Source organism: Vipera ursinii (assembly GCF_947247035.1).
Source record: "Vipera ursinii genome assembly, chromosome: 3".
In the NCBI taxonomy this organism is placed as follows: domain Eukaryota; kingdom Metazoa; phylum Chordata; class Lepidosauria; order Squamata; family Viperidae; genus Vipera; species Vipera ursinii.
This window is the reverse complement of record NC_139516.1, coordinates 36,597,565-36,719,799: the sequence shown is the minus strand read 5'-3', so window position 1 is coordinate 36,719,799 and position 122,235 is coordinate 36,597,565. Positions and strand designations below refer to the sequence as shown.

At 40.2% G+C, this 122,235-nt stretch overlaps 3 protein-coding genes across 4 annotated transcripts; all 3 read right to left on the bottom strand.

The window, feature by feature from the left end:
* Positions 1 to 3,005: 3,005 nt before the first annotated feature.
* BCAS2 (BCAS2 pre-mRNA processing factor) lies at positions 3,006 to 10,975 on the bottom strand. Of its 2 annotated transcripts, none has more exons than XM_083357726.1 (7): positions 10,784 to 10,975; positions 10,593 to 10,685; positions 8,862 to 8,932; positions 8,301 to 8,446; positions 6,918 to 6,969; positions 4,038 to 4,118; positions 3,006 to 3,738 (listed from the first exon to the last, which is right to left on the bottom strand). In XM_083357726.1, the coding sequence occupies exons 1-7, from the start codon at positions 10,874 to 10,876 to the stop codon at positions 3,612 to 3,614; spliced, it is 663 nt and encodes a 220-aa protein (XP_083213852.1). In that variant the 5' UTR covers positions 10,877 to 10,975; the 3' UTR covers positions 3,006 to 3,611. The 2 variants fall into 2 exon arrangements, with proteins under 2 accessions (XP_083213852.1, XP_083213851.1); XM_083357725.1 differs by having other exon boundaries at positions 6,918 to 6,968; positions 8,285 to 8,446; positions 10,784 to 10,973.
* Positions 10,976 to 11,116: 141 nt separating this feature from the next.
* On the bottom strand, positions 11,117 to 81,076 carry DENND2C (DENN domain containing 2C). Its single transcript, XM_083361063.1, has 20 exons — positions 81,063 to 81,076; positions 57,776 to 58,725; positions 53,934 to 54,082; positions 53,365 to 53,471; positions 46,329 to 46,499; positions 42,434 to 42,530; positions 41,306 to 41,350; positions 38,519 to 38,706; positions 32,794 to 32,903; positions 31,777 to 31,846; positions 29,112 to 29,189; positions 26,383 to 26,523; positions 25,958 to 26,106; positions 24,826 to 25,003; positions 24,294 to 24,335; positions 21,955 to 22,060; positions 21,458 to 21,697; positions 20,099 to 20,185; positions 17,339 to 17,366; positions 11,117 to 11,243 (listed from the first exon to the last, which is right to left on the bottom strand). The coding sequence occupies exons 2-20, from the start codon at positions 58,579 to 58,581 to the stop codon at positions 11,228 to 11,230; spliced, it is 2,808 nt and encodes a 935-aa protein (XP_083217189.1). The 5' UTR covers positions 58,582 to 58,725; positions 81,063 to 81,076; the 3' UTR covers positions 11,117 to 11,227.
* A 6,852-nt stretch (positions 81,077 to 87,928) lies between these two features.
* Positions 87,929 to 113,571, bottom strand: AMPD1 (adenosine monophosphate deaminase 1). The gene is made up of 15 exons (XM_083358512.1): positions 113,439 to 113,571; positions 106,412 to 106,586; positions 102,458 to 102,623; positions 100,966 to 101,131; positions 99,075 to 99,294; positions 97,902 to 98,031; positions 97,111 to 97,305; positions 96,853 to 96,984; positions 96,589 to 96,752; positions 92,595 to 92,721; positions 92,164 to 92,327; positions 91,596 to 91,716; positions 88,915 to 89,088; positions 88,691 to 88,801; positions 87,929 to 88,251 (listed from the first exon to the last, which is right to left on the bottom strand). The coding sequence occupies exons 1-15, from the start codon at positions 113,458 to 113,460 to the stop codon at positions 88,093 to 88,095; spliced, it is 2,226 nt and encodes a 741-aa protein (XP_083214638.1). The 5' UTR covers positions 113,461 to 113,571; the 3' UTR covers positions 87,929 to 88,092.
* Positions 113,572 to 122,235: the final 8,664 nt, after the last annotated feature.

The window sequence follows — 122,235 nt, the reverse complement described above, 5'->3', positions numbered from 1 at the left end:
CAGACCAATACAGCATTCTGGCCCCCTATGTTCATCTCCAAAACCTGGAGTTTGTTGGCTCTGGATTGTGGTTGCTGCTGCTTAACTGCAGTTTTGCCTGTAATAACATCAACCAGCCCTTCATAACTGATTGGGCATTGAGGAAAATGGCCTCCTGGATTTTGGATGTGACATCAACCACAATTTCCAGGCAGAGATGGGGAATAGCTGTTATTATTTGTCTGGTGGCTTTTAACATCCCTGCCCCAAATATCACTGGATGTGAGACCCTCTTTGTGAGCCTGGGCCTTAGGGATCAATGAGGATTGCTGCTCACTTGCCTTCCTCCCTGCAATGAAGTGGGCATCCCTGCCTTTGCTTCTGGATTCTGTAGCCAGATAAGTAGTATAATTTCCCAGTCTCTTGGTTCTGGATGACTTCAACCTGCCTTCCCTGGACCCAGGATCATAGGTAGCCCAGGACTTCATGGCCACTGTAGCAACCATGGACTTGATCCAACTTATTTATGGTCCAACTCACACAAGATTGGACAATGACATCAGCTATGCTCTGGATCCACATCCGTCCTTGCATTGAAGGAGTGGGACATTCAAAAAGGGAATAGGGTGGAATTGGCAATGGATGAAACAGAAGTTTTTTGGAAGTTGCATTGAAAACTTTACCTGTGATGTTAGGTCTTTTTCGGTTTTTGTTGTATTGTTTTTATTTCAATGATGGTATGTATTGTTTTATCCTTTGGGCAGCCATACAAATGTTTTAAAGAAATAAATAAAAGGAAAGAACTTTTCCAAGATTTTAATGCTATGGGCCAAATAAATATAGTCCCAGCATTACTTGCAGTAGCCATTTCCTGATTTGGTCCTGAAGGATTGCCTGCAAATTATTCCCTCTATTAAAATTAACTAATTAGAAACTGCAGCTTTGTAATATTAGCTATAGAACATAGTTTCTGAACTGAGGAGAGATATGTCACCCATTTATAACTACATAACCCATCCCCCTCAAATGGAAGTACTTTGATGTTCACCTTGAACTCCCAAATGAAACTGAAGGGCCTCAACCAAGCATAGCATCTCAATGCAGCAGAGTGTTGCATAGTGCTTTCAAGCCCATCTGAACAAGATAAACACAAATAATAGTTACCTCTGTCTTGGTAAGATTGGAAAGGCTCCTTTACAATCCTATCTGGGGCTTTTGTAAGGACTGAGAATAGCGATAGAAAGTAGGTGAAGAACGAAAGTCTTGCATGTCACGAGAAAAGAATTCTATAGCATTTAAAATGTTAGCAATATAGCATGCTAAATGTATGAATAAGCATCCCTGCTTGACAATGGTGTAGAGAAAATTATTAGGTAGATTAATTTTCTAATCTCATTCTCCAAAATAGATCATCCTCACCACTAGTGAGGACCTTACATCTGATCTTAAACAACCTTATTATGGCTGTTGGAGTATGCCTAAGATGGTAGAACTGAAATCATGACAAATAGCCATGACTGGTATCTTTTTTTTCTGGGCAGGTATGTGCACTTCCTGATTATACTGCAGTTATTCACCCTTCACGTTTTCTAACAAATCTTAAGATCTATTTGGGATCCAGGGACATATTGTAAACAAAGCAATATTGTCACACCTCACTATGCAATATGATATCATTTCTTTCATGACTTAATCCTAATTTTCCAGTTTGTGCTAAATGGCACATGCACAAACATCTGCAATTTATACTCCTGCTTGCAGAAGTGTGGCTGAGGTTTGGATTGTGGAAGCATTAGCCTTAAGAAAGTGAAATCCAGATCTCCTGCTGACGCAGGCAGTGCTGATGGAGAATTAAAATTCCTCAAGCTCTTAAGAAAGCCCTGGAAAAGGAACTGTGAAAAGATGGCTTGTCACTGGTTAGGTGATTAAGCTACTAATGTAGCTAAGTGGATTTTAATAGATGAAAAAATACATCAGCAAGATCCTAGAAGCAAGGACAAAAATGAACTAAATGAACATTCCCGACCACCTGTTTTTTTATTCCTCCACTTTGTTCATCTCTCAAGGTTTTTCTTTTTCATTGACCACTGTAATTAGGAATATTTTTCATCAATCAGTACTCTTTTTTATTCATTTATCCTTTCTTTTTGCCTACATTCTGATTGCTTCTTAATTATAATTAGAACTGTTTCAATATAACAGTTCTGAAGAAACTATTGTTTCTGTAGTAGCCTGTGCTCCATCTCTTAGAAGGATGAAGGGGGATAAAGAAAATTCACATCCTGTTGCCCCAACTGTCATAAGAGAAATAATTGCTTGGGAATAGAATTCCACTTCCAGTTTGAAAACAATATTGCTACTTATATTTAATAAACAGGTACTGTACTGCTGCAGAAGCTCCAAATGAATCCCAATTGACCATTACTCTAAAAGAAAACTACAAATTTTGTAATCAAGCAAAGAAAAACAATAGATTATGACAGTATACTATGACTCTAAAGCAAGAAATTACCACAAACATATTTAGTCATCTTGGATACTTTTTCCTACAGGTAACTAGAATGTGTGTGTGTGAAATCCTGATTTGCCACAAGAGTCACCTGCATTCATTAAGCACAATACAATTGAACAGAATCTTCTGAAAATTTCACCTTCTGGCAGCTTTACTCTATTTCTGAGTCCAAAATTTACCTGGAAGCATTATCAAGAATTTGCCATTAATATGTGCAGCAGTTACTATGCTAGGAAGTTTTTCAATTTTTAAGTATTGTGAGGGATATAAATTAGTTATGTCAATTTGCATCATATCCTTAACTATATAAATGACATGAGTGATTTGCAGCAAAATCTTAATTTAAAAGACCATTGGTTATCTGTTAGGTGTATTTTAATGTACATAATTTATCTAAATATATAATTGATATGAATATCATTTGCAGTGAAGCCTAAACTTTGAATTTCATTAGTCCATTAAATAGTCCAAACACAAAATGTATTCATTGCATCTGAAGTCTGTAAAACCAAGCTCTATTAAACCAATAGTTTTATTTGTATTTCAAATATGAAACTGTATTTCAAATTAAATAAAGCAATGTCCCACATCTCCTAAGTAACCATACATAAAAAATCCCATTATACCATTTGGATTAATCCAATATATTGTCTTGACACTTAGAACAAAGGTATTTGCTGCCACCATGCATATTTGTATTTAATACACACATACTATATAATCCATTTTTTGCCTATGAGCAAATGTAAAGTGTAAGCAAATTATTCCATCTTTTAGATCTTGCTAACCACTTTGTGATATTTGAAGTATTTTGACATTCATTGGGAATATCAATTTTGCCACAGGATTTTTCAACTACAATGCTTTGTTTTTTGCTAGACAATTACATTGGTATTTTTGTATTGTTTTAAAAAAAGATACAATCCTTCATAAAAATAAATCCCTCCATGACCCTGCTAAAAATCTGAAGAGTTAATAAATCTTCTGAAGGTTTGCAATTATTTTATTAAACTAAAATTCAAGAGACTATTAACACAGATGACGGCTTCTGTATCATTATATACATAGAGAAATCAACATCATATTTGTTGAACTGAGCAACAATAGACTAAAGAAAGACTCAGAAGTCTTGCTGGATGTTTTCTTTATTTGCCTCTCCATGTTGCTGCTTAATCTGAGAAATTTCATTTTCCAACTGCACAATAGTTCGTTCAATCTCATAATTTTTACTGACAAGGGACACCCATCTAGGAAAAAAAGAAAGAAAAAACACTGTAAATGAAGGCGCTATTTTCAGCAATATTCCTTGCTGATAAAAGGAATATTCATCTTGAGGTGTGCAATACCATATCTTATTTCTTAAGCTTTTATTCAATATGAGGAAGTGACTATCGAGAAATAAAAACTTGCAATTGCTAATTTCTATTTCTACATATGGAAATGTTTTATAAGCTAAATACGCCGTTACATCTTAACAGATTAACTCAGCAGTTTGGCAGAAATTGTTTTAAAAGTAGGTGAAATACTAGTGACAAAAACTACTCACGTAGATTCCATTTCACGAAGTTTAGCACCAGCTGTGAGTTGCATGTTTTTCCGCTGCCAGTTAAGGTCTTGGATGTGTTTCCTGGAAGAAAGAAAATGGCATAATAAATTATATAGTTATTCTGAAGTCCAATACCTTAAGATAATAATCCTTAAGTGTTACACTCATAATACAGGTCTTTAAAATGACATCATAACACTGAAACAGCTCACTGAATACACTCGGGGTATCTCACAACGCTCACAGTGAGAAAAGGATAGTTTTAGATTCTAGATGTGTTAACCAGAAGGAAATGGCAATCATCCTGGACTATCGTTATGTAGATATGCCTCAGAAATCCAACAGAATGCAGATTCCTATTATATAAATCCTGATGCAGATTTATTTAAATTTTATATACATTATTTTAAATATTTATAAATTCTATTTATTATTTGAGGCTACTGAGTGAGGCAATCTGTTGGTTTGGGGTGAGGTATCCTTAATATAAAGATGACATCCAGCTTTATATCTCCACCCCAGTTTCTCTGAGTGATGTGGTCAATGTCCTGCCAGGGTCTGGATAGGATGCAATGGGCTTCGACTTAACTCCAGCGAGACTTAATGGGTGGTGGTATTGCTGCCCAAGATAACCCTATGTACAAGAAGGGAGGTCTCATGCTTGGAGAGCAGGTGGCAGCTCATGCTTGAAGAGGTAGCCATTCCTGGACCAGGAGGCTCTGCTCAGTCAGCCATGCTCCCATAACTTCTCTTTTTTTAATTGAAAAGTTTTACAATACATTTTTTTAACAAAACAAAACCCCTCCCAACCCCCTCCCCTCTCCCCAACTTCTCATTTGGATTGCAACATGCTCTATATAGGGCTGTCCTTGAAGAACATTTGGAGCTTCAACTAATATGGGTAGTAAATAATATTGGATATGCAACATATGTAACATCACTACTGCATGAGCTGCATTGGTTATTGGCATTTCCAGGTGTGATTCAAGGTTCTACTTGTTACCTTTAAAGCCCTAAATGGCTTGGGACAAGGTTACCTAAGGGACCATCTTTTCCCAATACTTTCTATCCATCCAACTCAGTTCAGCAGTTTGGGCAATGCTGTGAGTCCTGCCAGTCAAGAAATGATGGCTGGCAAGGACCAGAAGACATGCTTTGTCTGCGTTGGTCCCTGTACTTTGGAATATCCTTCCTTCAAAGCCAGAATGGCCCCGACTCAGTTGACATTTTGCTTTAAAAACCTGGCTATGTAGCCACCCCTGGGGCTCCTAATGTGTTAAGGGTGCTATTTCTTGATTATACTGACAATCATTATGACAGTTTTCTCAGATGCTGTATAAATTTTGGTATTTGAGCCTTGGTGGAGCAGTGGGCTAATGCCTCCTTAAGTAACACCAGCTGCCTGCAATTAGTGCAGGTTCGCATCCCACCAGGCTCAAGGTTGACTTCCATCCTTCCGAGGTAGGTAAAATGAGGACCCAGATTGTTGGGGGCAATAAGCTGACTTTGTAATAATGCCGCTGGGGGGGGGGAAAGCCCTAATAAGCAGGCATATACATAGAATGAAGGCTATTGCTAAGCACATTGGTTTGTGCTTAAATTGTAAGCTGCCCTGAGTCTTCAGAGAAGGGCGGGATATAAATGGGATTAAAATAAAAATAAAAAATAAAAATTAATTATTTTTAAATTCATTTTATTGCCCAGTGTCACTAGGATGAGATGGGCAGCTATAGAAAATAAGTACATAGTTTTCACATAAATGTGTATTCCTTACATAAATATAAGTGTGGTGGAATCTGTGGCCAAGAAAATTTTTGCTCAGCTTAAACTAATTTACCAATGAGGATCTTTTTTCTAGAGTGGGAAGCCCTACTAAGGTCCCTATTACCTCAACACCAGATTACTGCACATTCTATACAGGTAGTCCTCAACCTATGACCACATTTGAGCCCCAAATTTCTGTTGTTAAGTGAAACATTTGATAAGTGAATTTTGCCCTATTTTACAAACTTTCTTGCCACCGTTAAGTGAATCACTGCAGTTGATAAGTTAGCAATCCAGGTGTTAAGTGAATCTGGCTTCCCCATTGACTTTGCTGGTCAGGTCGCAAAAGGGGATCACATGAACTTGGGACACAGCAACGGTCATAAGTATGAACCAGCTACCAAGCATCTGAATTTTGATCACCTGATCATGGGGATGCTGCACAGGTTGTAACTGTGAAAAACTGTCTAAGTCAGTTTTTTCAGTGCGTTGTAACTTGGAAAGGTCACTAAATGAACTGTTGTAAGTTGAGGACTACCTGTATAAGGCCTCTTAGACTAACTAGTCAGCAACATCAGAAAGCAATGCCCTGCATGCTAGAAAGTCAGAGTACTTCATAAGTATTACACCCATATTGTGGGCACGACATTAGTTACCAATATGTTCTGAATAAGATCAAGGGAGGTTCAGATTTGCAAAACACTATATGGCCTAGATCCTGCCTGTAGGACCGGTTCCGTCAAATAAAATCTCCGTATATTGTTTGAGCAGTGTAGAAATACGTTGGTTACCATCTTGAAATATCAGCAGGATAGAAGCCTGGGAGCAGGTATTTGTGGTAGCAGATTTATCTCTCTGAAACCTGTTACACCTGAGACCAAAGTGGTCACCATATTTTTAATATTTCAGAAAGTTGTAAAACTTGGGCAATTCTGTTCAGACTCTTGGCCTTAATTTTTAACATTGTGTTTATTAGATATTTTCAATTTATTAATTTTTATATGCTAATAGCTTGACATGAACTGTGAAGAGTCTATTAAAGGGGGTAGGATAAAAATGATGCAAACAAACTCCACAACATTACTTCTTCTGACTGAAAGCAAAAGCCGCTCTTACCTTAAACTTTGCAGCTCTTTCTGTGCCTGTTCAATCATGTGGACTAAATGCCTAATTGGCAGACAGAAATACAAGTTCATTATATTATTCAAATATAAAAAGGAAAAATAATGAAGTATTATTTCATAATAATTTCAAGTACTAGCCTTGTTCATCTGAAGATGGAACCAACAGGAAAGAGATCTACTACGGAATAGTAGTATTATGGGGAAAGTAAGGTTTATAGCTCCTGCTGTATGAAACAGCATAGGTCCTTTTGCAAATACAAACTTATGGTGTTTAATTAAAGCAGTAGATTTTGCTAGGTTGCAGTGCTACAAATGTTTATCAAGAAGACTGCAGCTCCAACACTGGAAGTTTTAGTGCCAAATTGGGGAGTCATTTTTATTAAAACTGAACATTCAATATTTATGATTTAAAGTATTTTACCTGGATAAAATAAACAGAGCTTATGTTAATAATCTTTTACTGCTGTTAATTTTGCCTTCTTTTAAAATTGACATTAAAAATATTAAAGTGGTAAAAACACCTCACTTATTAAAGGAAGTTACAAAACATATTTTGGATATGCCTGCTGTGTGGTAAAGAAATGAATACTGGTAGTCCTTGGCTTACAGCAATTCATTTAGTGACTATTGGAAGTTATAATGGCAATGAAAAAATGACTTCTGATCGTTTTTCACACTTACGACCATTGCAATATCCCCATGGTCATGTGATCAAAATTCAGATGCTTGGCAACTGACTCATGTTTATGACAGTTAGTGTCCCAGGATCATGTGATCCCCTTTTGTGACCTTCTGACAAACAAAGTCTATGGGAAAGCCAGATTCACTTAACAACCATGTTACTAACTTAACTGCAGTGATTCACTTAACAATTGTGGCAAGAAAGGTTGTAAAATAGGTCAAAATTCACTTATCAAATGTCTCCCTTAGCAACATACATTCTGGGCTCACTTGTGATCATTAGTGGAGGACTACTTGTATTAGGTTTCAGCCTCAAAAGAAAATTTCTGTTTCCCATTCCATTAGAAAGCAAAAAGCAGGGTAGGTAATCCTCATTTCATGACCAAAATTGGGACCAGGCATTATGACCTTATTTCATCTTACCTTTGCTTTACTGACCTGCAAAGGTCATAAATGGAAGGTCTGATCATAAAGTTACTTTTTTATTGCCTGTTAACTGCACAAGATCCCTAAATGACACAGTTACTAAACACCTGTAGCTATGTGGTGACTGCATATCAGTCTTAATTTACCAATTAAGTCAATTGACAGCTCTTTTATTATCGAAAAAATGAAGACCTCCCCAAATGGAAATGAAATACTCCCTTTCAAAGAATGACACAGGCTCTAACAGCTTACTCATTATATACTTTCCAGGCATTGCAGCCATACTGAGACATCAACTCCAAATTTTCAATTCGAACTGCTTGGTGTTCCAGTTGAGCCATTGAGTTATTAACACATTCCTGCCATGCTGTAATATCATTCTTCTGCCCAGAGGAGGGTGCAGGCAGTTCATATCTGTAATGAAAATGAGAGGAAAAACCATTGTATCTCATTAGAGTATATGATACATAACCCATTATTTTTAAGATTTAAACTTATAAATGCATCAGTTTTGTAAGAGTTAAACATAATTTAAATACCAGAAGATTCCAGGGCTAGCAGACGAACAGCCGTAATGGCCCACTGTTTTTTTCCCCCAAAGGTCAATATCTGTAAAATGCTTATCTATCTTTTCTCGTATACTGATGATTTATAACTCTAAAAGCAATTATCTTATTTTTTTTAAATGAATTGTTGACTACTCTGTAGTTCTTGTCATGAGGCAAGAGGTAAAATGCTAGGTTTTAATACTTCAAAACATACCCCCAAATTTCAATCCAACATTTGAATGTTAGATGCAGACATTGTACCTATATATAGCTACCCTTACCTTTTCATGCTCAGTAATTCTATGGGCTGTCGAGCTGCTAGGCGTTCAAACTCATTTCTCATTATTTCAGTCTATGAATCAAATTAAAGACTAATTAGTTAAATCCCAAAGAGCAGAAAGTGAAAGATTATAATCAACACTTTATGCAACAGACAAAGATACACCATTTGATTATCTTTCAGAGGTTTTGGATTATAAGCATTACCACTTCTTGGGCAGTTTATTGATCATCATATTCAGAAATAGATATTTGTGGAATTATTTTTCCTAAATTAGAATTGGAGGAGGATGTCATTTATACACTTATCTATGCAACCAAAATTTTACATTTGATGCAAAGTGAATTATCCATTCATAGCTTAACTAGATGAATACAAACCAAACAGCAATACTATCTATAGAGAAATATCCTAAAATTAAGAACCCTTCATTTCTTTCCTGTGAAAGAAATGCTAATTTGCCAATGTGCACTTCACTAATTATTGGCCTGAAGTTTATTATTTGAACTGGAAAATATAATTCTTAGTTTAAAAAAAAGCAAGAGACAAATCTTCTGATGAATGCAGATTATAATTCTCTGCAATTTACCAGAGTAGCTTTTATGGGACAAAGTAGAATTTATACCATTACTATCAGTTTTTGTGGGCCAAAAGTCCATTTCATATACATGAAACATACTTTTGGTTATTCTTGTCTATAAAAGTGATACTGAAATTGAGAAGAAATGTGGCAGTTTAAAGTCATTTCCCCCCCAATTTTTTCTAATACAGTTGCTTTTCTGAAATGTCTAAATTTTTCCAGAGTCCCTCCACATATTTTAGGTTACAGTTTAATACTGCAAATGGATCTATTATGGTGATTTTTTGTAAAATATTTAGAAATTACCAGCAATGTAATTTCTGCAGCACAATCTTGATGATGTCAGGGTCATTCCACCCCATTCCATCTGGTCCATTCTTATTGCTAAAGGAATTTTTTTCTTTTTAAAGCACTACAGAACACATCCAGACAAACAAGGAGAAACTTTAAAAACTGTCCTTTGCGTGGGCAAGGGAACAAAGGTAATATTACATGTCCTCTACCCACAACCATTTCTGCAGAGTATATTATGTTTGGGGAAAGCACCTTTCCTACCCAAACGTTTTCCCTTTCCTATCCAAACTTTTTTTTTTAATTACCACGCCTACACAATCTGTTTTTATCAGAAACTTCTTGCAAGAAATACATAAATAAAACAAGAATTGTGGGCAAGTTCATAACTACTCATATTTCTAAATAGCAAACCTGCGGTCGGGAAAAGCATCAATCAACACAACAGACTTCACCCTCCCCAGTATCTTCGGCGCGCTTTGTGTTCCAGAAATTTAGACATTAAATGGTTTCAAGAAGAGGCATTTTCTCAAGCTACTGTCCCCGTGATGCTCTGGACTCCAACTTCCATAATTCACGCCTAACTCCGTTGGATCGAACTACTAGGGCAGGGGTAGGCAAGCTTGGCTCTTTTATGACTCGTGGACTTCAACTCCCAGAATTCCTGAGCCAGCTGCGCTGGCTCAGGAATTCTGGGTGTTGAAGTCCACGAGTCATAAAAGAGCCAAGCTTGCCTACCCCAGTACTAGGGAGACGTCGTTACTACTAGAATGGCGGGCGCAGTCACAGAAAGGGCGGCCCAAGGTGCTCAGGCTTCGATCGCGGCCCGATCCCACGCGAAACACGGGTGGCGAAACTCACTTCGAAAGCGCTGTAGTCCGGCGTAAGCAGGTAGCTCAGATAGTTCTTGGTTGGTCTGTAGCGCCGCGTCTCCTCCTCCACCAGCGCGGCGGCCTGAGAGAAAAAAACGGGACAGCAACTCGCTTAGCTCCTCCGGCAGGCGCAGCGGACCCCAGCCCGCCTCTCGCCTTTTCCCGACGCGCCATTCTTACCGCTTCCCGGACGCCTGGCGCTTCATAGCCTTGGTCGAAGTAAGGCAGCGCATCTACAGCGACTTCGCCCGCCACTAAGCCTGGGCCGGCCATACTGGACCCGCGCAGGAACCTTTCCCGCCTCTCAGTTGCCCCGCGACAAAACCCCACTTAGGCCTCTCCCTGCTCTTTACAGCGCCTGCGCGGCTGTACACTTCAGCCTATTCCCCTCCGCCTAAATTTTACCGCCCTCAGCATGGCTGGCTGAAGCATTCTGGGAGTTGAAGTCTGAAAGTTGCCAAGGTTGCAGAACCTGGAAAGCCTCCGGCCAATCGGTACCTTCGCATCGCTACGGACATCACGAGCTGCTCGATCGCCCCTCCCTAAGCTCCTGCCGTTCAGATGATCGGACTTCAGGTCCTGCGCTTGCGCACCATTGTAGCTTGCCAAAATGTGCTCGGGGAGTTACTGTCCAACGCGTCTGAAAAACACAAGACTGAGTAAGCGGCTTGAAAAAGTACATGTCTTACGTTGCACATTTCCAGGATGGGCTATAGATCCTGGATTTATCCCAAATGTAGACGAAAAGTACATTACGTAGTCAACTGCTTAAAAAAAAGATAATGAGACATTCCCTAGTGAGCTAATGTCAAAATAAGCATGTCCCTTGTCATCTATAGCAATGTTTTTCAAACTTGGCTATTTTAAGATATGTGGACTTCAACACCCATGATTCCCAGCCAACTTGAAAAAGGAAACGGGGCGGGGGAAGAACAAGGGTATTAGGTATTGGCTTAGCATGTTTTGGATTTCATTAATGGCTTGCCTTGTACTTTAAATAAGAATGTTTTGCTCTATGTCTTTAATTATGATTAAGTCATTAAAGTTCTAAAAGCCTCCAAGCTGCCCCCCTCGTTGTTGTTTTACAAATCAAAAGGCTGCCTCACATTTAGAAACTTGCCATCATATTATTATTGTATACACTATAATTACTACTGTAGAATAATATAAACAATGTTATATCTGTATATTAATGTGAAGTAATGCTAAATAACACTATGGTAGGAATTCTCTGTATGATCTGGCCTTTTCAATATTGAGAATTTAAAATATTAGTTTTACAGTAGCCTGAATTATCCCTCCCGAATTTTGTTGCACTGTCTCATATGAAGGAAATGTTCCTCACAGAAATAAGTAAAGAAAGTCAGGGGTATATGCCAAGAGTGTTTGTCCCAGATGTGAACACTACATTTAAAAAAGGGATAGAATCAAGATAATGTGAAGTGTTAATACCACTTTTTAATGCCTTGGTAAGATCACACTTGGAATGTTGCACCCAGTTTTGGTTGCCATGATGTAAAAAAAAATGTTGAGATTCTAGAAAGAGTGCAGAAAAGAGCCACAAAGATGATCAGGGGACTGGATGCTAAAACATACAAAGAACAGTTGCAGGAATTGGGTACATTTGTTTAATGAAGAGAAGGACTAGGGGATTAAATGATAGCAGTATTGCAATAACTAAAGGGCTGCCACAAGGAAGAGGGGCTCAACTTATTCTTCAAAGCACCTGAAGGCAGGACAAGAAGCAATGGATGGAAACTAATCAAGGACAAAAGCAACCTAGAACTAAGGAGAAATTTCCTGACGGAATAATCAGTGGAACGGCTTGCCTTCAGAAATTATGTGTGCTCTATCACTGAAGGTTTTTAATAAGAGATTGGACAACTGTTTGTCTGAAATGGTAGTGTTTGTTATTCAGTTAGCTTTGTCATCAGACCTGGGAGCCTCAAAGGACAGATGAGATCTTAAGATGGCTTCTTTGCTGATTAAATCATGAGCGTGTTTGTGTCTCTCTCTGTGTATTTATATTTCTATGTTTGACATGTTGATTGTCAAATTTTGATCATGTGACCATGGAGATGATGCAACCATAGTAAATGTGAAAAACTGTCATAACTCATTTTTTTCAGTGCAAATTCCAAGTTAAGCTAAAGTAGAAGAAAGCAAACCAGTTTCCACAATATGATTTGGTAATATATCTATCATTTTCAGAGATAATTGTTTTGAATCCTGGACCCCACTGACTGGGAACAAGTGAAACTATGGAATTAACTTAAATACATTGTTAAGTGGGAATGCAAAGATAGATCACCAAAATCAAGAAACAGAAGAAAGAAAACAGGCTGGAAATTGCCAAGAGCAAAAGAGAAGCCAATAATCTGTGCTGTACTACTCTAATTTGCAAAAAAAGTCAAAGAGCATAGTGAAAAAAATGGAACTAAAATTAAATATAAAGAAATAATGGCAATAGGTACAGCAACCAGCCTTAGAATACACAGTAAAGATATTGAAGTGGTAGATAGTTAAGGTAGAAAGTATCAATAACAAAGGAACATTCAGTCAGTAAGTATATATCATAGACTAGCACTTGGTAGAGTTGTCATAAAGCCTTGGAAAGGATATTCACAATGTTGGGAAGTCTATGTTGAAAAGAGCAACAGCAAAGTGGATGTACACTAACAATGAGTACACCAGTGGAAGACTCAAAAAACCAAACTGAAGATAGATCCTCCTAGAGAAAATCTATCTGTGTGGTCACTAAGAATCAACTCTAATTTGATGGCACATAATTATTTTCAATCATTGGCAATCCCCCTATGCAGACACTAGACCATGAAATAAACTCCCAGGAAGGCTAAAACTACTTTTATTGAGATCAGCTATAACAGCAGTATCTTGCAAGTGTAATTACACTGAACTACAGCCCCCTTCTTATAGTTCAGTAAATTGGATAAGCGACTACTGTGCCACTTTTGAATATTATCTGGACATTCTGGACTTAAAAAGAAAATGCCTTAGCTTCCTTTGCCTAGGCAATAGCACCTCCATATCTCCATCAAGATAATCTTCCTTGCTCTCTATAATTATCTTGAATTATGTCCATAAATTTACAGCAAGTTCTAACCATGTTGGTTTAATGCATTTCTGTCGAGCAATAGTATTCATGAGATAGGTCACATTCTGCACAATCTGTACCTATCAAAGTTCATAAAAACCTTTAAAATATATTCATTCACGTTATAGTGAAGCCATTGTTGTGTTCCGCCTGGTTTTATGCGTTGAGCAAGAAGTGAAGAAAAAATAGAAGTATATTGGACAGTGGCCACACAACTCCAACAGATAAAAGAAAGATTCCTCAAAACACAAAAATAGTACACTTTATTCCCAAAAGATTTTGATTTCTTATTGCTTGATCTTTGTACATACAGTTTTGGTTTCTTCTATACAGCATAAATTAAGGCTTTATAAAGAATGAGCAAAACTAACATCCACACATATGTGACAAGGAAGAAGGATGACTGCTAAGAAGTACCCAGAGTCTCAAAGAATATGTCTTGGGCTAGGTTAACCCAATTATTGCTCAAAAGTGGGCTTGGCTCAAAGTTTTCTTCCTATTTTTATGAATACTGTAAGAGCATAGTTTAAGTGCTAAAGTATATTCCAAAAAGCAATTCTTAACTGCTGCTATTCAAGAAATAGGGAGGGCTCTACATATTCTGAAGCCAGATTCTAAAACTGCAAAGCAACTAAATCAGATTCTTTTCTTTGGGTTAGGGACTTGCTTGTGTCACTGTTATATGTTTATTGTGCTTCTGATATTCTCCAGTATAATTTTCCCCAACTGTTGCCTTCTATATAAATGGACTGCATGATTGATCATGGTGACTGAATTCTGGGAGAAGAATCCCAACATATGTAAAGGATGCTGTGGAGGAGAAAGGCTGATTCCATCCAGGGACTGATCCACATTTCTTCCCTGCCTAGTACAAAGATGGGCTGCGTATAATTGTTTGTGTGTTTCTGTGGAGGAATGGAAAGCATCAGCCTCAGTTCACTTTAGACTTCTGGGAAGGCAACCACCATCTGATTTAAAAATGGTATTTAACCCTCTCCTCTGGTACAAGCAAGATAGTCCGGTCCACCAATTGCACTTCATTCCATCCTAAACAAATTTCTGTTCCAGTTGCTGTAGCAAATATGCCCCCCCCCTACCTCTTGTAGTGTCTCAGATGCCATTTTATATAGGCGTGCATGCCGTGACAGGATGGAGCTTGATCTTTTATACAGCATCCCAGTAGTACAATAGTAAATGCCGGTCATTTCTCTTTTTTTATTTTAACAGATTTAGCAGTTTTCCCTTCTAGTCCAAGAGACAGGAACTGTGGTGATGCATGCTCAGCCATAAGACGGTGAAATGCTTAACACTTCTTGGTTTTCTTTTGTTTTAACTAGGTGAAACTGACAGGAGTTCTGCCAAGTTTTCTTTTTTAGATCATGTGATAGGAAGAACTGCAATCTTTTTGCTTTTTTTCTCCCAGTCCTCAAAACTATCACCCACTTTCACGGCATAGGTGGAAAGTAAAAGCAGAAGAGGAATTATCAATCATAGACCATGGTAATCACAGTCCAAGTAGAATATCTGAACCATTACTAAGATCAAAATAAAGAAATAGATTGAAATCCAGTAACAGATTTCTTAAAATGGCTTCATTTTCAGGCTGTTTATTTTGGGAGACAAGCAGGTGAAGGCTGCAGAAAAGCCCTCAGTCTGAACCACGCGAGTACCAAACTGCAAGTAAATCTCACCAGATTCCAAAAACCATTGTTTTGAAATTACTTACATTGGGTGGGCTGTTGACCTTGGCCAAATAAAAATAAAAAGGACATTTCCTAGGCCCTTCAATAAAGTATCTGACTCCACATGGAGAATCAACAGGGTCAAATGTCTGCCTATCTGTTTCAAAGATGGACAGTGTTGATACTCTATTGAAGTCATGATAAAATTTCAGCAGTTTTTTGATATTATCTTCCTATACATTTACTGAACTCCTTTCTTGGACAGAAAGAAGAACAAAGACTCAGGAACTGTTGCCCATTAAAAGCAGCATTTTTGGGGATAGAGGCAAGCCACAAACTTGTTTCATCCAAAGGTCAGTTTAACCACACAGCAGAGAAACAGCCCAGTACCGTACTTCAGCATTCTGCACTTCAAAGAAAAATCCCCTTTCACTTGGGACATTTTTGCTCACTCTCATGCAACATAACTTATTAGTCTAAAACCTTGCAGTATTGCAGGGGTGTCAAACTGCCAGCCCACAGGCTGGACGCGTCACGTGGAAACCGCGCCAACCCCATTGCTGGCAATGGCAAAACAGTCCCGATACATCGCGCGACGTCATGTCTGCACTATTGTAAATGTGACATTTTACTGGACAAAAGCCGTTAGCTAGATACTGTACAAGAGATCTGCAGAGTAGAATGTAACTAATCATGAGATTGCTATAAGTCTATATCATAATAAACCATGATTTAAGCATTATTTCATAAATCATATTTGAGTATATTCATTACAGCAAGCCAATAACCATGGTCACGAACTGCATTTTGGCTTAGGTCAATGTGTGAACCTATACTTTCTGTCATATTAGATTAATGTGTTACGTGAATCCAATATTTAGGTAATAAATCTTAAGCAGATTATATCAAATGCTAGGCATTTACAGGAGTGGCTAATAAGAAAATTCAGTATTTATTGAAAGCAGTTGACAGACTTAACATTAGATGAGGAAGCATATTGTTGGATGATATTCAGCTGTGGGAAAAGAGCAGAATGAAGCTTCAAAGGAAGAATCATTTGTTATTCCAGTTTTCACTGCAAAATAGACTGCATGAAAGTTATCATCTGTCCCTTTACATCAGTTCTGCAGCAAATTAGTCTATTTCAATGTCAACATCTTGGCTTTGAAAAATATCCATGCTCAATTTGGGAACAAACAGTCTTCTCCTGACAAATAAACAATAGTTTAGCATGAGGTATATCCTCTGTCATATATGAGATGGACTTGTAATTAAACAGTGTGTATATTCACAACAATTAAGACTAACATAGCAAACAGATTTCTTGTTTTGCTTTCAAAAGTGAAAAAAGCTTTACACCGCAGTAATATGTCCAAACAATAGTTAACCATGAATGATCAAGCCAATAGAATATCTGATGTGATGGTATTATAGTCAATGAGAGATTATAACTTCCAACCAGCCTTAAGAAAGGCTTTCTTGTGCAAAAAATCTATTCAAGGAAATATTGGCATAGCCACTTTGCTGGATTCCTGGTTCTTTCCTGGTTTCTTCCTCTTTTTAAAAGGTACCAGCTGAATCCTTGGGATTGCTTTGAGCTGAAGTCTTGAGATTGCTTTGAGCATATTTTTAATAACACGAGGAAAATCTTTTCCAGCCATGCAGTATAAATAAGGATATAGTTTCTGCTGTTATTTCTGCTTTATAGATCATCTCTGTAAACAGAAGTTCATTTTTTGCTCAGTAATACTCCAAGTAGACCAAGCAGAACAGAGATCGAGGATGCTGTTCATATTTGGTGCTCATTTTTCCAGTCATCTGAAATTCTTTAAGTGGGACCTGAAGAATCTAATAGAATACCACAGTGACACAGCCATCTCATTATGGCTTGCCAATATCGTAAAATAAAGCTTAGCGATTCTGCATTTGGCTTCTCACTTCTTTTGTAGAAACTTCATTTTATTACCTAAAATACAACAGATTAAAAGAAAGGTTGATATGTTACCATATGGAAGACAACTACAAATAAAATAAAAAGAACAGGTTTGTCTGTTTGAGTCAAAATTCAAAGTAGCTAATTTTGACCAATGGAATTTTAGGCTTGAATTTTTCAGAACAGAAAAATTTCCCTCAGGGAATGGTAGAGGGAATACAATATTTTAAAAGCATCTCCCAACACACTTAAAATTTAAATACAGTTTTTGAGGATCTCCAGATTCCCCTTACAAATGAGATGCAGGAGGTGCTATGCAGGCTTTTAATAGCAATACCCCAGTCATACAACAGAAGAGAAGAGAATATACAAAGTTTTCTACAAGAAATTTGCCTGATGGAATCCAAATGGTTTTCAGCTCCTAAAATCTTAAGCTTCTTTAGCACACAACTGCAGTGTTCTGTTTTCAATGATAGTGAGCAAGGGATGGTGATTATAATTTACAATTTACATTTCTATATACCCAAAACAGTTCATTCAGCCTTGGTTTTAGCATTCTAAATACTGTGCATTCGTGCATGCAATTTTTAGAATTAAATTAACTGGAGCAAGTTCAGACAAATTACCTACTTAACAACAAACACTGCTGCCTAGATTATAGTCAAATGAGGCAAAAAAAAACCCAAGACAGAGATAGAAGGATGGTTGGAAAAATGCCAAAGAAGTAAAAGACAAGAGAAACAGGAAGGAAGGAGTGAAGCTGCCCTGCTTAAGCCAAGTCTCACCACTTACAGTGCTTAGAGATGAATATGACTGCCTCGGACTTTGAAGAGGAGGACTGCTACAATATTAGAAGCTGCTTTAAGTTCCATTTGTTTACATCCCAGTAGTGTTAGCTTCTAGTGCAGGGGTCGGCAACCTTGGCTCTTTTATGACTCGTGGACTTCAACTCCCAGAATTCCTGAGCCAGCTATGCTGGCTCAGGAATTCTGGGAGTTGAAGTCCGCGAGTCATAAAAGAGCCAAGGTTGCCTACCCCTGTTCTAGTGCAATGCTCTACATTGTCACTTGGCAAAAATATGCAGCTATGAGTTCAGGTAACTGAATATGTAACTGTTAACTGAATAACTGTTAGCAGAAGCATTTAACATGTTAGCAGAAGCATTTAACCATTTCCATCCTACTGCAAAATTTCTTAATACTGGTAAGTGGCAATAACAAGGGTTACAAATTTTGGGTGGGCATGCCATGCACAGCCTTGACCTCCTGAGGAAAAGTAGATTTTAAGGGTGGGGAAATAAATAAATAAAATCAGCATACAGCTGATTGATATCGCTGTACCAGGAGTTACCAGAGTCAGGAAAAAAAGAACTGGGAAAAATTACGAAATACCGTAACCTGGCCATCGAAACTGCGCGACTACGGATGAAACGTGTAACAGTGATACCCATTTGTCATCGGGGCACTGGGAACGATGTCCAAAAACTTTGCAAAATACATCAAGAAACGGCAGCTTCCTGCAATAACTCCAGCAATGCTACAAAAAACTGCGCTACTCGGAACACCTTACATTTTAAGGAGGTACCTGGTTGATACCTAGGACGCTGGCAGCAACCCGTGTCAACCATCAGCGCCAGTCAATTTGAATGTTCAGTTGACTGAGGTTCATGTTTAATGAATAAAAGATAATAATAATAATAATAATAATAATAATAATAATAATAATAATAATAATAAAGTTGGAAGGGACCTTGGAGGTCATCTAGTCCAACCCCCTGGTCAGGCAGGAAACCCTATACCATTGCAGACAAATGGCTGTCTAGTCTCTTCTTAAAAACTTCCAGTGTTGGAGCATCCACAGCTTCTGGAGGCAGGTTGTTCCACTGATTAATTGTTCTAACTGTCAGGAAATTTCTCCTTAGTTCTAGGTTGCTTCTCTCTTTGGGTAGTTTCCATCCGTTGCTTCTTGTCCTGCCTTGAGGTGCTTTGGAGAATAGCTTGACTCCCTCTTCTTTTTGGCAACCCCTGAGATATTGGAACACTGCTATCATGTCACCCCTCATCCTTCTCTTCATTAAACTAGACATATCCAATTCCAGAAACCGTTCCTTGTAAGTTTTAGCCTTCAGTCCCCTAATCATCTTTGTTGCTCTAGTCTGTACTCTTTCTAGAGTATCAACATCTTTTTTACATCATGGTCACCAAAACTGGATGCAGCATTCCAAGTGTGGCCTTACCAAGGCATTGTAAAGTGGTATTAACACTTCATGAGATCTTGATTCTTTTCCTCTGTTAATGCAGCCTAGCATTGTGTTGGCTTTTTTGGCAGCTGCAGCACACTGCTGGCTCATATTTAAGTGATAGTCCATTAGGACTCTGAGATCCCTCTCACAGTTACTGCTATTGAGCAAGGTACCACTTATACTATACCTGTGCATTTGGTTTTTCTTGCCTAAATGTAGAACCTTACTTTTTTCACCATTGAATTTCATTTTGTTAGATAGCACCCAATGTTCAAGCCTGTCGTAGCTTAGCTGAAGTATAAGCTTTAGTTAAAGTGCAAGAAGCAAAAATTATTCCTCAACTACATTACTAAATTTCTGTTTGGATGTTAAGATAAAGATTCTAACTAAACAAAGTTAGAAAGTCACACTATAAAAATCATTCCAGTTGTCAGTACCATTTTAGGAATCAAAGTAATATTATCACGGTCAATGTGGATCATAAAAACTAGACTAGTCAAGAACAAATCTAAGGGTGACTCACCCAGACTGCGAAGGATTTTGTTCATTCCACTTGGCTCAGTCTCTGGAATGGTCTCCAAGTATTCCATGGCACGAACTTCAAACAAGCCTTGAAAAAGAAAGCAAAATTTCAATCAATGCCTTTGCTACAGAAAACATCTTTTTTTCTTCTATATTTTAAAAGTTGAGCTCTGAAAAAGCAAAAATACACATAGAAAATCAGAAGAGGATGTTTGAAACTTAAGGGTAGAAAATCTCCCAATTTGCCAGCATTAAAGTTAGGTGAAATGTGCAATATATAACTCACTATAGAAATATGCACGAGTGCGTGTACACATACACACACATAAACTATACAATTTGCATGTATTAATGGATAGATGCAAACCACTCACCATATTTGGAGATGGAATTTTACAATTATTTCTCAAAGAAAAACAAGACTGATTTTTTTTCCTTTGCTCAACTATGAAAGCAAATGGTGAAGTCAGGATAGACCTCATGAAAGTCACAATTTCTTATGGATTCTGTCTCTCAGATTCCAACTGCTGCAAGTCAGAATAGCAATCTGAAACTCCAGATGTTGAACTACAATTCCCATGCAACAGGGCCAAAAGCTGCTTGTTCAGCACCATCTGGAAAGAATTTTAGTTCAGCAATATATGCATGATCATAGTTCCCACACTTTTCAAAAGTGAAGGGAAAGAGTTGATCTGTTCATTGAACTTGCAAATGTTTTTCCCTTTTCATTAATAAACTAATGAAGACATTTATTTTTATTTATTTTATTTATTTTAATTCCATTTAAAGATATATACATTTAAATTTTATGCCTTTGCAGTGCAGCACATGGCAACACCTAACTAATTTCTAGGTAGTAGTAGGACAGGATAACCCTAGGAAATCCCAGGGCTGTCAGCTAGACTAGGAAATTGGGGGGGGGGATCCCAGAAAGCCAGAATAATCCACTTCCCTCTTATTAGCACAAAAAGAACATGAATGTGTTGATATAGTCACCAAGAGTCAAGCTGAAGTTATGTATGACTTTATCTTCTTGATATTTTTAAGATGACAAAGGCTGGAACTTTGAAAATAGATATTTCTAGTGCAACCAGCCGAATCTTTTAAAAGCAAGAGGTACTGTATTTGTCCTTATTAAACAGTTAAATCATTCCAGTCTTCTATGTCTAGTTATAAAAATGTTTTGGCTTATGGCAGCAATAAACATTCAGTTTCCAAGCTAAAAACCTACTAAAATTCAAAACAACAAATCGTTTGAGGACATCAGTACCTTCAACTTCCCAGCAGAAAAGCAGCAGATACTTGTAAAGAGAATGTTATCCTGAATTTGTACTATTTTTGTTCTACACAAACAGCTTACCTTTTACCCCACTCTTCCGCAGCTCTCGGTCCTGGATGAAACCAGCAAACATCTGTGTCTCCATGAAGATATCTAGGAAATGGCGCACACTGCGGGATGTATGGGACTTCCAGAAGGGCTCCCGCTGGAATACTCTCTCTCCTTTCTCAGTGACATGCATGTGCAAAGAATAGTGTCCCACGATTTCCACAAAAAAGCGCACAAAAGCCTCTGATACTAGAGAGTCCAGTGTCACATCACCTGCAGAAAGAGATGCAGTGTTACACAGTCAATCCAGGAAGTGCTGCAATGGAGAATTAGTTATTAGTGTGCAAGGCCATTTTTTTCAAATTGAAGATGTAAGCATATGTATAAAAGATACAGTATTTGGGGGGGGGGACATTAGCTGGACTTCATTCTTGCTATTTTTTCACCCCATCATGGATTCATTCAGAGCAGAAATACATCTATTTCTCTAAGCAAGGTAAGGGGCAAAATTATTTTTCAAACAACGTCACCTTGTGTGTAGCAGCGTTCCTGAGACAAGATTTCATTCCTTTCTTCTAAGATCTGTACAAGTGCAGCCTGAAGCTTGTGAGGTAGAATTTCATCCTCATCTGAAACCTTTGAAATAAAATAATGGAGGAGACAGAGAAAAGATAATGGGGTGAACTGTATTAAGCATCAGTACCAACAACTCTATGAAATAACTTCAGTGTCAGTGTATAGATGCATGATTAAGTCACATGTTATAAAGTGTAAATAAAATTAGCCATATATAAGTTAATTTACAACAGGGCCTATATATAAATTGCCAGTATAAAAATGTGGAAGTTGACAACATAATACTTTCTTTTTTTTTTTTTTGCCTTCCTTCATAATACTTTCTGTATTAGCAACTGCATAGGGAGGGATTTTTTTGCAAGCATCCTGATACTAAAATTAACGAAGGGTTCAGACAATCTGCTAGAACAACACAACTCAACACCTTTTAAACTTCTGCTTTGCAGAATAAGACAATGAGCAATTAGTCAGTCTGTATTTGTTTGTCTTGCAAAAGCAGCACTTTGGTCAATAGCAGACAATGGTCACCAGCAAGTACATCATGACATTATTTCTCTACATGGGGCTGCCCTTGAGGACCACCCGGAAGCTCCAACTGGTACAGAATGCAGCCGCGAGAGTTGTGTTGGGAGTCTCCCGATACTCCCACGTTACACCTCTGCTCCGTGAGCTGCATTGGTTACCAGTTGCCTTCCGGGTGAGATTCAAGGTACTAGTAATGGTATTCAAAGCCCTACATGGCAGGGGTCCGGAGTACCTGAGGGAACACCTGCTGCCGGCATCGACTTCCCTCCGCCCTGTGCGTTCCCACAGAGAGGGCCTCCTCAGGGTGCCACCGGTCAGAGAATGTCGACTGGTGGCCCCCAGGGGGAGATCCTTCTCTGTGGGCGCCCCGGAGCTATGGAACCAGCTACCGGTTGAGCTCCAGACGGCGCCCGACCTTCGCTCCTTTCGCCGCGAGCTAAAAACATACTTTTTTGAACAAGCTGGCCTGGCCTGATGAGGGGATTGGGGGGGGGGGTTTGCTATTGTTATTTTATTGGTTTAAAGATGTATTTTAGTATGTGGGCATTTATTTAATCTAGTTTTAACTTTTGTAATTTGTATTTTTATTCTTGCCCTGTTCACCGCCCTGAGTCCTTCGGGAGAAGGGCGGTATAGAAATATTATTAAATAAATAAAATAAATTATTTTAAGGAACAAAAAACTGAAAGTAAACAAAAAACCCACGTGTCTAGACCAGGGGTCGGCAACCTCGGCTCTTTTATGACTCGTGGACTTCAACTCCCAGAATTCCTGAGTAGCTGGCTCAGGAATTCTGGGAGTTGAAGTCCACGAGTCATAAAAGAGCCGAGGTTGCCGATCCCTGGTCTAGACAATGAAGGGAAGTAGAGGGGGAGAAGTCCACTGGAGGTTTTCCTAAGTGCCTTGCTCTATGATACACGGCTTGTATGATTTGGCCTTCTGTATGATATGATTATTTCTAAACAGCAGCAACCAATTAGATGAATCAAGGCACAGAAAGGAAGGAAACATAATCCAATTGCCTTTGGAAAAACCACCTTTGGGATGAACCTTGTTATTGGCATATTGCAGCATAGGGTTGGAGTTGATAACAGTATAATGTGAGTGGAAAAGCTTAAATGTATTTACACTTGTGTTGTGATTCTAATTCAGCTCTTCCATTGCTATATAAATCAAAATCAAAATATTAAGCTAAGCCTGGCATGTAGCATAATGACATATTCAGACAGTTTACTGTTCTGGGAATAGGTTTATACACTGCCACCCACCCCTACCACCAATAGCAGAAATCTAGAAGATCTGCTTGGTGGTTTTACATCAATCAAAACAGGATATGCTGTAATTGTTCTCAACTATATTCTAAACATATTTAAAAATAAATCACAGTTCAGGACAGAGCCTAGCCAGCTTGCTTTAATTAAACTTTTCTTGTAACTCAAACTGCAACATATTTGCTTTGTTTAATGTAGAAATAGTGATAAAATATGAAGACTTCCTTGGGGCTGAGCTCAACTCCTAAAGACTACATGGACACATCTATACAGTTTTCTTGGCAACAGAGATTTGACGTTTCCTTCTTCTGGGATTTCCTCCCCCCCCCCACCAACTTTCCAGTCTAATTTACAGCTCTAGCAGTCTCTCATCCAAATATTAACCAGGTCAGATCATTCTTAACTTTTGGGGGTTGGGCCAAATACTGTCACGGCAACTTGGTGCTGCTATTTCCTATGACAAAGCAGACGCTAGTCGGACCTATTATTTTATTCACCTTTTGCAGAAACTTATCAGCACAGAGATCAACGATCAGTACCTAAGAAAAGGAAGAGGTTTACAATTAATGTAAATCTTCAATTGCTTCAAGCAACCCCTTGCCCCCCTTTCAATCGCATGAAATGTTAACAGCTGACCATAGGGCTACTCTTTTGTATTAAATTTCTGCTGTTCTCATTAACTATTAACAATTTGGAATGCAACAAGTTTACTATTTCATAGCATTAATTCAAATTCAGCCCCTGTGAAGAAATTAAGAGAAAACTCTTATTGGCTTAATAACTGGCTGGATACAGCTACCACAACACTCAACAGAGAAAGCAAGTCTTTCAGAATTCTGTTTTAATTAGTTGTGGGAATAGCCTTTGGACAATTACCAGTCTCACATTTAAAAAGGCAAACCAGCACAATATCAGTGTGTGTCTTTGACCTTAAAGATGAATTACCATGTTTTTAAAAGTAAGTAAGTTATACAGTCATTAGATACAGCATAGTAAAAATGCTCTGCATTCTGGTTTCACGGATCTCACCTCTTCTATAGGCAGGTCCTGGAGATGTGTTAAGGAGCAGGACAGGATGCCAATAAGAAAAGGAGTAGGTGAACAAACAATATCTATCATGGAGGCTGGCAGGACAGGGATGTAAGTGTGTTGCCAGGTAAATGGGTAGAGGGTTGCAACCACAGCATGGCCACATTTGGACAAGGTACTATATGGAAAGAACATGAAATGAAAATTGTATCAGTAAATAAAACACCAGTGTCTGAACCCCTCAAGAGATGGTTGTACGAAGAAGCTAAAAAGTAATGTATGAAGTGGTTCTACATAAGAAAACCCCCCCAGAAATGTCTCCTTCAAAGCAAGTGAAGTGCAAAACTGAATGTTGTCCCACATTAAAGATGTTTTGAATGATACAAGGCAGCATACCCAAGAGAAGGTCTAGAATTCTCTTTATCATGCTAGAGCTCCCAAGGCAAATTATTATAAATAGAAGAGCAGTCCCATAGGTTTCACCAGCATTAGGAAATATAGCAGTTCCTGGAAGGCAATTCTATGCACTTCTCCCAAAGATGAAGTCTATACCAGATTTCCAGAACAGCATTTAATTCTGTGTGCACTAAATATTCTATCCAAATACATGTTAGAATGACATATTTTTTCCTCCTGAAAAACAGATACCTCACTTTCTAGGTACTCTTCCCACTCAAATGCAATGTATTAGCCTGCTTTTGGGCTGAAGAGTGTTTGCCTGTACATTTTTGTCCAGCCTATATATACATAAAGGTAAAGGTAAAGGTTCCCCCGCACATGCGTGCTAGTCGTTTCCAACTCTAGGGGTCGGTGCTCATCACCGTTTCAAAGCCAAAGAGCCAGCGCTTGTCCAAGGATGTCTCCGTGGTCATGTGGCCGGCATGACTAGACGCCAAAGGCGCACGGAACACTGTTACCTTCCCACCATAGTGGTCCCTATTTTTCTACTTGCATTTTTATGTGCTTTCGAATTGCTAGGTTGGCAGAAGCTGGGACTCGGGATTCGACCCGCCAAACTGCCCACCTTCTGATCGACAAGCTCAGCGTCCTAACCCACTGAGCCACCGCGTCCCTCATTATATATACATAGCATAGCAAAAATCACAAGTTTATAGTAGCGTGAAAGAGTTACCTTAGATTGTCAGCAACAAAGATCACCCTTCTTTCTAGCAGAAGAGAAGCACAAACTTGGATCAAATGAGAGATATTGAGGCACTTTAAGAGACATTCAAAATCTACATGTTCTAATCGGGAATCCAGTGGACGGCAAAGCTCAATCACCTAAAAGCAAAGAAATGAAAAAGAACCATGGATGACAAATGCATTATTTTATTGTACTTGCTTGGTGGACGGCTGGAAGAGATACACAAACTAGACAAATAGAATCCAAAATAAAGATTGAAAGCCTTCAGGTTGCTTTAGACAAATTAATTCCATTACTTCTGTGGGAGTAGAAGTAATGGAATTAATTACTTCTACTGGATGATGAAATAAGCTTGTTAAATCACCACAACTACAGGGACCTTCATTGGATGAAAATTATATCTTAGCTTTTACCTCATTGCCAGCTCCGGGCAGGAAGCTTTTCACAGTGATGGTACGCCCAGGAGCAGGGAATGGTGCTTCCATAACACTGCGCATGAATGGGTGAACTAGGGCAGGGGACATCTCACGTCTCTTCTCCACTTCATCTAATATCTACATAAAAAAAATTGCTGTTACCTTTTAAGACAGTAGAAAGGAAGGAAAAAGTAGGGAGGACTGAAATAATATTTTATATCTTTAATGTGTATCAGGTTGTATGCAATTTTGTGTATGCGCGCACGCACACACATGCACATGTGTGGCTTCAAATCAGTGCAGGTTGTTTAGCAACATTTTTTCAAGTGGCTAGCCAATACTTTCTTCCTAGGATGAGAGAGAGTGGCTGGCCCAAAGTCATTCAGCTGACAGGTCTGGACTCTTGGTCTCTAGGCTGATGCCTTTACCATTGCATCAAACTGGCTCTCAATGCGCACATTTATATTTTGCAAACTATTTTGGTTTTCAAACCTTCATAGAAGCCAATTTTTTTAAGATTATTAATCCTGAAAATAGACACACCTAGCCCCTAAGAGTTTCCCAAGCTATCTTCAACTTTTTTCTTTCCTGTTCATTATTCTTTTAATTTTAAGTCATGTCCACTATTTTCAGAATGTATCCTCAGCATTTTGACAAGACACTGGACACTCTGAATTTTCATTACAGAAGCATTAAATAAGATTCTGCAGCAGAACACAATTTATCCTAGTGCCAAAGCATTTTGGCATCCTTGGCCAAGTCATATTCCGGCATATTCTGCTTTGGCTCATCTTCTGAATTTTTTTAGGAATTTCAGAAAGATGACTTCTTGTTTTATTTTTCTTTGACTTTTTGAACTTTACGCTTATAATTTTCAGCCTTCAGCCTCAAGACACAAAACCCATTGATTTTGCTTGTCAGATTGCAAAAAGTGATCACATGACCTTGGGACACTGCAACGTCATAAATAGGAGTCAGTTGCCAAGAGTCTGAATTTTGATCACATGACCATGGAGATATGCAACAGTCAAGTGTGTGAAAAACAGTCATAAGTCACTTTTTTCAGTGCCATTGTAATTCCGAACGGTCCCTAAAAGAACTGTTTCCACCTTTGTCTTGCTTCAGGAGCACATCAGCTTCCCAAGGTCCATAGCTGTAATAATAATTTCTTTTTGGTGTCTTACAACATTTGGTTAGTGTGCAGTAAATTACCACTCTGATTTTGTAAGTCTTTTTTGAAATATACAAAGAAAAAGTTCTAAAGCAACAAAAATATCAGATTTTATACTCAAGTTGTGCACACTATTTTGGGATTCTTTTCCATCTTTTTTTTTATTAAAGAGTTTTACAAAACCAAAGTTTTACAATATATCCCCAAATCCCCCCACCCCAAACCCGCCCACTTCCCCCCCCCCACTTCCCAGAGCTAAATACAGGATTATAGTTGCAATAATCATATTCTAAATAAAAATTATGCATAATATACAATTAACCAAATTCATAATGCGCTTTAACTCTCTTTTAACATAACTACAAACAACGTACCAATAACAATATCCCTCTAAAATCTACTCATAAGCTAAGTGGTACTTTTTAGTCCCATATTTGTTTTGAATACAATTTATCCATCTCCTCCAAACTGAAATATATCTCTCCTGTGAATGATCCTTCAGATAAGCAGAAATCTTAGACATTTCTGCAAGATTCGAAACTTTAAACACCCATTCTTCTACAGTGGGCAAACTATCCTTCTTCCAATATTGTCCCACCAGTAACCGTGCTGCTGTTATCATGTTCAACATCAAGTTAGTTTCTTTAACATCACAATCTTCAACAATGCCCAATAAAAACAATTGCGGGGAAAACTTTATCTTTCTCTTAAAAATCTTTTGAATGTTCCACCAAATTTTAATCCAAAAAGCTTTTATATTTCTACAAGTCCACCAAATGTGGAAATAGGTAGCTTCTAAACTACCACACCTCCAACATTTAGACTGTAAATTAAGATACATGTTGGACAACTTCTTGGGAACCAGATGCCATCTATAAAACATTTTATAAAAATTTTCTCTTAGATTTTGAGCCTGGGTAAATTTAACATTTCTGACCCAAATTATCTCCCAGGTGTCCAACGAAATTGGTTCCTGAATATTTTGTGCCCATTTTATCATGCAGTCTTTAACCAGTTCCGTTTCCGAATCCAATTCAATTAAAGCATTATATATCCTCTTTATATGTGCAGAATTTGAATCTCTAATTTGATTTACTAAATTTTGATCTGTAGTTCAGATCTACGGATTCTTTTCCATCTTGATACCCCCTAAAATTTGGTGTCCTAAGCAGCTGCCTAGGTTGCTTAGCTCTAGGACAGCCTTGAAGTAGCCAACATATTTCTGTCTTCTGCAAGTAATCAGTTCTGGCAAAACTGCATCTGGCAAAAACAAGCTATTGTATAAAGCTGTCCTTCCTCTTAGTAGTTTCAATAGCTGGAAATAGAAAGCAGCCCACCAGGACAAAACCTAGTGGGCAGTTATACCACTTCCAGGCTTGGGTTGTGTTCACATCCTGCCCCCAGAGCAGATTACTTGCAAGAGCATTGAATCCTCTGTAGAGAAATGGTTGCCATGCCTGTTCTACGCAACCAGTTTTGTATCAAAAAGAAGTGTAATTCCCATAGATATTTGCTGTTGAAAAGCAAGCAGCAATATGAATGCAAACTTCCTCACCTTAGAAAAAAGGTTGAAACAGCCTAGGCGGCTAACCATACAGTAGACCTCAGGTAGCCGCTTTCCTTTCCCTTCTGGCTAAAAAGCAATAGAAAAAAAGTGTTACTCGAGTATCCCAGCATCTAATAATAGCTTTCCTTATCTTCTTTTTTTAACTTGACATACCAGTCCCATTAACTGCTAGACTGCTAACTCCTTTGCTATTTATCTGTTCTCATCTAAGTTTGGCTCATTTTATCTAAAATACAAAGCAGGGGTCCCCAAACCCCAGTCCATGGACCAGTACCAGGCCATGGCATGCCAGCAACTGATCCACACAAACAAGGAAAGCCCCATCCACAGGATGCAGGCAGCCCACAAAACCACACCCCTTCTGGTCTGCGGAAAAACCTCCCTCCACGTAACTGGTCCCTGGTGCCCAAAAGGTTGGGGAACTCTGCACTAGAGCACATTGCAAACTATTTATTTATAAGACTGCTAACAAATAATTGTTGTTTACCAGCTCCTGCACAATGGAGATAAATACAAATTGCTGAACATTTCTATCTGTTTTATTATCACCTTTAGCAAGAAAGCACTTGGATCCAGATTCTTTCAGGTACAGACTCCAACGGATAGTTAAAACTGCAGAAAGAACAATTGCAACCAGCCTGCCTTCTGTAGAAGATCTGTATATTGCATGGGTCAGAAGGAGAGCTGAGAAGATATCTGCAGATCCCTCACATCCTGGACATAAACTGTTTCAACTCCTCCCCTCAGGGTGGCACTACAGAACATTGCAGGCCAAAACAACTAGACTCTGGGATAGTTTTAACCGTCACTCCAGCAAATTGCTGAACTTCTAATTCTCACAGTTCTATCTAATGTCTGTGTATATTTACTATACCCATGTAGTATGGCTGTATTATTATCACTTATCCTTCTTATCCTCTTTACTTCCCCCTTTTATTAGTATTATTACTATGATTATGATCATTAGTCTGCTGCTTTGCATGTACTGTATACCGAGAGCTTAGGCACCAGAAACAAATTCCTTGTGTGTCTAATAAAGTAAAGCCGATAAAGTATTCTATTCTATTCTATTCTATTCTATTCTATTCTATTCTATTCTATTCTATTCTATTCTATTCTATTCTATTCTATTCTGTTTCTGTTTCTGTTTCTATTTCTATTCTAAAATAATAATATAAAATTCACAGTATCAGTTAAGCATATGGAGGCTCTATATGTATGTTTCACTAATATAACAAGTCCTTAGACTAGCACCTTCCGTAGGTGCCTGACTTTCTCTCATGTGTAAGGTTCTGTGTTACAAGTTTTCAGAAAGCATTTTTCCTCAATATAAGCTCTTCTTCAGATCATAACTACCACTGGTTGAATTTAATTTCCATTATAATGTTTTTCTTCTGATTCCTTTCATGAATTTTTAATTGAGGGAAAGACAAATGTTGGTGGATTTTGAGGTTGTTCCACTGCAAAGTTCTGGGACAGTGGGGTATCTACATTCACTTCCAATGCAACACTTGATAAATTCTTTCATTTAGTTTCTACACTAAAGAGTTGCTGGGAGTCAAGTGGCTTGTTACTATTGTTGTTTGTTGCAAGATCAAACAGATGTTCAGACTCTTATTTGGCATTTTTATCCACCTAACAAGTCTTTCCCAAGGACCTGGGATAGACAGATGTTGATGTCTGATGGTGTTAAAGGTATTGTTGCAGGATGTAAGCTGTTTCAAGTAAAGCTCCTTTAGTAATTGACTTATGGTGGTTTTTGTCATTGCCAATGGTGTTCCAGGGGTGTTGTTATGGGATAGTACCCAAGGCACCTATTACTATTGGTACTACCTTTGCTTTCTTTTGCGCAGTCATTCTATTTCTATTTGCAAATAGTATCAAACTACAAAATCTTTGTATCTTGTTATCTTCTCCAGTTCTTTCTCTTCTATTCTGCTATCTCCAGGCATTGCAACATCCACCATCCAGACTTTCTTGTCTTTCTTATTATTTGGTCTGAGGTGTTATGTGGCAGGTGCCTGTCTGATTGAATTCTTAACTCCCAGAGCTTCTTCTTTATTTTCTATTATTTTATCTATGTTATGATCCCACCAATTCTGCTTTTGTGAATACTTTATCTTGTATTATAAACTATGATTGATCTGCTAGCCTTTGTTCTGTTGTTTCTGATTCTGGATGTTGTTTTTCCCAGAACTGGTAAATTAGTTCTGCTTGCGGAACTTGCTTTGTAATAACAGATCATTATTTCTTATATTCTACAAATATATCTCTCTAAATTTGTAATAGGTAAACTCATTTTCTTCTAATAGGTCTGCAACTGCTGGCCCTGGTTACTCAGCCAACAGTCCTGAGTCCTATAGCCCAATTTTCACCAGATGTCCAGGAACTTCCAACACTTAGCACAGTTCTTGTTGACCCGGGCAACGACCGAGATAGTATGTGTTTCTGTAATTTATGTCTCATCATATTATGGGAGAAATAATCTTCAGCTGGCTCTTCTGGTGAGACCTGTCCAGTATGCTTGAAGCTCTGTATAATTCTCATCTTCCTCAGAACACACAAGCCCTACAATCACATCAAGGTAGTGCCTCACTAGAGGGAGGGGGGGTGTCTCAATATTATTATTCCTATTAATATAGGGGCTACTTACCAAGAGCCTCTTGCAATATCCAAACCAGCGGCTGCCATCCTCACCAGTTAGCACAAAGGAAAAGGTTTCACTGAACAACACATACACAAAAATGACTGTTAGTTTTATTAAGGAAGCAAGAGTGCAAAGAGTTCTTATATCACAACTGGATATAAAACATATTTCTCCAATCAACTTTCCATACGAGGGTTTTTTCCAGAAAGTTGACAAGATATTTTATCATATGTTGACTTCCCAACTTCTCCACCCTGCCACAAATAACCATAATTGGCAGCTTAGAAATTATCACTTCACCACAGTGTAAGTATGATGAAAATGCTAGGGCCAGCAACATCTAGGCCATTGTGGCACTGGATTAGAAGGCTGAAAATAACAAGCACACAACAAGATGAGGTTTTTTATTTTGAATAGCATGGTATCTTATGCCATTCTGCTGCCCTACAACTGAATTAGAGAGAAACATTATGTTCCTTACTGAAAGAGAGAGAGGGGGGGGACAGATTCAATGCCAATCTCTTTTACCATGTCTCATGTTCTTGACTTTGCTTTTATTGAAACAATAAATATGTTTCAATAAAACAATTGCAATTAAAACAAAACAAAATAAAGCAAACTGATCTGCAGAGGGAAAAGCATGATAATCATAGTATCAGGAAGAAAGACAGAGAGAGAGAGAGAGAATGAGATGGGGGGATACACAGAAAACAGCCGCCTACTTGGGGGCATATAAATACTAATACAATTTTATGAAGAAACTCAGACATTTTGAAATTCATACTTAAGGCTGTGGTTTAAGACATTTATTTTAATGAAGACATTTGGAAAGGTTTTGTTAATATAGCAAAGTAATGGAGACCAGATTAAAATTTAATTGTGGTTAATACAGCAACAGTTTATAAGTTTTGTAAAATATGGTCACTAAACCAACAACACAATTAATCACCAAAAAATGGTAAGTGATTCTCCTATATGCCTCAAAACTGAGCAAAATGAATAAGGCATTAGGCATCCACTCACCTCTTTGTCTCTGAGGTTGGACACCAATCCTTGGGATCAGGGAAACAAAATTTGGGAATAACCTTTAATCGGTCTTCAGTGTCCTTAGATTGACGAAAAGTATGGTCAGACTGCAAATTAAAAAAAAATTGTCAGGCCAGGCTGTCAAACAAAACCAGGCTAATATTTTCCTCTCTGCAGATTTACCTAAATTAGATGCAGAGACAGTGACTATGCTTCAACAGTATTTGGAAGCTGTGGGCAGCAATTTATCCAAGAATCTTTCAAGACACCCACCAAGTTTTTAAATTAAACATATTTATTTATTTATTTATTTAATTAAATTTTTATACCGCCCTTCTCCCAAGGGACTCAGGGCGGTGTACAGGGCATATAATAAAAATACAAAACTACAAAAGTTAAAATAGAATTAAATTAATGCCCACGATAAAACAATAAAATATAGCAATATTTAAAACCCAAATTAATTCCCCATCAGGCCAGGCCAGCTTGTTCAAATAGGTGGGTCTTTAACCCGCGCCGGAAGGAGCGGAGATCCGGTGCCATCCGGAGCTCCACCGGCAGCTGATTCCACAAAGCCGGGGCGCCCACAGAGAAGGCCCTCCCCCTGGGGGCCACCAGCCGACATTCTCTGACCGGAGGCACCCTGAGGAGGCCCTCTCTGTGGGAACGCACTGGGCGGAGGGGAGTTGACGCCGGCAGCAGGTGATCCCCGAGGTATTCCGGACCCATGCCATGTAAGGACTTAAAAACCATCACTAAGACCTTGAACCTCACCCGGAAGACAACTGGTAGCCAATGCAGCTCACGGAGCAAAGGTGTAACATGGGAGTACCGGGAAACTCCCAAGACAACTCTCGCGGCCGCATTCTGTACCAGTTGGAGCCTCCGAGTGGTCTTCAAGGGAAGCCCCATGTAGAGAGCATTACAGTAGTCAAGGCGAGAGGTCACGAGCGCATGAGTGACCGTACACAGGGCATCCCGGTCCAGATAGGGCCGCAACTGGCGCACCAGGCGAACCTGGGCGAAAGCCCCCCTAGTCACAGCTGCTACATGTTCTTCCAAGGTAAGTCGTGAGTCTAGGAGGACTCCCAAGTTGCGAGCCCTATCCACGGGGGGTAACAACTCACCCCCCATAGAAAGAGATGGAACATTTTGAATGTCCCGGGATGCCGGAATGTACAGCCACTCAGTCTTGTCAGGGTTGAGTTGAAGTCTGTTCCTCCCCATCCAGACCCGAACCGCCTCCAGGCAACGGGACATCACAGCGAGGGCATCACTGGGGTGGTTTGGGGTCGAAAAGAAAAGTTGGGTATCATCAGCATATTGATGATACCCAACTCCAAAACCACGAATGATCTCACCCAGCGGTTTCATATAGATGTTGAACAGGAGAGGCGAGAGAACCGACCCCTGAGGAACTCCACAAACGAGAGACCTAGGGGCCGATCTCTGCCCCCCTGCCAACACCGACTGCGAGCGTCCCAGGAGATAGGAGGAGAACCACCGAAGGACCGTGCCTCCCACTCCCAATCCCCTGAGACGCCGCAGCAAGATACCATGGTCGATGGTATCGAAAGCCGCTGAGAGGTCTAATAGGACTAGGACAGAGGAACATCCCCTATCCCGAGCCCTCCAGAGATCATTCACCAGCGCGACCAATGCCGTCTCTGTGCTGTACCCGGGCCTGAAACCCGATTGGTACGGATCCAGATAATCCGCTTCATCCAGGGCCAAAGGGAGCTGATGCGCCACCACACTCTCAACAACCTTCGCAAGAAAGCGAAGGTTGGAGACTGGACGAAAGTTGTTCAACACAGCTGGGTCCAAGGCAGGCTTCTTGAGGAGGGGTCTCACCACCGCCTCCTTCAAGACGGAGGGGAAGTTACCCTCACTCAAAGAAGCAGATATCACCGCCTGGAACCAGCCTCGTGTCCTCTCCCTAGCTGCATAAACCAGCCAGGAAGGGCACGGGTCCAATAAACATGTGGTGGAGCTCAGCCTCCCCATAATCCTGTCCACTTCATCAGGGGTCACAGAATCAAACTCCTCCCAGGTAACATTGACAAGACCGCCCGTGTCCTGATCGCCAGACTCTGCCCAGCTGGAGTCCAAACCGGTCCGAATCCGAGCGATTTTATCCGACAGATGCTGACCAAACTCCTCGGCACGACCCTGCAAGGGATCCTCCCTCACCTCCTGATTAAGGAGCGAGCGAGTCACCCTAAACAGGGCGGCCGGGCGATTATCTGCGGACGCGATGAGGGTGGAGAAGTAATTACACCTCGCCACCCTCATCGCAGCGAGATAAGACCTAATATAGGTTCTTAACCGCAACCGGTCGGATTCGGATCGGCTGGACCTCCAGCAGCTCTCTAGGCCCCGTTTCCGACGCTTCATCTCCCGGAGCTCCGCGGAGAACCATGGAGCTCGTTGGGATCTGCACCGGGTCAGGGGCCGCAAGGGTACAACTCGGTCCAGTGCCCCAGTGGCTGCCCTTTCCCAGGCTTCCACTAAGGCATCCGCCGAGTTGTGAGCGACGGAGGCAGGTGGGGATCCCAGCGCCGCCTGGAACCCATCAGGGTCCATTAAGCGCCTGGGACGGTACCATCTAATTGGTTCCGTATCCCCACGGCGGGGGGTGGTAAAACGGAAGACCAGCCGCAGGAGGTGATGATCGGTCCATGACAGGGGCATGATAAATGGAGAGCCCCCACCAAGATCATCCAACCATCGTCCAGATAAAAAAACTAGGTCCAGGGTGTGGCCTCCCTCATGAGTCGGTTCAGAAATTACCTGCGTCAGGTCCATGGCCGTCATGGAAGCCATGAACTCCCGAGCCAACTCAGATGACCCTCCCAGGGATGGTAGATTGAAGTCACCCAAAACTAACAGTTTGGGGAACTCAATCACCAAACCGGAGAGGACATCGAGTAGCTCAGGCAGGGCTGCCGCTGTGTGACTAGGCGAAATGTACACCAGCAGCAAGCCCAACTGCGCCCCCGAACCAAACCTCAAAAAGAGAGACTCACACCCGACTATCTGAGGAACGGTGGTCTCCCGCGGACATAAGGTCTCCCTGATAACTACCGCCACTCCCCCGCCCCTACCTTGAGCCCGAGGCTGGTGTAACGCTCGGAAACCTGGTGGGCAAAGATCAACCAAAGGGACCCCACCCTCTGGGCCCAACCAGGTTTCGGTAATACAAGCCAGGTCCGCATGCTCACCCTCCACCAAATCCCGCACAAGGGGAGCCTTATTAACCACGGACCTGGCATTCAGGTACACCAGCCGGAGCTCAGGAGGCTGCACATCCTCGCTCCCGGCACCTCGGGGAAGAACCAGAGAGTCGGAGCGCCTCACCGCTTGTAAACAGCGGGGACGGCCCTCCCGGTAACGATACGGCCCCGATTTAAATAATATAAATGGAATACTGCCATCTGCAAGGCAAACCATCCGCCTCTTAAATTTATTTTGAAAAAGGTTTCTGAGCATCACACAGGCCCTATATGCATTTATGGAAATAAAAATGGCAATTGTTACAATTCAATTTGGAAATTTTTGTGATGTGCCAGATTATTAAGACAATCATTTTATGAATGGGCATAAATAAGGCAGTCATTTTGTGAATGTATTCATTGTCCACATTCCAAATATCACTATCAGAAGTAACATTCTGATTCTTGAACAATATCAAATGCCAACTTTTTGCCTCCTGACTATTCATTTTAGGTTCTTAGTGAGCTACTTTTCACAGTGAATGTCTATGGAGATTCTCAATCATCCAGGTCAAAGGTGCTTTTTCGCTTCTCATCCAAGAATCTTCATCAGTTATGGCTGGATGGTTTGGGGAAGGGTGTGAATAGAAGGATCTGTTAGAACAAATCCTTCCATCCCCACCACCACCAGCATCCAGCCAGAACTGATGAAGCTTCTTGGATGAGAAGTGAAATGTCTTTTTCTTCATCAAGGGGGAAAAAACATAGTCCAGTTGCCTTCTGAAAAAAGCACCTTTGAGACTATTTTTCACAGTATTTTTTTAAAAAAAGCCGAACTTTTTAAACGGTAAAAAAGTTTCAGAGAGTTCTTAGTTTTACAGCATTATTCCTTTGGAAGTTTTCCTTCAAGCAAGTGACTGGCAGACTGTTTGGGAACAGAATTATTTTGGGAGCTGGTGGAAGTCTGTAATAATGGTGCTCATTTTCTATAATCACTGCCCCATAATTACTAAAGTAAAGTTTCTTGCTAAATCCCAGTCTGAAAGAGCCTTCTGTGCAAATCTTGTTAACAAACTATAAAGTATTGCCTAGGCTCAAGAAGACAAGTGGGCTGGCAAAATGCCATCATCCGTTTTGTCAACAGTGACATAAAGAGTGCAACAACCATGTGACCTTGTGAATCATTACTCACTACGTTTCTGAGCAATGTAGACCAGTGCTGTTTTGGTATCAGTAGCAGCTTGGATTAAATCAGCACAGCTTTGGGATTACTGTGTTCAACTGTATTTCATTCCTCATCTGAGTCTACTACTAGCCGCACAGCACAAGAAACTAGTGTATCCCCAAAGAAACCAAAGTTACTGCCTTTTTTTTTTTTTGCAAACCATTTTGCAGTCCACCAGAATCTGCAGAGGGAATGACACCCCCTACCACCACCACATTAGTGTAACCTGTATATTTGATGGCTGCTTTTTTCAAAAGAAATGGTGGCTGGAGAAGAGGAAACAAATATAGGAAATTCTGTCCTCATCCCATTGTTTCTTTTTTCCAAATAATTCCTCACTCAAACTTCTTCCACCAATTCACTGGATTCCATATACATATCCAAGGATGCAAATGTGCACGTGGAAGGTTTAAATCTGTCCAAGACCTTTGATTGTTATCAGATTTTAGAATGATGCCCCCAGAAATTGTTACCAAATTGTAATTCTGAATGTAATAGAAGACAGAGGTAATTATGTGTATACCCAGAGAATTATCGTTAACTCTATATGAATACAGATAATTTTAAATGTAAAGGAAGGGGTGTTTTTTTCAAGGCTAACCATTCCTCTTTGGAATCTAGCTCCTAGCATCCTATTCGAAGGACAAATTCATCATTTAGGCTCAGAAAAAGCTGTGCAACTCTGCAGTACCCTGTAAGCCCTGGAAAACTATTCTATGAAATCAGACTCTTTTGCATGAGGTTGAGATCATACAGAGCAGATGGTGAAAACATAAAATAAAATATGGTTAATGTATAAGATAGTATGTTGTTTTTCTGGTGATCGTAGCACAGATAATACCGCTGTATAAACTACTGTATAAACAATCTACCTCACCTAAACCTGTGTTTCCCCGCTTCCAGATGTGCAGATTTCACTTCCCAGAGCTCACAGCATTAGTCATGGGAATTAACATCTACAGATCTGGAAGTTGGCCAGGTTGGGAAACACTGATCTATACTTATATATGGTCAAGGCAGACAGATCACTAATTTACTTACTTCTTATGAGTCTGAACCAAGAAAGACTGAAGGACTTTTTATTAGAGTCCATTAACAGCTAAATCCATAACATATTCTCCTGCAACATGGCACTTTGAGCATCAGCGGAAGCACAGCACAGCAAAGGCAGAGTGCTCACCTTGTGTTTGCTCTATCAGTACTTAGGTCCATTCCACCTGGCCAACCAAAAGCACCTAAATTTAATTTTGTGGAGCATGGATAGTAGTAAACAGGCACCAACCTTACATGGAAACTGTTGTATAACCTGTGGGGTATAAGTTGCCTCTGATGACTTCTTCTGCAGAGATACCACCACAAACAGCTCAAAAAGCTGCTGCTCCTGGAATTCAATGAGGTCTCGCTCCAATGTCTGATAGTGTGGGTTCCGTTTGGACTGAGCCTGGACCTGCAGAAGGCGCTTATGGCGACCTAGAGAAAAGAAGCACTTCTTCAGTTGCCCAAACTTGCATTTTGGGATGGTGAAATAGCATGGCTTCCATTCATCAGATAGGGAGACTGCAGAAATGGCTCTGAAGTTTCCCTATGGCTCAACAGCAGGTCAGTTTTTAGAGCTGCATCCAGCAAAACTAAAAGTAATAGCTATGTTGCTGGAATAACAGTATTTCCATAAACAAAAGAAAATGTGGGCAGCAATAATACCCTAACCGTTCAATAAAAAACCCCATACAAATAAACTCATACTAAATTAACATGCCACAAAGCCTAACTTCTGAATGAGCCTCTTGATCTCCATCGTGGTAGACTAACATAAAGCTGTTCATTCTAAATGCACATAACACTTTAAGAAGCACCGTGAAAGTTATGAAAATTGCAGTGACGCAGACTACACGAACACCAAATAAGTAGCTATACGTTAAGCATCTCCCTCTCTCTAGAGAAAATGCTGAGCTGACCACCTTCACAAAACTATTGAAGGAAGGAAGTGAGGAAAATAATCACAGCTTGCTTGGCACTATGTCTTTATTATTAGCAGGGAATTGCTGTGTTAAGCTATATGCAAAGCTTAATTCTGACAATTTCCAGGCATGGTGAACAGGAAATGCTGGTGTGTCCAGGGCCGTTGGTGCCAATTAGGACAGTTGAGTCACGATGCAGAGCCAGTTTGGAGCCTGCTGCTCTAGTTGTTCTTCCTCCAGTGTTTACGTGCAAGGGCCGAGCGTTATATATAATTTCACTCCAGTTACTCCTTTTTCCCAGCGAAGGGCGTTTCATAATATTGCAAGAGACAGACAGAGACATGACTTAGCTTCAGTGAAAGAAATAAAAAGTTCTCAAGAGGCAGCCCTGAAAATGATCAAAAGGGAAAACACCTGACCCGGAAGCAGATGATTATTACGTGCCAAGTTGTTTTCAACTCCTTATTAATAACCCTTATGGCATTATAAAATAAAGAAGGCCTCTAATTACAACCCAATGAAACAGTGTGGTTCTTCCAAGGTAATCTTTTCCTTTCCGGGCAGTTTATTTTCCTTCATCCTGACAAAAGGCACAACTATCCTTAGCAACCTGTTGCCTAATCCATTCTTACATGCTTTCTCCTTTACATGCTAGGTCCAAATCTGCACTCAAGAATCATCCTTGTTTTAACTTTCCTTCAGCACTGTGGTCATGAAGTTGCTTGTTCCCATACTCTTTGGAGAAACTAGCCACTGCTGCCAAGCTATGGCTCATGAGAGATGGCGGCCTCAAGCAGTTGCAAGTTGTCTGAAACACTTAAGAGGAGCACGGGACACCAATTGAAAGCAGCAGGTACGGTAGAGTTTCGAGGTAGTCCATACAAGAAGCACAGCAAGGAATCCTGCTTTACCTTTATAGTAAAGTTAACAGAATCTTGCAAGACCGAAAGCATTTCTCCCCTCCCCTCCTCTAGGGAGGATCCCTTCTGAAACACTTCCCACACCTCCTCTGCTTCTGTGGATTGTGATACCTTTTGCATGAAAGATGTCTAGTCTGCAGCTCTCTGCCCTGTCTCCCAGAGTCATTACCACATACCATTACATGTGCCAACATCAAAAATCACAGTAGTCTGAACAGTTATGTTACATTTTGTGTCACTATTGCAGGCTTTGGTAGAATATCCACAAAAAACACTTCTAGACAAATCACACTTACCACTTATATTTTATCTGGCAGAACCAGATAGGCACTGCAACAAGCTTTCTTTTTCTGAACACCTCTTTTCAGACTCTGAGATTTACCATGTGTCCCTTCTCTTAGGGAATTGAAGAATAGCTCTGAATGGTTTCCCATCATAGAGGATCTCTTGGCATTTTATTGTTTTGTTAGTACCATTTAATTTATTTATTAGATTTAAATTCTGCCCTTGTTGTAGAGAAGTTCAATGCAGCCTATATAATACTCCTTCATCTTATTTTTCCCCACATAACAACATGGTGAGGTAGATTGAGCTGAGAGATAGTGACTGGCCCAAGGCCACCAGAAAGTTTGTAGAATCAGGATGCACCATTCCTAGTCCAACTCCTTCATTACTACATACATAAGCCTTTCAGGGGTTTAAACATGTTCTAAATGAAAATACGACTACACTACTACAACTGCAAAGCAACTATCATCCTTTGCTATGACATATATAATAACAATCTGCTGTTACATTGCAGCTAAAAATTAAGAATGATGAACAGGCTGCCTTTCAAGAAAGCCTATCCCCATGACTGATTTCCTTTTCAAAGCAACTCTCATTAGGTTTCTGAGGTACCCCAAGAGATCATGGCTTAAAAGTGATTATTCTGAGTTCTAAACCCATCTATTCCTCCTCTCAATCATCCCAGTTCTTAATGAATTCCTAGAATGGGATCTTACAAGCCTCATAATGCATCCATTTTGTCAAGCAAACAGTGACCATTCCAATTATTCAAATAGATCTCAGTCCCAAAGTACAATATTGACTAGGTAGAATTTGCATAGAACATAGGCACTTTCAGCAGTTATCTGCAAGGTATAATTATGCCACTTGACCTGTCTTAGGCCCAGTGATTCACTCACTCACTTTTCGGCAGATTCTCTGGTTCACTGTCATATCCATTGGTTTCACCTGAAAGGACAAAAAGTTTCCCTCAGAATTTGCCACCTGGATGGAACTGGAAATGTTGGAAGGAATCTGACAGGGCAACAATCAATTATGTTCCCAAGCCACTGAAAGTTAGGAACAATTGTATCAAATAGTAAAGGCGTCTATTCAAAAGCATATATAATTATGCATCAGGTGTTAAATAAAGCAAGTCAAGCTTATTATACAATTATTTGGAGGCACCTTCTCCATTATGCAATGCAAAAGATGGGGGAACATGTATTGCTATCAATTGTTTAACATTACTTGGCAAGGAGGTATCATTGATTTGCAAAATGTAGATTACACAAACAGCTGTTGGCTAATTTCAGCACATGTGGAAGAGGAAAGTCATATAAAACAGGAAGTACTATTGATAAGATATATACACCCACACAAAATACTACAGTCTTGCTCTTCTCGTTTTAGCAACAAAAATTCTATGCCGTACAACAGGATAAAAAAGAGAAATCACCGATCACAGTATTTCTCAAGGGAATTCTTAGAGTTTGCAACATTAAATCCAGGTTACTGAAGGGACCATCTCATCCCAGTGGGACTGGCCTGCTCCACCCATGCCAGCAAAGGAGGCATGCTATGGGCCCAATTGGCCAGGATATTCCCAGTGGCGGACTCCAGGAGAAGAGCTTTTTCTGCTGTCGCTCCTGCCCTTAGGAACATCTTGTCCCCCCATAGTGAGGTCAGCTCCAACCCTCCTGACCTTCTGCAAGAGCTTAAAGACCTGGCTCTGCCAGTTGGCTTGGGGCTCCAGTGGGAGAGCATCACAGTGGAGGTGGTTGATTCCTTAACAAGGAATCCCACTCCCCTCCACCCCCCACAATTCTGCTCCCGCCCTTCCCATCTTTTAGTTAGGATAGAATATTTGTATTTTTATAGTATTTTATTTATATTCTGTATAGGTTTTATACAGTTTTATTTTTTTTAATATTGTAAGACACCAGAGTTAACCTGTGGTAAGATGGTTGGCCAAAGAATAAATAATAATGAAATGAAATAAAATATAAAATGAATTGACCAGAAGAACTACATTCAGCCCACCATTTATACCTTTGGCTGGAGAAAGCTCTTTTCCAGTTTGCACCACCAACTTCACACGTTTCTTTCCTCGTCTGGAATCAAAGATCTCTTGTATCTTTAATACAAGCTGAAACCCAATAAGAAAGCAGTCATCAAGAGGGATGATAAGTTTCAGAAAAAGAAAAACTGCAAGTCATTTTTATACACGGGCAAGTATTAGAAAACATTACAGAATTTAGTAGAGCTGTAATAGAAGAGCTGATGGGAACACAAATGCCCCAAACAGAAAAGACTACTGTCATCTGCATAGTGCTACTAATGTAGAATGATCTTTAATCTGGATATCAAAAATATTCTAATCCATGATGAAAGCCAAACTGAACAAAAGATGTATGCAAGTAAGTTCCCTGGTGCTATGTGGTGAATGCACTGCCTTAAAAGCATTACATGATTATTATTTTTTGTGCAGGCATAGTTTAAAGTAAAGATATCATTGAGCTCAGCTTGATCTTGCATCTACATAGTTTTCTTGCAAGTACTATGGAAGTGATTTGCCACTAGCTTTTCTCCAGCATTTTTGTTAACTTCTTATCTAAAAAACAGTCTACAACTGCTAGCATTCTCCCATTTACTAACCAGGATCAATCCTGCTTAGCTTCTGTGATCAGCCAAGATTAGCTAGATACTATCATTTGCCCAGAGAGAAAGTAAAGAACAAACTGTTACAGCTTAATTGTATAATTCTTCATTTATGTACACTTTTCCCTGGATAGTTGGTTTCTACCATTTCCAGAGAAATAGCCACATGTTCAACAGTAATGGTGGTAGCTGCCCAACCCATCAAACATCATGTGGTGTCAAGTGTCTCAAGCCATAGGCAGAAGTCAGAAAGATCTTTGCCACAGCATGTCTCATCAAAACCTGCTGACGATCTCAGCTCCTGTTCAACTAGTTGCTATTTTAAACAATGGCATGCAGGCCAAGTTCTCTCTTGCCCAGCTTTCAAGAATGCATTCAGCATTCCAAGCAGAGACAACAGGGTGGGGTCCACTTATTCCCTCCACCACAAGTCATAGAGAGATGCAGAAGACAGTTAGCAGGTAAACCATTCTTAGTTCCAACTCTTTTCTTTACTACAGCAACCTAATAAAGTAAAAAGAAGAGGAGAACCTCAGAGATCCAGTCTGCAGCTCAGGGCAAAGGCAATGCAATTTGACCTCAGGAAAAGTCTGCAGCCATGCAAGAAGCTCTGCAGGTCTTGCACTTTCTTCAGCTTCTTTTCCATTCCTCCCAAACTTTCCTTGGTTTAAATGGTCGATTTAAGAGCTTTTTTCAGATTTTTGGATGTCAAACATGAAAGAAATGAAGTGGACTCAGAAATGTATGGTGCCATGTAAAAGAATATCAGGAAGCTGAGACTGATGCTTTCTGGAATACATGTACATGGCAAAGACTTTGGACATTTGCATTCGTATTGCACATGTTTTAAACTGACTGTTGCAAAGCTTGGTGCCTATGATACTTGTAATGGCTTCAAGAATGACTAGAAAATGCAGAGAGCTGAATGCATGATGTCAAGGTGCTGGAGAATACATTATTTTCCATGCTGGAATTAAAGAAGAATGTTTGGCTTGCTTGGGCATTCTTCCAGCAATCATGGCCAAGTCCTATGAGTTCAGGATGAGAGAATAACATACACTTCCTCTCTCAGTAAATTACTCTCACATTTCTGAATGTGGTTGGGGGGGATCATTTTGTCTGAGGATTAATGCTCATATGGGCCTTTTAATCATCCTTTGTGGCTCAATTAATCATCTTTGTATGCTCCACAAAATATTGATATGCAATAGTTGGAAAGAGAGCACATTTGCCCTGTATATGTGCTAACTTTCCTTCTTTCCACCTATTCCCTCTATCATAATGGAAATAAATTCTAGCTGTGTGACTATCCCTTCTGGCTTTGAGTAACCAGAAATTGGACCTTCTTTTACTCAAATTTTTAAGTAAACATTATGGCTAAGCTGTATTTCTTTTCCTTTGCAATGTTTCATGAGTGTAAGATTCCTTACAAGACAGTGCATACGTAGTGCATTTACTAATACTGATAAAAAGATACTAATTGTACAAGATTCCAATTTCTTCAATGGACTGTATGTATGTATGTATGTATGTATGTATGTATGTATGTATGTATGTATGTATTTACAGTAATTACAGATTGATCCAAATCTATACAACTCTAGGTGGTAAATTATGCTTCTCGGTTTCCCAATGTTCAGCTTACTTGCACCTCTCTGCTAATCATTCATCTAGAAGAGGTAGCATTCAGAAGCACATCAGGAAAGTTATACTGAAATTTTATGGAACAGCCTCATCTTTAAAGAGCTGTTCAACAGCTTTAAAGTACAGAACAACTGAAAGTTAAATCCTGAGTCAGGAGTAAGCAACCCCAGGGAAAGAAGTCCAAGCAAAATAGAATGAACTCAAGGTCACTTTAAGCAGTCTCACTCAAGAATTCATCCTCTTATTAAAAATATAAAAGTTACTCCCACTGTAATTGGGAACTTAACAGTGTATTAACTAATGTACATCTTGCCAGATATTGCCAATGACATCTTGTTAGTGAATCTGCGTGGTAATCTAAACAGAGCAGGACAGGATGTCTAGATAATTTTTTAAAAATATAATTTCAGGTCCCAGTTCCAAATACTTTCCTACTTAGGTCTTTTTAGGTAATATTGTTTACCCAATAATTATTTTATTAGGATTATTTTGAATTCAGATTGAAAACAAAAGAACTTTCAATGGCTTTTTAAATCTCCATATGTAAAGCTAAACACAGATTAAATGACTATGATCTATTTGATAAGACAACCATATCAAAAAAGTAAAGTACATATTGCAGATGGGGAAAGGAAGCTCTCAAAAAATAAAGAAGAGATCGGCACCTCTGCTGTAGGAGATGAAGTGCTAGAAAAACCTACATAGATTCAACTTTAGATCACTTTGATTAACCAGACCACCTCATTTTTATTGACAGAAAAGATTACATAAGAAAAGACTTAAATACTCTTCCTTAAACTTACAGGACAGAGGAATAGAATAGAAACCTGACAAATAAATATAAAACAAAGGACATTTGAAATAACAATCCACTGTTATTGCAGGTCCTTCTGGATACAGTGTTCCCAAGCTCCCATGCAGTGATTGGGCAACTCCCCAAATTCAGTTAGCTTGAACCAGACAGGAAATTCTAAGAATTACCATCCCACACAACTGGGGGCACCCAATTCAGAAAGATCAGGGCATCTAAGGTAAAGGTAAAGGTTCCCCCGCACATGCATGCTAGTCGTTTCTGACTCTAGGGGCCGGTGCTCATCTCCGTTTCAAAGCCGAAGAGCCAGAGCTTGTCAAGGACGTCTCCGTGGTCATGTGGCCGGCATGACTAAACGCCAAAGGCGCACGGAATGCTGTTACCTTCCCACCGGAGTGGTCCCTATTTTTCTACTTGCATTTTTACGTGCTTTCAAACTGCTAGGTTGGCAGAAGCTGGGATGAGTAGTAGGCGCTCACTCTGTTACGCAACACTCAGGATTCGACCCGCCAAACTGCCGACCTGATCGACAAGCTCAGTGTCCTAACCCACTGAGCCACCGCGTCCCTTGTTCAGGGCATCTATGTCTCTGTTAAATTTATATAGCTACCCATCTCATGCTTATGACTCTGGGTGGCAAGTATAATTAAAACAATTAAGAACTATAATAACATCTGATCATCTGATATTAGCAACAACTCTCATATTTAAATGATGCAATAAAGAATTATTTAAGAAAACAATCACTTTCATTAAAAATGATAGGAATGACCCAGCCAAAGAAGAGATAAGGAGAGGAAATAATTATTACTATTTTGGCTCAGTCCTTACCCGGGGAAGATTTTTTTTCTTCTTGCTTCCAGCCTCTCCTGCTTTGAAGAACTTCCATTCAGTCAACGTGACAGGTAGTGTTGAATCTTTCGGCAACTTCCCGCGCAAACAGATCCGTGTGTTCTTTAGCTCCAAGGTTTTACGGTGAAAGAAGTGTGGCTTGTGGAGAAGCTGAAGAAAAGTGACAGAAGGATAACAGAATGCTAGGGTTTTACAAAGAAGGCAATCTCCATTGAACTCGATACAAACACGAAAACAATACATCGCACCATGCAATAGGGTGGCCTGGTTTTTAGAAGAGTGAAAGCAGCAAGATCTAAAAATTGGGCTTGTTATTATTATATGAAAGTCTTCAATAGATATAATCAGTGCTTTTTTTCTAAAAAAAAGGTGCCGGAACTCTCATCTTGTTAATCTTTTATTTATATAATTTTATTTATATATTTATTTATATAATTAAAAATTATATATTCAATTCTTAATGCATCTTTCAGGCATTCACCAAATAAACTAGAATTTGTTGTGAGCATCTCCTTAAATACAAACAGCTCATAAGCTGGACACATCTATATTAGCAACCACATTATTGATGGCTTATACATACCATTTTAAAGATATGATCACATTGGTTCAAGTGAATGAGATGCTCCTATAACCCAAAATGCAGACTTAGTTCATGATGAACTTAGAACACTAAGTTCTGTTTTATCAAATTGATAGGGGTAAAAAATTGTGGGATAGCTCCCCCATGTTTATATACTGCAGGTGGGTATAGTAAAGATGGAATATTAATTTTTTTCTCTAGTTGGAAAATGATGTGTTGCACTTTAATAGAGGAGGAGACAGCTTTTGCATATATAGTATGACATTTATTGAGTTCCTTTTGGAAAGACTAGCAGTGGGAGATAATAGATGTCTAATACAAGTGCATATGCTGCCTTCAACATATATGTGCTTAATTGATGGAGTCATGTTACTGACAAGATAATGAATTGCAAAGAAATTGTTATTAATACATAAGTTAAACATTTTGTTTCTATTTCTTTACAACTGCTGATAAAAAATGGCCTGGCTATGTTCAAATTATACACAGGAGAACAGGCTTAGGTGAGAGGGAAAGTGTTACAATTCAATCTATTTATGAATATGAATAAATATGTCCATAATTGCCCAGTGTATTTTAACAGTGATATAGAACTGTGCTATGAGGAGCTACAATTTACATTTCTTACTCTTGGGGAATTAATGACAGAAAGAAAATGGAGTGAAAAAAGTAGATGCAAAAGTAACATTAGATAAATATGAGAAAATATAGTTGCATATCCTTAAGTAATTTATGAAAAAAAATGCTTAAGATTACCACTTCAGATAGACGTACAAAATCTGCAAGAATCCAGATAGTAGCCATGAGACACAGTTCCTGGCTGAGGGAGTAAAGGAGACTATCTTTTAGAAAGCTAACTTTCAGGGACCATTAAGGACCACCTCCTGGGCTTGGAGCTAAGTAGGGTCAAATCTAGTTAGTGCTTGGATGGCTGACTGTCAGGAAATCTCAAGATGTAGGTTAGATTGGGGAGTTGGGGGTGGGGACGTAAGGACACCATAAAGGAGACAATGCAAAACAGTTATATACTGTTGCAAAAATAAAGGCTACCCAGATGTCTCCATGAAATGAACAAGAGAGGACTTTAACTGAAGAAAAGTTTACCTTGCTAATCCTGCATGGTTCTAAAATTAGATCGGGCCAATGTAATCATGCCCTAGCGCAAACTAACAGCCAGCACCAGCCTGCAACCTGCCTAAACGCAGGGATCCGGCGACGGACAGGCACGGCCAGTGTTGTAATTCACAGGACCTTTAATGGGCCTCCCCCTCCCCCCAGGCCCTCTTCCTTCACACCTGTTGCTAAGCCATGGCTCAGGTGGCCGCTCCTGCCTCCTCTGAACTTTGCTCGCAGCCGACACCGCATCAGCAGCTCCCTCTCCGGAAGGAGAACAAAAAAAGACTCTATTGGCTTTCGAAAGCCAATAGAGGGAGTAAGCACAGCTTGTGCAAAAGTTGAAAAAATGCATCAAAAACAGGTGCCAGAACACCATTCTGAGCGTTCTATGAGAAAAAAAACCCTGGATATAATTAAAAGTCAGACGGAATCAAAATAATTCAGGGACAAATACAAGAAAGTAAATCTACTTGCATATCCCCTCCCTTTTAATACACTATATATAAGGCTAAGGTTACCACTATGGTCTTGTATGGAGCAGAAGTTTGGGTCTTTACTCAACCACAGTCCTAGAACAAATACAGTCCTAGCATTTGAGATGTATTTTAGGTGTGGATCCAAGAACATCTGCTGCAGCAGTTAGAGCTGAATTGGGAATTCATACAATTCACGCACTATCCAAAATTAGAGTATATAACTATTGGTGAATGAAATGTTAATGGTTAATGAAATGGAGACTGATAGACTCCCCAAGTTATGTCTACTAGAGCAAATAAAATTACAGTCACAAATCTCCTGGATCACCAAACTAACAAATTTTGTAAGAAGCTGTGGCCTTCCTGTCTCTTGCGTAACAGGAGAACAACTAAAAAAAAAAAGAGTTGCCCAAAGAATTAAGGATATAGAAGCACAAAGTGATATAGCTATCCTTAGTAAGGTGGGTAACTTGAAATGGCTGAGTAAACACAAATGAACTTTTCAAGTATACAGCTATTTGAAGTTACAACTGCCAAAACATCTTAGCAAGATATTTATGCAAGGATATTTGAACAGCTTGACACAATGGTCAGATATGGGAGATTTCATTCTATACCCTACAATGAGCGTCTCTGCATTTGCGGAGCGGCAGAAGTAGAGGACCTGGCTCACATCCTATTTGACTGTTGTCTGTATAAGAGGGTGAGAGACAGGTATCTTGGTCTATATACCAAACGAATGACCCATTGGGATCCCCACATCAAAATAACTTACCTTATGTCCGGCCAGAACTTGAAAATATCATTTAACGTAGCACAGTACTTAAACAAAATGGTTTGGTTGAGAACTGCATATGTGGGACTGATTGGGGTAGATTGCAAGGGTGTCTCCAAAATATAATTTTATCATATTTTATCTATATCTTAAATTTTTGTACTCTATTACAATTTCATTTTAGGTTGTATTTTATCCTAATTTTATTTTAAATCGTATTTTATTCCAATTCTGTTTTAAATTGTATTTTATCAAAGTCCATTTTAAATTGCTTTTATAAAATTTTAGTAATAATTTGCTGCTGGAACTCTGCACTTTGATATGTCCCAAGGGATAATCAATAAAGACTTATTATTAATACACTATATAAGGTCTCAGTCACAAATTATGTGTGGTGCTAAACAAAGCCTTCGAAGGAAGGTTATCTCTCTCTTTCTCTTTTCTGTAGAGAACTAATGTATAGTAACAGTGAGACTAATAGATATGGGAGCCCTTTGTTTGAACTGTGCAATGAGGGGGGGAAATGAAATCCTCCCTCCCCCCCCACATACCCTTGAAAACCACAGTCCCAATCTTCCCTTTCCCCATGAATTCTACTTAGAATTAAAAGAGGGAAAGAAAACAGAGCTGTAGCTTCCAGGAATGAATTAATCATTATATCCATCATGTCCGTCAACCACTGTGCCAGATTATAAATCACAGAGAAATTTAAGATTTTTTAAGATAAGAAATCCCATGGAGTTACCATTCCTTGCAGTTTCTTCTTTCTGGCTTTTTCATGTAAAAGCAGATATTACTGTGGAATATTGGGAAATATTAGGGTCAAATGCATCAGTTTCAACCTCAGCAGATAAGAGGTACGTAGCTGACCTCAGAAGCTAAGCATGATGAGGCCTGATTAGTATTTGGATGGGAAATTATTAGAAATCCTAGTTCTGTTGACTAGATTAAGAAGTAAAAGAAAAGTTGCATAGATACAATCATCAAGAGGTGGACGTGAAAAGGTATCTTTTATATAGGGTAAGCTTAGAAAATTAAATTAAAAAGAGTAAATACACAATCAGATTTTAATATAAGCAAATATAGTATGTTTAATTTATACAGTACTGCACATGAAGATGTATAGGAAGATATAAGAGACTAAAGGAAACGTAAACTGGGAAAAATCCAAAATTTCACTGAGGAAAATATGGCCGATTTTAGCACAAGCAATCATCAAAAGAGGGAGGACCATATTGCTTTAAACAACAAGGAGGACATATGTCAACAAATTTGAACATCAGGCATGAAAGGGCAAGGAAATATATTAATCAAATGTCAACAAATAGCGCAAGATAACAAGAAAAGGAAATGAGGAATCTATTTAAGAGGATCCAAAGAAATCATCACAAAATTTACAGTTAATGTTGGGCCATTCAAGAATAGTGAAAAAAGAGATTTCATAGATTTCACTTCAAAACAAAGCAGTATAGAAATATTTTAAATAAATAAATATCAAAATCTTTTATAAGTAATATTATAGATTGACAGGAATATCTGTACAAACAGCATACATTCAGGAATCAATTCTATAAGAGAACGAGACACAATAGGAACAGATCTGCTAATAAGAAAGTACCAGGTGCAGATGAAATATCTATTGAACCATTTAAAGCTAAAGAAGAAACAGTTGAAGTCCAAAGAAATTCATGTCAACAAATATGGAACAACATAATGTGCAGATTGGAAAACAGCAGCAGTAGTAATAAATTATTGAGCAAATTTTCACCATGTTTTGCTTACGATTTCACCATTAAAATACATGGAGAGAGAAGATCTTATGGAGATAATGCCAGAATGTAGAATATGTTAATAGATAAATATTTAAATAGAGAAAGAATTATTTTATGTCACTTTTTGTAATATAACTCTAGGCAGTGAACAATAAAATTGCCCACACAATACAGATGATACAGGTGGAAACTCCAAAATCTGGAAAAAAAAAAACACCTTCTTAGCCAAAAAGAGACCCACCACGCATACAACCCAAGGCCAGGGGGAAGTTTTAAACACAGGCAAGTTGGGAGGTCAAATGAATCTTGAGATAGCAAGGTGATTCCAAACAACAGGTGCTGTCACAGACAAGGCACGCTGCCTAGATCCCACCAGATGGCACTGCTTAATAAGGGGGGACCTGGAGGATTTCCACTCTGCCCAATCATACCAGTTTTTCTTTCAGAAGAATAATAGAACAATTAACAGAAATAATAAAATAATAAAAAATATATCCTGTAAAAATAGGACAATTGTATTATACTGCTTATTAAAAGTACCATGGATTGTAACCAATCAATCCTGGATCAAATAAAGGCTGATTGCTCCCTTTAGGCAGCAAGCAAAAACTACAGAACAGTGGACTTGTGAGGCAAAGGAATGATGAATTTAAAAAGTTTTGACAGATTGAAAGAAGAAAACAGGCTAGATTGATGGACAAGATCGAACAAGCTACAGGAATGTCTTTGGGAGAGTTACAAGTTATTATTGCAGATAGGGCAGGATGGTTCATGCAGTCACTCAGAATTAAAACCAACTTGGTTACGCCTAAAAAGTAACTAAATCGCACAAACAAACAAAACAACAATCAACTTTGGGGCTAAACCTTGTAAGCTGCCTGGAGTTGATAAGAGTGCAATTTTTTAAAAAAATAAATAATGAACTACTCATAAAATATTGATTTAAATTTCGTGAAGAAAAATGGATTAGGATTAGGTTAGGGTAAGTAGTTGCATAAGAACAATTTATATCACAACATCTCACTTCTTTGTGCAAAATGGCTTTTGCCTAAAATAGTTTTCCTTTTAAATGGCAACTGTCAGTACTTCATTAAACACCTATAAATTAACATGTGGTTCATTCCTTTTTCAGAACAGCATAGTACAATAGGCACTAACAATAGTAACTACTATAATTTCATCTGCCAGGGAAACATCTCCTTTTCCTCAAAACATCAGGGACAAAATAACAGGCAATCTATTCCCATTCTCCAATTCACTACTAAGTAAGAAAAGTTAATTGGGATGAAACATTTTGGAGCTATCATTGTAAATAGCTTTGGAAAATAGTAGGTTAAGTAAGAAATATTAACCTGATTTCAGCAGGCATCTAAAAAAGCACATAACATCTGATTCTCTAAAGCAGACATGGCAAACACAAGGCCTGGGGGCCAGATCCGGCCCGTGAAGTGGTTTCATGCGGCCTGCGAAACCATCCTGGAAACAGTGAGGGAACAGCCCCCACTGCCTTGGCCCTGGCCCAGAGACCCTCCTTCTGCCAAAGACCCTCAGATCTGTCCCACTCCTGCCCAGGCCCCCATAGGCACCCTTGATGCGAACGATGTAGAGCTGGTCACGCCCACCCAGAAAGCCATACACACTTTAGCCACGCCCACCCAGTAGGCCATGCCCACCTAGGCCACACCCACCCGGCCCCCTGAGGGCAACCGCAATGCTGATGCGGCCCTCATTGAGTTTGACACCCCTGCTCTAAAGGTTACTAAACTAAATCTTAGCACCCAGCCAGTATGGCTAATAATAAGAAATATTGGAAAATTTAATTCAGCAACAACAGCCACATAAGCATAGGTAGAAGAGAAAAAAGATATGGTTGGTTGGTTAAACAAATGGGAAACTACACTAGCATTTGGGGACATCCATGTGAATCTAGTCCTGAAAATGAAAATCTATCCACGAAGCATAATTGTACAAATACTGTGCAATTTTCTCCTTTTATTCCTTTTTTTGTTTTGGTTCTGTGCAGGGGAGGGCAAAGTATTCTCTTCAGATTAAACAGAAACCAAACAAAGTTTAATCAGCTTCATGGGCATGGGCAGTTTCATCGGCACCCATTCTCTTAAAAGCGAGTTTACATACACCTGTGTTCTTCAATGAACAGTTGCAATATGATGATTCGTATAGGAATAAAGACATGGCATAACAACAGGGCACGGAGCAATATAGACAAATAACTCGGTTTTGTTATTTGATAATGCCTAATCCCAGTGTAGCACAGGCACAAAAGTTCAATCACCTTGGGTGGCTTGAAGGTATTTCGGGGAGGAGGCAGCTTCCAATTAGATGGGATTCTCCACAAAGGCTTCACTTTAATGTCCTCATAGGGATTCTCTTTAGCAGGATCTAGAAAAAACAATTATTTTGAAGCAGAGCATGGCAGACAAGCCAACCATATACATTTGCAATTACTACTTTTCCATAGGCACAAACTGGCATCAAGAGACTGGACAGCCATTTGTCTGAAATGGTGGGGTTTCCTGCCTGAGCAGGGGGTTGGACTAGATGACCTCCAAGGTTCTTTCCAAGTCTTCTATTATTATTGTTGTTGTTGTTAGTTATTATTATTATCATCATCATTATCATTACCCAACTAGTGACAGAGGACTCAAAGCAAATCCCCAAATGACTGTCTTTAATTCCTAGCTCTCCAGTGCAGGAATTGTGTGTATTCATCAGATTTCCATGAATATATCAGCACAGGAGATCAGAATATGTATGCTTAAATTCTCTAGAACTGAACCATAGCAGTTACTTTACTTTTTGAAGGCTATTTCCTGCTTCTTTTAAATAGATCTGGAATCTTACCAATAATATCCTCATAGAGGTTGTCCTCCGACTGCGTGCAATAGAGACAGACACGTGTGGTGCCATTTAGTTCTTCATGAAGCTTTTTATACTCAATGGCTGCTAGTCTGTTTCGATAACTTTGGATGTCCTCAAACTCAAAGGACTTTCTATAAATAAGAATAGGATATGTTATCACACATCTTAGGTGCAAAACCAAACGCAGCTATTCATCTCCTAGCTTTTTTTTAAAGCATGCTACCTAGGAATGGATGAATTTTAAAAATATACTTTTCAATATTTTTAGCCTAAAATGGTTCTTGGAATGTTTTAAAAAATAAAATTATGTGCACAATTGTAGAAAATCTGTCTTTCTCAATCTTCCACCAGCAATGTAGAATGGAAGAGGCAAGGGAGCCATCACAGATAATTTGACTTGATATTAAAGCAGTTTATTTAATCAAGCCACACCTGAAAGTGCTTCGGTAACACAATATAAACCATGAAATGCAATTTGCAAACCACAAAAATCAGATACTCACAATACTTTAAAGCACACCTAATCTTTATTTGACTTTATATTTATTCTTCTAAGAAAAAAGAAGAGATCTTAGATACTACAGTAGCTCTCTTAAATCTGGTGTCCCCTATATTTTGGTAGACAATCAAATAATAGTACCACCAGCAATATTGTAAGTGTGTTAGATTTATGTTCCATGTTATTTTAGTGCAGGACTGAAACAGCAAAACTGAAATGACAGGACCAACCCCACAGTACCATTCTCTACAAGACAACACATGAGGGAATCTGGAAATCAGAGTTTGTTGCCTATAAATAAATAATGAATAGGAGATATATTCTATGTAAAACCATTGGTTATACTCAGCTCCCTTATGTCTCCATGAGTCTACAGGGTTAATTTTCAACTGGTTGTTTTACAATAGTTCAGAGTTATGATGGTCTCGAAATATGTTCACTGTGTGGATGCTGCTTCCGGAAGTCCATTCTGGGCCTGGGCAACAAAAAATTAGCTACCGGTTCTGCTGAAGTGTTGCAAACTGGTTGAATCCTCCTACCACTGCCCCCATGATAACATGACTGCATTTGGGGTGCTTTGTAACTGAATTGCCATTATGACGGTTGCAGCACCCTGCAGCCACATGATTGCAATTTATAACAATTTTTGCCAGTTTCTGGCAGGTTTTGTTGGATTCCAGCAAAAAAATTCCCCTTTTAGAAGAGTGGGTTCATTTAACAAATGTATCAACGCTGCTAACATGGATATTCTTGCTTTGACAACAGATGGAAATGCAGCCATTTTCTCTAGTGCTTTTAGAATTAGTTGCTGCTGGGAGGGGGAATAGGGATGAGAGTCTAGCTAATCATAATAATAATAACTTAGTTGTGGAAACCCAAGGACTTTGGGTCCAGAGCTAATAATGTTTTGGTGGGCTGGAGAGCTGGGGAGAAAGCCCACACTTCAAGCTAATTGGGGAATGTGATTTATGACTGTTTATTGGAGGAGGGAATTGTATCCAGGAGGTGGGATTTAGTTTCTGGTTTCAACTATGTAGTGCTGATACTTTGTTTCTTGAATAAAAGATTCTTTAAAGTAAACAATGCCTCAAAGTTCTTTTGAAGAGTTTCATCTGTCGGAACCATGACAGAATGTGATGTTCATTTAGTGGCCACGTGATTGCCTGAGGACCACTGCGGAAAATGTCAAAAATCTGGATCCAGTCATGTGTGTACCTGGACTTATGACAAAATGATTTATGACCAGATTTCCAGTCCCAATTTGATTGTGAACTGAAAGCTAACTGTTTTTTGTATTTAATTTAATTAATTTAACTTTACTTAGATTATGACAGATTAAGGTAAAGGAGAAGGAAGAGCACAGGGATGAGCCAAAAGTCATTCTTGTTGCAGCACTGTAACTGGCTGGTTTGTCTTTTTTTGCTGGTTGATGACATGCAAAAAAGGAAAGAAAGGGAAGTCAGAGAATCCGTCAATCTCTGCCTATCATACACTGTATATGCATAACCAAGGCAGCATCATGGGCAACAGAGACAGAATAGGACAGCGATGGCGAACCTTTTCAAGACCGAGTGCCCAAACCGTAACCCAAAACTCACTTATGTATCGTTGTGCGCCGGGTGGGCGTGGTCCATTGGGTGGGTGTGGCTGCGGTGGTAACGGCAGACTGGGTGGGACTAAAAAGTTCAATCAATCAATTCCAACTTTGTGAGATCTTTTTTTCCCCACAAGAAGTTGAAAGTGATTGATTGATTGAACCTTTTTTTTTTTGCACACGGCAGCAAAAAAAAGCGAAAAGGTTTTATAAAACACAGCTGAAGGCCTAGGGCTGTGGCAATGGCGCGTGTGCCCACAGAGAGGGCTCTGTGTGCCATCAGTGGCACTTGTGCCATAGGTTTGCCACCACGGGGATAGGGACTGGCAATAGGAACAGAAAATATCATGTCAGTATAATTTTCTGCCAACTTATCACTTTAATTCTGCCAACTTAGCACTTTAATTCAACAATGAGGAATAGCTCTAAGTGCATGATGTGAACCACATCAGTGTTCATATCCTTCACTTCATATGATCAAAAATATGAAATATCTAATTTCTGTAAGATGTTGGTTATTCAAATCAAATTCCACCGTACATATTATATTTTAAAATAAATTTATGCAGCAGGATAATCCACATCATGTATTAATGCTGAATCTGACATATGTAAATTTGTTTATCAGTCATTATCAGGGATTGCCTACACATTTTTAGCCTAATTTTATGACCACGTAGCTTCCTCTTACATAGTAAAAAATGTGATGTTTTTGTTTTCATGGCTGAAATTCTATTTTATTTAAATTCTATTTAAATGCCAAAGTTAAAAAAATAAAGGTACATCCTTTAAAGCACTTGCAAGGATGCATTCTAGTAGTTTTGCAACTACAGCTAAAAACGTTTTTTTTCATTCATGTACTCCACTCTAAACAACAAAATTATTTAATTAAATGAAAAAATGTTTGCATTTTCTCAATAATTTTTTTTGCAAATATCCTCATATGAGGAAAAATGACCCAAAGTGGATGATTTATTCGTTGACTGATTCTGTGCGCTATCAAGTCAGTGTTGATTCTTAGCTATAGAATAATAATAATAATAATAATCAGTGGGCCGTTTGCAAATTGTTAAAATCATTTAAAAACAAGTGAAAATACAAGGAACACAAAACAAATAATCAAATATGGCAGAAAAAACAAACCCAAATGGGAACAAGGAAAAAGAAGAAAAATGGCGTCCATCGTCTTGCCAAAGTCCTGGACAAAGAGCCACTTCTTCAGGGCCCTTCAAAATACCAATTGGGGGGGCTCATTCCAGAAAGCAGGCACTGCAATAAAGAAAGCAAACTTCTGGGGTCCTGAAAGATGACATTGTTTAATCAATGGAACCCATAGCATCCCAACCCTGCCAGATGAAACCAGTTGGACAGATACGATGGGATACAATGAGTGGTTCCTCAAATAACCAGGCCGGTTGCCATGTAGCTCTAACAGGTAGTGACCAACACCTTCAATCACACCTGGAAGCAATTTGGTAACCAGTGCAGCTGATGAAGCAGAAGTGCTGGGCATACCTGGGCATACCAAGGCTGTCCACACTGCTGTACTCTGGGCCACCTGAAGCTTCTGATTGCTTCAAGGGCAATCCCATATAGCGCACTACATATGCAGATTTTCTCCACAAATGACTTACTATTCCAGAATGTTGCAGCCTTAATAACTGCTTGTAACAAACAAAGCAAATTAGATTCATCCCCAGATCCTACAGAAGAGGTCAAGCTGCCACCCACCTCTTAGACCTGCTTCGGATTCCTCTGCTGCCTGTTCTGCGGTCAGACTCATAGAAAGCAGTTGCAGGATAGCTCCCATTACACAGCTGTTCCAATGGCTTCTTATTGCTGTGGTATTCGTTAGCGAATTTTCCCTGGTCTTTCTCAGAATGGTAACGGAAAGTCCTCTGTGGTTTGGGCACTGGGTTGATGACTGGCTGCCTTTCCTGACTTTCCACATCACAATATATTGTCTCCTGGCTCTTTGCTGGAGCTACATTCAGCTCCTTCTCTGTTGAGCCACAGCTTTCCCGTTTCCTTTTTAAGTCCAGTGCGATAGAAGCTTCTTGATCAAAAGGAAGGGTTTTTATCTGTTTCCATAGGTCCCGTGAGGTGTAGAAATTCCCAGGAGGCAGTCTCTCCCGTGGCCATTCTGTAGCATCTGCTGTTTCAGATAAAGTGTCACTAGAAAGCTGCTCCACTAAACGGTTTCTGGAAACCTCTTGGAAGCGGCGGTCCTCCTCCTCCTCTTCCTCCTCAGTCACAGAGCCGAGGTTAGAGTTTTCCCAGAAATCTAAACCTAAACGCTGAACATTTGCTAATCCTTCTATACTCCTGTGAGGTACAGGTGCTGATGGCTTTTCCTTGCTGTTGAGGCCATATCTGACCCCAAAATCCTTCAGTTCCTGCCTTTCTTCTTGGCAGATCCCTTTTGTCCGACCCTCCCACTGAGAAATCTTTTGCTTTATATTCCGGCAGTGGCTACGGGACAGTGTTTGCACAGCCGTACGGGAAAAACTGGTATCTACACTCCCTGTGGGGTGCATGGCAGGCAAGCTAAACTCACAAGAGTCCCATCACAGCATGCTGCCTTTGGATATATATTAGAGATTGGAGAATTTCCGAAACTAATTATATCCAGTTTGTGGAATGATCCAGCTTTTGCAGAAAGAAAGTATCCTGATGCTATACTGTAGAAAAAGAGACAAAGAACATTTATCAGAAGGATTAGAAGGCCCAATTAGATAATGTCACAATAAATCAATTATTTTCCATAAGACTCACTTATTAAAAACAAACTAAAAAGTATTCTGATCTTCTCTCCTTATACTACAGAGCAACAGACAGATTTGCAGCTTATTCTCTTTATAAAAAAATTGTGATCTTTTCATTACTCTCAGTGAGAGCTAGTTTGGTGTAGTGATTAGAGCATCAGACCAGAAACCAGGAGATCACGAGTTCTAGTCCAACCTTAGGCACAAAGCCAGCTGACTGACCTTGGGTGAATTATATTCGTAATATGTTCTATGTTCTATATTTGTGATACTATTAAAACAATTCTAAAAGAAAAAGAAGCCCAATGCCATCATGTCGGTGTGAGAATTGGCTTTATATGAACCTACACTCTCACTCCAGAAATTTAGCACCTGGATGAAGTCAAGAATATAGATAAGAAAATGAGAGCTAGAGAAATGAGCTCAGACACAAACGAATGGCTCATTTGGCCCATAAACTAAAAGTTCCCTGCCTGTGGAGTTGAATATCAAACTTGAGAACAAAGGTAGAACCTCAGCCACTGCTACCAATAGTATCTTGGATATTCAAATAGTAGTGGCAGAAAGTTTACCCAGTTAAAATCAAAATGCTTCAACAGCACCATATGATTGGAAGTTCATACCTATTAGACCTGAAGCTGAGAGAGACCTGCATTAATCTCAATGTCATCCCAAACAAAGTCCTTTTTCGCTGTGATGTCTAGCTCTTGCAAATCTGGGCTTTTCCTGGTATCAAACATCTCCCAAGCTAATTTATGGCCTCGAGGTATGGCTCTGAATTAAAAATAAGATGAGTACGATCTTACGAAAGGCTTTAATGCTTTACTGTGCAATTTCTCCCACCTATGTTGATCAGCTGTTAGTCTGGCTCTCTTTGAATTCACCCACACAAAACATTTGTGCAAAGCGAGGAGTGAGACTGACAGATGGCTAAATGCATCAGCCTACTTATCTGTCAAAACTTGCCTCTTGCCCTACTCCAGCCCTATGTTACACGAAGGAAAATAATCGATGGATGCTCTTCCACCAGTCAGTAATGTTTTGCAGGAAGGAAACGAAACAAAATCAGGGAAATGCCTTTCCTTAAAATGTCCTGCACTGTCAAATGAAGACATCACCATTTGATGGCAGAGAAGTGGAATAGGAATTTGCAGTAAAGGCAGCAGATGTTATCCTGATATTGTTTTCTGCTACATCAAAGTCTGTTTGATAATCTTTTATGCAGTGGGAGCACAAAACCTGTGTGAGATATTGGCACAATAACTGCAGTCACATAGTACCCTTGCACTCTGACACATTCCCAAGCACCACTTTGCAGCTAAAACTGAAGCACTGTTCAGATTTAGCACTCTTCTAGAATTTACGCATTTTCTGGTTTGCTACATGAGCTCACTAGCAGCTGACAAAAGTCACTGCCAGCCCTCCTTCTACCTGTTGAGATCCCAAACTGCTATAGCTGAAGAGAGAAATGCAGGAGCATTGTACCAAAATTTAGAAAACCCTTCACTCCTGGAGTTTTCAGAAAATAAAAGGATAGGGGCATTGGGATGTGCCCAATGGGAAAGAGGAATGAGGTCCTGCCAGGCCCTAAGACGGAATGCCAATCAAGGAGAATATTTCTGGCTCAGAGTTAAAATGAAGGTTCCTTGGGGGAGGGGTGTCTCTGAGGATGGTGGTTTTCTTGCAGAAGTTTCAGGACCCAAAGTGGAATAATAAGTGAACTAATGATGTTACCTAGTTTGGGTCATGAGACGTCTACAAGAAAGCCACAAAGCTCAGAGAGGACCAAGGAACCCACAACCGCCCTCCTCCTCCTCTTCTTTTCTTTTCCTCCACTCCACAAACCCCATTCTCTTCTGGCACTGCTGATGTTACCTAGTTTGGGTCATGAGACATCTGCAAGAAATGCTGAATGGAAATGGCACCCCTGCCCTGCCCCCTGCCTCGCCTCACCCCACAGGACAAGCCTCCTGCCCACTATCCCACCCGCCAGAGAACCCCTGGATCTCCCCCAACCATACCTGCCCCCCCAAGCATCCCTCCCCACCAGCAACATTGAGGTGGCCATGGCCACCCCGGCCACCCCCACCCAGTCTGCCATGACCACTGCAGCCATGCCCACCCAGTGGCCATACCCACTCGGGACCCGATGATAAATAAGTGGGGTTTGGGTTGCAGTTTGGGCACTTGGTCTCTAAAAGGTTTGCCATCACTGGTATAGGTGGTACCTTGCTCAACAGTAGTAACTGTGAGAGGGATCTCGGAGTCCTAGTGGACAATCACTTAAATATGAGCCAGCAGTGTGCTGCAGCTGCCAAAAAGCCAACACAGTGCTAGGCTGCATTAACAGAGGGATAGAATCAAGATCACGTGAAGTGTTAATACCACTGTCAACGCTGCTAACATCAGATGTTCTTAACAATATATGAAGATGCAGCCATTCTCTCTTTAACCTGTGTGTTACTTTTAGAGTTAGAATTAGATGATGGGGGGGTGGGGGGTGGAAGAATGTGTATGGGGAGTAGGTAGACATAACAACATCGCAGTAGAGTATTTTTCCTCCCGGTTGTTTGAAATAAGAGATGATAAGAAATGGGGGGTTAGAGAACTGGAGGGAAGGTTTGCTTTTCAAACTAATTGGAGAACGTGATTTATGACTGATAATTAGAGGAGGGAATTGTGCTTTGATACTATGTGTTTAGGGGAGGGGAATTCAGATTTTGGCTATGACCATGTACTGTCCATGCCATGAAACTTGAATATTCTTTAAGGTAAACAATGCTTTGAAGTTCTTTGAAGAGTTTCACCTGTCGGAACCATGACAACCACATTACAATGCCTTGGTAAGGCCACACTTGGAATACTACATCCAGTTTTGGTCACCATGATGTAAAAAAGATGTTGAGACTCTAGAAAGAGTACAGACAAGAGCAACAAACATGATTAGGGGACCGGAGGCTAAAACATATAAGGAACGGCTGCTGGAATTGGGTACGGTATGTCTAGTTTAATGAAGAGAAGATGAGAAGTGACATCATAGCAGTGTTCCAATATCTCAGGGGCTGCCACAAAGAAGAGAGAGTCAAGCTATTCTCCTAAACACCTGAAGGCAGGACAAGAAGCAATGGATGAAAACTAACCAAAGAGAGAAGCAACCTAGAACTAAGGAGAAATTTCCTGACGATTAGAACAATTAATCAGTGGAACAACCTGCCTCCAGAAGCTGTGAATGCTCCAACACTGGAAGTTTTTAAGAAGAGACTGGACAGCTATTTGTCTGAAACGGTAGGGGGTTGGACTAGATGACCTCCAAGGTCCCTTCTAACATCATCATCATCATCATCTTGGTAAAATGCAGAAGTTCAGCTTTTGGTTCTCATCACTTTTCAATGAGCCCTTCTACATTTACTCCTGACCAAATGACATTCTTTGAAAATTGGGTATAGGCAATATTAGCCCAAATCAGTCTAATGGCATGTCTTGTTTTTAAAGGAAGACCAAATCTACTATTTTCACTACTACAGGGTAGCAGTGACTCCACCCCAGATATTCACTGCCTCCCAAAAAGCTATTTCTTTATTTTTCAATGCAAAATTCTACATGTCTTTAGTATGTTCCTCTTGAAATCTAATAAAAGTTTTCAAATATGATCATATCCTAATCTATCTCAGGAGAAATACTGGCTATTCTTGTTCATGAGTCTCCACACCCAATGGAAATAATAGAATAATACTATTTGAACTTGCACAGGCTTGCAAACCAGGTAACTGTGTCTGTCATCAAAATAGGAGACTTTTGTCCTGATAAGGTCTACTCTCTTGTTCTGGTAAGGCATCTAGTTAACAGGAAATCTGCTAGTCTTTAATGGAGAGTAGTGGCTATGACTAGCAAGCTGTGTCTACCCAAAACACTGGCAGAAAAGTGCAAGGGAATGACAGTTATCATACAACCATATTTAATTGCCCCATCCCCAACTTTTTATCAGAAACAGAATCAAAAGCCATCCTCCTATATGCCTTTAACCTAGATCAGGGCTGTCAAACTGCCGGCCCACGGGCCGGACGTGTCATCGGGAAGCCTTGCCCACCCCATTGCTGGCAATGGCAAAAAAGCTCTGATACGTTGCACGACATCACGTGATGTTGCGAGTTTGACATGTCTGACCTAGAAGCTGTAACTGGAATCTGAATTAAAAAGTTACATGCAGACTGCCAGAAGGTCTGCTTCCCTGACACCATTTAAATCAGGGGTCTTCAAACTTGGCCCTTTTATGACTTGTGCACTTCAACTCCCAGAATTCCTTGAGGTGAAGTCCACAAGTCATAAAAGGGCCAAGTCTGAAGACCCCTGATTTAAGTTCTCCAATTAGAGAGGCAGAAGGTCTAACTCAGGGGTGTCAAAATGCCGGCCCGTGGGCCAGACACATCACACGGAAGCCACGCCCACCCCACTGCCAGCAATGGCAAAACAGTCCCGATACGTTGCTCGACGTCACATGACATCGCAAGTTTGATATGTCTGGTCTAACTGAAGCCACCCTCAACAGAACTGACTTAACCATTACAAACAGAAACAGTCTTATGAAAGTTTTAGGAAACCTTTAACATTCTGTGACCTTATAAAGTAGGATGAGCAATCCACAAACGTCACAAACCTAAGTATGACTGTCTCAAAACAAGCATGGCAAAAGTAGTTTTAATCAAATTTTCTAAGTGGAAAAAAGGTTTAAGGGGCCAAACTGGCACTCATTTCCTCCCTTAATCTGTCAAAATCATTTTTCTTTAAAGCTTTTCATGGGCAACATGAAAACTTCCAAAAACAGACAAAATAGTTTGATTTGATTCCCAGTGATAGTATGATAGGTCACCGGTGTCAAACTCGTGACGCCACATGATGTGTCGCGACATATCGTGACTTTTTCCCCATTGCCGGCAATGGGATGGGCGGCGTGATGCATCTGGCCTGCAGGCCAGCAGTTTTACACCCCTGGCCTACACTTTCCAATGCTCCTTAGAACTCATAGAACATAGTGGGTGAGTTACCCCCACAGTGAGTTACCCCTAAGATTTTAACCCCTGCTTCTGTATCTAATATAGAGAGCAAAAGTATTTACAAACTAAATAGTACTGATCCTGGCTGCAAACAAATTGTCAATCCCTGCTAAAGGATCATACCTCTGACTTTTTACTTTTTATTTTAGCAAACTAAGCTGCTATTTGGTTCATCACATCTGAAAACAAAAACGCTATCTACAATCATCTCATCCCTAGAGAATGCAGGGAATCTTTCTCATTATATATGTTGTTAATCGATAGTGTCTGAAGAGAGCAAAATGAAATAAATGAGGACAGATATTGAACCTTCCTTTGGTTACCGGTAAGTAGTGTTTTTGCAAGAACTGCTAGATCACGGGTGGGCAAGCCGCAGCTCCGGAGCCGCATGCAGCTCTTTCAGCCATCTCCTGTGGCTCCCAGTCCTCCTCTGTCATGTGCAGCCCCCCCCAAAAAAAGTGGGACTAAAAAAGTTAAACTATTCAATTCAAACTTCTCACGAAGAAAAAAATCTCACCAAGTTTGAATTGATTGGTTGAACTTCTTTGGTTTGTGGGACTACCCACAAACCTCTTTTTTTCTTCGGACTGCACGTGGCAGCAGCAGAAGACACGGAGGACTGCTGGAAAGAAGGTGCGTGGGTCGGTCAGATGGGGTGTGCGGAGGGGGGATGCGGAGGCTGATCGAACACGCACGAGAGGCAGAGGCGCTGCCCAAGACCGGAAGGGAGACTGGACAGATTGCCCCCACCCTGCAGGCAAGCAGAGGGTGATCGAACGCGAGGCGGAGGCAGAGGCGCTGCCCGGGACCAGAGGGGAGGCCGGGCAGATTGCCCCCGCCCTGCCAGGCAAGCGGAGCTGCGGCGCTCTTTGGCAGGACAAGCACTCCCAATCCCAGCACAGACCTCTCCACTCTCTTCCTCCTCCCCTCGGAAGAGCTGCGGGGCTCAGGAGCCTCCCCCCATGCCCCCCCACCCGTGCAGCAACCGGATTGACTTCTTCTCGTGCATGCAGACCAGCGAGATCCATGTCACCCTTCCCCCCTCCTTACGTCACAAGCAAGCGCAAGCCATCCACTCCCTTGGCAGGAAGGGGTTTGAGACCGCTCACATCGCGGCCCTGAGCACCAACATCACAACCGCCCCCTCAGGTTAGGGCTTTGCAGGTAGTGGCTGCAACCAGGGGCTGGACACGCATCATCAAGTTTTTGACACTTTGCAAGGTGATTGGTGGTACTCGGATGTTGCCATATCCTAAAAGAGGTACAATGGGTGAAAAGGTTGAAAAGCCCTGCACTAAACAATAAACTAACTGCAATTGCTGAAATTGCTCGACACCGAGCCACAAGTGAGCCAGTCACATTTGTCCCTAATATATTATTATGCAAACAGATTCCAAGTCACATTATCTGGTAATTAAAATTGTCTCAACCACATTCATTATAAACTTTCTCACCTGTTCTTGCTGTGCTCCCACAACATGCTTAATTAAGCTTTGTTTAACTATGGTTTACCAAATAAAAAAAATTATCTGGCTGGTTTCTCCCCACACATTAACCAATAAATCATATTGGATGGATTCACATAACATGTTATAACAAACTTTATTTCTTTGCATGGTGTGTGAGCCCAGCCTCTCTCCCTTACCTCCTTCTGATTTTTTTAAAAAAGATCATTGGCTTCCAGTCTTGAGATATCTATGTACAGTGTTTCTCAACCTTGGCAACATGAAGGTGTGTGCACTTCAACTCCCAGAATTCCAAGGAAAACTGGCTGGGGAATTCTGGGAGTTGAAGTCCACATATGTTCAAGCTGCCAAGGTTGAGAAACACTGTCTAAATACATTTAGGAGATGCACATATGGTGGTGCATCAGGCACACTTCCTATCTTTGAAATTTGGTTGGCTATTGGGCATCAGTAATAAGAAAAAAAACTTTTTTAAAAAAAATAAAACAAACCCAGGAGACTGTTCCAGAGATGGATTTCTATTTTTCTTTAAAGTTCCCTTTGCAGCATTGCCAGGTTTAAAAAAGAGAGCACTTTTCCTGATCTCTTTGCTGAAGAGAGGGCAGTTGGAAAGTGTTCATACCACGTGACAGGCATTTTTTCTAACCTCTTTCCAATACTGCAAACCAAAACACATTTTAAATGTTTTCCATTCCAAATTCTCAACGGGGATTAATTTAATTTCCTGAAGCCAGGAGCTCCAAAACTACAGGATTGCCAGATGATTGAATATCACTGTTCCCCTCATTGCTGAGGTCAAGCCCCCCCCCCCCGGAAAGTATTTTTGCCTGCATAAACTAGGGCTATTGCAATACAAAGGTATCGACCATCACAGTACAAATTGTCTCATGGGATTTGATTGTATCTGAAGAAGCCTGCTGAGTTAATAATTTGATTGCCTGTGAGCACTGAGTCACTTTTCATGTTCCCTATCCAAATACAGCCTTGAGTCTTCTTAAATATTTGAGATCAGAAAGGTTTTCCTACCATTTGAGATACAACAATGAAAACAAAGTTAAATGTTTTGATACCCTCTTCAGAAGTTCAGTTCCGCAGGGAAAACGTATGTACCAAATTCAATATATTTATATCAACCAGTCAGCATGGCTGGCTGAGGAATTCTGGGAGTCGTAGTCCACATATCTTAAAGTTGTTAAGGTTGAAAAACAATTTTATGTAAAGCAATTCTGAATTTGAAGGGCCCTCCAAAGGTATTCATCGTCCCTGTTCAACAGATTGCATTAAAATCTAATCACCTGAATCCTTTAGCAGCCTCAAATCATCAGCCTCCTGCACCAGTGGAAGAGTCAAGGTAGGAAGAAAGGGAATCTAGAGGTGACATCGCACCTCTGGGGGTTGCCTGATATTTCTTTAACAATTAAATATAGAGTATAAAATGAAGACAACTCATCTATCTCACCTGACTACTTGCCTTAGAAATGCAACTTTCTGTATTAGTCAGCAAGAAGTTGAAAAAGGTCACCAATAGCATTAAGATTAAATTACTTTTTAGAAATATCTTCAGGAAGAATTTATATTAAGACTTGTATCTCTTTCCCTAAAGGATTTTGCTCCTATATTTTAATTGAACCAGAAATGACATTAAGGAGGAACTGAATAATACATGGATGTAGATTGACAAGATTTTGTACAATAGTAGTAGATTTCTTTCAACCAATGCAGTCAAAAAACGTTTGATAATTATATTTATTTATTTATTTATTTATTTATTTATTTATTTATTTATTTATTTATTTATTTATTTGGATTTATATACCGCCCCTCTCCGAAAGGACTCGGGGCGGTGTACAGGGCAATTAAAACACTATAAACAACACATAATGTATAAAAATTAAAATGAGATTAAATCAAATAGCCCTAAACAATAAACACATACTAAAATTTAAAGTTTTTAAAATTTAAAATCTAAAATCCCAGTCCCTCAGTCCAGGCCAGCAAGTTCAAATAGCCAAGTCTTCAGGTCGGGAGCGAAGGTCGGGAGCCATCCGGAGCTCAACCGGAAGCTGATTCCAGAGGGCAGGCACACCCACAGAGAATGCTCTCCCCCTGGGGGCCACCAGTTGACATTCCCTGACCGATGGCACCCTGAGGAGGCCCTCTCTGTGGGAGCGCACAGGGCGATGGGAAGTTAACGCCGGAAAAAGGTGCTCCCGTAAATAACCCAGACCCATGCCATTTAGGGCTTTATAGGTCATCACCAGCACCTTGAATCTATGTACCTTCTACCCAATGTATGGTTAGATGACTTCATTTAAGAATACATCAAGTGTAACTTGGGACAACCCAGAGGTTAGAGAAAAAAACTTGTCTGTCTTCTGATTCTTTTCCTAACCACAGCTTTTTATAACAGAATCATTACTCAAAATATATGTACTGCAGGTAAACACAAATAATTCCTTTTGTTGGTAGTATACAAATGTATGTACTATAATAAAATAGCAAAATAGAGTAACCAGAACAATTTATTCAAATCAAGGGGTTCTCAAACCTGTGTTTACCACATATCCCTAAAACCTCTTCCTGTTAATAAAACGAATGTTTCATCAGAATCAGAGATGAGCAGGAAATAAATATTTCTATTTTTTATTTAAATCAGGGCATTTTTTGCCAAATATTTGCTCCAAGGCCATCAAATAGAGGCCATTCTAGAAACAAGTCTTCTAGCTAAGCAATAGCTTTCCTATTTAGAGATGGCTGATGCCAATTCTTCTTAGCTTTTTTAGCTTCAATATTAATTGAAGACCCCCATATCTAGTCAGGCTTTGTATTAAATACTGGTATTTAGTGTGTTGCCCTTATTGGTATAGGATTTTTTTGTGTGCAATTTTACATGGTTTTATTATTAGTTTGTATAGCTGCACACAACTTCAAATTACCTGTGCAGTAAATAAATATTCAATTCTAGTATGACACAGTGAAAAATTCTCAAAGTGGGGCATGGGGGTAGTCCCAATCTAGAAGAGCATTCTGCTAAAACATATGCTGCCAGTGTGGAATGAAATCCAAAAGATGGATGAGTCAAAAAACAAAAATGCTGGCTCCAGCTCCATGAAACAATTCTGCCAGCACAGGCAAGAATGAGAACCAAAAATATTTTCTGAGATGATTCTTAAAAGCTGCAAGAGACAAGAATTGTTAAACAAATAAGTTGCCTAAACTACGGTACGTGAGATAAAACACTCATGTTTGAAGATCATGCATCAATTTATCCTGGAGTGTACTTACTGCAACCTGACAGCTAGGATACAGTGCTGTCATCCCTTCAATTAATGGGATTTGAGTAGGAACAGATTTCTTGTGGTTGTGATCATTTTTTTTCCAGCAGGTTCCCCTCAGACATGCAAGGAAGCATGTCTGAATTCATCATTTGGAAACCCCAAATTTTAATCCAGCTGATGTTTTAGTTCTTCATTTGAATCCCCTAAGACTAAATCTACGCACACAAATGTCATGTCCTTGCACAAAAGATCACTTGACCAAGTTATCTTTTAAAATAGGACTGTGCAAATGCTTTAAGAAGCACTTCAGAATGAAGAGAAATGTGCAAAAGTAGTACATCTTTCTGAATTGTTAAATTAGCTGCATTTTTTCCAGATTTGTGAAGCTGCTTCGGATGTTGTACCTTATTGTCTCTGCATGCATGTTCTTTCCAGTTTGCTGGGAAGGACGTGGAGTAAAGTAATTGTGTACATACATGTGCATGCAGAAATAGCTGGGGGCACCAGTTAAAAAAATGCTTTGCACAGGCCCCTACATGTTCTGAAACGGTTCTTTCAAAGGATTTGCGCAGCCAAAGTTATAGTGCTGACATGGGACTAATATTGTTTAAAGAACAAGGAACTGGCTGAATGAAGAGTGCATTGTGCTAAGAAAAAGGCAAAAAAGTAATCAGGTATAAAACTTAGTTTTGTAGCAGTGCAAACAAAAATGCATTCATGTTGCTATTTTTTAAGCTTTCTAATACAGACAAACCTTGATTGCTGGGAAAATACAGAACCCCATTCCTCTACTCTCAATAAAGAGAGCTGGACTTTAAAAAACCAAACCAAACCAAAATAATGTCACAACCTAATATAACTGTGTACAAAAATGTGGAATATCTTTATTCTGGCTGATTTAAATTTATTCTAACATGAAAATGATGATTTCAGTTTCTGAATCTATTGTATTTATGTTACAAAGCATTTCACTTAATAATAGTTCAGGAGTATTTTCCTTGGGTTACCAAGTGTCAAAGAAAATATTCTAGACAGTATGTTCTTTGGGACTTGGAGAGCCAACTCAAACTTCTTGGGCAATTAGATTAGGTGGAGTTTCTTCACAGCAGAGAAGAAACTTGACAGTAGGGCAGGAGATTCATCCAGCCAGCATTGAGGCCCCCAGGTATGCCTAGAGAAAATTCAGTGGACATAGATTTATCGCTAACAGTTAGCACTCCAATAGGATGTCCTAGCTTGAGGCAGAACTAACCCTCGGATCCAATATCTTCCAGCTTTCCCATGAGGCTCCAGGATTGGGTTTTGTGCCTGAATCTCCCTCAGATTATGGTAAGCGTATTTTCCCCTCTGGTGATAGGAACAGGGAAGGATTTAAAGAAAAATCTGTGAGGGAGAATGTAAAATCACTCCTTATTGTCAACTCTGCCTAACATTAGAGTTGACGATGATGTAGTTTTCAACAAAGTAGATTATTTGCCATTTCTCTTCACCCCACCCTCCATAAGTGCTGGTTAATTTGGGGGTTCTCTATGTAGTACTCATGTTTTAAGAAAAGACTGGTTTGTTTTTTCTATTTGTCAAGAATACAAGATATAAAACAAGGGATCTGAGTTGCAAGAAGGCATATTCCAATTAAATTTTAGCAGAAACTTCCTAATTCTTGCAGTAGCCTAACAGTGCCAATTACTTAATGCTGGTTTTTCTTTGCTGGTTCAGTTGAAGCAGTGACTGGATAGACATTTGTTAGGGAAGTTTAATTTGGATTCCTGAGCTAAGCTGAGAGTTACACTTAATAGCCCCTTTTAACTCTGATTCTGTTATGTTCTCCCTGGTTATGTGTATGCTTTCCGCACTATACCAAAAGGGAATAGTCAAGGGAACAGTTACTTGCATCATTTGAGAATTAAAAAACAACACGGCAAGGAAATAGAATGACAAAGTGAAGATCTATTATTAGAATTCAAATCTCTAGACATACTTTTCAAAACTATCTGATATGAAGAGACAACAGGTATCATGTTATGGCAAGTGGTAACCTTTTTTTCACATGCTGTTTTTTAAGTGTAAATCTGGCCCACCTGTTATTTGCCCTATTAGACAACTACGGTATGTAGGTCCTCAAAATAGCAATGTGAAGGGAGATGATACTTTTAATAACACAAGTTTTTAATAAAAGATGCAACAATTCCACACCGACTACTACCCATAAAGATCTGAAATTCCCCCCCCCCAATAGGAAAATACATAAAAACTCTTGACATTTGCACAACATGCAAGATTAAAATGAAGCTGGCTACTTTGTTCAATTTGTTGTATAAGTTCACTGAACTATAAGCAACACTTGTAGTAATTATCATGCAAATTCAAAAAAAGGAGATAACAGAGTAAAAAACGGCTTAGATAAGAACACAAGCACAATCATTCTTCTCTCCCTAATTCACTCAGAAAATTCTCAGTGGTGGATACTACCAATCTGTTGATATATTGATATAATTATATTTTTAGCATATTGAGTGTGGAAAAGAAGACAGAGCATGTCAAGGGTTCTCTAATCTATACTAACTATCTTGTGAATTAAAGCAAAGAAAACTAGAAGACATTTCAATAGCAACTTCATCATAATGCCAAACTAGCTATGTGCATCCAGAGATCCTTCAGTGATGACTCCTTCATGTAGATAATCTGCCAGAGGGAATAAGAAGTTTATCTAAAAATATCATTTACTATATGTAAATAATACACAGTCCCTTAGAAACACCCTGTTTCACTCATCTCCAGAAAAGGTGTGGAGCAGGAAGAGTGATTCATCTAGGACACAGCATTAGGCTGGAGCTGGTTTCGGCTCCAATCCCACTGTTCCTCCCCCAGAATTCATCACCCTTCAAACCCCTATTCTGTCAAGTAGCTGACATCAACTACTATCAACCCATAATGAAGGATTTGCTGGCTTTCAGAGGCACAAAACTGTCCCAGTAACATCATTTTACCTGAAATACTGCAACACTTTTCCTGAAGAAAACAAAAGACACATCTCACATTTATTTTCCTCCCGTGTTTTCCTCCTTGCTCAGAACAAGTTGAAAGAAGAAAAATCAATTATACCAGCATCCTGAGAAAATCAATGAAATAAGTACATAACTTTGTTCTCCAGCTGCAATAGTTTCATAACAAGGCTTTTACTGTTTTTCCTCTTGGCTACTCTCCATTCTTCACCAACCTATTGCCCTATGGAAAGGATTCCAACACGCTACAATGTCCTTTCTAATTCTTTATTTAAAAAAAAAGAAATCAGTACAACTTCTTAGCAGGATTCCTAAAGGAAGGGCTGCACAGGGTTTCTTTGATGGTAGCCAAAGGGAAATGAATGAAAAGAACTATGGAGTTTCAACTGCATTCAAAGAGACATTGCATAGTTAATTCACTGACCCTGAATACAAGTCTCACAAGATATAAGCTGTATCTGTACAACACAGAGAATCAAACATTAGCTAATCATTTTTAATCCATTGTGTTATATCAATCTGTAATGATTATCATGCATCATGTGAATCCAGAAACTGAATTAAATAGACCATGGGTAAGTATGCTCTATGCTGAATACTGTACAGAACTGGATTTTAGCAAGTGCTTTGAGTCATACCATGGCACAGTGACTGTGTTCATGAAATACAGTAACCCAGGATCGCTGAATTAACTACTATAGTTGCTTGAGTCAGCACATGGAACTCAGAAACTCATTACATTTTTTTGCCTATTACACTGAGCTGTAACTAGCCAACCACATTTCAACTCTACATATTGTGCAAACCCAGCCACAGAATCAATCATAATAAAAACTATAGTATACTCTTCAAATCTCTTCTGTAAAATTATCAGGCAGAGATCTATCTATCTATCTATCTATCTATCTATCTATCTATCTATCTATCTATCTATCTATCTATCTATCGTCTCTGGCCATACAACTATATGCAACAGAATACAGTTTACTGTATTTACTGTAATTTACTGTTCATGGCGATTCATCTAGGAACTGTGGCAGGCAAGGAGAGAGAAGAGGAAGAAGAGATCTGAGTTGGCAAAATCTTCCAAAAACTTGATCCATGTGCTTCAGACAGCATTATCATCTTCTTCTCTTTTCTCTCCCAAAATATGGTACCTTCAACATTTGAATGATGTCAGCAAAAAGATTAAGGTTTTCTTAGGACAGAATGGAACTGCAGCAATAAGAAAAAGTTGACTCTGTTAGGAAGAGTTGCAAATTCAGGACCACTGTGAGAGAGTGACAAACACTCCTATGTGACAAAATTTCAACCAGTTGTAACCAAAATAAAATTAATTGCCCTTCAGAGTTCACAGAACAACTGCACATTCAGTAGTAGCACACCATATCTCATCAGGATTCTAATACAAAACTTTGGGCAAGAAGCACCACTTCCCATTGAGAAAACAACTTAGATACCATTAATTTGTGATCAACATTAAGGTCTATGTGGTTAATGGCTCATTTCTCTCTTCTATGGGAACTAAAAAGAAACATGACTCTCGCTTCTTAAAAGTAGATCACTAGCTTAGAGGCAGGAATAGCCAACTCAACCTTTCTCTGGCTAAACCTAGAACAGGATGGACATTTGCCTGCAACTACCACAGGGACCGGAAGAGAGACCTAAGTGCCCTTAGCACTGGCTCATTGGGGGCATTCTAACATTTCCTCAATTGCAGGACAAAGCCAAGGCTTTTGTTAGAAAATAGTGTGCCTCATGGGTAACCATGGCACCAACTGTGAGAAGGCCAAGAGTTTCACTGCAGCAGTTGGCTTTATAACAGAGCCGGCAACAAAGATGAACTGATTGGTTCCGTAATATAAGGCTTTCTTAAAAATGTGCTTCCATCACATAGCAAGCAGAGAAATAGCACAATCAGGCAAAAAAAAAGTGGGATACAGAAAAAGCTAATTCCGGAAGCAATCCAAAAATATTGCAGAAAAGCAAAGACCTGAAACACCAGACCATGTTCATGTTTACACAGCAGAGTGCATCACAAACTAGCCAACTGCAATTCAACTTAGGCTGCTCTAGGAACCCACTCATGTCATCAGATGAAGACTCAGGCTCCATGCAAACAGAAACTGAATGTATACACTGCATAGAACCATATTTTATTGAACAAACCACAAGCCTGAGGATGCACAGCATGTGAGAAATAATTCACTGCTGACACACAACAATCCCTGGGTCCACAACACATAAGATAAAATCAAGTAAACAACATAACTAAGCACAATGTGTAAACCAAATTACTACAAAGCTAGTCTCCGCCACTGCTATTCAAATAAATACCCACAGAAAACCTTATTTCTGACCAGCAGCCAAAGATGTAACGGAGTGCAATTGTGTTTTCCCTGGTCATTCTGCAATGAGTGTCCAGGAAGAGGAAAACCATGTCAGGTGACTTCCCTTCTTCTCTGCACTGTGATGTGAACAGGACTATCCAGCAACCCTGGTAGCCAACACCCTTTTCCTCCTATCTGGAGGCCAGGGCAAATACAGGATAAAACTCTGGCAAAGAGCCTAGAGATTCACAACTGACACAAAGCAGCAGAGGGGAAGCACTGGGAAACAATTTCTTGCAATCTACATAAATATAGACTGGTAGGGCTGGGTTTCCTGGGGAGCACACAGCACAACAGATTTGGGGTGGACAACCAGGGCCCTCTAAATCCTTTGATATGTACATAAAGTGTATATATGTATATAAAACACAAAAATGATGTAAAACAAGAAGGAATGTCAAACCGTTAACACCTTGTCCAAAGTTTTAAATAATAAAATGTGAAAATAAAATAAAATAAAATAAATCCTTTGATCCCCACAACTCCTGACCACTAGACCTTCTGATTAGAGCCTTTCGTGGACCAAAATAACTGGAAGGTATCGGGTAGCTAAGCCCTGTACAATGGGAGCATTTTACACATCTGGGACAATGGAAGAAGTTTACACATCTAGCATCTTACACAGTGTTCTGTTCCAGCCTACGACCGGCCCTGTTTGTGTGACAGGGACAACCCCTTTTTCCTTTTGACAAATCAATAGGCTGGAAAAAACCCAACCCAAATTTATTTACAGTTCCAAAATGATAAAGTCTTACAGGCTGACACTGAATCACAACACACAGCTTTGAGTGCCTGTCGTTCCTTTGAGCACTAGAATATAGGGCTGCAACATACCGGTAACTGAACAAAACTGAAAAGGCCTTTTTAAAAAAACTATTTTACAAGTCATGTGTATCCTATTTGTTATAAACAATTACAGATGGTCTTCAAATTATAACCACAAATTGGGACAAAATTCCCACTGCTAAGCAAGGTGGTTGTTAAAGTGTTTTATGACCTTTTTTGCCAGGCAAATCACTGCAGTTAAGTGAATCATGCAGCTGTTAAGCGAATCCTTCCTCATTGTCTTTGCTTGTCAGAAGCTGGCTGGGAAGGTCAACTACACGACCCTGAAATGCTGTAACTGTGCTAAATAATGCACAAATAATACACCTTGCTTGCCAAGTGCCCGAATTTTGATCACGGGACTGTGGGCGAGCTGTGATAGCTGTAAGTGCAAGGACAGTTGTTTTATCAGTGACATAACTTTGAATGGTTGCTACACAAATGGTAATAAGTCAATGTCTATCTGTAAATAAATTAGTTTGTAACTATCATCTTGATTTTACCCAAGAGTACACTCCAAAGCTTTTTTCATGCAATCTGTAAGTACTGTACACAATGCAATTATATTTATTTCATAAAATAAAAGCTAGGGTTTTTGCTTATTTCTTTCTGTGCACATAAATGTGAATGGTAAACATTAGCTTCCCTTAATGTGAGGACCATCAGATATGTTACACTTTAAAACAAGTTCAGCTGTTTGGCCAGAAAGGGAGAATGCAAGTCAACCAGCTACAGGTCATCCTTGCTTAACAACATTTCTTTTCAACTACTGTTCAAAATTACAACAATGCTGAACAAAGGGACTTACATCCTGTACCCCCATGGTCACATGATGAAAATTTGGGCACTTGGCATTCTCCCCCCTCCCCATTACAACTGACCACAACTGGCCCCATCCTTCCATCTCTCTCCACTGAACAGTTCCTCCCTCCACCAAACTTGAAAGGCCTCAACTAGTTACATGAAAATTACTCCACCTACCTTTGCATTTTACTGCAGCTGATGGGCATGTCCAGTCAATGTGAAGCATGCCTTTCCTATGAAGGTCAAATCGCACCATTCTGCAAACAAGCACTATTTTCATGATCGATCAGAAGGCTCCTTTTCCAGACTGCACAATTTTAAGAAACAGCCTCCCAAGAATAGAGCCAGGTCTTGTGATTGTTTGGAAGGCTAGAAAGAGCCTTTTTCTAGTCTTCGGAATGATTGCATTCACTAGATTTCTAGCTTTTTAGAACAAATGAAAACAAATGAAATTGCTCAGGAGACTAGCTAGCACGGAGGCACCTCTGTGCTCTTCTTAATGAATGGTGCAATCACTTAATGACCACAATTGGGAGAGCTGGGATTGCAGTTGTAGACAATACGGTCATGCAATATCTCACTTCATGATCGCTTTATGCATGACCGAAGATTCTGGGATCATTTGTGGTCATAAGTCAAGGTCTACCTGGAGGTGGCGATAGATTCTAGAAGGCGGATATCTGGATAAGCTATCATGGTTCAGAATTTTCTGTAGTTAAGGCTTTGCATTTACTGTGTTCACCCATGGATGCACATGTTAAATTGTAAAGGAAAAAATATACTTATTTATTTTACTTCCACCCTGCCATACTCTAACAACTCTTAACATCTTACAAGCTGTCTAAACAAAAATTAAAACATATGCAGTACAGTTAAAACCAATCAATCCAATTATAACACCTGTGTTGATAACCAGAAAGGAACCCATACAGAAACATAATGATCAAAAACAATAAGAACAAATAATAGAACAAGAAACAGAAAACAAGGTGGCATCAGGTATACAGTAAATGGAAGGAAAGGCCCTCCAAAGCAACTCAGCTTTTAAACATTTCCAGAACTCCAAAAGGAGGAACCAACCTGATCCCATCATCAGGAAGCTGTTCCAAAGAACTGGTGCTTCCAGAAAAGGAGTGCCATCCAACCTCAGACATCCCCTCTACATTGTTCAGAAATGTGGGATTACAAGAAGTTCATTCCTACAAATTCTACCTCTATCCTATTTGTCATCAATTGCCCTATGGGGTGCAGCACTTTACAAGAAGACCATCAAAGCCAAAGACCAATTTAGCCCTTTGAGGTAGTCTAAACTAGAACACAACTATGAATACTATCTCTTATCTTTATTGTATGATTTCAGTAACAGAAACGTTTCCCTATCGTCTCCTTTTACTCTCTGGAAAACTAGGGAAGGTTCCTTCTGCTTCCCCTGCCTCCTCTGTGGGCTGAGATATCTTTAAATGCCAGTTGTCTAGTTTGTGGCTCTTCCTCCGGTCTCCCAAGATCATTCTCACACATGGTTTTGCAGCCTTATTGAAAAAGTTTCCAAAGTTCTCCATGTAACTCTTTCAAAAAGGCATACAGGATATAGTGCAGGAAACAGGACTGAAAAGGCCAGACTTCTCAGAAGGATTTGCCAAGGTGGGGGGAAAAAAGAGAAAATACAAGATTACAAGTTCTTTCATCGCAATATCACAGATAAGTCAAGAAGTGAAGCACAGTTCATGGGACCAATTGGCAAACCTGATATACCACATTGTGAAAACATACATAAAGAATGTCGAGGGTAAGTCTTTTCACACACATATCAAAAAGATAACTTATCTTAAATATTCTTTTAACATACCAAATAAATGCTTGCACAATTAATCTTTTTTCCCTCTATTTAATCATGTCCAATTCTTGGAGGTTGCCTGGACAATACCTTGCAGTTTTCTTGGCAACGTTGTTCAGTGGTTTGCCATTGCTTCCTTCCTAGGGCTGAGTGAGAGGGACTAGCTGAAGATCACCCAACTGGTTTTGTGCCTAAAGGTAAAGGTAAAGGTTCCCCCGCACATGCGTGCTAGTCGTTTCTGACTCTAGGGGCCGGTGCTCATCTCCGTTTCAAAGCCGAAGAGCCAGCGCTTGTCCGAGGACATCTCCGTGGTCATGTGGCCGGCATGACTAGACGCCAAAGGCGCACGGAACGCTGTTACCTTCCCACTGTAGTGGTCCCTATTTTTCTACTTGCATTTTTACGTGCTTTCGAACTGCTAGGTTGGCAGAAGCTGGGACGAGTAACAGGCGCTCACTCTGTTGCATGGCACTCGGGATTTGACTCGCCAAACTGCCGACCTTCTGATTGACAAGCTCAGCATCCTAACCCATGCCTTAACCACTACACAAAACAGGCTCTCTAGATTCTACATTTAATTATAATCTGTGATAACTAGAAGGTCATTGAATATTAATGCAGAAACTAATAAGCAACAACTTACAAGTCATCACTGTCTGGGCTCACACAATAATCTAAATCAGCAAACAAGATTATGACTTTATACAGTGTGGGAATCTAGTACATATACATAAATTAGAATGATTAATCTTAAAAATCTATTATGTGGCAAAATATCTCTGAAATATCAAATCCTATGGAAATTCAGAATTCAGTGATATTCACTAAATGTGCCTTACACTTTGTCTTAGAAAACTCTTACTCTTGTTTTTTAGCACTGATGATGTTACCTGTTTTGGGTAATGAAACATTTTCAAGAAAACAACCAAGCTCAGAGACCACTCTCACTTAGAGTCCCATTTTTAAAATTCCTCTAGATCAAGATCTATAACCTTTCTCTGTTCTAAAGGAACTTAAAAAGGAGAAACTACAGCCACTCAACTGGAAAATGCGGTTAATTGGAAAAGTGAAACCAAGTGGCTGTTCAGGCATGTTTTATAGAAAAAGCAGCTTTGCGATTCATCGCCTTGGATGATAAAAAAAATTATAACCCAGTGAGAGTGGCAAACCAGCTATACAGGTATCACCTACCACACAAACACATATTGCTAAAGTTGTCTAGTTTTGAAGGATGCTTCAAAGGCTATTTCAGAAGCATGCAGAGACACAAAGATTTGACACATACTATCAAATCATCAGTTTAGTATGGCAAGATGTATTAGTTTCAGGCATCCACAGGGAACTGTTTCAGTCGCTGACTCCCTCAAAGAGGGACAGAATCTCACTATCCTTAATGATCCCCCAAACAGTTATTATTAACCCCAAAGTTTGGCTTATTTTGTTTCTCATGCAAAATAATGGACACAACAGGTAGAAGATAGGATTAAAATCGATGTTGACTTAGTGTTCCTGATACTTACAACGTGACTAGATATTACACACTGAATTTTATTTTAAAAATATTTTCCTGAAAAAAATGCAACAATCCAAACCATTTCAGTGCCAACAAAGCTGAAGAAACTTTATTCTTAATCCAAAAATTTATTATGTTTTTAATGGTCAAATGAAGTAGAAAAACGTTTTGTGTGTGTATAAAATCAGGAAACAAACATTCTTCTTATAAACAGGCATCAAGCCCAAGAAAGTGCTTTTTCTGTTATTTGAGCTTCCCTTTTTAACAGGACAATACAGAGAGCAACAATTCCTTGTATTTATTTTTCCTTTTCATTTGTGCAGAATGAACAGAAGGTAGATTGGGATATATACCAATAAATTTCTTAGCAGTTTGCAATAGATGAACAAGGATTTCTGGCTCTTGTTTACTAAACAAAGAAAATAATAAACCATTACTTATCTCCATAAATTTTATATCCACTAATCAAATTTTATATTATAGGAAAAGATTGAGAAGTCTGTCCAATGCTGAAAATTAAAATAAAATGTACGGTCATTTAAATTTATAAGATTCTAGTTGGTGAATCTTGGTGTTATATGAAATACCACATAACATAAACTTTTAAGTGTGCTAAACCCTGTATTAGGATATAAAGCCAAAATTTAGGTTCTTAACTCACTTGTCAGCAAATTCAGGAATCTTACAATTCAATACAATTACAGTCCCTTTTGATCCCACAGAGGCTGTTATGGCATTATTCAAAACTCCTTAGCCAACATTTTCCCTTTGTTTCTCTACTAGGAAAAGCACCATTGTCCTTCTCTCCTAAATATAATAAAAGGTCACAGAACACCATTACACCATTTCCTGGTAGTGCTGTGAAACTGCTTCAAAACATTGCAGGGGGAAAATTCAGCTAACCAGACCCTTTGACTCTTCTCCAACACAAACCTTTGGAATTTGCAAACACAGTTCTTAAGAGCATATAATGCTGTCCTTACTTTCTTCCAGAAAGTTGCCACTCACCGTCTGTTAATCCGAGTGGCATATATTTCCCAAAAGTCATCAACAATTTTATTTCAGGGAATATTTTTGTGACTTGAACTCTTCTATTCTGAGTTTTAGCTTTGTGCATTAGATTTCCTACTTACCATTTAAATCCAAATATGTTTTTAAAATCCTAACCCCCTGAGATTACAGACCCAGTAATATTTTGGTAAACACAGAAGCAGGTTTGAAGAACAGATTGCTCTGACAGCAACAAGATGTTGTGGCCATTGAATCTTATTTCATTGACAGCATGTATACAAGCAGCTGCCTTCCTAGTTCAGGACTGTATCAAAAGTAAGAAGGCACACTGTACAGTCTACAGTCACGACCACCATCACCCCACCAAATTATTTGTCACATAAATAGAGATTGTTTAAGATCAGCAAGCTTCCCATACAAGACTCAACACAAAACAAATAAGCACAAAAAACTCCAAAATTGCTCCTGGCTGTGATGGACAGTCAGAGCAATCATTCAACATCATTTTCTTATTTAACACCAAAATAGGTAAGACTTGAAGCCTCAACCAATACTATTAATTGTCACTACAACAGATAAAAAGGATAGAATAGAATAGAGCTGGAAGGGACTTTGGAGGCCTTTTAGTCAGAACCTATACCATCTCAAAGAGTCCTACTGGATCAGTAGCAACTAGAAGCCAGTTGGAAATCAACACTGCTGCCTGCTCTTTTGCTTGAGAAATTGACATTGCCACCTCATGGAGGATAAATGTAGTAGTTACCACAACTATTGGTGATTAGAAGCTTTTTTTTCCTCGGGTGAATTAACTTTTTCGTTTGCCTTTTACACCAGTGACCATCACCCCCATCTTGTGGATGGAAATTCATTCATTTAACCAAGAGTTCTGGGAAGAACGACTTTTTCAGGTAGACTAATTGGCCCCTGTCTTATTATAAAGCCTCAACCAGGCATCCTTTTATGCAGGTTATTATTTAAGAGGAACTACAGGAAAAACAAACTCAGAAAGGAGGCTCTGCCTCAAGCTTCAAGAATCTTCCGCCCACCCGCCAGCTATTCTACGAGCAGGAGTTTACTACCATTCTGTTTTCGCGTTTGGAGAAGTTAGGCGTGCTCAAGCAGGATTTGCCATTCCTTGGCCTTCTTCAGGACTGAGGGTCGAAGAAGTTTCTCTAAGGTGCCTCGTTTCTCCTAATGAAAGATCCCCATGGGCAGGGGTAGGCAACCTCGGCTCTTTTATGACTCACGGACTTCAACTCCCAGAATTCCTCAGTCAGCTACGCTGACTGAGGAATTCTGGGAGTTGAAGTCCATGAGTCATAAAAGAGCCGAGGTTGCCTACCCCTGCCCATGGGCAAGGAGGGGATCAACTAAACTCTCTCCGCAAACAACGGAGGGTCACTCGAGTTTGAGCGTCGCAGGAGCGTTTGCACCAACGTCCAAAGCAGAGCCTGGATCTCAAGCCTGCTCTCTCCACCAGAAGCATCGGTCTCAAATGCCCCGCCAAGTCTCTGAAAAAAAAAAAAGCCAGAAAGTCCTCCCTCCGAGTTAGACAAACAACCCCTCGAGTTAAACAAGAGGCTCAATGGCAGGCCCATTCCCATGTTTCCCCACTCACCGGCTTCCATCGCTCCTGCGCTCCCGCTGCGATCCCTTTCTGGCTTCTGCCGCCGCCGCCGCCACTGGCAACTTCGCAAGCACCTAGTAAGAGCCGCTTTCCGAAGTTGACACATTTGGGCAGGGCCCTATTGGCTAGTGCCTCCGTCGCTCCGACGCCAAGCCCTGCCCTTCTTCGCCTAATATTTAACTCCGCCCCCTTTGTCTCTGCCCCTCCCCCTTCCATCACCACCCAGTACACGTGGGCGCTACTTTGGATCGTTGTGGCTGGCTTGCCGGGCGCTTTGGGGCATGTGTTACACCCAGCCATTCACCCACGGGCGGCCGGGAAGGAAGAATGTCTGGCAACAGATGGCTGAAATATGCCGTCAGAGTTCCCTTCGGCAAAAACAAAACCAAATGAGCAAACGAAACTTGAGGCGCCTTCCCAGCAAAATAAGTTAGGCTCGTTTGTCACGCCGCGGCTTTGGCTGCGGTCTTCGGAATCCGTCTGTAACTCCTTGCTCGCCGTCTTGGATGCGCGCGTGTCGCATCGAGCAGATAACACGGATATATTCACGTGAGCAGATGCTGCCGTTTTTCTTCATGAAGAAAACTGAGCAACCCTAAAGTTTGCAGCAGCGGCCCAGTCCTATTACTTTGAAATTAACTTAAGATACCGTGGGATCAGAAGGTCGGCAGTTTGGCGGGTCGAATCCCGAGTGCCGCGTAACAGAGTGAGCGCCTGTTACTCGTCCCAGCTTCTGCCAACCTAGCAGTTCGAAAGCACGTAAAAATGCAAGTAGAAAAATAAGGACCACTCTGGTGGGAAGGTAACAGCGTTCCGTGCGCCTTTGGCGTCTAGTCATGCCGGCCACATGACCACGGAGACGTCTTCAGACAAACGCTGGCTCTTCGGCTTTGAAACGGAGATGAGCACCGGCCCCTAGAGTCGGAAACGACTAGCACGCATGTGCGGGGGAACCTTTACCTTTACCTTTTACCGTGGGAATGTTCAGACATACATTCACAAATGGGTGTAAAAACTGGATCAAAAAGGATATTAAGATGTGAAGTTGTATTTGGTGCTAGCGTTTTTTTTTAAAAAAACACTTAAAGCATCCTATTTGAATACCACTAACCCACTTTACACAACTCATGGATAATGGTGATCATGTAGATTCGCTAACAGGCTAAATGTGTCACAGCTTTCGGTTGTGAGGCCAGTGCATTATATATTACTAGAACAAACAAAACCAAGAATTTGGGCAATTCTTGGAGGATAAATAATTGTTCCTAAGATCAATGGCCTTGGAATATTACCGTAGTTGCTGGATCACAAGTGAGAGAGTTTCTATCTCCATGTCAGCCTTGTAGAGCCCTCATAATGATTGCCCACTATGGGGATCAAAGTCTTTTAGAGAGACCTTTGGCCTAATCCAGCCTAAATATTTTCCTTTCCTCGTGTTTTCAGGAGATACTCAAATTGCTCTTCCTACTGATATATCTCCCTGTCTGATGACAGCTTTTGCAGCTTTTTGAAGCTCGATACCAGTGAGATGGTAGATAAATGCAATGAAGAAAGACCCTGTAACACCTCAAATTTTCTTTTAAAAAGGGAACAAAACTGGGATTTTTTTTCAAAGTCATGATTATCTCAGTGAAAGAAGACAACAATGCTAAGCTCTTTACGAGTTCTTCAAAATATTGCTTTATCCCAGACCGGATGCAATTCTTAAGGCGGAAGAGAAATGAATGTTTTGCATTTGCTGCCAAAGCTGAATTTCTCTATGTAATGCTATCACTGGAAGTCACTGGAGTTTTTTTTCCTTACACCCACAGAAGACACACCCTGCAGAATCACCCACTGAGCACTTATTATCCTCAGATGCTGTAATGGCACAGTGCTCACCCACCCACTCCAGCCTAGGAGAATCAAACACTTCACCATTGCAACTGAAAATCTGTGAGAGGCTGGGATCTGGCAAATCCTTTCACACCTTCTCACATTCACACCTAAGAATTGTAGCGATGTAGTGTCCTTTCATTCAGATCAGCAAAGGGGAGAAACAATTAAAACAAATGGCTGCAAGCTGTTGTTTACACATGAACATTAAGAAAGGAGAACGGCTATTTAGAGCAAGGATGTAAGATGTGGCGGCATAGTGCAAAGCACATGACTACTGTGTCTTCTTCCTGAGCTATGGTCAAATTTTAATGGAATTCTGCAAAATCACTAATTACAAAATTCTGGGTACAGAAACACAAACTTCAAGTCAGGGTCCTTTGGTGAGGCTATTCTGTTCAATAACCAGGGTAAATCTGAAAGTGATCCACTCAGCATACTGGGCTCAATTGAAAGGGAGAGACATGTACAAATTGGTAGTACTGGTGATGATATTTTCTAGAGCAGCGTTTCCCAACCTTAGGAACTTGAAGATGCGTGGACTTCAACTCCCAGAATTGGGAGTTGAAGTCCACGCATCTTCAAGTTCCTAAGGTTGGGAAACGCTGCTCTAGAGAACATCCTGTACCATCATAGTGATATATTTCAAATGAATAAGGGCTGATTTTCTTTCCAGGTATACAAACTAATAAAAGTTTCTGAGTAATCCCGGTATTTTTAGACTTCCCCCCCCCTCAATATTTGAACACAACTGCTCTGCCAGTTTTGATTTAGTTTGCCTTTGAATTAGTCTGAAAGTTGGCTAACTCTTGTCATTATTCAGATAGTAAATTATGCATGGAATATGGACTTCATTGCTGATGATCTTGCTAGCAGAACTTTGCTGCCTTCCTAGATTCATGGATTGCATTTCTCATAAACTTGAAAACAGATCTGTGTAATATGTACACAACTTGAGAAATAGTCTGCGCCACAATAAAGAGGTAAGGGTCTGGGTCTGATATGGTGATCCTTAGTTATGCAGGATTAGCATACAGCTAATGTTTGATTGCTTTGCCCTTGAACTCTATATTAAATTGAAACTTGCTTTATTATATACCAGGGCTCAAGTTGTTTTGCAAAAATTAATACAGTGAGACTAATTACAACCAAGCTTTGAAGTGACAGAAGCATAAAATCTCTTCCTTCTTGAAATCCAGGGAAATAAAAATTTCCTTTCCTGAAGTTCTCTTGTTTAGACTTATCAGCACCATGAGTTTTTTTAAATTTTATCAATATTAATTGGTTTTTTTATTTATGTGTACGGTAATTTATAATTTGCATATTTACTTATTTAAATTTAGTGGCCACTCAATTCCAGTGGATACCTCCTAAAGTTCTACTATCATGCAATGATCGTCATTGTCATCATCATTTTAGAAATTGTCTGTCCATATGCAGGATGAAGGCCTCTCCCGCATGTTTCCAACCAATAACGGTCCTGTGCTTTCTTTTGCCAATTGGGCCTGAAATACTTGCTGATGTCGTCAATCCATCTTGTTTTAGGTCTCTTTCATGGGCTCTTTTTATCATTTTATTGGTATCATCCAATATTAACAAGTATTTTGAATATTTGTAACAGAAATCTGTTGAGAGCTAGTTTGGTGTAATGGTTAACGCATCAGGCTAGAAACTGGAAAATCATGAGTTCCAGTTCCATCTTAGGCACAAAACCAGCTGGGTGACCTTGGGCTAGTCACTCTTTCAACCCTAGAAAGGCAATGGCAAAACCCATTTCTGAAAAACCTTGCTTAGAAAACTGCAGGAAATTATCCAGACAGCCTCTGAGACTTGTACATAGTTGAACAGAAGAAGAAGAAAAACAGTAGTCAGTAGATGGTGAAAGAACTACCGTAATATAATGGGATAACTACCGTATGAAGTAATATTAATGATAAAAGGTAACTGACAGTACAAAGCATTTAAGACTTATTATCTTAATACCATAGCAATTGCTGCATTAGTTGCTCCATACTCATGACACTGTATGGTAATCTTTTATGAATGATTATCCAGATCAAGTACACTTTTCTGTCTCGTTAAATTAGTTAATCTCCAAAATGCCGCATGTCTTCAACTGTTTATGAAATATCAGCAGTTATGTTGATGCGGGCTGGGTTGCCTCACTTTCAACTGAATTAAGTATTCAGAATTTTCAAGCAAAACGGAAAAACTGCATATTTGAGGTTATGGTGCTTGACTGATTTTATTTTTGCCTAATCACATATAGAATTGTACTTTGCAGATTAGAATATCATTTCAAAGAGGCTGGCTATCAGAATATTAAAACCAGAAATTTAAATGAATCAATATGAAAGAACAGACTATTGATCCCTGCTTCAAAATGTCTATTTCCCAACAGGCTAAATATCTTAGTTATATAGCTGCTCTTACACCTGTATATTGTAATGTTTCCGTGATCATGCATGGAAATCTACTGCTTTAACAGTCAGTAGAGTAGTAGAGTACAGTGGTTAAGGCATCAGGCTAGAGCAGGCCTGTGCCACCTGTGGGCCACATTTGGCCCTTTGGCTGTCCCTGTCCAGCCCATGGCATCAGTGGTATCAGTGGCAAGGGGCAGGGCAGCATTAGGGGCAAGGCAATGGTGGGGTAGGGCGGTGTTGGCAGCCTTTCACAACAGTCCCAGTTTCTCATGTAGCCCCTTGGGAAAATTACTGCCCACCCCGGGCTAGAAACTGGGAGGCTGTGAATTCTAGTCCTGCCTTAGTCATGAAGTCAGCTGGGTAGTTTTGGGTAGGTCATTCTCTCTTGGCCCTAGGAAGAAGGCAAACTGCTTCTGCAAAAAGGTTGCCTGGAAAAACTACATGGATTTGTTGCCAGAAATCAAGTCTGAGTCAAAAATGAAAGACCTCCAGCTCTTGGCTGCTGCCATCTCTTGGTCATCCAGATTTTTTCTGCCCAGCAGGTAGCCTTGCAAGTGATGCTCAGTGTATCACGGTTAATAGAACTGAATGGACAGATTCATGATCTGGCAAGGGGAAAAGACCTGTGGGAGAACCTATTTGGGAGAGGAATCTCTCACAAGGATATCTGGTTAGGAATCGATTTGGATGAATCAAAATGAAGACTTCAATACTAACTCTTCCCAGTGACATGAAGAGGCTGTGTTGGAGGTCCAGAACAACTGGAAGGCCAAAGGTTTCCTGTTCTTTTTTTAGAGTCAGGGTTGTACTTTGTATCTCTATTTACATGCATTTCCTGTGTCAATTCTAAACCTAAAAGGGCTCTAGCATGGTTTCAAGTAACTTATATTCTTCTTAAACCCTTCTATCAAAAGAATAACTTTCTATTAGGAGAGCTGTGAATATAAACCTAGGAATCCAGGGCAGTCTGCCTACTGGTGTTGATGACAAGTATGCAGAAGGCAGCTGAACAAAAGAAAGATCTGTCTGATTAGAGCTGGAAGTTGCACGATCTTCCTTCTGGGAAATCTTGAATTCAAGTCCTGCCTTAGACACAAGCCAGCTAGGTCTTGGGCCAGTCACTCTCCATCCTAGAAAGGAGGCAACGGGAAACTTCTGGGGAAAAAATCCTTGCCGAGAAAATTGCAATCCAGGAGTCAATAATTATTGAAAGGCACAAAAAACAAAAAGAGGCAAGAGGAGGGGAGGAATGAAAACTGCTTGTGGGGAGAGATTGAATTGCTTGAGTCCATTATAATTTCTGTGCAAGGGTGTAGCAGACTGGAATCACGAACAGGCACAATCCTGGGGGAGACAGAGGCAGAATCCACTGGTTGACATTATTGCACCAAATCTTGGAGGATTGTCACTTTTTGCAAGATGTATCCCCATTTGCTCTAATATTTGTGGGATTAGTGACCTTGAGATTTTAGTGATTGAAAGAAAATTTTAGTTCAATTTGGGATTTTCTTGCATTCAGTTTGGTAGGGTTAGGAGCACAATGTACCATCAGTTACTCTCTGACTTTCATGGTGCTCACAATCTTCCAAAAACACGATAGTGATCCATTTAAAAGAAAGGCGTGGGATACCTTGATGCTGTTTTGGAGGGCCTTAAAACCTGACTATTTTCCCAAACCTTGGGCTAGGGTGATTTGGAGCCCCTTGCTGGATATTGAAGTACTGTATGTGTTCTGTTTGGTCTGCCAGATTCACCATATTGTTTTCCCTCTTTTCTAGTGTGCTTGTTATAAACAAGTGTGTTATTGTTCTTGTTATATTATTTTTATTCTGTTAATTGTCTTGTGAGCTGCCCAGAGTTATTTGGCACTAAATAAAATTAAATCAATCCAGACTTCAGTATAATGGTTTAACAAAATGTTTGAACTCAGTTGTAATAGGATTTTTCATCCAGGATGTTGGAAAAAACTGATGTTTGTAGAACAAATAAGTACGATAGTACAAAAAGCTTAGGAAACATTCTGTATTTCTTTTCTCTTTGGAAAATATAATGTAAGCTGAAACTATATGGTCAGGCTATCTCTCCTCCCCATAACTGAGGGGAGGAAATGCCAAATGCCAATGCTATTTTTCTGGCTCCAGTCGGCTCCATGGTTCCAACAGTTGATATACAAGATGCTCCAATCTACTCAGGTGATTTCATCCCCTCAGCCATAAGATCAAGCTCATAGCACAATGTTTCATAGCGGTAAGCCATGCGGATCTGCGCCACGTTGGTCTTGGAGATGTTATTGCCCTGCGGCCCATCTTCGTGATAGTTCTTGCCCAAAATATGGAGCTTTTCCTGTCAAAGGGATGGAATGAGTCACACATGTATTCTAATCACTTTTTCCGTAATTCCTCCATTTTAAAAAGGAGCTTCTTTTTGCTTCTCTTCCTTCTCTGTATCTTTTTTTTCCTCCCTCTGGTCAACCTTGGCATATTCTCAGGTATGCAGCAACCTCATATAATCCTTTGAGATTTTCTAGTAAGCCTCATAGGAAGTCAGTTTGGTGTAGTCGTGGTTAAAGTATCTGCCTAGAAACCGGGAGACCATCTATCCTAGTCCTGCTCTAGTCTCCAAACCAGCTGAATGACCTTGGACCAGTCACTTTCTCTCAGCCCTAGGAAGGAGGCAATATCAAAACACTTCTGAAAATCCCTGCCAAGAAAACAGCAGGACTTGCCCAGGCAGTGTCCAAGAATCAGACACAATTGAATGGAAGCAAAGGAAAGCATCATACCTCATGAGACAGGCCACACTGCAGGACACTGTTGCGTGCAATCTCACACATATCGCAGGTGCTCAGCTTGAAGACTTGAGCAGCAATTGCATATTCTTCCATGAGAGGCTCCTGAGAAATAAAAAAGTGCTAAAAGGCAAATGCCAAACATGCAGCCATCTTTCTTGCCTGCTTCCCATCTATTTTTATAAACAAATACCCATGGAAAGGAACTGGCTTCCTACCTTGGTGTAGTGGAATTGCATGGGATCATCAGTGGAGAGAGATACCATGAGTCCCTTCTGGTGGAAATCAAGGAGTGGGTTTTTGGCATACTCTAAGAAGAGACTGTTGTTACTAAGTGGGGACATGGCAATTGGGATTTGGGCTAAGAAGTAGAGATACTGCAGCACAGGAGACTGGGGGGAAAAGACAGTAGAATTGAGTTAGTACAGTCATGAAGCAAGATCTCTAATTTCTTGCCTGAGAGGATAGTAGACTTCAGGTTTGTTCCCAAAAAAAAGTTGAATAATATTGTTTCTTTTTTTTTTTTATTGAAAAGTTTTATAAAATACAATTTTCCTTTAAAAAAACCCCCCTTCCCCCTCCCTCCTCCCCTCCCTACCTCCCCCCTATCTCCCCCCCTCCCCCTCCCCCTCCTCCCTCCCCTACCTCCCCCCCTCCACTTCCCCTCCTCCCCCCTCCCCCCCCCCGACTTCCCAGAGCAAAATACAAGGTATATATCTAAAAGGCAATCATAAACAATCATATACTAACAATTATAAACTCTAAAATCCATCACTCTCTAGCTTGTATATAGTAAACCAATCCTTAATAATACTAAATATATATAAAAAACTAAAATAAAAGAAAACTAGCATCATTCCCATCTATGTTCTTCCACAATTCACTATTACCTTAACATATTCTCATTTGCACATTAATAAATAGTTCTTACACAAATTAACCCACATTAACCCACAAAACTTTCTTCCTCTTCCTCTGTAGTAAGTTGTCCATTAATTCCAAATTTAAAAAAAAAAAAATCTATTACCATACATAGCATCCCAAAACTTTTTTTTTTTTTTTTAAAAACACAACTACCACTTAACTATAAATATTTTGTGGAAGTTCCATAGATTTCTACTGGTCTTATTTTTTTTCCTTTTTTGAGCGTTTTAAGGCAGCACGCGTCACCCTCTGTTCTCTAAGATCATCCAAAAGAGTTGCAGCTTGAACTCCTCCTGTACCCTTCTCGTCTATCTGTGCATCTTCATCCTCTTGATGTTCTCCTTCTCCAGATCCCTCTGCAGCTTCCAGAAGTGTTGATGGGGTTACTTTCAAGACATTATTATAAAAATCATGCGCTTGCTTCACATTACTCAAACAGTACCTTTTGCCATCATACATGAAGCTCAACCCAGCTGGGATCTCCCATCTGAACCTTATATCTCTTTGCTTGAGCTCTTGCACAAGAAATATAAAATCCTTCCTTCTCTTTAAAATCTTTGGAGGAATTTCTTTTAGAACCAAAACTTGTTGACCAGCAATCACAACTTTGGTATCGTAGGCAGCTTGTATAACTTCATCTCTAATTTCCCTTTTTACAAAATAAACCACCACATCTCTAGGCAACTTTCTCTGTTTAGCAATCCACGAATTCACACGAAACACTTTGTCCATACCTTGTTTTAATTCAGATGCTGGATGGTTCAATACTCCCTCAAAAGCCTCAGAAACCAGCTGCTTTAAATCTTCCTTAATATTCTCTTTTAGGCCTCTAATTCTCACAGCAAACTGCATCTGGTAAAATTGGGCCAAGCTCTGTTCACTGTCGATTTTGTCTTTTAAATCTTCAATTTCCAATACTTTTGCTTCTAATAAAGCATTCTTTTGAATCAAATCTTGCACTTGATCATCCAGCACCTCCACACATTTAGCAACTTTTTGCACTGAGGACAAAATGTCTACCTTCATTTCTCTAAGTTTCTGTTCCATCCTTTCTTCCATTCTCTGCTCCAATTTCTCCAATTTCTCCTCCATCTGTAGAAATTTAACACCCATTGACTCCAAAATTAACTGGGTATGTTTTTCAAGATCCTTCGATGTCAATACATCAGGAGAATGCAACGCCTGCAGCAATGATTGTTGTTGCACCGGAGAATTTCCAGCACTCCGAAAAGTTCTAGGGGGAGGTTTAGCCGCCATCTTTTACTTACAATTGTGACGCACTTTCACTTTAAGTTTTAAGCAAAGTCCATCAAGCTTGAGAGTAAAATAAAATCTTCTTCATCTCTTCATCTTTCCCTCTTGTACTGCTCTGCCTGCTCTTTCCCTTTCATAGTCTCTCCTTCAAGCAGGGATGGTCGCAGACGCCTGGCTCTGCTCCATGAAGTCCGGAGCAGAGACGCTAGCCAGCTGGGAGCAGCCCAGGCTACGGGGGAGTTCAATCCTTCAGCCGCCCAAGCTCCAAGCTCAGGCGGCCCCGGAGAACTCAACCCCCACCTGGGGGCTCACCCCCTCCTCTTCTCCCGAGGAGGGGGCTTCAGATTCGCCCGAACAGCTGATCGGCGCTGTTTCGGGCGAAAAAACACCAGCTGAGCCGCGGGCAGCCCGGGAAGGCTCCCTCCGTCGCCGCAGAGCCACCGGAAGTCCAATAATATTGTTTCTTATGTTATTCATTACTTGTTAAGAACTTGGAAACAGAATTCCAATCATCTCAGTTATATTCCATCTTAGAAATCTATGATAGGATCTGAATTCTAGGGGAAAAAAAATCTTAAGGCTTTAAGGAAGCCAGCTGGGCCATGTTTTCAAACTGAAGATACAATGAGCTTTTGGTGTATTACTACTATGCAAGAAAATCATATAAGTATCTAAAAAGGTGTATTATATCTGTGTTCCTCTTTTGAATGGTGCAACTCACCTTCATCAGGTTCAAGCCATGAGAAATATTATCTGCAGTCATGAAGGCAGCCAGTAGGTGGGTAAGAGAACCCGCTTCTCCACAGTGAGGACGGAACAGGAAGGTGTTCATACCACGCTTCCTGGAAATAATAAGGCAGCCTTTATGTATACTGTACATCTTGGGTTAATTAGGATAGAAGGATATGTCCACAGAGGGATCCAGCTAACTAAGACTTTATTGGATACTATCATACACATGCACACACAGAGACACACTCATTTCCTTTCTATTTCAAAGGTATATTGAGAGGAGAGCAGAATGCAATTGGACATCTAAATTTCAGGGGTAATTCAACAGTCTTGACCTTATCGAAATTTATTTGTTCTTTCTTCTGTAGTGAATTTGAAATGAAGACTCTTAAAAGCTAGATTTCATGAAGAGATTTGATGCAAATGCGTTCTTGAAATACATACACTTAGTGGATGGTTATCAAAACCATCAAAGATAAGAATATTGCTTTATTGAGTTAGTAAAGGGAATTTGAGTATCAAAGCATAATCCTTTGCAAGCTTAAGCCAGAACTCACCGTCGAAGATGATTCAGCACAAGGATGTTGGCATACATATAATACAAATAATATGTATAGGATGGATTCTTTTCATGGTTCCACTCCTCAGGCTTGGGACTCTTGGTAGAAAACATGTGCCCACTATGTTTGGACTCATCATCTACACTATCAAAACCAGTAACCTGCAAATAATAAGAAAACAGTGTACATGATGATAAAATCTCACAGTGGTGTAATATCTTATTTCTTGTTATTCTTAGGGTCGAGACCCCCAATTCGCTGAGTTGTTAACTTTCTCTAGCTAAGGACATGCTTCCTTAGATCCATACTTTTGATATAGCACTATCCCTGGTCTCTGGCATGCAGTTTTAAAGAGCATGCTCAGTTTCCAACAATGGAATTAGGACCACATTCTTCGTCCTGGGCTTTCCGTAGCAGGAAGTACTCACATAACGAAGGAAAACACTCAGTTCCTTATTGTCCTGAGGATTGATGGTTGCTTGAAACACAGGCAGGAAAATGTTCTCCAGCATCTTCCCAAAGTGCGGTAGAAAGTTCTTTGCCCTAAAGACATCACTGAGGGAAGAGATAGGAAAGAGAATCAGTTCAACTCAGTTCCTATAGCACAGCAGAAGCGAATGGGCTGAAAGACAGCTTACAGTGAGGATGTAAAACCTGCTGCCTCACAAAAGTCTTGGCTGTATCCCTGCCCCCACAAGCTTCTCCAAAAGTCATTGTTTTTATTACAGATTGTGTTTAGATCCCACCAGATTCAACATAGATTATACTCAGCAGTTTACAATAAAAACATAAAAACAAATAGTAAACACAAGCAATATAAAAATGGTAAGCATCGTGTCACAGTGACCGTTCATTCCTTAATGGTTCCCCAGAATGGATTGGTGTCACAGTGGTGAAGGTTGTGAGAGTTGGGTTATGGGGATTTAGGTTTAGTTTTCGGAGGGAGGTTAGATTATGGGATATGGTTGTTTGAACACTTCAGATTCTCTATTTTTTTTTTCTTTTTTAAAACTGTAAAGCTGCCAGAGTCGTTCTGAAGTTAAGCAACCTCTAAATGTAATCCTCTTCCTCCTTCTTCATTGTTGTCATAATTATCATCACAATTGCCATCTACTTTGAAGATGGAGAGTTTCCCACAACATGAAGGTTGCAACATAAAAATATTGCTTGCAAATCCTAGCCTCTTTTACGTCTCCTACGTAGGTGACTGTTAAAAGATATTGGTAATAGCCCTAGAAAACTAAAAAAAGAATGAATTAGAGTCAAGGCTATACCATGGCTACAGCCTTGGAGTTACAGTCAGGATATTTCAGCTTAGTTTCCCTTAGTTATGAGAAATACATTAGGAGCTAGAGTTTCTTAGGCATCCTGAGAATAGCAATAACCAGTGAGCAGCTGTCAGATTTCACATAAGGCTGAGCAGTAAATCTTTGCTCTCCAGGCACTGGAGCCCTTTTTCAGAAATTGATTTACTTGGTACAAGTCTTTCAGATCTGATCCTTCTTGATTAGTCTTGTTATTTCAAACAAGAATAAAGCCATACATACACATATTTCCCCTTGGTATAAATGAAAACCAAAAACTTTATATAAATGTGCCAAAGTTTAAATTTTATTTTTTTCCTCCTGCTCTTCTAAGTCAACAGATAACTTGACTGACCTACTAAAGGCCATGAAAAATTCCTCATATATAACAGTTCTGTCTCACCAGCTTCATTCCTTATACCATCTAGCAAGAACATGAAGAAGGGTTATCATTAAGCCCACAGAAAGGGTGAGCAGAAAAGACAGCAGAATTAAACCCAGGAGAAATCAGACAAGAACAGCTATCTTAACAATCAGAAGGCAATCAACTAGTTGAAGTGGCTTCAGTTCTAGGTGATGTTAGCTGCACTGCCTGAAGTTTGTGAGAAGCTTCAGCTATGTTCGAGCCAGCTAAGAAGTCTGACATAGTCCTTATTTGACTGAGGAATCAGTTAATCCATGTTTCATTACATTTCAGTGGTGGCTCAAGAAAATTTGCTGGTAGAAAAAGAGAAGAAAAATCTGAGTCTTTTGTCATGGAATTGACCTTTGTCAGATAATATATTACAGGAGGCTAGATCATAAAAGTTAGTCGATAACCAGTCTTTTTTGCAGCAAGTTATTATCTTAAAATTTCCCATAATATTACAAGTTCTGGCCTGGCCTGTTCTTGTACCTTACGTTCCTATGAAAACTAGCTGCCCTTCATCTATATATTCTTATCCTGTTTCTTACAGTGTTTCCTGACTGATGCTCCTAGTGCTATTAATCAAAGACATAGTAAAGATGTGCAATGGGTGCCTCTTTAATAGATTTTAATGTAAATGATAGGAAACAAACATGGAGGTATTTGGGAAAATGGGTTACAAATAGAAGATAATGACATCTATACTCTATGTAAAATAAATGAATATGAGCAACTGCACAGTAAAAGCCTAATTTGGAAGCACTGTTGATCCACAACAGGGTATAGCAAATTCTTATCTACTGTTATATATGTGTGTGCCTCTGTGTGTGTGTGTGTGTGTGTGTGTGTGTGTGTGTGTGTGTGTGTACAGGTGAAACTCGAAAAATTAGAATATCGTGCAAAAGTTCATTTATTTCAGTAATGCAACTTAAAAGGGGAAACTAATATATGAGATAGACTCATTACATGCAAAGCAAGATAGTTCAAGCCGTGATTTGTCATAATTGTGATGATTATGGCATGCAGCTCATGAAAACCCCAAATCCACGATCTCAGAAACTTAGAATATTACATGCAATCAATAAAACAGGGAGTGTACATAGAACAATATCGGACCTCTGAAAAGTATAAGCATGCATATGTACTCAGTACTTGGTTTGGGCCCCTTTTGCAGCAATTACTGCCTCAATGCGGCGTGGCATGGAAGCTATCAGCCTGTGGCACTGCTGAGGTGTTATGGAAGACCAGGATGCTTCAATAGTGGCCTTCAGCTCTTCTGCATTGTTCGATCTCATGTCTCTCATCTTTCTCTTGGCAATGCCCCATAGATTCTCTATGGGGTTCAGGTCAGGCAAGTTTGCTGGCCAATCAAGCACAGTAATCCCACGGTCATTGAACCAGGTTTTGGTGCTTTTGGCAGTGTGGGCAGGTGCCAAGTCCTGCTGGAAAATGAAGTCAGCATCCCCATAAAGCTCATCTGCGGAAGGAAGCATGAAGTGCTCCAAAATCTCCTGGTAGATGGCTGCGTTGACCCTGGACTTAATGAAGCACAGTGGACCAACACCAGCAGATGACATGGCTCCCCAAATCAACACAGACTGTGGAAACTTCACACTGGACTGCAAGCATCTTGCAGTGTGTGCCTCTCCATTCTTCCTCCAGACTCTGGGTCCTTGGTTTCCAAATGAGATGCAAAAGTTGCTCTCATCAGAAAAGATGACTTTGGACCACTGAGCAACAGACCAGGTCTGTTTTTCTTTAGCCCAGGTAAGACGCTTCTGATGTAGTTTGTTGTTCAGGAGCGGCTTGACAAGAGGAATACGACATTTGAAGCCCATGTCCGGGATCCATCTGTGTGTGGTGGCTCTTGATGCACTGACTCCAGCCTCAGTCCACTCCTTGTGAAAGTCCCCAACACTTTAGAATGGCTTTTTCCTGACAATCCTCTCCAGGCTGCGGTCATCCCTGCTGCTTGTGCACCTTTTTCTTCCACACTTTTCCCTTCCACATAATTTTCTATTAATGTGCTTTGATACAGCACTTTGGGAACATCCAACTTCTTTTGCAATTACCTTTTGAGGCTTTCCCTCCTTATGGAGGGTGTCAATGATGGTTTTCTGCACAACTGTCAGGTCAGCAGTCTTCCCCATGATTGTGATTCCTACTGAACCAGATTAAGAGACCATTTAAAGGCTCAGGAACCCTTTGCAGGTGTTATGGCTTAATTAGCTGATTATAGTGGGACACTTTGAGCCTAGAATATTGCACCTTTTCACAATATTCTAATTTTCTGAGATTGTGGATTTGGCATTCTCATGAGTTGTACGCCATAATCATCACAATTATGACAAATCACAGTTTGAACTATCTTGTTTTGCATGTAATGCAATCTATCTCATATATTAGTTTCCCCTTTTAAGTTGCATTACTGAAATAAATGAACTTTTGCACAATATCCTAATTTTTCGAGTTTCACCTGTATACACACACACACACACACACACACACACACACACACACACCAAAATGTGTGTGTCCATGTGTGTATTGCATTTTAACTTTATTTTTGGATTCTTCTAAGCTGCTTTGGAACTCAATAATGACTTGCAACTATTAAAACTTAGCTAGAATCAAAACTAACAAAAGTCCAATAGTTGGGCTCAAATTTTAATAGATCTTTTGCAAATGTTAATCTCACCCTCTTGTACTTACTAAATTCTGGGTACCTGGATCATCCATCTCATATTAGGTGAATATACACGATGTTGGGTGAACCATTTAGCTAATTTGGGCCATTCTTCTGGTGAGCATCCATAGATGGAAAGTCGTGGTTCTGCATATTGGTATTTGGCATCCTCTAAATCAGAGCCAACTTCCTGATAAATAAGAATTTAACAGATAAATTATCTGCTTCCAGTAGATTTCTTCATGCTCAAATTCAGACTCAAAAAATAGGTATATATCATACTATCTAACCTTAATGATGGTAGCAAAATACTCGCCATTGATGGCATTTTCAGTCTTTAGGTAGAGATCACGCAATTCACTGGCCCCTACTGGGTTATACTTGGCATTGAACTTATCAAAGCGTTGGAAAGTCTGGCGGCCCTGCAGCATAAAAGAATAGCCAAGTACACAAACCCATAAATGCTGGTTTAATATTAAGAGTGATGCAGGATTTTACCATTTGCATGACTTATCCTTACTCAAGTAATAGAAATAGACAGAACTTACTGCATGCACATCAAGTGAATCCACAGTGAGATCAGAGGGGTGAAGATTGAGCTTCTCAAAGAGCTGCCTCAGCGTCAGTGTTTCATCCTTGTATTTGTATACCACCCTTTCAGCATCTGTCCGGTATGACTTCTTAATAAATCGTAATAGATGCTTTTGATTCATGCAAGCTGCAGCATGGATATGTGTATCTACCTGTTAGAGAAGCCAAAGGTCAGTTGGGAGGAAGGTGATGGTTACTGTTGGGAATCTTTCCCCCAGAACCCATCATAAAAATGATATTGGAGTAGATCAGTCTACTCTTCTCTGGGGCAACCCAATTATAAAAACTACAACCCCCAGAATTCTTAGTAAACCATAATAAGGGAGCCCTTCAATTCTGTGCATCAAAATCACACTTAGAAAACCAGTGTCTAAAAAATAGAATACGTAAAACAAATGAAAGAATTTGGCACTTAGTTTAGCACATGCTACCTTCCTTATTTTGGAAAGTCAGAAGATTTTGAAAGAGGAAGAGGCAGGAAAAAATGAATCTCAGGGAGCAGAGTTTTTCATCTGTGCTTTTGCAAGCAGAAATAAGCAGCACTGTCTTTGATGGATTGCTCATTTGTTCACACGTATATATTTCCAAAAATCATGCAAGAATGTCTGAAATATGTCTGAAATAATTTCTACTAACTGATATATTTAGGTGAGAATGTAACAGTGTGAAAGTTATTGTGAGAATCTCTCCAACTTTATTTGACATTATGCTTTCTGATAAGAAGATAATATAAAGCCAAATCCCTCACCTTCCGACAATTATAGAAGTCCCGATGGGGATTGTTCTTAAGCTCCTTCAATTCTTCCATCTCATTCAACATCTCATGTACACTGAACTTGGAGGATAGGAATCGAAGTCTTCGGTGGGAATAGGTTTTACTGCAATAGTCACAAAAAGACCACATATTTGCCCATAAGTGCCCCATCAAGTTAGGAAAAAAACGTAGATGAAAGAGTAAGAAAACATTTGCCAGTATCACCACCATCTGTCAGGCATGATGGTCCCCACTATTCTAAGCTTAATAAATGAGAGCTTAATGAAGCTCACATTCAAAATTGAACAGAGATAGCTGACTCACACTTGTTACCAAGTAGGACAACTTGGCTCTTGCTTCCTGTGTCTACAGGAAAGACACTTCTATAATGCAACTGCTGCATTCAACTATAGACCTCATGTGTCAATATAGGGCAGTGACTGTGGAATTCTGTGAACTGAAGGTTACAGGTCTTAAAACTGCCAAGGTTGAGAAACACTAAACACTGATATAGGGAACTGGTGGTGGTTGGTTTACCATTACTTCTTTTAATTGCATAAAATCACTTTTGAGAGATTTTGCACTTATGCACTTAACTTTCCTAGACTCTATGTCAATGATCCATACCATAAGTAAGCATTTCTAGAGTAGACCATTTTTGTCAGAGCTTTCAGAGCCCCCTGATCATGAAAATTAACAACACAGCTTCCTGATCTTTTCAAATGGGAAACACAAGGAAACAAAGCAAATTTCTGTTGAAAACACTTTAAAACCTACTCAGACTCTCTCCTCTCTCTGATAGGCACTATGGCTTCATCTACTTTATGATACTATGTTGTGTTCGGATCGGCGACATTAACAGCGAGACAGATTGTTATTACATTGTTTATTTGAGTACACGTGGAAGGAACTGAGACTGACCAGTCCGGGGTAGCTTTATATATGCCCAGCAGCTGCTGGACGCTAGCCAACCCCGACAGGGATCTCCCGCCTTACCTCAAACACCCAACCCAGTGTCCAGGAATTCCCGCCGGTAGAATGACCACTCCCAGGCTGATTAACTATGCAGGTTGGTTACTTCATACATAACATACTCAGTACCCCAAGAAGGTTAAGACCTGCTTTTCTCCAGCTCAGAGTCACCAGTTCCGGCTTTAAGAGACTTACACAGGCCCCTTTGCTATAAGGGCAAGCAGGAAGGTCATGTCATCAATAAAGACCTCCAGGTTAGGGTAGGATAAGTCCATGGGCTCCCTCCTGGCAGCGGCTTCTTTGTCAGCATAGACATATACCACCCCTTCTTTCATTTCTGTATGGTAGTTCAGATTCTCAGGAAGATTGTCAGATTGCCAAAGATCTGCACTATTCTTCACTGGTGAAGTGAACACTAAAGTCAAGCAAAGAAACACACAAGTGAAGATAAGGAAAGGTACAGGACCTATGCATTCCTAGATATGCAAATAAATTCTACAAATCTGTGGAATCATTAGAAAATAACTTGATATTGGGAAAAAGATTTCCCCCCTTCCCCCCGTGATGTTTTCCTTGGTTGCCAAAGGTAAGAACTTTTGCTGAGATTCTTTTGACCTTACACCAGGGGTGTCAAACTCAATTTCATTGAGGGCCGCATCAGCATTGTGGTTGCCCTCAGGGGGCCAGGTGGGTATGGCCAGGGTGGGCGTGGCCTACTGGGTGGGCGTGGCTAGAGTGCGTATGGCCTACTGGGTGGGCGTGGCCAGCTCTACATCGTTCCCATCAAGGGTGCCTATGGGGGCCTGGGCAGGAGTGGGACAGATCTGAGGGTCTCTGGCAGAAGGAGGGTCTCTGGGCCAGGGCCAAGGCAGTGGGGGCCGTTCCCTCACTGTTTCCAGGATGGCTTCGCGGGCCACATGAAACCACTTCGCGGGCCGGATCTGGCCCCCGGGCCTTGTGTTTGACACGTCTGCCTTACACTCTCTGAACAAAAGACTTCTCCCTACCTTGCTCCTGCTTTTCTCTTTATTGTTTCTTGCAGAACTACCATATGACACGCTCAGTTTGTTCCTATTAAATATCTTACCACAAGAAAAAAAATTACCATATGAAACACATATTTTGATTTTTGTGTATTTGTTCCACCACATAGTTTTCATTCCCTCCCCTTTTTCACTCCCACAGATACATTGGTAAACAAATGCAGTTGGAATATGTTTGCTGAGCGTTGCAGTTGTTTTTGCGGCCTGAGCTTTTCCATACCTATATTGTGGCTATTCTAAAAAGTAAAGGGAGAAGGAAATTAAACTCTGTTATTATTCTAGAACTTTTTACATTTTCTAGTACTGTTGGATATTCAAGGTTTTGTCAGTTTGTTTACACGAGCAATTTGTAACAGAAATTCTGCCCAAACTAAGTTTGAATTACATGCAACTGATAAGGGACATTTCAGTTCAGGAGTATACCACTTTTCTTTCATGTACTGTAGAAGAACATAGGTTCAATCCCTAATATCATCAGTGTATAGAATAATAATAATAATAATAATAATAATAATAATAATAATAATAATAATAATAATAATAATCAGCATTTTCTCTTTGCATTAACCATAGACCCAGAGCTACCTTAGCAAAAGATCACTGACTATCTGCCTACCTAAGATAGCAAAGTTAGGTATGCTTTAACAGAAGTTGCAACATACCTGCTCAGTCAAAGATGACATGAGAAGCAGACTTCTGTAACTCCCTCAAGTTCATTTCTTCCACTTTTGTACTTGATAGACTGGTCTCACAGGGCCAGGCAGAAAGCACATCTCACTTTGCCAAGACACAAAGTATCTGCATCTTTAGTGGCCAATCTTTGCACCAACAGATTTTTTACTATTTTTGATGATCAGGTTTCCTAATCACTTGGTATTTCTGCTTTGGAAAACATTTGTAGGGGAAACTGACTGGGCTCCTTCAAGAATGGCAACTCAATTTATCCTGCATGGACAGCCTACGTGGCCCTCCTTTCAAACATAGCTACATTTTCCATGTACTCCTAGCAAAGCTTGCCGATAAGAAGTTTATTCATAAGTTACCTGGCCACATCTCTTCACTGGGCTTCCATACTTCATTTTCAATGGCGCGTAAGAACTGGGAAGGAGTCTGGGGGAATCGCTGGAAAGATTTCAGCATATTCTTCTCTCGGATGCATAGGGCACGATATAGACCCTGGCAGACTAGTTCAAAGTCCTCCACAGATACCTACAATTTAACATATGTTAAAATTCCTAGTTCCAGATAGTTCATGATCATAAGAGTATAAAACACAAGAATGGCTGAAAACTACAGAAGTCTACTATGGGATTTATATGCACTGTGCTATTGTAGTAATAACAGTAAGGATGGGATAAATCCAAACTCAGTACTTGGTAAGTCTTATCATGAAGAGAGAAAGATGGAAAGAGAGATTGTGGGTGTCCCCTATTGCTTAGCAACTTGTAACTCCTTGCAAATCTTAATAGGGACAAGCTCTCTGCCAAATTTGGAGTGACCCAATGGATGGAGCATAGAAAATATGAGGTATTAAAGAGAAGGAGAGTCCAACAAAGGTTTTAAGGAGGTGAATTGCTTTGCTTTTAATCTTGTAGCCTTGCTTTGCAATTATTATATTAATAATGAAAAGTGGGCAATATGTCTAGTAAATAAATACTATAGCAGCAGCTATCTTCTCCAATGATCATCATCTGAGACAGCAATTAAAGGAAATCAAAATATTTGATAAGATGCCGAAACAAGCCCTTCTAAGCATCTGTATGATTTTTCTTTTTAATTTCTTTTGATTCGCTAAATCTCTTTTATGACATATTTGTCTTGGATTCAAATTATGTCATTCATAATATAGTTGCTGCTGCTAATTAATGTAGGTAGAATTTATCATAAAAAGCCTTATCTTTTCTTTCCCATTCCATTTCTGGATTATATTCTTTGGGATTCAGAATGTGGAATAGAGATTGGAAACAAGCAATATTAAGATTACAGACTTTTGTTATGTTATTGTACTTAACACAGAGTACAGACTCTCCATTTAGTCAAAGATGGTATAATTTCAGTTGCACTTTGAACAATTTTATAGCTATATTTTATTACTTGGGACAAAACTTTATCTCAGGATATATTTGGCCTCATATAGTAGTTCCCATGTCACAGGTTCCTACTCTCTCCATACCATTCTGCAGCTCTCTTGCCGACTTACAGGGAGTGACATAGGATAAAGTGTTTAATGCATATTTGAAAATATGCATTTTCCCGTACATGCTTTGTGTAATCAGTAATAAGCAAGATTTCTTTTTTTTGCAATAGGGGCCTATAACACTTTTCTTTTGTTTGTTTGTAATTCTTGTTAGACAGTATAATGATCCTCTACTTGCTGTACAGTATAAGATAGTACAGTAAAATGTTACCAAGTGGAAATTAGATTTTATATAATTATAAGTCACTAACGGTACTGTCACATATGAACCATCTGAATGATGGAAAGAAATGACAAAAGAAGGCTCAGACAGGATCTGAGGATCTTTAGCTACTGACCCCTGCAGCATAATCCCCTGTGATCTGCACACGCTGAAATTTGGGTACATCTTCATACATAGCAGTAGTAGAGATGACCTCAGCTAAAGTGGACAGTTTTGTTGAACACTGCGCAACAATAGGAACAACCAACGCAATGGTTTTCAGCCGCAAAAGCCTCTTCTTCCTGGGGGCCAGTAAAAGGAATGGAACACAAGCTCAAACTCTTTTCAAATTTTGGCAGCAGTTTAGTTCAGTTGATCATATATTTTACATATATACTGCTCAAAAAAATAAAGGGAACACTTAAACAACACAATGTACTGTATTTAATAGGATGTCTTATTTTCTGTTCCCTTTATTTTTTTGAGCAGTATATATAATTCCTTGTTCTGTACATTTAAAGTATGTTCAGTTAGGAGTGGAGGGATACGAATTGATCTGTATGCAAATGCCTTTAAATGGATCTAGGACATTTGGATTTTGTTTGCATCTTCAGTCATTCTTCCTATGTATTCACTCATTCATTCATTCATTCATTCATTCATTCATTCATTCATTCACTCATTCATTCATATATAAGATTTTTACACTGCCTCCGTCCAGAAGGGCTTTAAGCAATTCATAATGTTAACACTATAAAAACAATACCTAGTTAATAACTGTATTCTTATATTCTTTTGTTAGCTGCAAAGTCGTGTCCAACCCATCACGACCCTATGGACAACGTTCCTCCAGGCCTTCCTGTCCTATACCATCTTCTGGAGTCCATTTAAGCTCATGCCTACTGCTTCAGTGACTCCATCCAGCCACCTCATTCTCTGTCGTCCCCTTCTTCTATTGCCCTCATTCTTTCCCAGCATTAGGCTTTCTCCAGTGAGTCCTTCCTTCTCATTAGGTGGCCAAAGTATTTGAGTTTTAGCTTCAGGATCTGGCCTTCTAAAGAGCAGTCAGGGTTGATTTCCTCTAGGACTGACCGGTTTGATTGTCTTGTAGTCCAAGGGATTCACAGGAGTCTTCTCCAACACCATAGTTCAAAGGCCTCAATTCTTTGGCGCTCAGCCTTTTTTATGGTCCAGCTTTCACTGCCATACATTGCAACTGGGAAGACCATAGCCTTGACTGTATGCACTTTTGTTGACAGGGTGATGTCTCTGCTTTTTAGTGTGCTGTCTAGATTTGCCATGGCTTTCCTCCCGAGGAGCAAGCGTCTTTTAATTTCTTGGCTACAGTCCCCATCTGCAGTGATCTTGGAGCCCAGGAAAATAAAATCTGTCAATACCTCCATTTCTTCCCAATCTATTTGCCAGGAATTGAGAGGGCCGAATGCCATGATCTTGGTTTTCTTAATGTTAAGTTTCAGCCCACGTTTTGCACTCTCCTTCACCCACAACAAGAGGCTTTTTAGTTCTTCTTCACTTTCTGCTATTAGAGTGGTATCATCTGCATATCTTAGGTTGTTGATGTTTCTTCCGGCAATCTTAATTCCAACTTTTGATTCATCTAGCCCTGCCTTTTTCATGATGTGCTCTGCATATAAGTTAAATAGGCAAGGCGACAGTATACAGCCTTGCCGGACTCCTTTCCCAATTTTGAACCAATCAGTGGTTCTGTGTCCAGTTCTCACTGTTGCTTCTTGGCCCGCATATAGATTTCTCAAGAGACAAATAAGATGGTCTGGTATGCCCATCTCTTTAAGGACTTGCCACAGTTTGTTATGATCCACACAATCAAATGCTTTAGCATAGTCAATGAAGCAGAAGTAGATGTTTTTCTGGAACTCTCTAGCTTTCTCCATGATCCAGAGTACGTTGGCAATTTGATCTCTAGATCCTCTGCCTCTTCGAAATCCTGCCTGTACTTCTGGTAGTTCTCGATCCACATACTGCTGGAGTCTAGCTTGTAGGATTTTAAGCATAACTTTACTAGCGTGAGAAATGAGTGCAATGGTGCGATAGTTTGAACATTCTTTGGCACTGCCTTTCTTTGGAATTGGAATGTAAATTGATCTTTTCCAATCCTGTGGCCACTGCTGAGTTTTCCAAATTTGCTGGCAAATTGAGTGTAGATCTTTTACTGCATCGTCTTTTAAGATTTTGAATAGCTCAGCTAGAATACTGTCACCTCCACTAGCTTTGTTGTTGCTCAGCTTTTCTAAGGCCCACTTCACTTCACATTCTAGGATGTCTGGCTCGAGGTCAGTGACCACCTCATTGTGATTATCAGGGACGTTAAGCTCATTCTTGTATAGTTCTTCTGTGTAATTTTGCCACCTCTTCTTAATCTCTTCTGCCTCTGTTAGGTCCCTGCCATTTTGGTCCTTTATCATGCCCATTTTTGCATGAAACATTCCCTTCATCTCTCCAACATTCTTGAAAAGATCTCTGGTCCTCCCTATTCTATTGTTTTCTTCTATTTCTTTGCACTGTTCATTTAAGAAGGCATTCTTATCTCTTCTAGCTATTCTCTGGAATTCTGCATTCAATTGGGCGTATCTTTCTTTTTCTCCCTTGCACTTTGGTTCCCTCCTTTCCTCAGCTTTTTGCAAAGCTTCCTCAGACAGCCATTTTGCTTTCTTGCATTTCTTTTTCTTTGGGATGGTTTTGGTTGCTACCTGTTGTACAATGTTGCGAACCTCTGCCCATAGTTCTTCAGGCCCTCTATCTATCAGATCTAATTCCTTAAATCTCTTTGTCACCTCTACTGTATATTCAACAGGGATATGATTTAATTCATACCTGAGTGGCCTTATATTCCTAGACCTACTGAAAACAGTCCAATTTTTCAAGAACTAGGTGTTCCAGAAAAGCCAGATCTTAATAAATCTCTGAAAGGCCATGAGAATAAAACTAACCTTACCTCTGAAGGCAGACTGTTCTAGAGAATCTAGTGGATATATATAAATGACTATCTAAGCATATTGATAATACCTCACCTTGAATCTCTCTAGCAAATTCAGATGAGAGAGAGGGCCAAGCTCTGGGGCACCTGTAAATAGAGTTCCAAGCACTTGACTTCTCCCCCGATTAATCAAGAAGGAAATAGAAACACTAAAGAATGCTGTCCCCTTCTTCTAACTCATGCAGGCAGTTCATAAAGTTACTGTGATTTAGAGTACTGAAGGGTGCTGAATGGCCCAACCAGTTGAAAATGATCATGTTCCTTCTTTCCAAATCCCTTCAGAAATCCTTAGTAAGAGTAACAAATACAGTTTCCATCCCATATCCATACTAACTTAACCATCTTAGATTTTGAAAGCCTTTACTTTTCAAAGTCAACCACACTGAAATATCCTCCATTTAGTATATTAGACTACACATTTTGATCCGAAGGCTGCTCTGTCACATTTGCATTAGTGACAGCATATAGTGTCCCATACTTATAAACCCTCCTAGTCTTGAAAGTCTTTTCCAAGCAAGAATCCACTTTACGTATCAGATTATGTAAGTGTATCTATAGGACATGTTTAGTTATATGGGTAACATAAATCCCACATAATTCCTTCTTCAGCCACATCTTATGACAGGTGATTTCCAATCTTTCTGGACCGGTGAAATATTTGGAATGGTGAGCATGTGTTGCTGAATTTCCCTATTATAAAATGGCTACCGTGAAGAGATAGATGGATTGTTATTTGCCATTTTGCTTAGCATCCCATTCTTAGCATCCCATTGGCAGGATACTCTAATATATCTCTGTTTTCCTTTGTTCCTTTTCTTAGTTAGATGTCCACCCTTTCAAAAAAAGCTCTGCCTCTCATTTTTCTTTCGAAAAATTGCACATGGGTTTTATGTGGAATTAAATATAAAGTTGCTATAGTTTCGTGTCAGCTTCTTTCTTTAAATAATTAGGTGGGCCTGAAAGCATGATAGGTATGAAGAAAGGTGGCTGTAGGCTGGCACAGGCATCATAGCAGAGACCTTAGTCTTACAATGTTACTTATCCAAACTTTCAGGACATCTGCTCAATTCTCACTGTTTATCAGAAGCACTTGTGTTCTCCTCTTTGATCATGTGGTCTTGCATTTCATGATGTGAGATGGGACAGACATCTGCCACATCAAAAGGAGACAGTTCATGCCGTTCTCCTTCATCCTTCACCTCTGAGGCAAAGACCATCTCTGCAAAGGAGCGCGTGTCATCGTCTGTTTCTGTGGGGAAAAGGCAATAGATCAGTAAGTCATTGTAATCTACCAGATCCAACAGAAAGGTGGATATTTACTTTGTGTATATCCTGAGAAGAGATGAGTCTCTCAAGTTATAGTGCTAAGAAAAAAGTATGGAAGTACTGGCCCATCTGGAAAAATTATATCGGCTATAAGGAGAACACAGCAAAAGAAGGCTGTAATAATCTGTGGAATACTTTTGACAGGCAGGAGTAGAGAAAGTCTTAGCTAGGACAACAGTCAGAGAAAAGGACGGCGAAGTCTAACTACTTTGCCGCCCTTATCGCGTCCGCAGATAATCGCCCGGCCGCCCTGTTTAGGGTGACTCGCTCCCTCCTTAACCAGGAGGTGAGGGAGGATCCCTTGCAGGGACGAGCCGAGGAGTTTAGTCATCATCTGACGGACAAAATCGCTCGGATCCGGACCGGCTTGGACTCTGACTGGGCAGAGTCTGATGTGGAGGAATCAGGCAGTCTTGAGCACGTTATCTGGACTGAGTTCGACCCTGTTTCCCCTGATGATGTGGACAGGATCATGGGGAGACTGAGCTCCACCACCTGTTTGTTGGATCCGTGCCCCTCCTGGCTAGCTTATGCGGCTCGGGAGGGAACACGAGGCTGGTTCCATGCAGTAATAACTGCTTCTTTGAAGGAGGGTGTCTTCCCTGCCGCCTTGAAGGAGGCGGTGGTGAGACCCCTCCTCAAGAAGCCTGCTTTGGACCCGGCTGTTTTAAACAACTATCGTCCAGTCTCCAACCTTCGCTTCCTGGCGAAGGTTGTTGAGAGTGTGGTGGCGCATCAGCTCCCTCTGTTCCTGGAGGAAACTGATTATCTGGACCCGTACCAATCGGGCTTCAGGCCCGGACACAGCACGGAGACGGCATTGGTCGCGCTGGTGAATGATCTCTGGAGGGCTAGGGACAGGGGTTGTTCCTCTGTCCTGGTCCTATTAGATCTCTCAGCGGCCTTCGATACCATCGACCATGGTATCCTGCTGCGGCGTCTCAGGGGGTTGGGAGTGGGAGGCACCGTCCTACGGTGGTTCTCCTCCTACCTCCAGGGCCGCTCGCAGTCGGTGTTGACAGGAGGGCAGAGATCCGCCCCGAGGTCTCTCATTTGTGGAGTCCCTCAGGGGTCGGTTCTCTCGCCCCTCCTGTTCAACATCTACATGAAGCCGCTGGGCGAGATCATTCGTGGTTTTGGGGTGGGGTATCACCAGTACGGTGATGATACCCAACTTTTTCTTTCCACCCCGAACCAACCCAGTGATGCCCTCTCCGTGATGTCCCGGTGCCTGGAGGCGGTTCAGGTCTGGATGGGGAGAAACAGGCTTCGTCTCAATCCCGCCAAGACTGAGTGGCTGTGCATATCGGCGTCTCGGGTTAACCAAGTTATTCCACCTTTAACCCCCCGTTGATAGGGCTCGCAACTTGGGCGTCCTCCTGGATTCACGGCTCAATTTTGAAGATCACATAGGAGCCGTGACCAGGGGGGCTTTTGCACAGGTTCGCCTGGTGCGCCAGTTGCGTCCCTATCTGGACCGAGACGCCCTACGCACAGTCACTCATGCGCTTGTGACCTCCCGTTTGGACTACTGTAACGCTCTCTACATGGGGCTGCCCTTGAAGACCACTCGGAGGCTTCAACTGGTGCAGAATGCGGCCGCGCGAGTTGTAATGGGGGTCTCCCGATACTCCCATGTAACCCCTCTACTCCGCGAGCTGCATTGGCTTCCGGTTGCCCTCCGGGTGAAATTCAAGGTGCTGGTTATCACCTATAAAGCCCTACATGGCCTGGGTCCGGGTTATTTGAGGGAACACCTGCTGCCGGCATCAAACGCCCTTCGCCCAGTGCGCTCTCACAGGGAGGGTCTGCTCAGGGTTCCGCCGGTGAGAGATTGCCGGCGGGTGACACCCAGGGATAGGGCCTTCTCAGTGGGAGCGCCTGCCCTCTGGAACCAGCTGCCGGTAGAGTTGAGGACTGCTCCCGACCTCCGATCATTCCGCCGGGGCCTGAAGACCTGGCTCTTTGAGCTCTCGGGCCCAGGCTGAGGAGAAAATTTTAACTGGGGTTTTAATGTACAGGGTGAATTTAATGCTTTTTAATTGGTTTTAACTTTTGTATGTTTTGATTTTTAATTCCCTGTAAACCGCCCTGAGTCCTCAGGGAAAGGGCGGTATACAAATGCAAATATTAAATTAAATTAAAAGACAACTCAGCCCACACCTACTACAAAGCCCATGTTGCTAGTATTACAGAGTCCATGTTGCTTGGCCCTCACACTAAAGAAATGGGTGTATGGAAAGCATTTCTTAGTTCCTCAGAAGTAAAGACAAAGAGGGAGAGATGTATTTTCAGACTTGCAAGATTCTGTTAATATAACCTAGTAGATTTGAACAGTCACTAAATATAGCAGTTGTTAAGTGGGGTTTACCTGTACATAAAGCATACAAAGAAAAGTTGCATCTGTCTTTTATTGATTATAGTTGATGAGATGGAGTGATATGGGAGCAGATGGAGAGAAAATTGCTGAAACAGAGAGTGATTAAGAACTAAAAACAAAAGGGAATTAAAAGATCAAAATGCAAAAATTGAAATAATTCCAACAGTGCCATCTGCTGGCTGTGTAGGGTAGATTCATGGTGACTGGTGTCCTTTGAGGGAAATAAACCACTCTTAGAGGAGATAAATAAAATCAACCTTATTTTTTAAAAAACAAAACATACTGTAACTTTTCCTTTTTTCTTTTTTAACTTTAAGGTTAAAATGCAAATATTCAGCACAGAAGATAAATTATAGAATTTCCTGCATTATTTATTTATTTGTATCCCTTTATTATTTTTACAAATAACTCAAGATGACAAACATATACAACACACCTTCCTCCTTCTATTTTCCCCACAACAACAACCCTGTGAGGTGAGTTGGGCTGAGAGAGGGTGACTGGCCTAAAGTGACCCAGCTGGCTTTCATAGCTCAGCAGGTCTCCCTGTTTCTAACATGGAACCACTTATGTCAGTTGGCAAATTAGTCAAAAAAGAAACATCTACAAGAAAATATATTGTTTTTCAACCTTGGCAATTTAAGATATATGGATTCAATTCTCAGAAGTCCCCAGCCAACATGGTAGGGAACAAATTACTATACAGGTAGTCTTCAATTTTCAACCTATACTTAAATGGCCATTTGTAGTTATGACAGCCTCAAAAAAGGTGTTTAATTGCCCATAAAGCACTTCCAGTTCATACCACCATGACCTCATGATCATATGACTGCATTTTAGGTCCTTGGCAGCCTATTCATACTTACATTCAGTTGTCAAGCACCCCACAATCATGCAATTACCATTCGCAATCTTTACTGCCAGCTTTCCCAGAAGAAAAAGTGATTTCAGGACCTACCAGCATGCACAAAGCAGCCATGGCCCCAGACATCTTTGGCCATGAGCAGGAGTCCGTAGCCAGTTCCAGAATCCAGTAGCATACAATTTCTTTTTCTGTTTTTCTGCAGCTTCTGAAAGGCATGCCCAGCCAAGGTGTGGCCTTCTACAGAGACTGTTCTGCAAATGGTGCATTTCTTACAATCTTAAAATGGAGACTCCTAAAGGGCTGAGCCTGTGTGTGACTGGGTGGCTGGGTAGGAAGCACACTGAAAGTGTCCAGGCCAGCAGCAACTTTGTGCATGCTGGTAGACCCTGGAGCTAGCCGAGAGCTCCCATTTGTGACAGGTGGGGACAGGCTGATACCTTCTGGCCTGCAGCATGTTTCCATGTGCCAGTGAGCCCTGGACCTCTCCCTGAGGCGCCCCCATGCTTCACTTAACAACTGCAATTGGGTGAGCCAGGAATCATTGATTGCAGTCATTGAGCTAAGTGATTGTGTGATTTCCACTTAAATACTGAGATTGTGGACCCAATTGTCTCATAGGCTGAGGATTGCCTGTATGTTCTAAAGGAAAAGTGTATCTTCATAAATATAGCCTGAGATCTGATTGAAGGCTGACACTAAATAACTCCATTCCATATCTTGCACAAATACATAAAAAATTAGTTTTAGCAAAGCACATCACATCAAACTGAAATAAAGTACTTAATGCAAATTCCTGATTGTACATTTTTCCTATGACTATGAAAATAGACATTCCCTGAAACAATTGTTCTGTTCCACTTACCTGGATTTCTCCAGTTTTTTGAAACTGCAATCCATTAATCAGAGGTTGATGAAATGGGGAAAGGGGGGCGGAACAACAATTGTTTTTACAGGCCTTTCTCCTTGGGCTTCTGCCAAATTCTACCAGCATAGGGAAGGGCCGAAGTTCCTGAACTGTATACATTCACAAAGCCATTTGTCATGCAATGGGACATGTACAGTATTGTAGTCTGTGCTCTGCATTCACAACACATACGAACGATTACAAATGTATTGCACAACAATAAACTATGACTAATATTACCATTTTTACAGTAGAGGTGAAATAATAATCAGATGAGTATCTGATCTGTCGATAGGAATTGAAAGAAGCAAGTATGTGATAAAGCTTTGGCAATAAATGGGCAGATGGAATAAACAAGATAAGCATAAAATGTCATGATGATTAAAGAGGCATGCTGGAGATGAGGTTAGTGACAGCTGTGTGCAATGCTAGTGACACTGTATATTGGGAATGGGCTAGAAAGAATGAAGCCCTCTCTACTTGAGGACACAGAATAGAAGATGGTAAGATGGATAGTCCTGTTCTGGATTTTTACTTCCTTCTTAGGGGCATTCTTTCTATGTAGAGTTACCAGCTAATTATATGGAGAGTTGAAACAGAGGAGAAATGTATTGGTATGGGGGAAGACTCACTAACGTTTTAGCTTCCTTGCCATCCATGTAAAAAATTACAGCAAAAAATTGCAGAAAATACCTAGATCTACATGTGTATGTAATTATTTTTTCCACCATCAAACAACTGATTTTTCAATAGCAATTTTTTCCTACCAATCTTTATGTTCAATAACATGATCACAATAACATAGAATTGCCCACAATGCAGTTTTTAAATTTTACAACAGAAACATATGATGAATCATGTGATCAACAGACTGCATGATCGTAGATTTAAAGGGTCTGAAGAACTGAAGGTAATAGCTGGAATCAGGAAATAAATAATGTAAATGAAAGCTATTGATACTATTAACAGATGAGAAAAATAAAGAAGTAGAGAATTTACAAGGTCACAATCCACAAAAGTTTGAATGACTACTGTTGTGAAAAATGTCCCTAAACCCCACAAACAAACAAAACAATAAAAAAGTCAAACCAATTATTTTAAGCCTTTGCCTGCCAGACTGAAAACATGAGGACAAAAAGAAATCCTCCTTTGTTTGGATATCTGGTAACCCTATTTTGTTGTTGCCACAGCCACATTCTACAAAAACAGAAGCCCTCTTTTTCCTAGCAGCACCAAATCCTTGCATACAGAGATGTTGAACAAAGTGACTCATATTCAGCTCTATACCCAGCAGTAACCAGGTATCCAAACAGTTTTCTTACCAGGGTAGATTGTGCCAATGATGCAATTGAAAAAAGTGATTTATGACCTATCCTCAAACTTTTGGCATGTATTTATGATCATTGCAGCATCTTGAATCCATTTGCAACCTTCTCTGCCAGCTTCTGACAAGCAAAGTCAATGGGGGAAGCTGGGTTTGCTTAATAAAGATGTGATTCATTTAACAACCATGGCAAAAAGGTTGTAAAATTGAGTTTGATTCACTTAAAAACTTTATTGCTTAGCAATGGAACTTCCAATCCCAATTGTGGTTGCATGTCAAGGACTACTATATTTCTGAGATTGACTTCTTGGCAATATTCATGTTTCTTCACTAAGTTGCAGATGTTTCATTCTCACGTGTACAGTTGTAATTTTCAATAGACAAATGTCCGAAAAGCTGTGGCTTAAGCTTTTTGCATATCACTTTTTATGAACTGTTCAACAGAGAGAAAGAACATTAACAAAGGGAATGAAGGCAAATAAACGTGTCCCAGGATAGTGTTGTAGGATCCAACCTGGGTTGGTCACCAGGACCAATGGTTTAGTCTTCTAAGCTTTCAGACTTTAATGTTGGACCCCAACCAACACAGTCTGGTGAGAGGGAAATTCCCTGAGGATGGGCTCTAGCATGAATCCAAAAGCTAGGAAGACTAAACCTTTGGTCTTGATGACCAACCCAGATTGGATCCTGCATTTACAAAGTATTGGGGGACACCATGGACTCCACACGAGAAATGTAAATGTTTCTCAAAGACTCGGTATGGGCAAGTATAAATCTGAGAATCACATCACCAACAGCACTTTCCACACATTCTTCCAATATAAACAAATCAGTTACAGCAAATAAAGGTATCTTTATTATCTCTCTCTCTCTGTTCCCCCTGCCCCTCTTTTTCTTAGTTTCCTAGCTGCATTGAGTTCCAGGTTCATAAGTTTCCGAGTAAACTCCTGTAATTCTAGTTGGCATCTGTTGGCACGTTTAATTTGCCTTCAGCTTACTGTCTTACCCACTACCTAACCAGTTTCTGCTCAGGGATGGGAGTGGAGTGGGTTTTACTGAACTGAGTACACAATCACTTCCATTTATTTTCGTATCTTTGTTATAACAACTACTTGCTTCCCATTCTATCAAATGACTCATTTGGGGAAAATTAAAAGACTTATCAATTCCTTATTCAAGTTCTTTTTACCCCAGTACAGTACTAAGTAAAAAAAAGAGAGAGAAAAGAAATAGCTAATGGCTATAGCAACCTAGCTATACTGAGATCAAGTCTATCTACCAACCTGCTGGGTATAGACCTACCTGGAACTTTCACCTTTGGCATTTTCCTACCACCTCAGTAAAGTTTTCAGGAACTGACTTTGAAATAGGCAAGTGGAAGAGTGAAGATTCACAGCCAGCCAACATTCATTTAATTATTTATCTGTGCTCTTGTAACCCAACTCCTCTTCTCTAAAAGGAATGAACAAGTAAGCAACAGACTATTTAAAGCTGCAATCAGACTAACTTTTTGCTCCAGCCAATGATACCGCAGACTTATTTGGGGTTAATTGAAACATACTTTGAAACCATCACAAATGAAATACTATGGGCAGCATCCTATGTAGAGCTCTGACTGGCATCAATGGGCACTTGTCTCCTTGAACAACATTTAGCGCTCTCTCTCTCTCTCTTTTTAAGATGAGTGTAGTAATCTGAACATGTGCCTCACTGCCTTGGCTATGTACCCCATTTAGCAATTTTTGAACTAAAATAATAAGATGATATTATAAACCAACCAACCCACATATATATGTTCTATAAATGCATAATATAATATTAAAAAGCTAAAGGTTCCCCCGCACATGTGTGCTAGTCGTTTCCAACTCTAGGGGCCGGTGCTCATCTCCGTTTCAAAGCCAAAGAGCCAGCGCTTGTCCGAGGACGTCTCCGTGGTCATGTGGCCAGCATGACTAGACGCCAAAAGCGCATGGAGCGCTGTTACCTTCCCACTGAAGTGGTCCCTATTTTATATTATATTATGATTTTATAAATCAGGAAGAATTGATGCCCAACAGCTAGACATTGCAGATGGGGGAATTGAAGGGGAACTCATCAAATTTGCAGATGACATCAAACTGGCAGGAGTAGCCAATACCCCAGAAGACAAACTCGGGATCCAAAAAGATTTTGAGAAATTTGAACAATGGGCCCTATCCAACAAAATGGACGTCTGCGACGTCTCAGGGGGTTAGGAGTGGGAGGCACAGTTCTCCAGTGGTTCTCCTACCTTCTGGGACGCTCGCAGTCGGTGTTGGCAGGGGGGCAGAGATCGACCTTGAGACCTCTCATTTGTGGAGTTCCTCAGGGATCGGTTCTCTCGCCTCTCCTGTTCAACATCTACATGAAGCCGCTGGGTGAGATCATTCGTGGTTTTGGAGTTGGGTATCATCAATATGCTGATGATACCCAGCTTTTTATTTCGACCCCAAACCACCCCAGTGATGCCCTCGACGTGATGTCCCGCTGCCTGGAGGCGGTCTGGGTCTGGATGGGGAGGAACAGGCTTCGACTCAACCCTGACAAGACTGAGTGGCTGTTCATGCCGGCATCCCAGGAAATTCTGATTATCCCATCTCTGGCCATGGGGGGTGAGCTATTACCCCCCGTAGATAGGGCGCGCAACTTGGGGGTCCTTCTAGATTCACAGCTCTCTTTAGAAGAGCATATTGGAGCTGTGACTAGGGGGGCCTTTGCCCAGGTTCGCCTGGTGCGCCAGTTGCGACCCTATCTAGACCAGGATGCCTTGCGTACAGTCACTCATGCGCTCGTGACTTCTCGTCTAGACTACTGTAATGCTCTCTACATGGGCCTGCCCTTGAAGTCCACTCGGAGACTCCAACTGGTGCAGAATGCAGCCGCGCGAGTTGTGCTGGGGGTTTCCCGATACTCCCATGTTACACCTTTGCTCCGCGAGCTGCATTGGCTGAGGGTTGCCCTCTGGGTGAGGTTCAAGGTGTTAGCGATGACTTACAAAGCCCTACATGGCATGGGTCCGGATTACCTACGGCAACACCTGCGGCCAGTGTCAACTTCCCTCTGTCCAGTGCGCTCCCACAGAGAGGGCCTCCTCAGGGTGCCTCTGATCAAAGAATGTCGATTGGTGGCCCCCAGGGGGAGAGTGTTCTCTGTGGGCGCGCCAGACCTATGGAACCACTTGCCAGTTGAGCTCCGGATGGCCCCCGACCTTCGCTCCTTCCGGCGCAATCTCAAAACCCTCCTTTTTGAACAAGCTGGCCTGGCCTGATGGGATGGGGTTGGGTTTTATAAATCGGTTTTAAGTTTTTAATGTGTATTAATTTATTTACGGGCATTGCTGTTTAATTACTTTTTAATTTTTGTATCCTGTTTTTTATTATGTATTGCCCTGTTCACCGCCCTGAGTCCTTTGGGAGAAGGGCGGTATACAAATTAAATTAAATTAAATTAAATTAAAATTAAAAATGAGTTTCAATGTAGAGAAAAGCAAAGTTTTACATTTAGGTAGGAAAAATCAAAGGTACAAGTACAGATTGGGCAAGTCCTGGCTTAAAAACAGTAACTATGAGAGGAACCTTGGAGTCCTAATGGATGATCACTTAACTATGAGTCAGCAGTGCTGCAGCAGCCAAAAAAACTAATACAATCCTGGGTTGTATAAACAGAGGCATAGAATCAAATCACATGAGGTATTAGTACCACTTTATAAAACCTTAGTAAGACCACACCTGGAATACTGCAGCCAATTTTGGTCACCATATCACAAAAAAGATGTTGAGAGTTTGGAAAAAATTCAGAGAAGAGTAACTAAGATGATCAAAGGCCTGGAGACTAAAACATACAAAAAACAGCTGCAGGATTTGGGTTTGGCTAGTCTAAAGAAAAGAAGAAATAGGGGAGACATGATAGCAGTATTCCAGTATTTGAGGAGCTGTCACAAAGAAGAGGGGTTCACGTTATTTACCAAAGCACCAGAGGGCAGGACAAGAAACAATGGTTGGAATCTGATCAAAGAGATAAGCAACCTGGAATTAAGGAGAAACTTCCTGAAAGTGAGGACAATTAACCAGTGGAATAGCTTGCCCCCAGAAATTGTGGGCGCTCCATCACTGAAGATTTTTTTTAAAAGGCTAGACAGTCACTTGTCTGAGATGGTATAGGTTCTCCTACTTGAGCAGGGGGCTGACTAGAAGACCTCCAAGGTCCCTTCCAGCTCTAGTCTAGTCTAGTCTAGTCTAGTCTAGTCTAGTCTCTAGTCTAGTCTAGTCTAGTCTAAAAAAGGTTCTGCTTCCACCCACAGGCATCCCATATGAAAGAAAATCTAAGCTATAAAGTAGGATGGGTTCATGCATCAGCCTAAGCTATAATGAAGTCTGGTGGGTTTTGATTTAAGATATTTTGTGAACCAATTCAACTGTAGTTTATTTTTCCAATATTATGCAAATATAAGTCTTGCTGCTGTTGTCACATGCAAAATCAAATATATATATATATGTCATTTGTCAAGCTTTTCTGGCTTTATACCTAATAAAAAAAGTTCAGGTTTAAAGTTTACATATTTCCGCAGCATCTTTTCCAGCCAAGTATGTATTTTTGTCCAATATTTCTTTGCTTTAACATATGTACACCATGATAATAAGTATCGTATATACTTGAGTATAAGCCAACTCGAGTATAAGCCGAGACCCCTAATTTTACCCGTAAAAACGGGAAAAAGTTATTGACTCGAGTATAAGCCGAGCCTGGGAAATGCAGCAGCTGGAGGCTGGATCCCCCGAAAGACATCTCTGCTGAGATGAGAGAACGGGGTGGCAAGCCGCCGAGAGAATGGGGCGGTGGAGTGCTCCGCCGAGAGAATGGGGCGGCTTGCTGTTCTCTCGGTGCAGCACGGCAGAGGCTGGATCTCGCAAAAGAAGTCTCTGCCGAGAGAATGGGCGGCAAGCCTCCACCACCCCATTCTCTCAGCGGAGCGCTCCACCGCCCCATTCTCTCGGCAGCTTGCCACCCCGTTCTCTCATCTCAGCAGAGACGTCTTTCGGGGGATCCAGCCTCCACCACCCCATTCTCTCGGCGGAGCGCTCCACCACCCCATTCTCTCGGCAGCTTGCCACCCCGTTCTCTCATCTCAGCAGAGACGTCTTTCGGGAGATCCAGCCTCTGCCGTGCTGCACCGAGAAAACAGCAAGCTGCCCCATTCTCTCGGCGGAGCACTCCACCGCCCCATTCTCTCGGCGGCTTGCCACCCCGTTCTCTCATCTTGGTGGAGACTTCTTTTGGGGGATCCAGCCTCTGTCGCCCCCTTTTCTCAGCTGGGCTCTGCCGAGACGAGAGAATGGGGCAGCAAGCCGCTGAGAGAATGGGGCAGTGGAGCGCTCTGCCGAGAGAATGGGGTGGCTTGCTGTTGGCGCGGTGCGGCGTGGCAGAGGCTGGATCCCCCAAAAGAAGTCTCTGCCGAGAGAATGGGTGGCAAGCCTCCACCATCCCATTCTCTCTGCGGAGCGCTCCACCGCCCCATTCTCTCGTTTCAGCGGAGACTTCTTTCGGGGGATGCAGCCTCTGCCACCCCCTTCTCTCAGCTGCCTGGGCAGCTGCCTGGGCAGCTGAGAGAAGGGGGCGGCAGAGGCTGCATCCCCCGAAAGAAGTCTCCGCCGAGAAAATGGGCGGCAAGCCTCCACCGCCCCATTCTCCCAGTGGAGCGCTCCACCACCGCATTCTCTCGGCGGCTTGCCGCCCCATTCTCTCGTCTCGGCAGAGCCCAGCTGAGAGAAGGGGGCGGCAGAGGCTGGATCCCCCGAAAGAAGTCTCCGCCGAAAGAATGGGCAGCAAGCCTCCACTGCCCCATACTTGGCGGAGCGCTCCACCGCCTCATTCTCTCGTCTCAGCGGAGACTTCTTTCGGGGGATCCAGCCTCTGTCACCCCCTTCTCTCAGCTGGGCAGCTGAGAGAAAGGGGCAGCAGAGGCTGGATCCCCCGAAAGAAGTCTTCGCCGAGAAAATGGGTGGCAAGCTTCCACCGCCCCATTCTCTCAGCGGAGGCTTGCAGAGGTGGCGGAGGAGCTGCACGCGCAGCTCTCCAAACCGCCGCTGCCCGTTTGGAGAGCTGCTGCCTTCGTCCATGTTTGACGAAAGCAGCAGCTCTCCAAACTGGGGGGTGGAAGTTCTTTTTTTTGTTCACTGGAGTATAAGCCGAAGTGGATTTTTCAGCCCAAAAAGTGGGCTGAAAAATTCGGCTTATACTCAAGTATATACGGTACCTGGTTTATGATTACATTTCCAACATTTATCCGACATATTTTTAAACATTTTTGCTAATTGTGCTGGTGGCAAGTGTCATCTCTAAAACATTTTATATAAGTTTTCTTTATAAAAGGTTGACATTGTCAATTTATGATTTCTTTCCCAAAGGCTTTGCCATTTCTCTAAATCTATATTGTATCTGAAATTCTTTGCCCATATTATCATTGTTTCTTTTACTTCTTCATCTTCCATTTTCAAATTTAATAGGAAATTATACATTTTCTTAATTAGTTTTTCATCAGAGGTTAATAATATCTGATCAAACAAAATCTACTCCTTATAGAATCCATACAATTTAAGATCATTATCATATCTCACTTGCATCTGTAAATGTGACCACCATGATAGATCAATACCCTGATTTTCCATCTCTTGTCTAGATTTTAAGTTCCCTTCAGAGTTTAGAATATCTCCATATTTTCTCAAGACTAACTAGATTTGGGTGTACAAATGCTTCCATTGTTGAAAGCCATCCTGGAATTTTCAAATATATATTTACATTTTATTTTTCCCCATGTTTGTAATAATGCATTTCTAATATAGTGGTTTTGGAAATATTTATGAATTTTATTTTTCCCATACCATAAGAAAGCATGCCAACCAAGTTGTAAGTCATGCCCCTCTAGATACAACAATCTTTAATTTCTGAGGGTTATCCATTCTTTTACCCATGTTAACACCGATGCTTGATAATATAAAACCCAATCTGTCAAATCAAAACCTCCATTTCCCTTAGCTTCTTATAATATTTTCAATTTAATTCTGGCTTTCTTCCCTTGCCAGATAAATTTTAAAATTAAGGAATTTAGCTCTTTAAAAAAAAATTCTCTAGTCTTATAGATATCGTTTGGAATAAGAAAAGTATTTTTGGTGATATGTTCATTTTCACTGCAGCATCGACAATTGCACATTTTTCCATTTTTCCAAGTCAAGTTTTATTTGGTTTAGTAATTTTATATAGTTATCTTCTTTTATCGTTGAACATCTTGCTGTTAAGTATATTCCCAAATATCTAACCTTTAGAATTTATTCTAAATATCTAATCAATCTCCAGTTGTATCTCAACTCTGTCTATTTTCAGGGCCTCTACCAGTAAATTGACAATCACTTCCGCTATAACTTCCTCCTTGTCTTCAGGTATATTTTGGAATCTTAAATAGTGTACAGCTTTCTCCATTTCTAAAGCTGCGACTGCTCCTTCTAGGCTTTGATTTGCTTGTCTTAGCCTTTCATTTTCTTCCATTATTGCCTTCATTTTTTAATCAGTTTCTTCTGATTTATCATTCATTTTCTGAATTATTTCATTTTTAACAATCATTTGTTGATGAGCATCAAATTGTGTCTTTATATCAACCATTTGCTCTCTTCATGATTTTTCTTTATTGTTTCTTGAATTAATTGTAATGTGACTTTTTGAAAGTTGTTTGTCTTTAAAAGCAAAGACATGGAAGATGATTTGGCAAAGAAAGAAAGCTAGAATAAGACTGAAAAGAATGATTTACACATGGGATTTAAAATAGAATATACTCAAATAGATAAGACATGTATTCTGAACATAAGACATTGTAATGACTTGAGATAAAGAAAATTTTGGTCATGCAAAATTTAGAAGTATAAATACTAAAATAAGAACATTATATTGTGTTATTAATTTGTTGAGGTAGATGGTAAGAATCTATATATAAGATGTGCATCCTAAACATTAGACTGTGAGGAATTGTGATAAAGAAACTGTGGTCAACTAAAAATTTGGAAAAAAATAAATATTAAATGTTAAATTTAAATAATTTAGGGAAAATTAAAATTGGGAAAAGCTTATTAGATAACTGATTGGCTAAAAGATTGAATGTTAAAACAACTAAGATTTGAATATAAGATATTGTTATGAGCTTAGATAAAGAAAAATTTTGGTTAGGTAAAATTTAGAAGTATAAACATTAATAATTAAATTTGAATACTGGTCTGTGGTATAAATGCTAATAGCAAAAAAATTATTAGTCTTAAATATGAGATAGTAGACGTAAAGAGGAAAAAAGAGGAAATACTAAATTTGGAAACAAAACAAATCTGGCTCATTAAATTTGAGATTTTAAGATACTTGAGGATTACTAGAAAATGAGAATATTACCTTGTATTATTAATTTGTATTGTATTATTGATTTGTTGATGCAGACGGCAAGAATCTATACAGACAAGATATGTATTCTGAATACTAAACTGTGGGTGAACCATGATAGAAATTGGGGTCATTTAAATTGGGAAATGATAAAGATTAAACATTAAATTTAAAATATTAATGGAAAATTAGAATCAAGAAAAATCTATTAGGTCATTGACTGTCTAAAAGATTGGATGTTAAATTAATTAAGATATGCATAAACTGAAGATTATTGATTAATTTTAGAAAGCTATTTTCAGTTTGATAGAATAAGAATTGTATTGATCTGAATATGAGACAGTACATATCAAGGGGGGAAGAGAGAGAACTAGGTACTGTAATACCTTGAGATTTGTATTGATGATATTTAAATGTAATGGAATTATTCTATTCAGCCGCCACATTGCTTTTCAAATATGTGAATGTAATATTGGAACCCCCTTCATGGATTACTGCCTTGTCGTGGCGAAGGGGCTTGCGTAATTCAATGAAGCTATGAGCTATGCCGTGCAGGGCCACCCAAGACGGACAGGTCATAGCTGAGAGTTCTGACAAAACGTGATCCACTGGAGAAGGAAATGGCAACCCACTCCAGTATCTTTGCCATGAAAACCCTATGGACAGTACCAAAAGGCAAAACGATATGATGCTGGAAGATGAGCCCCTCAGGTCGGAAGGCGTCCAATATGCTACTGGGGAAGAGCAGAGGGCTAGTACTAGTAGCACCAGAAAGAATGAAGCGACTGGGCCAAAGCCGAAAGGACGCTCAGCTGTGGATGTGTCTGGTGGTGAAAGGAAAGTCCGATGCTGTAAAGATTTTTTCTCCATAGGAACCTGGAATGTAAGATCCATGAATCAAGGAAAGCTGGACGTGGTCAAACAAGAGATGTCAAGACTGAACATCGACATCTTAGGTATCAGCGAACTAAAATGGACAGGAATGGGTGAATTTAATTCAGATGATCATCAGGTATACTACTGCGGGCAAGAATCCCTCAGAAGAAATGGAGTAGCCTTCATAGTCAATAAAAGAGTAGGAAAATCAATACTGGGATACAATCCTCAAAATGACAGAATGATCTCAGTTCGAATCCAAGGGAAACCATTCAATATCACAGTAGTCCAAGTTTATGCCCCAACCACCGGTGCTGAAGAGGATGAAATTGAACAGTTCTATGAAGCCCTACAGCACCTTATAGAAGTAACACCAAAAAATGATGTCCTTATCATCATGGGGGATTGGAATGCTAAAGTAGGAAGCCAAAAGATAACTGGAATAACAGGCAAGTTTGGCCTTGGAGTACAAAATGAAGCAGGGCACAGGCTGATAGAATTTTGTCAAGAGAATACGATGGTCATAGCAAACACTCTTTTCCAACAACCCAAGAGACGGCTCTACACATGGACATCACCAGACGGTCAACACAGAAATCAGATTGACTATATGCTCTGCAGCCAAAGATGGAGAAGCTCTATACAGTTGGTAAAAACAAGACCAGGAGCTGACTGTGGCTCAGACCATGAGCTTCTCCTTGCAAAGTTTAGGCTTAAACTGAAGAAAGTAGGGAAAAGCACTAGGCCACTCAGATATGAATTAAATCATATCCCTGTTGAATATACAGTAGAG

What these genes read in the sequence shown, in the direction of transcription:
- AMPD1 (XM_083358512.1), bottom strand. Translation starts at nt 113,460, where the DNA reads ATGCCAAAGGTGAAAGTTCCAG. An exon ending in CAGGGGATTATGCTGCAGGG is followed by an intron (nt 101,132 to 102,457) that starts GTCAGTAGCTAA and finishes GTTAAATTGTAG; the next exon opens with GTATCTGTGGAGGACTTTGA. An exon ending in CTTATAGCAAAGGGGCCTGT is followed by an intron (nt 98,032 to 99,074) that starts GTAAGTCTCTTA and finishes TGACTATTGCAG; the next exon opens with TAAAACCTATTCCCACCGAA.
- DENND2C (XM_083361063.1), bottom strand. Translation starts at nt 58,581, where the DNA reads ATGCACCCCACAGGGAGTGTAGATACCAGTTTTTCCCGTACGGCTGTG. An exon ending in AGAAAAAAAATCTTCCCCGG is followed by an intron (nt 42,531 to 46,328) that starts GTAAGGACTGAG and finishes ATTGGGTTTCAG; the next exon opens with CTTGTATTAAAGATACAAGA. An exon ending in AGGACCTGCCTATAGAAGAG is followed by an intron (nt 24,336 to 24,825) that starts GTGAGATCCGTG and finishes TCCTTTTCTTAG; the next exon opens with GTACTGATCGTTGATCTCTG.
- BCAS2 (XM_083357725.1), bottom strand. Translation starts at nt 10,876, where the DNA reads ATGGCCGGCCCAGGCTTAGTGGCGGGCGAAGTCGCTGTAGATGCGCTG. An exon ending in GCCTGGAAAGTATATAATGA is followed by an intron (nt 6,969 to 8,284) that starts GTAAGCTGTTAG and finishes TCTGCCAATTAG; the next exon opens with GCATTTAGTCCACATGATTG. An exon ending in CTTCGTGAAATGGAATCTAC is followed by an intron (nt 3,739 to 4,037) that starts GTGAGTAGTTTT and finishes TTTTTTTCCTAG; the next exon opens with ATGGGTGTCCCTTGTCAGTA.